This window comes from Pinus tabuliformis, chromosome 8 (assembly GCF_031772625.1).
Source record: "Pinus tabuliformis cultivar Carrire ecotype Pingquan chromosome 8, CPIR1, whole genome shotgun sequence".
Taxonomy (NCBI): Eukaryota; Viridiplantae; Streptophyta; class Pinopsida; order Pinales; family Pinaceae; genus Pinus; species Pinus tabuliformis.
Window position 1 is genome coordinate 367,237,429 of NC_142294.1, and position 144,179 is coordinate 367,381,607.

Consider the following 144,179-nt stretch of genomic DNA (forward strand, 5'->3'; position numbering starts at 1 on the left):
GGGCGGACTTGGTTTTTTGTCGTTGCTTAACTGACGAAGAGGCAGAAAGGGTTATGAATGACTGTCATTCTGGAGCGTGTGGCGGTCATATGTCTGGGTATGCCACAGCCCAGAAGGTGTTGCGTGCTGGCTACTTCTGGCCGTCCATGTTTAAAGATTGTATCATTGCGGTCCGAAAATGCCACAACTGTCAAGTGTTTGATCGCAATATGCGCGCACCACCAGCTCCTCTCCACCCTATAATTGTCATTGGTCCTTTTGCCAAATGGGGCATCGATTTTATTACATGTAACCCTCACTCGGCCAGGGGGCATGCGTATATCATCCTTGCGGTTGATTATTTTACTAAGTGGGCCGAGGCGATGTCTACATTCGAGGCAGACGGCAAGACAGCTGCGATTTTCGTATTCAATCATATTATTGCTAGGTTTGGTGTCCCACAAGCGATAATCACTGACCATGGGCGCCATTTTCGAAACATTATGATGACAGAACTTACAGGCCAGCTTGGTTTGCGTCACGATGGATCAACTCCTTATTATCCACAAGCCAATGGCCTGGTTGAGTCTATCAACAAAGTTTTAGTTATCATGATCCGACGAATCATTGGTATTCATCGGTTGAATTGGCACAACATGTTATATTCCGCGCTTTGGGTGTACCGAACCTCAGTAAAAACATCAACAGGGTTCACTCCTTTCCAACTAGTTTATGGTTTGGAAGCAGTGCTGCCCATTGAATGCGAAATCTCGTCACTTCAAATGGTTGTCGAATTACTTCCAGCTACTTCCGAAGAGGAGAAGCGTCTATTATACTTAGCTAAATTAGATGAGACTCGACGTGACGCTGCTTTGGCAATCGAGACTCACGCAAAACGGATGAAAGCTCAGTATGATCGTAACGTGACCCCTCGAAATTTTGCGGAAGGAGACCTAGTGCTATTATATGATCAAGCTAATGATAAATTAGGTGCTGGAAAATTCGTTCCTATGTGGCATGGGCCCTACATTGTCAAGCGAAAGCTAGCAAAAGGGGCCTATGAGCTGGTAGATTTTGATGGGGACTCTTTGGGTAAGCCCAAAAATGGACTTTACCTAAAGAGGTATTATGCTTAAATAATGGGTATGGAGATTTAGTTAGGTTAGATTTTCCTTTCTAGCTGGTGTGTTTGTTAGTATAGACAGTGTGCTTAGCTTAGAGAGTGTGTTTTTCGTCGTTATTCTGGCTTATCTTGGTTTTACTCTTGATATTGCAGATGTCGACGCCTCTCCAAACGTACATTGGATTTGCTGATGGTGCTTGTCGTAGTACACGGAATATCTCTTCCGCAGCTTGGGTCATCTATTCGCCCTCTGACGAGTTAGTTTCTATGCATGGGGTGAGCCTCGGTCAAACAACAAACAACATTGCAGAATACAGTGCAGTGATTGAGTTATTGTCTGAATCTATTTCATTTGGGATTTGGAGTTTGATAGTGAGGTTAGATTCTGAACTCATTGTATTACAGCTTAATAGAGTTTATGCCATTAGAAATCCAGTGTTATTAAGGTTATTTTTGAGAGTGCGCCTCTTGGAACGTGAATTTGATTACATTGAATATCAACATATTCCAAGGTCATTAAATACATTAACAGATGCAATTGCTTCTCGAATGTTAGACATACATTTGCGATAATCATGCATGTAAATTTAAAAACATTTCATCACACATGTTTAACAAGATAAGCCGGTAATAATGATATATATAGATAGGAGTGTGTCAAAATATACATCGTCTTCGATCATAGGTTGAAAAACACCTTATGATCGGCAAAAATGGTAAGTACAAAAAACAAAAATGTCACATGTGTCTACAAAAAGTGACTAGCCAATCACTGGTGGTGCTCTCTATACGACACCACTGCCCGCGCTACCCTACACAAGAACCTCCTAAAAGGTCCTGGGACTGCAACCACATAGCGCTGAAGTCGGATAGGAATATCGTCTATAGTCGTCTCTGGTATGTCTGCCGTAAGACGCTCTAGGTCCTGTTCCAACTCGGCTAAGGTCTCTGCGGCCACATCCTGTGGGGCCGGTGCTGGTGCAACTGGTACTCTCCTCTCGAATGGCCGGAGATTGGCCGGACGCTGTGGACCTACATCTGCATTTTGAAAATTGTCACTGTCAGTTTTGAGAATATATAAAAAATAGAAAAAAAGTAAATAATTTAAAAACTTTTGAAAAATGAAGTACCTCTGTCGTCCCATTGTTCTCCCTGTGGAAGAACCATGTCCGGATCACCGCGAAAATCCACTCCGGCATAAGGAAAATCCTGGATCGCAAAGACCTGGTCCTCCAACCAATGAAAGTAACCCGCAGGAAATCGGACAACTCCCGCTCCCTCATTAGGATGCCGGGCCATCACCGCAACCCATCGCATCAACTTTGGCTCCTGAGGAGGCCCAACTGCAACAGTGAGATGCTGCGGGATCAGCATCAGAACCCTCTCTAGGGCAAAGCTCACAACTAAAGGCCCATACCCAAAGGTCTTTAATTGCCCGTTCTTTGCCCTAGTCAGTTGGCCCTTCATATTGGCCAACATAGCGTCACACCAGTTGAAAATGGTGCCTCAGAAGTAATCAATCGCCATCCGCATTTGGGACCCGGTGGCAATATGCAAAGCGGCTGTGCCGCAGAGTCTGGTAACTGTAAAGGCAATTACCATAATTTCAGGTCGGGATATGTATTTGATTTCTACCCCTTTCTCCTGGTGCTGATTATTGCACCTCTAGCCGAAGACTAGCAAGGGATTGGCCACCCGACCTAGTCCCGAACAGAGACAGTTGCTCGCCCCTATTAGGCAAACCAGTGAGAAAATATATGTCTGAGGGCTCTATCTCGAGCTGGTGCCCTCCGATGTAAAAATATTGATCCTGAATGTTCCACCTTTCAACCAGCCACTCTAAGAATCGCACCTGGGCCCTCATGCCAGGTACGGCCCAGTATTTGTAGAGACCGCATGCCTTCAAAGCATCAATGGAGGGTTGATGATCTATTGCGGCCAAATCGACATCTTCGTGTTCTCTTTCGGGCCAATCAAGCATGGTGGGCAATCTACACACCAGAAAAAATCCATTAGAATTCACTAAATCAAAAATTAATGGTTCAAATTTGAGATTTGGGGGTTTAAAAATGCTTTGCGCGGAGTACGCACCCCGCCTTCAGAAACAGAGTGTGGGTACGCAACTGCTCTGAAGGTAGGCTGCGTACACCTACCATTTTCCCAATGGAGAAAATGTTGGGGTACGCAGGTCACCCATGGGGGACCTGCGTACCCCGAAAAGCGGATCTTTAAACCCTAAAGCCTCCAAAAAATCAAACTAGGGCCTAAAATTAAATTCTAAATGGATAAAAACAAAGAGGAGGATGTTGTGAAATACCTGAAAGAGATGGTGTTCGATTCCGACGGTCAGATTCCCCGCAAAGTCAACGGGAAGTTTCTTGCCAAAAGCCCTTTTCTCTCCCTCAACAGTAAAATGGTAAAAATGACATGGTAAAAAGTCTTTTTATAGGTTTTTTGGATAAATGAATGCTAAGTTTGTTTATTTTTCACCATGGAAGGATATTTTTCAATGCATTTTTGCCTATCTTAAACAGGTATGAATAATGTGTCGTTTTTGTGCAGGACAAAAGGACTTTCAGGGAAAATTATCATTTTTTACGAACCAAAACATCAGTCATCTTTTAAGCTCTTTTCTGACTCCTAAAACATGAAAAGATTGCCGAGCATTTCTTTTACACTCGTTAAAACGGAATTAAAAAACGGTCTCCTTATAGCCCTTTTCTGACCGTAAAAACAGGAAAAGATTGCCGGGTTTTTGTCGTTTCAAACTCGATACTAGAAATAAAATGACGTGTCCTTGATCGCTTTTTACTTTTTGGGTCAGAGGCACTAATCATGAAAGTACTCCTTGGTCGCAAGATCAAGCGGTTCTCTCAAGTATTATTTTATACTTTTTCGGGCTTGGGAGACACAACTTTATGAAAAAGTTCAACCTGGAGCCTTCTTAAGTTTTTTCAGACTCTCTAAAAATGAAAAACGCCGAGTTTCTCCTATACTGGACTCGTTAAAATTTCACAGTAAAGAACCTGTTCGATTACAAACAGGAACGGACCACTCCTTCTTAGGGTTCGAATCAAAACTAAGTTGGACTCATCTGAAGGATGAGCTTATAATCAAGCATATGTTATCCTCCTCAAGCTTGTAAAAAATAATGAGGTACTTGCCAGAAATGGTGGGGGAAAAAGAGAGAAAAATGAGCCTATTTGTCATCCTTTGTCTCAGAAGAAGCCTTATTACCACTCTTGAACACGACACTTTGCATTCACTTGGGTTGGGAAATCCTTTGCCTCACAGTTGATCAAACCACAGTGAAAGTCTTCAGCCGGGTATTAACTTTGGGTCAAATGTCACCAAGCCATCTGTCGTGTCGTTATGTGTTCAAGAGGTCTCTGCATATAAACCATTCATCCGCAAAATACCCGTCATCCATCTTGACCATCCCTGAGTCAGTCCTTACAGCTACATTTCTTCAACTTGATCTATGATTTCGTGTTGTGGGCTTACCTGCAACGGGCCGCTTTCTATCGACATCAGCACATTATCTAGAAAGATGACCTAGGAATCGTCAGTACCTTGAAGTCTGCATGCATCAATGGCAGGTTTCTCGCCTTTGATGACGGTTTACATCATTGACTTTCGATCGAAGGATTCCGTGAAATGTTCGACATCCACTCATTCATTCACATCTCATGGATTGTACTGGTTACTTTGAGAACCATTGACATCACTGGTGGTCTCTCTCACACTTGTTAACAGTTTACATCATTGACTGGTAATCAAGTGGTTTCTACCATGTTCGACATCAACTCATTTATTCGCATGGATAGAATCGTACCTGTTCGGGAAGTAGAAATGAAGACCCTGGATCTAGTTTCCACCATCCAGGCTGCGAGGAGTTTTGTATTCATTATATAGTAGACCAACTATAAACAGATGGCTGCGTCCATACTGTGTCTACAAAAAGTCTATGATTATGATGTACTGCAAAATCATTCCTGTATCAGAGCAGTAGATAGTTTGTTAGTTAAAGTTTTCAATCTGAGTATGGGAATGCCTACCTCAGTGATGATATGATCTTATATATGTATTTTGTGTTGAATACTTGCAGGTTCCGACTGGGCTCTCCACAAGATAATCCTTGAAATGATAAAGTGCTTCACCCTTCCTAGATGATATGAAACCCTTATCTACTACAGGCTTCGCACTTTAGGGGGCAATCTGTTACACTAAAATTTGTCACCATGACTATTTGCAGTTAGTATGGCTCCATCAACTGTCATACTATCCTCCTTGGCAAGCCTCATACCTCTTCTCTCCATGTCAAACTCCAAGAAAGAGAGAAAGTCATTAAAAATCTATATATCTCTGGGTACGCAGTTTCTCTTAGCCTTACCTGCGTGTACGCAACCCAAGTTCAAAATACCTACGTACTTGTACGCTCTGTCTGTAAAGCAATGGGTGCGTACTCCTGTAAAGGTAAAAAGGCGCAAGTTTCACTCCAAAAAAAGTTACTTGTGGTCATTTCTAGAGCATTCTAGAAGCTTGTTTGACGTGTATGGAGCGCCTCCAAGTGGTTCATGTATCCCTATCAAAGAGGAACTTATCCCATCAAGAGGGGAGCTATCCCATTCAAAGAGGGGCTTATCCCATTGATGGTGGACCTAAATAACTTCCTCTAGAACACTATAAATACAGGCATTGGGCCAGAGGGAGGGGAGGTTGAAAGCTGAACATTCCTAAGGGTAGATGCTGCTGGAATTAGGACTCCCTTGTAAAGCTTGAGAGGAGAGATTCCCATCCTTTCCTAGCCTTATTTGAGAGTGGGTGAGCTGATCAAAGTAAAGGAAAACTCTTGATGGACCCTAGGAGGGACCTGCACAACAACAAGGCTCAGGTTGTAATGGTTTCTTTTGTTTCCACTTAATACAAATGAACTCATTTTTCTCAACAGATTGTTATTCATGATTTGTTTCATATACTCCTTGGTCTGTATGATGGATATGTATTGTTTTATGAGTTTATCAGGTGTTATTTAATCTTTTTGCTTGTTAGTGAATGCAGGTTTTGAAGAGAAGGAGGAGCTCATCCGGATCGGCGAGGCTGGACTACTACAAAGCGTTGGACTAAAGGTATGTTAAAATCACCTGATTACTTGTATTTTCAATGCATGTTTAGAGAAAGGTAGTGTTTATTTGTCTTCTTTGTCACTAGAAAGCCTTTGCTTCTAGGGAGGTCGATCGTGTCCGCACTATCGACTCTTTCCGCATGACAATTAGGTTAGTCACATTTGGTATTTGACATCAAATCTATTAATTATTAATATGGGCTTTTTCCTTGTAAGAGTTGGTAATGATAGATATTGTGATTGAGATATTTGATTTTTTGATCTTTATTGTGTTTGACTGTAGTCATTGAGATATGGAATATGAAAGAAAATAAGATCATGACGCTTCCTGCACACAATATCCAAGCAGAAATTGAAGAAATATGTGAATAATAGCACTGGAGTGACAAATACAAAAAGAGAGAGAGAAGAGAACTAGTCTAATGATACCCTTAAAGCCAATATCCCACATGAGACATACACATACAGACTGATGGTATAGCCTTTAGAGTTGGTGAAATCATCTACATTATCTTTGCAACACAACAATAATGTTTTGAAGTGATGAAACATTATTTCATGTGTAAATTCCAGTCCAAACAATATTAGGTTGGAAACTCATATTGTAATATTTGGATTTTAACTTAATATAATTTATGTGGTTGAAGTTATTTACAACATTACTTAATATTATTTAGTGTTTTAATTAACATATGTAATTTTGTGTTTTCATATTAAATGAAATACACATTACATGACATTTTTTTTTTAAATTTAGTTGTAAAATAATAGTAATTAATTTATGTTGATTAATAATGAACATATAAAATCAATCTAAAACTACTAAATTAGTAGTTTATATTGATTAATGATGAACACAAATAAAATGAATATAACACAACTAAATTAGTCATTTATTATGATTATTAATGAAAATAAATGAAATAAATATAAATTACTAAATGAGTGGTTTATTTAATGAATATGAAATTACCAAAAAAAAGATAAATGACTATTATAAATAACAAATTTGTGATTACAAATGATGAATATATTTCGCATATATACGACTATTAGTAACTAGTTTATGGTATCTTATAACATGACCAAAATTTAGTCATATTTCTTTGGTCATTAATTGGTTTCAAAATGATGACTAAAATTTGCATATATTTGACCAAAAATAGACAATTTACAATATCTTATAATGCGACCAACATTTTGGTCATATTTATTTGGTCATTTATTGTTTTTATCAGGTTATCATGTAGTAGTGTATTTAGTTCTTTATTTGGTCATTAATTGTGACAATTAATGACTAAATCAATGACTACATTACTGAAAAAATTTATGACTAAATATACTACTAGACGATCAAATTGAGACAACCAATTAATGACTAAGCTAAATACGAATAAAAGTTGGTCGCATTATAATATACTATAAATTAGCCACTATTGGTCACCAACTAGAAAATGGTCATTTATATGCAAATTTTAGTCATTTTTTTAGTAACTAATTATTGATTTTATTCTAGTAATAGCTTTTAGTAGTGGCATCGAAGCCAATTATAGAGAGTAGTTTTCTTTTTCAAAATAAAAGTAAAAACAGAATCCATATACTCATGATTTATACAGTTATCTACTATTTGACGAACAGGATTTTATAGGTGAGGCCATGCCACCCTTCGAATGAGGAATTGGCTATTACATCCAATATTCTCCCCCTGATCTCCTCAATTATTTTAGAATAGATTCTGAGGTAGCAGTTTTAAATTATCTAGCATTATGACCCCAAGTCTAGCCTAGAATTACTTTCCTTCCACCGGGGAAGTCTGTTTACTGAATTCTTTCCCTCTGGTTCGAGACCAACTCAAGGAATTCCTTATGGAAACCTCTACCTTCCATCTCCCCCCTTCCTTTCCCCTTCTTGGAAAAAGAAGAGGACAAAAGAGATAACTTCTTGTAACTGATAAATGTCTGGTAAAAAGAGAATTATTGAGGCATATGGACATTGTGTTTTTTTCTTAATAATAACATAAGTAACTAGTTACCATTTCAACCAGTACAAAGTTCACTTTTTCTCTACTTAGCAAATTACTATGTCCACAACAGTAAAATAAGTAATAAATATTTTCAACATGTGGGGATGTCACGTCTCCCCCCCACCTTGAGGGCACACCATCCCCATTGTGCATTCTTCTAGACACTCTTGGAATAACTCGAGATATGCCTCCTGCATAAATTATTTATCTTCCCAAGTGACTTCCTCCCAGATAAAGTGCTTCCATTACACCTTAACCTGGATGATAGCTCGCTTCCACAATATTATTTCTGTCTGGTCGAGTATATGCAGAGGTTATACCAGATAATCTCTATCTAGTTTGACCTAGCACAATCACAACTTTCATAAATTTGGCATATATGTATATAGAATAAAATTGTATTCACAATTTTCAATATTCCTTTACCTATATATCTTGTCAATTTATAATGTGTCTGGAATCATATAAATACTTATTTAAAATAGTGGCATGAAGCACGTTATGAGCCTGAATGTGAATGTGTAGTGTGAGCTGATATGCAACTCATCCCACCCTTTCTAGGATCTAAAAAGTTCCAAAGAACCGATGTGCTAGCTTGGCATAGTTTCCCCATCTAAGAGTAGTTTTTCTTGGCGTAACTCACACATAAACATGATCACCCACCTAGAATTCTTGGTATGTTCTTTTCTTATCAACATAATCCTTTTTTCTATCCTAAGTATTTTTCAAACTTTTTTGAACTTTTTAAATCATTCCTTCCATTTCCTCTAAATATCAGGTCCTATCATCATTTTATTCTCGTGGATATTCCAGTTTCTAGGTATTTAACATTTCTGTCCATCAATTACCTCAAAAGGACCGATTCTCAGTGATTCATGGTAACCATTATTATAGGTAAATTCCACTAGGTGAAGATATTCCTCCCATTTGCCTAGTTGTTGCTTTACATACATACGTAGCATATATTCAACCACTTGATTGACTCTCTCAGTCTCCCCATATTTTTTGTGGGTGATAGGAGGTACTAAAGCGAATTTGAGTACCCAATACTGTGAATAGATCTCTCCAAAAGGCAGAGGTGAATTTAACATCCCGATCAGAAATTATAACTCGAGGCATTCCATGCAGCCTACATATCTCTTTCATAAATATGTCTTCTACTTGATATTTTTGGTAAGTGGACTTAACGGGGATGAAATGAACTGATTTTCTCTATTTATTTACAACCACCATGATAGACTCATTTTCCCTTTGTGATCGGGGTAGCTCGGCTATAAAATCGAAGGTAATTGTGTCCCACTTCCATTCAGGAAAGGATAAAGGATGAAACAAACCAGCAGGATGTTGATGCTCAACTTTGACCTGCTGACACTCTGGGCATTTAGCCAAATATTATCTTTCTTCATACTAGGTCAATAATAATGTCTTTTAATTGCAAAAAATAGTTTTGGATAACCTGGGTGAGTGGTATAAGGACTTTTGTGGAATTCCTCCAATATAAATTGTTTTATTGACAGCTAGTTAGGAACATACATCCTTCCCCTAAACATTAGCAAATTTTCATGATTCATCCCATACACATTTTTTTTTCCAGAATTTTGCGCAGTTTTAGATTGTTTCCAAAGGTATTCATATTCTGGGTCTTTCAAGGCAGCTTCCTTAATTTGATCAGAAAAATTAAACTCCATTCCACTATATGAGATCTCATAGACATAATGCAATCTTCTACTTAATACATCTTCTACATGGTTTTCCTTCCCCTCCAAATGTTTGATTTCAAAGTCAGGCTCACTTAAAAATGCAATCAACCTGGCTTGATGTGCATTGAAGTTGGGATGACTAAAGAAGCTCATTAAATTGTTGTGATCTAGAATCAACAAGAATTTTTTTCCCAACAAATAATATCGCCACACTTTAAAGGTGTGAACCATAATGATAAGTGTTGGGATATGGTCCTTGGGGTCAAATTTTGAGTAAAAGTTAATATCTTTTTGTCTAAAGTGTAAAGTCTCCACGTAATGTGGAAGCAGAGTGCGAAATAGTATGAGTCAAAGGGGCTTTAGTCCCTTAGGTGGGTAGGTGTTAGGAGGATTTTGAGATTGCCCATGGTCCTCAAACCATGATATTGTAAGAAAATTTCTATATATAGATGAGTCGTAGCGATTATAGAGAAGTAAATTTTTGGTAAGAATCACTGTATTGGGCAAGAAGTTAAGGCAAGAAAGGTTTGTTTCCTATACTTAGGAGAAAGGTGAAGGCTCCTGCAGCTAAGTGCATGGATACCTTGGTAAGTCTGCAGGCTGAGTGCGTAGGGAAAAGAAGTTTGTAATTGAAAGATTATACTCAATAAAGACAGTTTTGGGCCAATTTGGATGTATTATTTCTTACTTCTGCAAGTTTATGCATCTTCGCTCTATGTTATGATTTACATGAATTAATGTTTATTTGCTGCGTGAAAATAGTAGATCTGTAATACTTATGCATGTTAAGGAAAATTAAGGACCTTTGTGAAGATATGCACATTGTTAAGTGCATTTATAGTAATTGTTTGCTCAGAAGGGTTAAAGGTGCACAAAGGTAGATATAATCCATAAGGACTACAAGAACCTATCATGCAAGCCTCTGGATGTAGAAACCTAGTTGTGTCATCCCCCAGTACTGTTTTAGGTGAGACTGCAGCCTGCACTATGCAGGTTTTTCGCGAAAGGGAAACCAATTAGGTTTTGTCAGTTGGTGCAGATAATGCTGAACCTGGGTCAGGTCTCATCAAGCCAACATGCATAATGATTTATTCCTCTTGGAGGAGTTAGGTAAGGTGACTTGTACCTTATGGACATTAAGGTTGGGTTTAATGGGAGATTCTAAAACCATGCTCTTAATATATGGAAGATTAGGGAAATTGTTAGTGTCATGACCATGAACATCACACAAAGCACATGAAGGAGTAGGCTTTCGTGCTTTGGCAGGAGTGGTTTCCGCTTGAGTTTCATTCTCCTTACCGCCCTTTTTCTACTCTTTACCCCTCTTACCAAATGATTGCACAACAGGAGTGACTTCTTGTAGAGGTTATTGTGGAACTAAAGAAAAGGAGCGGGTGGTAGCAATGGGTTGTACCAGATTCAAAGTCATGTAAGTTTTGAGTTGGTTAGGATGAGTGTTTGTAGGACGATTAATATACCAAACTATGATCCCCAAAGTCATGTTAGGAAGACTCAACATAACCATTATAAGAGTATAAAAGATTACTAATGGTGGGAAAAAGAAAGGTACCTGACCAAAGGGATACTAACTTAGAGGAGCTCCTCCTTTGAGAGAATGTCCTAGAGGAAATACTCTAATGGATTGGAGGAATTATTTCTCAAGGACCAACTGAGACTTAAGAAACAAAGTTTTGGGAAGTTGACTATTGGGAAGGCGTACTACACTGCTTGTTGGAAATATGTGACACTTGAATCATGGACACACTTGAAGAGGTAGGCTTAGTGGGAAGACGTTTGCGGGAATAATAAGTGCCAAGCAACATCGAATGTTTCTAGACTCTAGGGAAAACATCAATGAAGGTAGGTGTGTGGCCTTGTTTCCTTCCATTGATAAAATGAAATTTTGAGGAGAGATCCAGTATTGAGGGTCATAGTATGTAACACCCCCTCCTCCTAGGTCCACCCAGGCAGCCAACGAGTCAGAAAAACATGTGATGAGAGAGGTTACTATAAGTGATTCAATCCCCTTGGTGACCTTAAGTAAATGGAATCGATGGAACTCATCAAATAAATGCATCCACATCAGTAATTACACCCCCAAGAGACATGTCAGGAACTCAAATATCCTGTCCCATAATCCCACTGATAATTTAAGACTTTTAACCCAAAGTCCCTCATAGGAAAGACAACTACCAACATCTCAAATTTGCTCTCATAGGCCTCTGTGCCAGTGACTGTGGACATTTCTCAACAGACCTGTGCCATCAACCCTGAGATTTGAGCACTTTTCTAGTCCAGAATCCTGACCTCTGCCAAGAACTTATTACAACTTTCAAATCATTCAAAAACATGATAATAATACTAAATACTCAAAATTGACCTTAGGATTAGGCCCGAGAATCCCCAACCGAGTCTGACATTATGTCAAACACTTGGCATCAATGAAATGTACTGGTCTAGGATACAACACAGAGCATAAATGACAGAAAGAACATATGAAACATAACCAGAAGGATCACCTCGTTCTCCATTGGACTATTATATCATCAATTAGGTCTTGCATCCATCCATTTAACAATTACAAGTAAATACATGAAATAACCATGATATGAACGAGTCACATAATCATGCTTATAACCAACATTAAACCATATAAATATCAGATATTTGATAGCCATTAAATCCACACATAAACAACTACAAAAATAAGACAACTTAGCTTTTATTAATCATATGCAAATCCAACGAGGTTTGGGACTTCCCCATACCACTCGACAATAGACATGCTGAACCAAATCTCTCTTTCATCGAATCACCCCCATGCCATATTCAAAGAATAAATGTGGGACTTAATAGAACAACCAATCCAAGAACAACTAAGGGAATTGAGAGGTTAAACCACCTCCATCCTCACCAAATCGTGATCAAACCAACACTAATGCTCTGATCACAACCGAACTAGACTTGGAATGCCATCTAGAATCCATCGATATCCTTGAGAAATTTTCCATCTCCTTGTCTCTCAAGATTTATTGCAATCCAATCCCATATAACTATGCCCTAAACCGAGACCAGTCTCTTAGGATTTACCACAATCCAATCCTAGATCACTAGGCCCTAAATCGAGACTTCTCCCTATGGCTCTACCGTGTATCCTGCAAAAATCGATCAAGGGATTCCTAAGCCTTTGGGAATGGAACTTGAGACCACCTCTTCCCCAATTTCAAAAATCCATCCAGCAACCCAAATCTCAAAACCCAAATAAACATCCCAACACCATGGCATCTGGGAAAATGAAAGGCTAGGCTAAAAACCATTGTCATAGACTAGCAAAACCATGCCACCGACAGCAAGTGAACCATACACCAACATGCAAATCTATGCATGTCCAAACCAACTAGGAAATCAAACACAAAAAAGGTTACCTGCAAGTATTCCTGCTGAAGCTACTTGATCCTACTCTTCTTACTGGATTCTTGAGTTCTTCACCTTTCCTTTGCTCGCTTTTCCTTTAATTTATCCAAACTAAAGTCCTCCAAGAAAACTCTAAGTCACCAAGAGTGTGTGTGTGTGTGTGTGTGTGTGTGTGAGAGAGAGAGAGAGAGAGAGAGAGAGAGAAATGAGAGAGCTCCAAACTTAAACTAAAAAATACCATGAATTGGTCCTCAGAAGCCTTTTTATTAATGAGGCCTCTATTTTCTTAATTTTCCATTATTTTCCTTCATTTTCCTCCCCAAATCCAACTTGTGACATTTGACCTTGCTTTTCTCCTAATTTCCTTTATTTTCATAAATAAATGTGCCATAAATTCCCTTTTTCCTTTTAATTCCTTAGCCTTTTCCAATTTTCCTTAGGCAAAACACACATCCAATGATGCCCACTAGCATATATTTTCCCAATTTTTAGTGTCGGATAATTTTCCCTTAATCGTGGTCTTATTTTTCCTTTATTAAGTTTTATTACATGAAATTTTCACCAGGTCTATTACAGAACCCCCCCCCCCTCCTTGGGGAACACCGTCCTCAGTATTAAACCACACCGTGACCTCAACCAAACCACTGAAAAGAAAACATATTGGCTATGGAGCTTTATAACTTAGCTCATGGTGGTATTTACATCCATATCTATATCTATATCTATATCTATATCTATATCTATATCTATATCTATATCTATATCTATATATATATATATATATATATATATATATATACATATACAAATACCAAAGTCATCAACAAAACATATACCAAACATCAAACCAAAACTGCTTTGCCTCAACTGGCAAACAATGAGGGATATAGGGCCCGCATCTGATCCACCATCTCCCATGTAGCTTTTTTATGCTCAAAGTTCTTCCACTACATTTTAACATTGTCTATGGCTCTCTTCTTGAGCATGAGATGTTTGCCCTGCAGTATGCACCAAGGCTTTGGCTAGAACTCTCCTTCTTTCTCCACATGCAATACAAACCAATCAATAACATGAAAAACACCATTTATATAGTGTTTTCTTCTGGGATTATTGCATCCATGATTATTTAAATCAACGTTTTCATCAATCCTGATGATGAGCCACAGTGGATGGCTCAAAACGTCGATTTTAATAATTATGGATGCAATAATCTCGGAATAGAACACTACACAAAAGACTAATCATAGAGGCCTTAGAACAATAATCATTTATATACTTCTTAAGCAATGAAATATGGAAAACATCATGGAATTTCATTGTTGGAGGTGGTGCAAGTCGATATGCTACTAGTCCAATCCTCTCAAGGATCTCAAATGCCCCACAATACCGTGGTGCCAACTTGGCACATCGACCAATCCTCAAAGAGATTTTCATGCGATTGATGCACAAATACACATACTCCCCAACCTAAAACTCCTTGAATACCCTATGCTAATCTACATAACTCTTCTACCTATTCTGTGTTTCCTTTAGATTTCTCTTTATAACCTGCAATTCTTGCTCCATGTATGCCAACATATCTAGTCCAATAAGCACCCTGTTCACTAGATCACTCAAGCTGATGGGAGTATGACAACTCCGCCCATACAATTCCTTGAAAGGAATCATCCTCAATGACTCCTCATAACCATTATTGTATGTGAAATCAACCAAATGAACATACTCCTCCTATTTCCTCTATTGGTGCATCACGTACATCCTCAACATATGCTCCAAAATCCTATTGACCCAATTTGTATGACCATCTGTTCACGGATGATAAGCTATACTAAAGGCTATATCTGTACCCATGCCTATAAATAGCTCCTTCCAAAACTTGGAAGTGAACTTCACATCCCTGTCCGACAAAATATGCTTTGGGACACCATGGAGTCTTACTATCTCTCTGATGAACACCTATGTTACCTCACTGGATGAATATGTAGCCTTCACTGGAATGAAGTGAGCTACCTTGCTCAGCCTCTCAACCATGACCATAATAGAATCACGCTACTTCACTATCCTCAGAAGAATTGTGATGAAATCCATGGAAATGACCTCCGATTTCCATTCTGAAATTGCAATAGGTTGTAGCAGACCCCCTGGATGTTTGCATTCTGTATTTACCTACTGATAATCCAAACATCTAGCCACAAACACTAACACTTCGTTCTTCAGATTTGGCCAATGATTTAACTTATTTATGGCCATCAATGTCCTCTGATATCCTGGATGACCTGATTATGGCTTGATGTGAAACTACCTCAAGATAAGATTTTTGAGCTCACTGCAATTCGACACATAGATCATCTCTCGAAACCTCACCCAACCATCTGTTGTGGGACGATAGTCTGCATCCTGATCACCTATACCTGTACCTTCACCTATACCTATACTTTGTTGTAACATCTGCATGATCTCCATGTATTTGTCATCCCGTTGTCCTACATGGAAGATCCTATCCTATAACTTTGTCCCACAATAGCTCATAGCTACTATATGATTTTCATGTACCTTCCTACTAAGAGCATTTACAACCTAGTTCTCCTTCTGTTTGATGTACCTGATCTCAATGTCAAACTCAGTAAGGTTGCCCAACCATCTAGCTTTCGTGACATTTAGATTTGGTTGGTCAAACAAATACCTCAACCCACTGCAATCGCTCATCAGTCCAAATCTCCTTCCGAGAAGATAGTGCCTCCACATCATCAATGCATGTATGATCATTGCTAACTCAAGGTCATGTTTTGGGTAGTTCTTCTCATGCTCATTCAGTTTCTATTACTCATAGAACACTACTTATCCTTCTTACATGTGAAATCCACCAAGTCCTCTCTTGAAAGCATCTTTACACACTGTTGTACCTCTGAGTTGATAATGGTCAACTATCAAGCCACAACATCTAAGATAATTGTTTTGGGGTTTTTGTTTATTTTTGGAGGACCAATGGATGAAACATATATAAAACTATAATGCCTAACCTTTTGAATAATATTAATCCCAAAGTAGAGGGCTGCTATAAAACTTCACACAGTGATAAAGCTTGAATAGTGGTGAGCAAAAACAAAAAATAATATGATTATTATAATTTTCAGATAGAAAATTAAACAATCATAAGTATGAAAACCTCTGACCTATGTTCACAAGGTTCAATAGAATATGCTTATGCTTACAATAAGATGTTGACGATTTATTGATTCAGAGGGAATTAATTAAACAGACAGTTCATTAATCCATTCTCTTTAATGATTATCACTTCAGAAGCTTATAGGAATAGATTGAGACACAATTATTCCTACCTAGGTATCTCTATAAGAAATAATAATATGAAGAAAAACATAATGTGTAATACTAGAAAAAACTTATAGGAAACAAAAACTGTGTAAAACTAAATTCAGAATCCTTTTCTTTGTAGTAAGAGTACAGAAAAGTTATTACATTCAATGTTTACAAATTCTTCTTCAAGGGTCTTGCAATGGTCAACCTAGTTCAATGGTGAACAATGAACCCTTAATAATTCAAGAAGACAGTTATTTATACAATAGTAGAACTAAGAAAATATCCTAAAATATTTAATAATTTATTCTAGGAAAAAGAAATATCTTCTTGCAAGGAAATAGAGGCAGCTATTGAACTACTACTTGTTGTCCCTGTTATTTAGGTTCTGCTGGCTTTGGCCTTTTTATATTTTTCCCTTTAAGCTGCTTGTATGTTTGATCTTTATGCTGGAAGTCATATTAACTTATGACTTTTCATCTGATATACTTTAATCTGATACTTTTTGACCTTATTGACCTATCAATATCCTTTACTATGCCTTTTTACTTTTACTCTACATTTCAAGCTTTTACTGTGTATTTCAATAGTAAATCATTTAGGTTTTTATGTCTCAGCATGAGGTAGTTTGGATATTGATCATATGTTTGTCTCTTAACTGTATGTTTTATCTGCCTCCTCTGTTTTGTTTTTTAACTGTGTAAATTGTTTGTTTTAACATTTACTGTGTAAATGATTTCTTCTGCTATGTCTTTTTTTAGACCTGATTTCTATTTGTACGGGAAAATAATTTGAATTCATTTCTCAAGAATATGGAACAAACAGGTTTTTAATTGGTATAAAAACTGTTTAGCCAGTCTCATGGTCTTCTGCTAATCACCTGCGAAATACAACAATCCTTAAGAAAAACATAGGTTGACAGGGAGGGCCACAATGGCTTCATTTGAGTTGAAAGGTCTATGGATGGATTCCGGAGTGTTTTCAAGACATAAACAGTGATTAAATCGGTTGCAGAGGCTTAGGGTGGAGCAGGAGGGTTATACAGGTTTTAATGTGTAAACGGACGAAAAGAGCGTAAGTGAGGGTTTTCGCTTTTAAATGGGTAAACAAATAACTTTTTAAAATTTGGTGCAAAGTGAATAATGGATGGTTTTACCATATGTGGGGGAGCAGTTTCGGAGGCTCATTGCACTGCTTTTGGTTATGGGGTGGTTTTTCTCCGAGGGCACACGAGTTAATGTGGGAATGACATGTAACCACAAGGGGCCCGAGAAAAACCACGAATCTCGTGTGCTCTTAGGCCTTTAAATATCGAGATCAGGAGAGCGTAATAGAGTTGTGTGTGGTTAGATCTGGGAGCAGGTGATCAGACGACTATAGCGCGGTCAAGATGCACGAAGGGAGTAGGTGCAGAGATTAGCGAACCTGGGAATTAATTACAAGTGTTTTGTAATTAATTTAATGAATAAAGTGCGGGTTAAAAGTATAATGTGATGGGTTTAATAAAGTGGGATCGGGGTTAAAAAATAGCGGATATGAGTTAAATGGGTATATTGGCGAAGTTAACTTTCGAAAGTGAAGGTAAACCAAACTTAGGCTTAAAGGGGTTTTATGTGGTTTTAGGAAAAATGGGAAAATAACAAGGGGAAAGTGATTTCTTCAAAGGGGAATGGGTTTCACATTAGGGAAAAGGAGATTTTAGGTAGGGTGTTGTAGCATTTTTTGGTTTTGATAAGATAGAATAAAATAGTCAAAAAATAGAAAATGATATTTTGAAAAAATGTTAAGTTACGATATGGACATAACAATATTGAATAAAATGTTTTTGAAAATATCTTGATGATGATGTCCATATCAAAGAAAATGTTAGGTTAGATGTCCTAAAAAATCAAGGCAAAAAGAAAATGTTGGGTTAGAAAGAAAAGAAAACAAATAAACTCTGAAAGTGAGCAAGTCTAAAATTATGCCACAACTATTTTTTCTGCAAAATAATGGTTGCGTGCATCTTGTCATAAATGCCTCAACCCATGACAGTCAAATAGTTTAATCTTGGCTGCTTCATGCTTTAAATTTGATGTTATAGTTAGAGAATAAAGATCTGGCCAAATTGTTTAATCTTGTTAGATCAGTAATTAGGTAGAGAATAATAAGGTGTTCATCAGTTTAATCTGAGCCCTTGGAGGTTATAAGGTAAGAATTAGATAGTTTGCTTTTTAAATAAACAAAAAGAAAAAGGGTTTGCTAGCTTAAATGCACCCATTAAGTGAAGAAAAAATGATAGGATAAGGAAAGGGTAAGTAGAGAAAGGTTGCAGAAGTATGATGATTGATTGGAAAAAATGTACATTTATCATGTTTTACTATATGTTTCTATGTCCATGAGGATATTACACAAATCAAATGAAGGTATACAAGATAAATTAATTAACTTCCCTCATCCTCATTCATCCCTATATATACTAATTTCCCCTTCCCACCTTCGTACAATTCATATTCATTCATTTTCCATAAAAACCCCTTTTCCTAAGTTTAAAATCCCTTTTGCCTAGGAAAAGTGAAAGCCCCATGCTAAATCCCATTTTACCCAAAAACCCACAAAAAATTGGCTAGCCTAAGTATTGATGCATATATGTAAAAAGCAAATAAGTTATGAAAAAGCTTTATACTTAGCATATTTCCCCTTTCTGCTCATATTCCATTTTAAATCTAACTTATAGTATTAAACCCCTAAAAGTTCCCTTTCCCTTATATATTAACTTCCTTTACTACATAACCCGAAACCATTAGTTTTATTATAAAAACTATGTATTGAATAAAAACATCGCATCGGCGGATCTCAAGCCTTTCAACATGAATGCACTCTCCCCGCATTTGTGATGGACCCGAACCCGATGCAATATATATCATAATTCAATGACATTTTTCATCCGCCTCCATCGCAAGTCCTCGCTAAAGCATATACCCTCCACCATTGCGATCTCTGATTGGGATGGGAACCCGAACCCGACGCAAATATAAATTATAATCCATTGCCATTTTTCATCTGCCCTCATCACAAGTCCTGGCTAAAGCATATACCCTCCGCCATTGTGATCTCTGATTGCGATGTGAACCCGGACCCGAAGCCATTTATCCGCTCGCATTCATATTATTTCAAGTCCACCATATCTATTTTGCGAAGGATTTCCTTGTTAAAATGGTTTTATGGTTTAAACATAAAACACCGCTAATCTCAACTTTAACCCATGATAAAGCCATTGCCACAATAATTTATCATTGGGACCCTCCGTGCTGCTCTTTTTCTCCACCACTGTCCGATCTAAGGCATTCAAATCCAATGACTCTCAGCAATTTCAGGTTGGCTCTTTGTACGAGCATTACCCACCCGAAAAGCGGTATTCCACAGACCTCCCCTTGCTACATGTCAGGCTCAGATTATATCAGATGACCCCTCCCAAAACCACCCGCGGCCCATAAAGCGGTGCGATGAAAACCAAAACCACCTCCTACATAACGACAAAATGACCACTGTTCAATTTGCCCCATATTTCAAAAAGAAAGTCGTTTTTCAATTTAAACGCAAAAATCACCATTTTTCCTTTGTTTCACCTGCTTTTACAATAAACCCTCCATAAGCCTCTGCAACCAGTAAAGCCATTGTTTTACCTTCCGATATGCTCTGGACTCCTTCCAATATCCTCTCAAACTCAATAAAGCCATTAATGACCTTCTCTGTCACCTATGTTTTTCTTAACAATTTCTGTGTTTTGTAGGTAAGAACCCTTGTTCTAGGCTTACAAAGAAGAAGCCTGCATACAATTAGAAGACAAATACGAAGATCATATCAAATTACTTTACCAGATGACATAAAATCTAAAAGGATTTACTGTTGAAAAACACAGTAAAAACCTAAAATGCACAGTAAAGGTAAAGAGGAACATAGTAAAGATTACTCAGCAGGGTCAAAGGATATTCATAGAGTTTAAAGAGTATCATATGAAAGATCAAATGAAGGAATCAACCAGCGTAAAGGATACAAATAGTCGAGTAGCTTAAGGGGAAAAATATCAAACAATAAAGCCAGCACAACCCGAATAAAAGGGATAGCAAGAAGCAGTTCAATAGTTGCCCCTATCTTCTCATATGAAGATATTTCCTTTCCTAGAATAAATCTTAATCAGTTTTAGGATATTTTCTTAGTTTCATTATTGTATAAATAACTCTCTTCTCGATTTGTTATTGGTTCGAAGTTGAAGGTTCATTATTCATTGCTTGTTAAGTAGTGACTGTTCATTCTACTTTGAACCTGGTTGCACCTTTGAAAGAGTCTTTTGTAAACACTTGATGTACTCAGTTTTTATGGAACATTGATACAAAGCAAAGGATTCTGAATTTCGTTTTACAAAGTTTGTGTTATCTTGTAAGTTTTTCAAGTTATCAATCATTATGTTTTTCTTCATATGCTTATGACTTATAGAGACATATAGGTAGGAATAATTGTGTCTCAATTTATTCCTATAAGCTCCTGAAGTGATCATCTACTAAGAGAATAGATTAATGAACTGTCTGTTTAGCTAAACCCCTCTAATCAATAAATCATCTGCATCTTTTGTAAGCTTAAGTATACTGCCTTGAATCTTTGGAACGTAGTTCAGAAGGTTTTCACACTTATGATTGTTCTATTTTACAGTCTGGAAACTGTGATAATCATATTACTTTTTGTCTTCTTCTCACCACTATTTTTTATCTATATCACTATGTAAAGCTTTACAACAGCCCTTTGCTGAGATATTAATATAACCCAAAGGATTAAGTATTTTAATTCTACATCTGTGTTCATTCATTGGTCTTCCAAAACTAAAACCAAAAACCCCAAAACAATTATTTTAGATGCTCTGGCATTGGTAGCTAACCTACTACCATCTCAGAGGTATAACATCAGACTGGTGCCGCTACCGGGGATTCGAATTTCTTTTAATTTTCCCTCGGGACAACGATATTCATTCATTATTTTCCTTTAAATGTGATTAAAGGGTTTCGAAAGCTTAAAATCATTCACCTAGGCGACTCTACACTCCCAAGCTGGCACCTTTTAAACATACCAGATCTCGTTCAGAAGCTGAAATAGTTAAACCTTTGCCAGATCCTGAAAGGCTTCTGAGAAAATCCAGGTCTAAAAGGGGACACCAACCATATTCTTCTTCCTCTTCAGTCCTGCTGTTTGAATAATTACAATCATTTGACCCCTATAGTAATATCCCATCTAATCCTGATTACTCCCATTTATCACCTAGGGTTGTTGAACTTCTAGATAAAGGAGTTGATTTTAAGTCAACCGACCTTACTCATTCATTAGAATCTCATCCAATACCCACACTACCACCAAGATCACCTAAAACTAAATCTGATTTGGGTGTTAATCTACCAGAATATAAACGCACATGTTTCATATCCCCTACCACCTATCATTTTCCTTCCATTTTTGACCGACCTGAAGCTTCTTCTTCTAAAAAACTAGAGGAGACCTTTTCTATATATTCCAATCCTCTCTTTGAAACAAAAGAAGGTATTCCTTTACAGATCCCAAATTTAGTTCTTAACACTCCTTTGAAGTCTTTCAGGAGATCTCCTCCTCCTTTACCTCCAACTAGTTCATCAACCCCTGAATCACCATCTCCTTCCTCTACTTCTTCTTCATCCTCTACATCCACACAAACACCTCATACTCCACCTAAACAACCTCATACACCTCAAGCACCTCATACATCACCTGCTGTCATGGCTTTCCGACCTATTGTACAGGCTAGATATGTTGCCTAAGTCTTACCTAATAACCTTGATGCATTCCCAACTGGATACTTAAAATACCTTCATCTTCAAGCTTTCCTAGACTTTGTAGACAACATGAATATTTAACAAGAAAACATTTATATGAGATTGTTTGTACATTCACTTGAAGGAAATGCAAGCATTTGGTTTAGGTAGTTACCAGCAGCTTCCATTAGAAATTGGGAAGAGCTTACAACCATATTTAAAAATCAATGGGGTGTGAAAAAAGATCCTCTTTACTTACTCATAGAATTTGAAGAGCTTAAAAGGAACTTCGGTGAACGAGTATTAGATTTTATCAAAAGATACAATAAACTCTATCACTAAATGCCTGCTGATTGTAAGCCCCCTGTAGTAGCAGTTAAGTCTAGATTTTCTAAAGCTTTTGATGATGACTTTGTTGTTATGCTACGAGAGAGAACTTCGAGAACTTTTGAAGATATGCAAACAAACGCTATAGAAGTAGAAGCAAATAGGGTAGCCTCAACTTCTTTAAAACTTAAGGAAGAAAAGGCCCAAAGAAAACTCAAATCTGTTCAAGAAGCCTCCAGTTCCTCTAAGACTAAATCAGAAGACTCAAAAATAGATGAAATAAATCTCTTCTTAGAAACCTGTCAAATAGGATTTCAAGGATTGAGACCCAACCTAGGACAATACAAAAAACAGTTACTAGACCTCAAAACCAAAATCAAGGTCAGTATAAAAGAAATCCACCACCACAAATTCTCTAGAGACCTAGAAATGATCAACAGGTTCCTACTTTATTGATAGATGACCAACAACTTGATGATAATACTATGAAAATTACTGAAGATATTAAAAGTATGGATTCTTCTTCCAATCAAACAGCCATCATTCCTCTCTCACAACAGAATCAGGTTCAAGAAGATCAGGAAGCTTCAGAGGTCTCTAAATATCACGCTTTCTCTGAATTTTTAATTGTAGAGTTAAACAAGAGGTATGATCTTAGGCTTAGGACTGGTCCTCGGAGACCTCCAAAGGAAACTCCAATAATTGAACCACATACCAAAACTGCTGAATCTCAAACAACTCTTATTCAGTAATTAGATCAGTCAATTGATACTACCCAAACTAGTAAAAGCATTTTGACTACATTTAGTGTTAAAAAATAATTAGAGAGGGTTAAGATACCAATTCCACTGTTAGAAATTTCTAAAAACCCTGGTTATAAAATCCACGTCACAAAATGGATACAAAATACCTCAGTTGATGCTGAAGGTGATGTCATAAGTTTGCAAGATGAAAAACCAGCAGTAGTTTTTGGCCCTAGTTCAGACATGATAGATGAGATAGTGCCTCCTTTCTATGTAACTCTTAAAACAAATGATTCCATGTTATATAATTGTATGCTTGATTCAGGAGCATCACACAACCTTATGCCAAAATCTATTATGGACCATTTGAAGCTCGACATAACTAGATCCTACCATGACCTGTACACCTTTGATTCTAAAAGGGTGCCCTATTTAGGATGGATCAAGGATCTAGTGGTTATCCTTGCCAAAATTCCGGTGAAAAGTGTAGTACTTGATATTGTTGTCACAGATATGCCTCCCAAGTTTGGAATGCTCCTTTCTAGGTCTTTCTGTGCCAAATTAGGGGGAACTCTTCAAATAGATATGTCATATGCTGCTATTCCTGTTTATGGAGGAGAGCAATTAAGATTATATAGAGAGGTAAGATTTGTACATACTATTTGTAAGACTGACTAGCTAAGGAACCATCCAATTTATGCAATAGATCAAGAGTTTGGTTGTTTCCAACTCACTTCAAACCAACATAAAACTCAAGTCAAAATTGAAGAGGTAGTTGAAAGTCCTGAACCAAACCAAACTAATATTTGGAAATTGTTCTTTGATGCATCTTGCACGAAAGATGGGGCAGGAGCTAGAATAGTTTTAATTTCACCTGAAAAAGAAAATATAACCAAATCATGTAAATTAGACTTCGAAGTTACAAATAATGTGGCTGAATATGAAGCTTTCCTTTTAGGATTGCAATTAGCCAAAATCTTAAAAGTTCAAAACTTAAGTGTTTTTACTGATTCAGAACTTATTGTTGCGCAAGTAATAAATGTTTGCCAGACCAAGCACCCTAGACTTAGGTCTTTCCGAAATGAAGTATGGGATTCAGTGGAAAACTTCTTTGATGCTTTTAATTTGACTCATATTCGCAGAGATCAGAATATTCATGCAGATGCATTAGCTGTCTTTGCTAGCTCTTTTAAAATTCTTGATCATATTGATGTACTCTATCAAATACAAGTCAAATATAGGCCATCTATCGCAGATAATTTGAAACATTGGCAAATATTTGAAGATGATGAACATTTGAAATAATTTCTGGAGGTAATAGATGATTTTTCATTTCTACAAATTGATGAAGATAGAACTAAAATAAATGAAAATACAGATGGAAATGATACTTAAGATTTTAAAACCCAAATTTCCAATCATGACATTATTCAAATATCTAATAATTTTATTCCAAAAGGACTCATTCCTTTATAAGAATTGTTTGATGAAAATGATATCCTCTGAAACCATCAGTCCATTTCTTCGGAAGATGACATAGAAGATATTAACATTGGAACTAATGAAGATATCAAAAACATCAAAATATGTGCATCTCTAGACCCTGAGATCAAGGCTCAATATCTTAAGTTACTATAGAATTATAAGAATGTTTTTCCTTGGACTTATGCTGATCTAAAGACCTATGGCACTTCATTAATACAACATAAGAATCCTTTGAAGCCAGAAGCAAAACCTTATCAACATAAACTTAGAAGGATAAATCCAACCCTTCTACCAACTGTAGAAAGGGAGATTAAGAAAATGCTAGATGCTCAGATCGTCCTCCCTCTTAGATATTCTAATTAGGTTGCAAATCTAGTTCCTGTTAGAAAGAAAAATGGAGAAATAAGACTCTGTGTGGATTTAGAAATTTGAACAAGGCATCATTGAAAGATAATTATCCTTTGCCCAAAATGGGTCAGTTACTTCAAATGGTTACAGGAGAAAAAATACTTTCTATGCTTGATGGCTTTTCAGGTTACAATCAGGTGAATGTTGATATAGTAGATAGAGACAAGGCAACCTTTACTACACCCTGAGGTACATTCATGTATGCTAGGATGCCATTTGGCTTAACCATTGATGGAGTAGCACTTCAGAGAGCTAGGGACATAGCTTTTTATGGGTCAGGTAAATAAATTTGTGGTTATTTATCTTGATGACATAACTGTTTTTTCTAAATCTGATCAAAAACATCTAAAGCACCTAATGAAGGTTTTTGACAGGTGTAGAAAATTTGAAATATCACTGAACCCTTAGAAGTCCTTGTTTGCTGTCAAAGAAGGAAAATTGTTGGGCCATATAATTTCAAAGGAGGGAGTAGTAATTGAACCCAAATGAGTATATGCCATTGAAACAATGACCTTACCTAGAAACAAGAAGGAGATTTAATCTTTTCTATGAAAGCTTAATTTTCCAAGGAGGTTTATTCCAAATTATGCAGAGATTGTAAAATATATAACTGACATGCTCCGAAAGGACCATGCAGTCAAATGGACTCCCTCTTCTAGGCATGCATTCGAACAAATTAAAAATGTTATCTCTGAAGCTCCCACCTTAACTAGTCCTGATTATACTAAGCCATTTAGTATTCTCTTTTTTGCCTCAGAAACATCCCTTGCTACCATTCTATTACAGAAAAATGAAGATTCCCATGACCAACCCATAGCCTTTTTCAGCAAGGTTATGAAATATTTCGAGCTTAAGTATGACATCATTTAGAAGTAAGCCTATGCCCTCATTCAAGCCCTAAAATCATTCAGGAGGTATGTCTTACATTCACCTATTACTACTTATGTCCCTAATAGTGTTGTGAAAATTGTCCTAGCCCAACCAGACACTGATGGGAAAAGAGGTAGATGGATCACCCAAATTCTGGAGTTTGATCTAACTATAAAGACTACCAAGCTAGTAAAAGGTCAAGGATTATCCAAGCTTCTACTTGAATCCAACTGCAAAGTACTTGGAATCTTTTATGTTTTAGAAATACAAGGGAAGAATACCGAATAACCTTTTGTCCTTGGAGAAGGGGAGAATCCAGAAGAACCTTCCCTTCATTCTAAAGGGGAGAATCCACAATAACCTTCCCTTCATCTTAAAGGGGAGAATCCATAAGAACCTCTACCTTCTGAGCAGATCAATCCTATACACATTGATGAAAAATTCTTGTTGTCAAACTGGTATCAAGATATTGTAAATTTCTTGATCCATTTTAAGTGTCCAGCATCATTCTCCAAAACCTAGTGTAAAACCCTTAAGTTAAAATCAGTCAAGTACTACATTATAAATGCAAATTTATACTAGAAAGATCCATTGAATATTTTGTTATTATGTTTAAGAAAATCAAGAACTGAAGGAATCATTGATCAGTTTCATACATGATTTTGTGGGGGACATTATGCTTGGAGAGCAACATCATACAAGATTCTGAGGGGAGGATTTTATTGGCCTGTACTGTTCTTACAAGTAGGGGAAAAGGTCAGAGGTTATGTTCCTTGTCAAATGTTTGCTAGTAAACAAAAATTAGCAGCTCTTCCACTCGTTCCATCAATAGTTTCAACACCTTTTTCTCAATGGGGATTAGATTTTGTTGGAGATATTCACCCCACTGCAAGTAATCAGCATAGATATATCCTCACTGCAATAGACTACTTTGCTAAATGGGTGGAAGAAATTCCAGTAAGAAATGTTACTGATTCAGTAGTAATTAAGTTTATTGAGGAGAATACCTTATCTAGATTTGGTTGCCCAACTCAAATTGTCACTGATAATGAAACAAGTTTTTGTAGTGTTAAAATGATTGACTTTTTCCAAAAATATCAGATTCTGTTACATCATTCATCTCCATACTACCCTCAAAGTAATGGCCTTGCAGAGTCATCAAACAAATGTCTGGTAAAGGTAATAAAAAAGACTCTCGCTGATCATAAGAAGAGCTGGGATTCACATTTGATTTATGTAGTATGGGCAAACAGAATTACTCCAAAGAGATCAACTGGTAAATCTCATTTTCAGTTAGTCTATGGGAAAGATGCAATTTTCCTTACCAATATGGCCTTCCTTGTTTTAAAATTCCTGCAGGATTCAACAGATGAACCTGATGATTCTTCAAAAAGAATAAATTAGATTATTGAACTTAATGAAAGCATATATCAAGTTTAATACAAATTGAATAAATATCAGAATAAGATGAAGGCCCTATTTGATAGAAGAGCCAGGGAGAGGGACTTTAAGGAAGGTGATCTAGTTCTAAGATGGGATGCCAGGAGAGAAGAGAATGGAAAGCATGGCAAATTTTCCAATCTATGGTTTGGACCTTTAGCAATTGCTGAAGTGAAGGGTAACAACACTTTTGTGCTGCGGAATCTTGAGGGGTTATATTCGACTTATCCTGTAAATGGAAGGTTTCTCAAACATTACATTCAGTACTAAGAACTTGAAATAGTTTTCATTGTAAATACTAAGGCTTTCCTTACTTTTCAAGATGTCAGTGTGATCTTTGTTACATTAAGGACTCCATAGCCTGAGGAGAAGGCACATGGATCTCCATGTTATCTGCATTCTACAGGAGAAAGAAGTCCCTAGATGGAGCCAATATTGTAGCATTTTCTGGTTTTGATAAAATATAATAAAATAGTCAAAAGATAAAAAATGATATTTTGAAAAAATGTTAAGTTAGGATATGTACATAACGATATTGAATAAATTTTTTTGAAAATATCTTGATGATGATGTCCATATCAAAGTAAATGTTAGGTTAGATGCCTAAAAAATCAAGGCAAAAAGAAAGTGTTAGGTTAGAAAGAAAAGAAAACAAATAAACTCTGAAAGTGAGCAGGTCTAAATGCCACAACTATTTTTTCTGCAAAATAATGGTTGTGTGTAACTTTTCATAAATGCCACAACCCATGATAGTAAAATAGTTTAATCTTGACTGCTTCATACTTTAAATTTGATGCTATAGTTAGAGAATAAAGATATGGCCAAACTGTTTAATCTTTGTAGATCAGTAGTTAGCTAGAGAATAATAAGGTGCTCTTCAGTTTAATCTGAGCCCTTGGAAGTTATAAGGTTAGAATTAGATAGTTTTCTTTTTAAATAAACAGAAAGGAAAAGGGTTTGCTAGCTTAAATGCACCCATTAAGTGAAGAAAAAATGATAGGATAAGCAAAGGGTAAGTAGAGAAAAGTTGCAGAAGTATGATGATTGATTGGACAAAATGTACATTTATCATGTTTTACTATATGTTTCTATGTCCATGAGGCAATTACACAAATCAAATGAAGGTCTAGAAGATAAATTAATTAACTTCCCTCATCCTCATTCATCCCTATATATACTAATTTCACCTTCCCACCTTCGTGGAGTTCATATTCATTCATTTTCCATAAAAAACCCCTTTTCCTAAGTTTAAAATCCCTTTTGCCTAGGAAAAGTGAAAGCCCCATGCTAAATCCCCTTTTACCCGAAAACCCACAAAAAATTGTTTAGCCTAAGTATTGATGCATATATGTAAAAAGCAAATAAGTTATGAAAAAGCTTTATACTTAGCGTATTTCCCCTTTCCGCTCATATTCCATATTAACTCTAACTTATAGTATTAAACCCCTAAAAGTTCTCCTTCCCGTATATATTAACTTCCTTTATTAAATAACCTGAAACCATTAGTTTTATTATAAAAATTATGTATTTAATAAAACATCGCATCGGTGGATCGCAAGCCTTTCAACATGAGTGCACTCTCCCCACATTGCGATGGACCCATACCTGATGCAATATATATCATAAGTCAATGCCATTTCGCATCCACCTTCACCGCAAGTCCCCGCTAAATCATATACCCTGCACCATTGTGATCTTCAATTGCGATGGGAACTCAGACCCGACGCAAATATAAATTATAATCCATTGCCATTTTGCATCCGCCCCCATCGCAAGTCCCGGCTAAAGCATATACCCTCCGCCATTGACATCTGTGGTTGCGATGGGAACCCGGACTCAATGCCATTTATCTACCCGCATTCATATTATTTCAAGTCTGCCATATCTATTTTACGAAGGATTTATTTGTTAAAATGTTTTTATGGTTTAAACATAAAACACCACTAATCTCAGTCTTTAACCCATGATAAAGCCATTGCCTCCATAATTAATCGTTGGGACCCTCTGCACTACTCTTTTGCTCCACCACTGTCCGATCTAAGACATTCAAATCCAACGACCCTCAACAATTTCAAGTTGGCTCTCTATACGAGCATTACCCACTCGAAAAGTGGTATTCCACTGACCTCCTCTTGCTACATGTCAGGCTTATATTATATCGCGTGACCCCTCCAAAAACCACCCATGCCCCATAAAGTGGTGCGATGAAAACAAAAACCACCTCTCACATAACGACAAAATGACCACTGTTCACTTTGCCCCATATTTAAAAAAGAAAGCTGTTTTTCAATTTAAACGCAAAAATCACCATTTTTCCTTTGTTTCACTTGTTTTCACAGTAAACTCTCCATAAGCCTCTACAACCAATAAAGCCATTGTTTTACCTTCCGATACACTCTGGACTCCTTCCAGTATCCTTTCAAACTCAATAAAGCCATTGACGACCTTCTCTGTCACCTATGTTTTTCTTAACAATTTCTATGTTTTGCAGGTAAAAACCCTTGTTCTAGGCTTACAAAGAAGAAGCTTGCATACAGTTAGAAGAAAAATACAAAGATCATATCAAATTACTCTACCAGGTGACATAAAATCTAAAAGGATTTACTGTTGAAAAACAAAATAAAAACCTGAAATGCACAGTAAAGGTAAAAAGGAACATAGTAAAGATTACTCAGCAGGGTCAAAGGATATTTATAGAGTTTAAGGAGTATCAGATGAAAGATCAAATGAAGGAATCAACCAACATAAAGGATACAAACAATCAAGTAGCTTAAAGGGGCAAAATATCAAACAATAAAGCCAGCGCAACCTGAATAAAAGGGACAATAAGAAGCAGTTCAATAGCCGCCCCTATCTTCTTGTATGAAGATCTTTCCTTTCCTAGAATAAATCTTAATAAGTTTTAGGATATTTTCTTAGTTTCATTATTGTATAAATAACTCTCTTCTCAAGTTGTTATTGGTTCAAAGTTCAATGTTCATTATTCATTGCTTGTTAAGTAGTGACTATTCATTCTACTTTGAACCTGGTTGCACTTTTGAAGGAGGATTTTGTAAACCCTTGATGTACTCAGTTTTACTGGAACCTTATTACAAAGTAGAGGATTCTGAATTTGGTTTTACAAAGTTTGTGTTATCCTGTAAGTTTTTCCGGTTATCAATCATTATGTTTTTCTTCATATGCTTATGACTTATAAAGACATCTAGGTAGGAATAATTGTGTCTCAATTTATTCCTATAATCTCCTGAAGTGATCATCTACTAAGAGAATGGATTAATGAACTATCTGTTTATCTAATCCCCTTTAATAAATAAATCATCAGCATCTTTTGTAAGCTTAAGTGTACTGCCTTGAAGCTTTGGAACGTAGTTCAAAAGGTTTTCACACCTATGATTATTTTGTTTTACAGTCTGGAAACTGTGATAATCATATGATTTTTTGTCTTCTTCTCACCACTATTTTTTATCTATATCACTGTGGAAGGCTTTATAGTAGCCCTTTTCTTAGATATTAATATAACCCAAAGGATTAAGTATTTCAACTCTACATCTGTCTTCATTCATTGGTCTTCCAAAACTAAAACCAAAAACCCAAAAACAATTATTTTAGATGCTCTGGCATTGATAGCTAACCTACTACTATCTCAGAGGTACAACATAGGGGAATGAGTTTGGAGGGTAAATTGCTAGGAAAACATGTGAAACCAAGGGGAAAAGGTGAAAATGAAGGGAAAAGGGTATTTTCTTAGGAAATGATGGGATAATGAGGAAATTAGAAAGTATGTAGTGGGGGGTGAAATGAAATCCGGGGAAGTTAACGAAAACAACTTGTGAACATCTTTTCACTTTCATAACTACTCTTGCACACTGCAACACATGATCAAGCATGATAAATGTGCTTATTCGTCAATCAACTTTATACTTCTGCAATCTTTCTTCTACCTACCCATTTACTTACCCTAACATTTTCTCTTCACTTAATTGGGCGCATTTAGGCTAGCACACCCTTTTCTTTTCTTTTTCTTTTGAAAAGAAAACTATATAATTCTAACCTTATAACATCCAAGGGCTTAGATTAAACTGATGAACTCTTTATTATTCTCTACCTAACTACTAATCTACCATGATTAAACAATTTGGCTAGATCTTTATTCTCTAACTATAAACATGAAATTTAAAGCATGAACTAGTCAAGATTAAACTATTTGACTATCATGGGTTCTGGCATTTATGACAAGCCACACACAACCATTATTTTGCATAATAAAGTAAAAGTAGTCGCACTTGGACTTGCACACTTTCAGAGTTTATTTCTTTCTTCTTTTCTCTCTAACCTAACATTTTATTTTTGCCTTCATTTTTTAGGGAATCTATTCTAACATTTTCTTTGGTATGGACATATTCATCAATATTTCCTCACATTTTTTATTCAATATTCTTTTTGTCCATATCCTAGCTTAACATTTTTTTAAAAATATTTTCAGTTTTTGACTAATTCATTCTATCTTGTCAAAACCAAAAATCCTACAACACACACTGCAAAATCTTGGTCTAGATCCGTAATCTTTAGCACTGGTGCATGTGTCAACAAATTCTTAGGCTACTCAAAACAATCATCACATTCCTCTATCCATTAAAACTTATTACCTTCCAGCTGCAATGATGTCATAAGGTCTCAAATGCATGAGAAGTTCCTAATGAACCTCTTGTAGTAACCTGCCAATCCCATGAATGATCTCACCTCATCCACATTTTAGGAGCCACCCATTCCATGATAGACCTTATCTTTTCTGGATCTACTCCAAGGCCTTCCTTGGAGAGAACATGTCCCAAGTAATGTACCTCAGTCTGAAAGAAGCTACACTTTCTAATAATAGCATACAAGTGATTCTCTCTTAACAAAATTAACACTACTGCTAAATTCTCGACATGTTTCTCCTCATTCCTAGAATATACACGTATGTCATCAATGAGTACAATATAAAACTTATCCAGATAAGGACACAACGCACTATTTATCAAAGACATAAATGTAGCTGGAGAATTAGGGAAATTGAATGGAACAACGACAAACTCATAATGACCATACCTGGTCCTGAACACAGTCTTGAAGATATCCTCTTCCTTGATGCATACCTAATGTTATCTTGATCTCAAGTCGATCTCAGAAAATATGGCTTCCCCCTTTCACTGATTAAACAAATCATCAATCATTAGCAAAGGGTACCTTTTCTTGATCGTTACCTTGTTCATCTACCTGTAATCAATGCACAATCTGAGAGTACCATCTTTCTTCTTTACGAATAGCACTGGTGCCCCCCAAGGTGATACACTGGGTCTTATGTATCTTTTGTCCAACATCTCCTTTTGATGCCACTTAAACTCTACCAACTCAGGTGTGCTCATCCTATAAGGTGCTTTTGATGTTGGAGCAACCCTTGGGACTAACTCAATAGAAAAGTATACCTCCGTATGACATGGAAACTTTGTAATGTCCTCACTGAATATGTCCTAAAACTTCTTTAAAACTGGCTACCTTCTCAACACATCCACATCCTCAACCTACTTACTGTTGTTACTGGAAATGTGTACTACAAACATCACACAAAATTTTCTGCAACTATTCTTAGCCTGCATAGCGGTAACCATCCTCACTGATGTAGGCTTCTTCTTTCCTTTTAAGGTCCTCTTTTCACCACTATCGTCCACACACTCAATGGCCTTGTCGAAGAAATCCACCTTGATTCTATGAAGGTATAGCAAATTCATACCCATAGAGTTGATTCACACTTTTGAAATTGTGGAACTACAAGAGGGACAAAGTTGTAGGGCTATAGTAGGGCAAAATTCTGAAGTTAGGAGGCTGAAATTGTAGTTTGTTTCTCACATGAAGCTGCTAAACAATAAGAGACTATTGAAGTTTTCATAATCATCTTAGAAGGCTGACTTGCTGGAGGAGGGAGGTATTTTGGTCTGGTATAAGGTCTTGGATTTTTTCAAGTTTTATTTGAATCTGCTAGTGGAAGAGTTTGACTCTGTTTTCCCCTATAGAGGGGTTTTAGCCCTGACGGAGTGCTTATATCTCGTATCATTAATCTTCATGTTTTGATTTGATGATTTCTTGATGAAAAGAAGATAAAATTAAAACATAAAGGAAGGTTAACAAGACTGTACGAATAATGTAAGTAATTGTCGATATAAGAGAATCCTTCTACATTTCTGATTTTCTAACATAAGATATATTTAATGTTGTTGTATTTTCTTATTCTATATTCACTCATGAAATTTAGTGTATATATTTAAGGAGAAACGTTTTGGAGGAAATTTTGGCACTTCTAGCCCTTTTTTTGATGATATCTAATGTAAACTCATCAAAACTATAATTATAATGCTATATCTCAAAGTGATACCAAATGAGGAATGCAACAAACAAAAAATTGGAGGGACCAACCCCAATGGGCAAGCTAAAGTTGCTAAATGATTTAAGTTTCATGCAATAAAATGTGACGTCAATACCTTGGGATGACTACCTCTATAAAATGCCTCGTTCTTCCTAAAAAGTTACTACTACATGTGTGTGCACACACGCCTGATGGTATAGCCCACATATTTGAGAGATTTAAGCTTCATGCAAGAGGTCTCAATGCCAATCCCTTGGGCTAATTTCATTTATTCCTTGAATCACTTGATGTCCCCATGCACTATAATGAGTGATGATGTATTTATATTGGATATAGACTTATATTGGACACACTGCACAAAATACAAAGAAATGATCTAGATTTTATACACGTGGTTTTATTTGGGTTGCATACATATCTACACAATCTATTTCATGTAACATTTTTCATATATTTTGAATGAAAATATTTGAGTAATTTATGAGACACCAATATTACATTATGTTTTACATATCTACGTTGTAAAGCTACCTCTCAACATAATGAATAGTGTAAAACTACACATAATCATTATTAGATACACATTGTACTCAAACTTCAATATAAATTAAAGTAATAAATTAACCTTTATAAATGAAAGTGATAAATTATTATTATTATTTTTTTAATAAAAAATAATTATGTTTCAATTGTGCATTTCAATTACACAATTGCATAATTGTTGTCATTGGGACAAACACCCTCCAAAATTTTTCATACGCTCAAATTTTGGAGCCTAGTATGGATCTTGTGATCAGTCATTCTGTAGTCACTTCTTGGTCAGATGATGTTTTTTAAGGTCTCTTCATCGATTGGAAGTGCTGAAGTTACTTTCTCACACATGCTCAGTCTGTAACAAGTGCATGAGCACATTCGTTTACACAAGCTTGAACAAACATAACATGTTCCATCAAGAATGTGCTTGTGCGATTTCCAATCCATGTTGACAGCCAGTGCAAACTGAAAATGATAGTTTCTCACACTCTAGTTGCGTTTGTACTTCGAGTTCGGTGAGTTTTGCAAACTGTCGCTCCCACACACCTTTTTCATTGCGGGTTTCGTTTTCATGTTTTCGGTTGTCTCTTTCACTTGCTTTCACTCTAATTAGCGTTGTTTTCATGTTGTATTTTCTCTGGCATGTGTTACTTTCACTGCCATTCACATATCGCAAGAGTCGTTTGCATTTTAGCAATTTTGTTTTTTTGCATGTTAGTTGTCGCACATTGTATGTACTCATCTTCTGGTGGTTTCAAGGGGTTATATTTGTGTGAATGAGTTGGTCTAAACATGCAAACATCAGTCGCACTCATTCCCAAAGTTTTAAGCATTGTCGCACACGTGTCTTCACGGTCGTCGCAAACTGTATCTTTAGTCTTGCACTTGTTGTAAAGTCATCGCAAAGTTTTTTCATTGAGGGAATTATGTTGTTAATGTGTTCTATATGATCTATGTTGTTGTGTCATCAAAATGTTTCATGTGTTTGATCATAATCAATTCATGTCATTGTTCAAATCAATCTCTTCGGTCCCACACTTAACCAATTTTTAGAAATTCCCCAGCAACCTAGCATCATCTCATCTTTCTCAATTGTGCACTGCATAGTTCCAACCATCAAGCTACATCCTTATCCCTTGACACTATGCAATGCGCAATTTCTTCTTCCCAAGACTATGCACTATGTAGTTCCAGCGTTCAAGCCTAACCTTTGACTCCCAGAATTGCGCAATCCAACCCTCCATCATGGCTTCAACTGTGCATTGTGCAATCGATGAGCTCAAGCTCAAACCTTGAGCTCTTTAACTGCATAACTATGCAATTATTTACCTCCTAGAACTGCACATTTGCCTGAAATAGTGCAAATTCCCTTCAGGTTGGCTCACTTCCTCCCAAAAACCAACAATTCTCTCTCCTGCCTAGTCAATATTGTGCATTGCACAATATCAAGGCTCAAACCTTAGCCCTGAGATCTTGAACTACATAAGTTCATTATCACCCACGCTCCTCCATCCTCCAGAATTGCACAATAGGCTGATCCAGTGCCCATCCCCTCAGCCTGTCATAATGAGCTCCCAGATTGTGCAGTTTTGTTGCTCAGTCCAACGTGAACTATTCATTGCACAGTCTCAAGGCCCAAGCTTCACCTAAGACTGCTTCAGTTATGCAATTGTGCAGTTACTGAGCCTCTTTCCTAGCTTGTCACCTGGTTCTGGCTCAGTTCGTAGATCAATATGTAACATCTTTGACTAGGGGTTTATCAAACTGATGTTGTCTTTTCATGAGTTGATTGGAGATGCAGGTACTTTATCGTGCTATGGAAAGATGATGAAGAAGGGGATGGAGAAGGAGGGCATGCTAGAAGACACATATGGAGTTGAAGAGATAAGATGATCATGAGTCAAGAAGACGAAGGAACACTAGACAACAACAAAAGATCAAGATCAAGAGCACATGGAAGACTCCTCATCTTCAAGCCATAAAGCAGAAGAAGAAGAAGAACATGTACCATCTTTTCAAGAAGACACAAAGAAATAAGCAATAATAAGGACGACTTGGCACTGTCACATCATCATGTAGTCCATTTCATCAATGTTATGTCATGTCCTATCACAAGTCATCATATGCCACATCATTATTGTGGATTATGTAATTACCTATTCAAAATGTACTGTAAAGTGGAAGCACAAAGGACACATTAAGAATATGAAGAGTCATGTCAAGTCGAAAGGTCATAGGCAGTCAAACAATCATGAGGGTAGTCAAAAAGTCACAAGGAAGGTGAAGCATCACCTCTTGGTTATACATAGAGCCTGATTGTATGAGCAAAGGAATTTTCACCTTGGCTCCTCCTGCAAGGCATTAGAGAGATAAGCTAGTTATTTTGAGGAGCAAGGAGTGGCTATAATGCTCCACTATGAGAGCCAGTGATCTTCATTATATACCTGTGTCTTGAAACTTTTACTCAATAATATAATCCTTCATGGCCAACAAATTCTTCATGCATGGATGCATGGATTATGAATATTTGTGAGACTATTATGTGGATGTTTGTATTTCATGCTTGCTTTCATCTGTGCTAAAGTAGTTGAACTATTTCGATTATTTTAGTACTTATCATTTTGAGAATGTGTTGTAATGGTTGTTATTGTTGTCGCATCCTTGTGGACCATTCCACAATATACTAGACAAAGCTTTCTCATTCATTGGTTATAATCATTGTCACATATTTTGTGGACTATTCCACTGGATGTCAGGCAGATCCTTCTTGTTTTCATGTGTCTCTACTTGGGTGGTACTATTACCTCTCTCTTAGAGGCTCACTTTACTATTTTCCTTCGAAGTAGAAGAACTTTGACACACTTACGACCAGACACTTACCAGACACACATACTTTCTTTTTGAATGCACACACACATTCCTCTCTCTTGCTGACAGTTAGAGCCAAGGAAAATATATAAGAGTCGATGGTAATGAGGTGGATACTCCTGATGGGGCTCCTATTCCGAACGGTGTGAGGTCTAATTGGGACTTCACTTCGGGGAGACCCCTTGTTTGATGGATTTCGAGCACCATCAACAATAATATAATAACAAAATATAATCATGGTTTCACCTTTATAAATTCAGAACTAAACATAATGAAATATTACTATGGAAACACAAAGTATAACTTAATAAATCAATCATGAATACAAGACTCACAATCTCAATATAACATCTTATAAAGTTGAAAAACACAAATAATCATGTTATTCCATCATTCTCCTATTTATCTCTTCTTTCTCCTAAATTTCATATAGATTAATATACATTAATGTAATAAAAAATGGTGGAGTGTAGCTAATAGAGGAAATGGTTTTTTGGTTTGAAAAATGTGTAGTGTAATTAATAGAGGAAATGGTTTTTTGGTTTGAATCAATACAATATCTAATAAGATTGTGATTTTTTATCGATTAAAAAACACTTTTGAATGCACAAATGGATTAAACAACCTAAACTTAAACTTATGATTTTTAAAACTTTGTACTAGATTTTGAACAAAATTGACCATAAAAAATAGTTGGAAAACGATCATTTCATCTATTAGTTAGACTAGGCGATTTAGAATTATTAATAAATAATAACACATTATTCCATGATTTAAAATAGATTATATCCAGGTTAAAATTATAAATAAGTTAAAATTACAAAAGAGGAGTAATAGAATAATATTATTGAATTTTATAAAAAATAATAATGAAAGACAACAATTTTATCTTATTCTATAAATTTGTCTATATAATATTTGTAAATTATTAGTAGCTTTAATGGTTAGGAGCATGGTTTGTTAACCTATTCACATCAGTTCAATTTCAAGTGATATGTTTCACTCATTGTGTCAAGGTAAGTTATTAGTATATCTAGCTTGAGGAGTTACTTCTACTACAGAGTAAGAGTATAGTTCCACATAGGGAGACCATAACCATATAGGCCTGAGTAAATCAAAACCAACTCTTATTTCCCCAATGTGCTAAAAAGTTGATAGAGAATAGAGTCATTCACCTAAAAATTATCCTCATATGATATCTTTTGAAAATGACATTAAAATGTAACCATAATTAATATATGCTAAATCATGTGAGATATAGACTAGATAGAACGTGTAAGTCACTCATGTTTCAACATAATTTTAGTGTAGATAATATGAACCTTATAATAATAAAATAGATATAGTATATATGGGTAGATTTAAAATTATTTAAATTAAATGATATATGTTTTGATGATATTTATTAAATAATATTTTGATTAAATAAATAATCTATTATTATTTAAGTTAAGATAAATTTTTTTAATGTTTTTTTTTTAAATAAAAGTTATCGTTTTTAAATAATTGGTTATGGTAAATTTTTACCATATTTAATTATAGTTAATTATGGTCTATTAATTTTACTATATACTTGTGCTGTCAAATAGCACATCACTATAATAGTTGATATTTGCTTTCAAATAACACAGTAATAAAATGACTGATGTCAAATAACACACCAATAAAGTGATTAATATTCGTTTTCAAATAACATAGTAATAAAGTGATTAATAAAATGGTTGATATTCATTGTCAAACAATAAAGTGGTTGATATTCATTGTCAAACAATAAAGTGGTCCGTAAACACCATTTTCCACTTTTGACATGTTGTGCGGATAATTTAAAAGAAAATAACTTTCTCTGGAATCTTTCGTGGTCTGTCGGTACCCTCTAGCAAGCTGAAAATTTAAAAGAAGATAACATTCTCTGGGAATCTTTCGTGGTCTGTCGTTACCCTCAAGCAAGCTGCCATCGGTTGACGTCAGGTGTTTAGTCTTCTATAACGGACACCGAGCCAGTGACACTGTAACGACGATAATGATGCCACCTTCGAGGCCCCATTTGTATAAAGTAAATATTCAATTAAACAGCACCAGAATCTAAATACAGAGATCAATTTTCAAGTTCAAGTTTAAAGCGGTTGTCCATTTATTTTGACTCATATACGCACTCATTAAAAAACTGTGGAATTTAACCCATGAATGCTCTCGCACGATGCAATGAATGCAACAGGAATTCGATACCCTAATAAATAAATAAATATTACTTTAATATTATAAAATTGTTAAAATAAATAAATAAATATTAATCTAATATTATGCAAAACAAAAAATAATTATAAATGTATTTTTTTTTTAAAATTTGAGTTCAAATTTTGATTTTGGTGGGTTAAAAATTTGTTTTCTTTGATTTAAAAATTTTGGTTAATGATTTATATTTAAAAAATTTTGTTAATAATTTTATATTTAAAAATAAGTTAATGGTCTAACACCTTAAAGTATTTAATCTTAGTGAAAACTTACTCTTTACATATTACCAATTATTTTACTTGAATAAGAATAATAAATCAACTTACACTTAAAAATAAAATAACTATCTACTTAATATTAACTATCTCACTATTAATTTGAAAACTAAATATCATAAATTTCCAAAATATATTTAAATTAAAAAAAAAATCAAAAATTAAATAAATTTATAAAAATCACTGAAACAACTTAAATAAGTAAAAAGCTTTTCGATAGCTTTCGTAGAAACTTTTAATTTCAATAACTTTAAAAAATCAGCGACAAAAACCAACCTCAAATTTGTCATTTCGTACAATGCAAATGGCACGATGCTTTTATCTCGTGCAATGCACATGAAATGATTCATTTTATGCCGACTCTTACGGCAGCGTCTAACAAGCCATATATCGCGTATTCAATGCACCCGGAGATGCACGGGACATAGTCCGTTAACACGCAAATTGCCTTTTTTATTTAGTAAAGAGTTTTCAAATCCGTGTGTTAACCAATTATCTCTTGTGCATCTCCAGTTACATTGAATAGGCGATATATGGCTCGTTAGGCGCTGCCGACTCTTACCAGATTGCGAAGATGTACACTCCAGTAATCATTACGGCTTAGATGCCAACAGAGCTTTGGATTTATAAGGTTGTTCTGGGATTGTGTCGGTCCGATGATTTCTTCACTTGCTGTTGTGCAAAACAATTCATTCCTCCATCCTTCGTGGCCATAGGTAAAGTTGGTCAGAGCGGCAGGCAGTCTAATGGATGTGGTCTAACTGAAGTCGGGAAGTTTGATTCTAATAGTTTTTGTGGTCTAATCCTGGACAAGGTTATTCCAGACTGAATTTCTTCATTTATAAAAAAAAGATTGTCGGAGAAACTTACTATATTTTTACAGTAGTGTTCTTCGTTTCTTCTTCGAGCCGTCCATTAATATTATTTATCAGATCGATCTCAGCAGAGGAATTACAGTGTCCTTACATCGTTATTGTTGGGAAGATGACATATGTAAGTAACTATGTGGGGGAGATTTGAGTTTTGATTCTTTGTTTGATCGTTAATGCTGACATGTTGACTGACTGATTTGCAGAAAACTGTGATACGGTTGGACTTGCAGTGCTCCAAATGCAAGAAGGTCGCCTTACATTCTGTTACAAAAATTGAAGGTAAACAATTATTTGGGTTATTGGGATTTAGTTTGTAACTTTGCTTTTCGTATTTATGTTGGTCGGTTTACATTCTGTTAAGAAAGTAGAAGGTGATTAACAATTTGGGTTCTTGTGATTTAATTTATTTTTGGTATTCAAGTTTTTGAATATTACATTGATCACAGGAATCGAATCTGTGACGATCAATATACGTGAGAGTACGTTGATTGTGATCGGAGACGCGGATCCTCTTTGCATGATCCAGTTGCTGAAAAAAAAATTCTGTTGCGTCCAGTTGGTCTGGTACGGACCGCTGCCTCATGAAAGTAAGGAATGTAAGTGCGACATAGGAAAATGTGAGAAATGTTGTAAGAAGTGCGACACACCGAAATGCGAGAAATGTGGTATGAAATGCGACGTACCTAAGGGTGAGAAATGTTGTAAGGAGTGCAAGTGCCAGTGCGAAGCACCGAAATGTAACAAATGTAGTAAATAGTGCAAGTGCCAGTGCGAAGCACCGAAATGTAACAAATGTAGTAAAGAGTGCAAGTGCCAGTGCGAAGCACCGGAATGTAAGAAATGTACTAAAGAGTGCAAGTGCCAGTGCGAAGCACCGAAATGTAAGAAATGTAGTAATGATTGCGACACATCGAAATGTCAATGTAGTAAGGAGTGCGAGTGCGACGCACCGAAATGTGAAAAGCAATGTTGTAAGGAGTGCGGCGCACACAAATGTTGTCATCCTCCGAACCTGAAATGTGTGAAATGTTGTCCGGAGCTCGGGGCGCAAAAATGTTGTGCAGCGTGCAAGGCAAAGTGCATTCCTCCTTGCTCGCCTGGCTCATGCAGACTAGGAAACTGTTGTCCACCTCCACAACCTCCTCCGTGTACCACTCCTTCCCGTACTTGTCCACCGCCACCACCTCTTCCCTGTACCACTCTTCCCCGTAATTGCCCACCTCCTCCCTGTGCCACTCCTCCCCGTAATTGTCCACCTCGACCAACTTTTACCTGTACTCCTCCTCCCGATAATTGTCCTCCAGCGTGGAAGCCACCCAAGTGTTGCTCTCCACGCTTGTCTTGTTCATGCAGATTAGAAAAGTGCTCCCCCACATCCTGTGCTTGTCCAAACAAATCTGAGATAATGTGGCCACAATACCATAATCCTTTGGCTCCCGATGAGGTTTGGTATGTTTGGAACGAAGACCAACAGGAATCCTGCACCATCATGTAATTATAATAGAAGATCTGCTAGTTAATGGAGTAAGAATTTCAAGTTTATGTTTGTATATCAATAGTATATTGAAGTGTGGTTGCTGCTGCCTAGAAATGAGAATGGCAAGATGATAGTTGTGTATTATGATTTATATGTGAGGTTATGACAACATCCTGTGTCTACACTATTATTGTTATTGCTGGTGTTGACTGCTACCATCTAATTGCACTTGCAAAATATGAACTGAGTTTCCCACTTTCTTCATTTGTAGGGATCAATTTTCCCTATTTTGAATGTGAACTGAGTTTCCCGCCTTCTTCATTTGTAGGGATTACTTTTCTATTATTTCATATTATGACATGTGAGATTGATCAAATGAGTTTCTTCTTTCTTCATTTGTATGGATCATTTTCCTATCATTTCAGAAAAGCCTGTTACAAAATGCCAGCAGAGAGCTTTGAATATATCTAGGGGTTATTTGTAATGTCTCCATCATAAAAAAAAAATTTCGGATGAATATGTGGTCACGGACAGTCCGAGCTCCGTTTACTATTCGCAGCTTGATTATTTGTTACAAGGGTCTGGCATTAATCCGCAGAGGGGTTCTGGACTAAATCCTTGCTGAGTTTTCTTTTCAATGTGAATAGCTGGGTTTGCGTTACAGGGTCATAATACTTATCCTCTTCAGTTTTTCAAAATTCTTGCATGGGTTTACCCTCTTGATAGCCCCAGGGTTTCACCGCTAGGAGGATTTGCTCTTTTGTTTTTTTAGGCGGTTATGGTTACAGGGTTCCGCTGCCGAGCCCCCTGTCCTCAGAGACTACCGGCTTCGAATACAGCTCAAACCCTTACCTGGGTCTTAACTATCCCCCTCCTACTTACTTTGTCTTGTTACTACTCCGAACTGTAGTTGTTTCTTATGCTTGATCCCTGTGTTCATGCGTTAACAGAACTTTAATACTGGTATAAGGAAAAGGGTTTCACCTTCCGGTTTAATCCGGGAACTGTCAGAAGTTCTGGATTCTGGAAATGTCCTCACAGTTTCGCATATTTGCAAATAACCTGGTAACAAGAATTTGTGCCTCACGACGGCTCTCTTTGTCTCTCCCGTTTGCGTTAACCTGTGAAAAGTCTTTATTTCTCTCTTTCTGGTTCCAAGGGTTTCTCGACTGCTAGAGAATGTTACTTTTTTTAAGTCAAGTTGCCATGCGATTTGAGATGCGCATTGCACAGTACCTGCTTATTTGTTTCACAGGGAACCCTTGGCGGCTGTCCGCACCCCTTTTTGTTTTCTACGGTTCCTTTACTTTCTTGAATAATTAGGTTATCGAATGAAATATATCTCTTCGTTGCTATTTTTATTTGACAGCTCTTAATAAATACGGTCGAGCATGTTCAGTTTTTCGTCTGAGGAAATAAAAGTACTACCCAACAGAGACAGATACCATGAAGTACCAAGTTTGACCCCTTTTCCTAAAAGAAAAAAATGTACAGCTACTTCTACCGGTTAACACTTAATACCTAGAATCCCTTCTCCATTTTTGTTGGAATTTTCTGATAAATTCCATAACAGACATACAAAAAATCGCTCTATTTTTGCACTCTGTTTTTGCACAGAAAAACAGAAAATCGGTTGTTGGAAACGGTGTTTCAGCAACACAGTTTTTTTTCAGTTGCTGTAACTTGTGTTGCAGCAACGCTGTTCGTGGTGTCGCAGCGACGTAAATTTTTTATGTCAAGTATTTTTTGAGTTACGGTGTAACAGCAACAGGAAAAGTAACTTGTATTTATTAAAAATAAAACTAACTGTTACAAGGTTTGTTCTTCTCTCACAGCAAACAACCATAAAACAAAATTACATTCAACGTATCTGCACTGCTGTGCATTTTTCCCTTACTGTTCTCTGCTACGCTGTTGCGTCTACTCTGTTGTGCACTGCTGTGCGTTTCACTGTTCTGAAATTATTCTTCTTCTTCATGATGCTGCGTGCTCTCCTTTGCTCTGTGTGATTCTTCAGCTACTAACCTTGCGCTGTTGCACCTCTCTCTTACTTTTCAGTCCCTCTCTTACTTTTCAGTCCCTGCACTGCTGTGCAAAAGGGCTTCATTCATGTGAGCTCATGCTGCTGCACATTCTTTCTTATAAACATAGAAATTACATTTGAGCGCTGTTGTGCTACATTGCAGAGAGGTTAATCACTACTGCCGCTCATTACATTTATATGTTTAAAACATATCTGATTTAAACAATAAAATAATCAAAATATCTTCTAACACTTATCTGTGTATTGAAAGCAGCAAGGCGGTGATGCCTCTTGAAGAAGTGAAGTCGACTGCTGCAGGGGAGTTTAATGCTAAGAATTTAATTCACATTAATGTGCAAAATATCAAGTGCTACTTGATGCATCGAAGAGCCTAGAATATTTGCTAAAAATCAGATTTCTGTCCAGCTTTTCATTATTGCAGTTGGAATTAAATTCCAACAATTTTAAGGTAGTGCAAACTATAGAAATTAAATTTTCTTCTTCCCTTCATTCTAGTTAAGCCGCGACCTTGACACTGTCTTTCGAGACCAGTCTCCCCCTCGCTGGCTAAAAGACTACCGTCTTTTCAAATTGCAGGCGTTCTGCCCCCTTTTCTCCTTTTCCTGGAAAGCATTTCCAAGGTTGGGGAAAGGGCGCTTAGGGTTTGCATTCATTTTTTATTTTATTTTATCCATGACTTAACTTCCCTCCACAGAAGTTACAAGATATCCCTGTGATCATCATTTTTTTTTAATTTTCATTTACTGAAAAAAAAATATAGGTTCATACAATAGTTAATAATCTTTCTTTTTTTTAACTGTGGTAAGTAAAATATTTACATTAATCTGAGGATATGACATCGTTTAAGAGGACATTCCTTGATACTCAGGTCCTTGTTGACAGGTCGTTTTGGAGCTTGAATGCCCTTCCAGCAATGCAACACGTCTAGAAACTTGAGGAGCAGTGCTCATTAGTTCATTAATTGAACAGTACAGAACAATCATTAACTTCGATTTATCATATCAAGATTTTGAACAGTTCATTAAACTTTGAATAATAGTCTTACATGTTACTTGGATTTATCATATCAAGATTTTGAACAGTTCATTAAAGTTTGAATAATATTCTTACATGTAGTTTATTTGAATAATAGTCTTACATGTTACTTGGATTTATCATATCAAGATTTTGAACAGTTCATTAAAGTTTGAATAATATTCTTACATGTAGTTTATTTGTTTAACTGTATATAATTATTTTCACTTGGATTTATCATCCTACCAAGTTTCCAGATTTATCAGCTTAGATAAAAATAACTAGAAATGTCGTTCAGAATTGGTTTGCAATTTCATAATAGGTAATGCTATTTTTGAGTTTACAATAAAAATTCTAAATAGATCATGATTTTTTAAATAAATTGTGATTTCGTGTGATTTGAAATATAATTTTAAATATTTTTAAATATATAAATAAATCTATCCTTTTGAAAAACTAATAAGAAAATAAATGTTAGCGAATCTTAAAAAACATGCTAATATCATTGACTTGGCACTCCATTATTCTCGTGCTCTTGAGAAGCATGCAGATATCATTGACTTGACACTGCATTTAGTTTTGGAGCATCTTTGAATTCAATTCAGTCTATTATTCTCATCCTCTTCCTCTTGAGATGCAGATATCATTGACTTCACACTCCATTTAGTTTTGGAACATCTTTAAATTCAATTGATAAAAGGGAAGTTATTTGTTTAACCTAATTTCTATCCCTGGAATATCCTCAAAATAAATTAAAAGCAGCAGTCCACTATTCCCTCCATGGTGATCAACCATCGGGATCACGGAGAGAAACGGCTAAAGCAGCCAAAGCTACTCGACTATCATTATGTTCCTACTGCCCTCCTCTCCTGTTAACGGACTCAAAGTCAGACCAGTACCTACTAAAGGGTAAACATTAATGCAAATAAACTAAATTATGGTCAGTCATTTATTCATTCCATCAATATAATAAAACGTATATATTTAATATTATTATTATTATTATTAATTATGTTTTAAGACAATTTATATATATATATATATATTATTTTTTGTTTTATCTTTTAATAAAATTTATTAATAGAGTTAATATTCAATCACATATCAATCTAGAAAGTATTTTATTGAAGAGAGTTTATCAAATCTAATTTTATGGGTTAAACATTTCAAGGTGTGAAATCTATCTAGTGATAATCAACATGAAGAACTATAAATATTATTACACAAAATAAAAATTACATAATATTTTATTTATAATTAAATATATATATTTTTAATATTAAATACCAATTTTATATTATTTAATAAAAAAATATTTATTTACTTTACCAGATTTTTTTAAATTACGAAATATTTTATTTATAATTGATATATATAGATATTTTTAATATTAAATATCAATTTTATATTATTTAATCAAAAATTATTTATTTACATTACAGGAATTTTTTTTAATTATATATATATATATATATATATATATATTATAATGAAATTTATTTCAAATAATTAAAGAGAATTACTATTATTTCTTTATCCATATTCAAGTCTAGCCAATAATATATTGAAATTGAAATCATATAAAATATATTGTTGCAAAGAATCCCCACTTAAAAATATCTTAACATAATCTACAAATTTAAACACATTAAGCCAAATTATTTACCATATGTTTTCCCAAGTTGAAAGATATAAATATTACGAACCAAAATCAAAAATCCTGCAGCTCTGATTCAATAACACTTTCTCTACAAATCGTTTATTGAATTTAAACTACAGCTTTTACTTTTTTAATAATAAATTCCATCCCCTTTTAAATTGTAACCATTCTCCTTGTACGGTATTTAATTAAAAGCATGAAAACGCAATTTTGTCATGCAAAAGAACCACTCCGATAATTTTAATTTTAATAACATGGATAATTTTAATTTTAATAACATGGATAATTTTAATTTGAATAACGGTTAAACATTATTTAGAATGTTTTTATTTATTTTTTCATTATGTTAATCATTTAAAAATTCTAATCCTTATCCTTATGTGACTTTTACATTACTCCCTAATCAACATTTTATTTATGCACATCCAATCACGAGGGATGAATAATTTGGCATAATGACCATTCTTCCACGTGCGCAATGCCATTTATATTATATCAACCATGACTGGCACTCTACAATTGAATTGACCGTCCTATTTCTGCTCACCTACCTTTTTATGAGACAAATGCTTTTTGTATGGATACAATAACTGTTCTTGTCTTATTTTTTTTTGCTAACGATTATGTTCCAGCTATATTTAGCAAGGAGTTTTGTAAATTTAAGTAAAGTTGTTGAATTTTATAATTTCAAGAGGTTTTTGATGATGTTGAATCTATTTTCATCATCAAAAATATGATTCAAACAATGCATCTATGAGATATTTTGAATTTTTTAACCAGGATCCTGGACACTTTTAGTCATCCCTGCAATTCCTCATAGACAACTCCTATTGTTTTTAGCTATTTACTAACATTACTTTGGAGTTTAGCAGGTGATAGGAAAAAATTGAAAAGAGTGTTTTGTTAAGCTATTTTTTGGTATAAATGTGACGGGTTCAAAATTTTATGAGAAAGATGCAACCATGGTAAAGTTTCCTGTGGCTCAAGACATATGCTATCTTGGGGTGATTTTGAGGGGTTAAGTTGTCTTTGGAACAAGACTACCCAAGGTATGGTGAAATACTCTTAGGACTTACATAACTAGCAAAAAAAAATAAAAATAAAAAATGCCTTTGAACATCAATTTAATTAAGTTACATATAAATCAATTATTATAACTATGAAATTTTCACTTTGATGAGAAGGATATCTAATTTTTTTGAGTCTTTTATTGCACAAACCAACAAATTTTCTTATATAATTATCTTATCAATTATAATTTCATAATGAGTAAAGAATAAAATGTTTAAAAATTTAAGAATTTAAAAAATTTAAAAATTTGAAAGATCAATAAAACATTTTTTCTCACATTTTTGAAAAGTTTATGTTTAAGACATATTTAATATTGTCGTATTTTGTTATTGTATATTTATTGATGTAATTTTTGTGTATATATTTAAGGAAAAATCTATAAAGCTGAAAATTTGGGGCTACTTCCATCAATTTTTTCTGATATTTACCGTAAACTTATCAACGCTCTAATTACAATGATAAATCTCAAAGTAATACCATATGAGGAATGCAACTCAAGGATAAAATTGGAGGGACAAATCTGAGTGGGCTATTAAGTTGCCAGGTGCTTTAAAGTTCATGACAAAAAACTTGAAATAAATACTTTCAGTGCAATTATAATTATTATGCCCCACACTTATTAGTTCACACTTATTAGTTATGTTAATTGTTGTTCCATGTCAAATAGCATAATAATAAAGAGATTAATATATAATTATAAACATTATTTTCTACTTTCATATATTATACCAAAAAAGAATATATATATATATAAACCATTTTATAAATATATTTATAATAATTATTTTAATAATTTTTGTTCTAATTTAAAAATTTATTACCGTAATTAAATTCAGTTTCCTTTTCCAAGTTAAAACTTGAAATAGTTTCCCATCATTTAATGACAAATACCGTGTATGTTAATTGAGTCTAGGAAAGGACACTGAAGAAGTGTATTCACTATGGGTTAGTGGAATAGTTAAAGGCAATGGAGCAGTCTAGGGGGACTGGAGTAGTGTAATAAACGTAGTTTGATTGTTTTATATTTAGTGTCATAAACGTAGTTTGATTGTTTTATATTTTAAATATTTTTTGTTTTTTAAAGTTAATTTTGAAATAATAAGTTTTGGTGGTGTAGTTTACCAAGAACTTAAAAAGTTTGAAGAATTTAGAAATTAGAAAGTTTTTAAGAATCGAATCAATTGATATATTAAAAAGAAAAATTACATATTAATAAAATCCAAAACAAAATAGTATTCCAAATGTGTATAAATTTAAAAATTTACAAGGAAAGAGGTTAAGCTACAGTAAGAAGAATATCTATTGTTCCATGTTTATGGGGAATGAGTGTGTGCTGTCAAATAGCACATTAATAAAGTGGTTGATATATGCTTTCAAATAACACAATAATAAAGTGCTTGATGTCAAATTGTTGGTTGATAGTTTATGGGGAATGAGTGTGTGCTGTCAAATAGCACATCAATAAAGTGCTTGATGTCAAATTGTTGGTTGATAGTTTATGTGGAATGAGTGTGTGCTGTCAAATAGCACATCAATAAAGTGGTTGATATTTGCTTTCAAATAAAACAATAATAAAGTGGCTGATATTCGCTTTCAAATAACACAGTGATAAAGTGGTTGATATTCATTGTCAAATAACATAGCAATAAAGTTGTTCATAAACATCATTTTCCACCTTTCATATGTTATGTGGATAATTTAAAAAGACAAAAGAAAATAACATAGATAGACAGATATCAACCTTTATGAATATGATTCAGCTTGTTGTTATTAAAAAAAAAAAATATTCTAAATTAAAATTTTATTATTATATTTAAATTTAATCTTTTTCAAAACTAAGAACTAAAACTTTTTCTGATTAATTAATTACACTACCATGCAGTATAAGTTATTAGAGTTAAGAAAAGCCCATTGAATAGGCACAGTATAAGGCAGTGGAGTAGTCTAAGAGGGTCAGAAATTCTCTGAAAATAATGGAAATTATGACAAAATCTGATAGCTATTTTGGAAAATTTAAGTTACCTCTGTTAAATTTTAAAAATTTTGGATAACAATACAAACACTAATATAATCAGTCTTTTTTGATAAAAAAGATTAAAATTTCCGGGCAAATTCGTGACTTTACGGCATCGCCATTTAATAATCACAGTTTACTTGTTTTATATTTTTACGCCAACTTGTTTTTTTCCGGGAACTTCTGTGGGAATCTTTCGTGGTCTGTCGGTACCCTCTAGCAAGCTGCCATCTGTTGTTCGGTTGACGTTAAGTGTTTAGTCTTCTGTGTTTAATTATGCTATACGGACACCGAGCCAGTAACACTGTAACGACGATAATGATGCCGCCTTCGAGGCCTCATTTGTATAAAGTAAATATTGAATTAAACATCACCAGAATCTAAATACAGAGATCAATTTTCAATTCAAGTTTAAAGCTGTTGTCCATTTTTTTTTGACCGATATACGCACTCATTAAAAAACTGTGGAATTTAAGCCATGAATTCGTTTGCACGATGCAATGAATTCTTTGACAAGGGTCTGGTTATGTTTCGTAGGCTATTGGATGACTTGTACGCGAATTTTTAATTTTAGTTTTTTAAATCTATTCAATAATTTTTTTTTTTTTTTTTTATTGTAATTTTCTTTTATGGTAATTTAATGGTTAAAATAAATAAATAAATATTAATTTAATATTATAAAATTGTTAAAATAAATAAATAAATATTAATCTAATGTTATGCAAAACAAAAAATAATTATAAGTTAAAAAATTAGGTATAAACTGTTTTAAAATTGTATTTTTTTAGTTAAAAATTTGAGTTCAAATTTTGATTTTGGTTGGTTAAAATTTGTTTTCTTTGATTTAGAAATTTTGGTTAATGATTAATATTTAAAAAAAATTGGTTAATAATCTTACATTTAAAAATAAGTTAATGATCTAACACCTAAAAGTATTTAACTTTGGTGAAAACTTGCTGTTTACATATTACCAATTATTTTACTTGAATAAGAATAATAAATCAAATTACACGTAGAAAAAAATAAAATAACTATCTACTTAATATTAATTATCTCACTATTTATTTGAAAACTAAATATCATAAATTTCCCAAATATATTTAATGTTGGGTATTTTTAAATGAAGAAATACCAAAACCAGAATAAAAATTCACCACAGAGACAATATTCTGTTTACTCTGTCCAGGATCTTATGCAGAGAACCTCTTAAAATTTAACTCAGAAGACAGCATTACACAGTCACAAAGCATTTCTATTAATTAAAAAAAACTGATACATATTTCATCCTCTGTGCAGAGAGGAATTTACAAAACAAACTCTGTTGCAGACACAAATTTTCCACTGCTGTGGATATTACATAAACCAGCTCTCTATTCTTCAATAGCTAATACAAAGCATTACATTCCAAAATCTATATAGCACTGTTGTGCATTTACAAAAATAATCCCACTACTGTGCGTAGCCACTCCACTCACAACATGAAAAAAAACTTTAACACACGGGCACGACACAATGTTTTATATAAAACATACATACAAAAAAAATTACTCTAAACTACCACACGTAGTCTATTTACTACATCATAAAAAATATATAATATGCCCATGACTATATTAAAGGCATTTGACGTATGCCCATAACATATTAAAAGCCTTACCAAAAAAAACTACGAACAAACATTAAATTCATTAACTCCACTACGGCGGTCAACGGAAAAGTCATTCACTCCACGTAAAAATTGATTTGACGCGGGCAGTGCACCTTCGGGAAGTCAACGGCTGTGATTGAGCGCCCAGATGATCCGACGTGGTTCGCACACCCTCCTCCGGCAAACCAAACGACTTTTACCGTCCGGGGAAAGTGGTTTTGGGCGTTCGTACATGGGACGCGTGGCAGAGTGTGAATGTGTTCGGAGCCTCCTCCTACTCATACAGTCTTTTCCAAGAGCGGTGCGGGGAGACCGGGATGGTTTTCAAAAACCACCGTGCGGCGTAAAATTACAATTTTAACACTCCCCTTTAATTTTAACAGCCGCACGTTCGGTCATTCCCAAACACTTCCTCAAAAATTCGAAACTCTTCTGAACTAGTGGCTTTGTCAAGATGTCTGCAACCTGTTCCTGGGTCCTGCAATGTTCTAGGACAATTTCTCCATTGTTCACTAATTCTCTGATGTAGTGAAACCTTCTATCAATGTGTTTCGTTCTCTTATGAAACACTGAATTCTTTGACAAAGCAATAGCAGAGCTATTGTCACAAAAGACCACTGTTGCTTTTGCCTGCTCTTGGCCTAAGCTTCTCAACATTCTTCTCATCCATACTGCCTGACATGTTGCTGCTGTAGCTGCCACATATTCTGCCTCTGCTGTAGATAACGCTACAATGGATTGCTTCTTAGAAGTCCATGAAATGGCTCCTGAACCCATATTGAAAACATAACCGGAAGTGCTCTTCCGATCATCTACACTTCCAGGCCAATCGCTATCTGTGTACCCAACCAAATCTGAATGTTCTGAGGCATGATATAGAATTCCAAACATTTTGGTACCTTTGACATACCTCAAAATTCTCTTTGCTGCCTGCCAATGTGCCTCCTTTGGCCTCTCCATAAATCTGGAAATTAAACTAACAGCATACATTAAATCAGGCCTAGTTGCTGTTAAATACATAAGGCTGCCCACAATGCTTTTGTATAAACTAGGATCAAAATCCTTGCTGCTGTCCTCTCCGCTGAGCTTTAATCCCATCACTGTGGGAGTGATTGCTGCCTTGCACTCTTGCATGTTAAATCTGCCCAAAACTTGATTTACATATCTTGCTTGAGATATAAAAATTCCTTTTTCATTTTGATCTACTTCTATGCCTAAGAAGTATCTCAACAAACCCATGTCAGTCATTTCAAATTCATTCTTCATGACTGATTTAAAATTCTCAATAAGATAAATATCATTTCCAGTGAAAATAACATCATCTACATACAAGACAACAATTAAAATTTTACCATCTTTTTCCTTGATGTAGACTGTGGGTTCTCCTTCACATTTGTCAAATTCATTATCCAATAGATATGAATCTATCCTGCTGTACCATGCTCTTGGCGCTTGCTTCAGCCCATAAAGAGCTTTCTTTAATTTGTACACTTTGTGCTCTTCTCCTTTCTTCTCATATCTGAGAGGCTGTTCCACATAAACCTCTTCCATTAACACTCCATTTAGGAATGCTGATTTCACATCCATTTGGTAGACTTTCCATTTGTTTTGTGCTGCTATGGACAACACTGCTCTCACGGTTTCCATTCTTGCAACCGGGGCGAAAGTCTCCTCATAATCTCTCCCATACTGCTGCTTGTAGCCTTTGACAACCATCCTTGCTTTATGCCTTTCAATCTTGCCTTCAACATTGCTCTTGGTCTTGTAGACCCATTTCACACCAATGACTTCTTTGCCTTTTGGTAATTCAACCAAATCCCATGTTTTGTTTCTTTCTATGGCATTCATTTCCTCATCCATAGCTTCTATCCATTTCCTATCTTTAATAGCTTCTTCAAAATGGATAGGATCATCAACATGACAAAACAAGGCAAATAAGGAATTCATTCCTTCTTCATAAATTTCACTTAGATTTCTAAACTTCTTACCTCTTTCACTTGGTGTGCAAGTGCTTGAAGATGCAGTTGAGTTTCCTCCTTGTGGTGTGCTTGGAGAAGCACTCTCATTGATCCTCAATGGTGTACCTTGCTGTTCTTGTGTTGGTGCTGCTGTTTGGGGATTCATTTCAGCCACCTCCTCTTCATCCTCATCATGAGACAAACAGTTTTTAACATTCACTGTTTTCTCTATGCTTCCATCCCAAGCTTCCTCTTCAATGAATTGAACATCCCTGCTGACAAAGAACTTCTTGGTAGATGGAATGTACAGCCTGTAAGCTTTGGATTCATCACTGTATCCAATGAAGATGCATTTCTCCCCTTTGCTGTCCAACTTCCTCCTTAGTTTATCTGGAATGTGTGCATAGGCCACACACCCAAAAACTCTCATGTGGGTGACTACTTGCTTTCTCCCACTCCATGCCTCTTCTGGCACCTTGTTCATCACTGCTTTTGTAGGACACCTGTTCAGAATATACACTGCACAATGCACAGCTTCAGCCCAATACTCATTTGGCAAATGCTTTGCCTTCAACATGCAACTTGCCATCTCCATGATGGTTCTGTTCTTCCTTTCAGCAACTCCATTTTGCTGTGGGGTGTACCGAGTTGTGAACTGTTTATGTATTCCATTTTCTCTACAAAACTTTAGGAATTCATTTGAGATATACTCACCTCCTCTATCAGTTCTCAATAATTTTATGTGCAGGCCGCTTTGGTTCTCCACTAGTGCTTTGAAGTTTTGGAATTTCTCAAAGACTTCACTTTTGTTCTTGAGGAAATATATCCAAGTCTTTCTTGTAAAATCATCAATGAATGTCAAGAAATATAGGCTGCCAGCTAAAGATGGAGCTTGCATTGGTCCACACAAATCTGAGTGGATAATCTCTAAGGGTGTCTTTGCCCTTATGCTTTTCCCTGATGGAAAACTCTCTCTATGTTGTTTGCCCAATATACAACCTTCACAAAGGCTGTCCGGCTTCTCTATCAATGGTAATCCCTTTACCATTCCTTTTTTGCTCAATAAGTTTAGACCTCCAAAGTTTAGATGCCCGAATCTCAAGTGCCATAACCAGTTCTCATCCTTTGGCACGCTTTGGAAGGCCTCTTGGGTGACTGCTGCCATTTCCCTTTTGTTTTTCATGTCTGCCCTGATCCGGAGAGGGAACATCCTGTTCCTTGTCATCTTCACTTCAGCAATGCATCTTTTGCTGGGTGGTATGTCCATGATGGTGCACACATCATTTACAAAATAAACATTGTAACCCTTTTGGATAAGCTGTCCAACACTCAATAGGTTACATCTCATTCCGGGGACATAGTAGACATCTGCTATGGTTTTCCTTTCTCCTTGCTTTGTAAATATTTTTACCTCCCCTTTTCCCATAACAGACACTTTACTATCAGTTCCTAGTGTGACCTCTGATTTCAAATTCTGATTTAAGGCTGAAAAGAGGGCTATATTCCCTGTCATATGGTTGCTGCAACCTGAGTCTAAAAACCATATGTCCTCACTATGTGTTTCAGCCATGTTACAAGCTAACAGGACATTTTCTTGACTGTTGTTTTCTCTTGTAACATTTGCATTTTGTCTGTTGTTCATATCATGTTGTTTCTTTCTACAATCACTAGCATAATGTCCATACTTTTTGCAATAATAGCATTGAACATTAGATTTATCATACCTTTGTCCTTGAGCATGATACTGATCTCTTTGTTGGCTGCTGCCTTGACCTTGGTTCTGATTTGGATTGCTGCCTCTTCCTTGTGCATTTGATGGGTTGTTCCTTCCACCTCTGTTCTGGCTTCTGCCTCTTCCTCTTCTGTTTCCTCTTCCTTGACCTCTTCCTCTTCCAAAGGACAACTGGGTCTTGAAAGCTTGCTCAAGAGATGAGTTTTCATTCCTACTCAACCTCTGCTCATGAGTTATCAGTGATGCATGTAGCTCATCAACTGAATATTTTGAGAGATCCTTTGTCTCTTCAATGGTGGTGACTATGGCATCGAACCTTGAGGGTAAGACCCTCAATATTTTCTCCACTATTCTTCTATCTTCAATTGTTTCTCCATGAGTTCTCATTTGTGTGATTACACCAATCACATGAGTGAAGAATGAGTCAATGTTATCTGACTCCTTCATGTTCAAGTTTTCAAAATCCTTTCTCAGCGTTTGCAATTTTGTTGTCTTCACTCTCTCCATGCCTTGATAGGCTGTCTTGAGAGTTTGCCATGCTTCATGTGATGTTGTAGCTGCTGCTATCCTTGGGAATATACTCTGGTCCACTGCTTGATACAACCAGACAATGGCCTTTGAATCCTTCTTCCTATTGAGCTTCAACTGATCCTTCTCTCCCTGAGTTAATGCATTGAACTCAGTTTCATCTGCTGGTTCCTCAAACCCATATTCTACTAGTTCCCATATATCTTGAGAGATGAACAAAGCTCTCATGGTTATAGACCAGTAGTCATAGTTCTTTCCATTAAAGTGTGGGAGCTGGGTGTTGAACATACCCATGCTTGTGCTTGCCATTCCTTGCATCTTGAACTATGGTTTTAAATCCTTGACTGTGATTTTTTTAAAAAAAAAACTGACTGTCTTCAGCAATAACAAGAGAAATGCTTTTGGGGAATACCTGAATCCTTCGCTGTCTGAGTCTTCTGTCTGCCTGAGAAGTTTTGCTGCAGCAACAACCTTCTCCCTTCAGCTTCTTTAACTTCTTTAAAGAGCCTAAGCCTTGCTCTGATACCACTGTTGGGTATTTTTAAATGGAGAAATACCAAAACCAGAATAAAAATTCACCACAGAGACAATATTCTGTTTACTCTGTCCAGGATCTTATGCAGAGAACCTCTTAAAATTTAACTCAGAAGACAGCATTACACAGTCACAAAGCATTTCTATTAATTAAAAAAAACTGATACATATTTCATCCTCTGTGCAGAGAGGAATTTACAAAACAAACTCTGTTGCAGACACAAATTTTCCACTGCTGTGGATATTACATAAACCAGCTCTCTATTCTTCAATAGCTAATACAAAGCATTACATTCCAAAATCTATATAGCACTGCTGTGCATTTACAAAAATAATCCCACTACTGTGCGTAGCCACTCCACTCACAACATGAAAAAAAACTTTAACAAACGGGCACGACACAATGTTTTATATAAAACATACATACAAAAAAAATTACTCTAAACTACCACACGTAGTCTATTTACTACATCATAAAAAATATATAATATGCCCATGACTATATTAAAGGCATTTGACGTATGCCCATAACATATTAAAAGCCTTACCAAAAAAAAACTACGAACAAACATTAAATTCATTAACTCCACTACGGCGGTCAACGGAAAAGTCATTCACTCCACGTAAAAATTGATTTGACGCGGGCAGTGCACCTTCGGGAAGTCAACGGCTGTGATTGAGCGCCCAGATGATCCGATGTGGTTCGCACACCCTCCTCCGGCAAACCAAACGACTTTTACCGTCCGGGGAAAGTGGTTTTGGGCGTTCGTACATAGGACGCGGGCGGAGTGTGAATGTGTTCGGAGCCTCCTCCTGCTCATACAGTCTTTGCCAAGAGCGGTGCGGGGAGACCAAAATGGTTTTCAAAAACCACCCTGCGGCATAAAATTACAATTTTAACATTTAAATTTAAAAAAAAATTCAAAAATTAAATAAATTTATAAAAATCACTAAAACAACTTAAATAAGTAAAAAGCTTTTCGATAGCTTTCGTAGAAACTTTTAATTTCAATTACTTTAAAAAATCAGCGACAAAAACCAACCTTAAAGTTGTCATTTCGTACAATGCAAATGGCACGATGCTTTCATCTCGTACAAGATTGCGAAGATGTACAATCCAATAATTTTTTTTTATAACTGAAGAAATTCAGTCTAGAATAATCTCGTCCAGGATGAGACCACAAAATCTATTAGAATCAAACTTCCCCACTTCAGTTAGACCACATCCATAAGACTGCCTGCCGCTCTGACCAACTTTATCTATGGCCACGAAGGATGGAGGAATGAATTGTTTTGCACAACAGAAAGTGAATAAATCATCGGACTGACACAATCCCAGAACAACCTTATAAATCCAATAATCATGACGGTGTTGGCATCTAAGCCGTAATGATTATTGGATTTATAAGGTTGTTCTGGGATTTATAAGGTTGTTCTGGGATTGTGTCAGTCCGATGATTTCTTCACTTTCTGTTGTGCAAAACAATTCATTCCTCCATCCTTCGTGGCCATAGATAAAGTTGGTCAGAGCGGCAGGCAGTCTTATGGATGTGGTCTAACTGAAGTGGGGAAGTTTGATTCTAATAGTTTTTGTGGTCTAATCCTGGACGAGATTATTCTAGACTGAATTTCTTCAGTTATAAAAAAAAAAAATTGTCGGAGAAACCTACTATATTTTTACAATAGTATTCTTCGTTTTTTCTTCGAGCCCACAATTCATATTATTGATCAGATCGATCTCAGCAGAGGAATTACAGTGCCCTTACATCGCTAGTGTTGGGATATGTAAGTAACTATGTGGGGGAGATTTAGGTTTTGATTCTTTGTTTGATCGTTAATGCTGACATGTTGACTGACTGATTTGCAGAAAACTGTGATACGGTTGGATTTGCAGTGCTCCAAATGCAAGAAGGGCGCCTTACATTCTGTTACAAAAATTAATCGTAAACAATTATTTGGGTTATTGGGATTTACTTTGTTTTTTGTATTTATGTTGGTCGGTTTACATTCTGTTAAGAAAGTAGAAGGTGATTTGACTGACTGATTTGCAGAAAACTGTGATACGGTTGGACTTGCAGTGCTCCAAATGCAAGAAGGGCGCCTTACATTCTGTTACAAAAATTAAAGGTAAACAATTATTTGGGTTATTGGGATTTACTTTGTTTTTCGTATTTATGTTGGTCGGTTTACATTCTGTTAAGAAAGTAGAAGGTGATTAACAATTTCGGTTCTTATGATTTAATTTGTTTTTGGTATTCAAGTTTTTGAATGTTACATTGATCAGAGGAATCGAATCTGTGACGATCAATATACATGAGAGTACGTTGATTGTGATCGAAGACGCGGATCCTGTTTGCATGATCCAGTTGCTGAAAAAAAAATTCTGTTGCGTCCACTTGGTGTGGTACGGACCGCTGCCTCATAAAAGTAAGAAATGTAAGTGCGACATACGAAAATGTGAGAAATGTTGTAAGAAGTGCGACACAGCGAAATGCAAGAAATGCGACGCACCTAAGGGTGAGAAATGTAAGAAATGTTGTAAGGTGTGCCACGCACCGAATTGTGAGAAATGTAGTAAACACTGCAAGTGCGAGTGCGAAGCACTGAAATGTAAGAAATGTAGTAATGATTGCGACACATCGAAATGTCAATGTAGTAAGGAGTGCGAGTGCGACGAACCGAAATGTGAAAAGCAATGTTGTAAGGAGTGCGGCGCACACAAATGTTGTCATCCTCCGAACCTGAAATGTGAGAAATGTTGTCCGGAGCTCGGAGTGCCAAAATGTTGTGCGGTGTGCACGTCAAAGTGCGTTCCTCCTTGCCCGCCTCGCTCATGCAGACCAGGAAACTGTTGTCCACCCCCACCATCTCCTCCGTGTACCACTCCTCCCCGTAATTGTCACCGCCACTACCTCCTCCCTGTACCACTCTTCCCCGTAATTGTCCACCTCCTCCCTGTGCCACTCCCCGTAAATGTCCACCTCCACCAACTTTTACTTCTACTCCTCCCAATAATTGTCCTCCAGCGTGGAAGCCACCCAAGTGTTGACCTCCAGGTTTGTCTTGTTCATGCAGATTAGAAAAGTGCTCCCCCACATCCTGTGCTTGTCCAAACAAATCTGAGATAATGTGGACACAATACCATAATCCTTTGGCTCCCGATGAGGTTTGGTATGTTTGGAACAAAGACCAACAGGAATCCTGCACGATCATGTAATTATAATAGAAGATCTGCTAGTTAGTAGAGTAAGAATTTCAAGTTTATGTTTGTATATCGATAGTATATTGAAGTGTGGTTGCTGCTGCCTAGAAATGAGAATGGCGAGATGATAGTTGTGTATTATGATTTATATGTGAGGTTATGACAACATCCTGTGTCTGCACCATTATTATTATTGCTGGTGTTGACTGCTACCATCTAAACTGCACTTGCGAAATATGAATTGAGTTTCCCACTCTTTCTTCATTTGTAGGGATCACTTTTCTCTATTATGAATATGAACTGAGTTTCCCGCTTTCTTCATTTGTAGGGATCACTTTTCTATTATTTCATATTGTGACATGTGAGATTGATCACATGAGTTTCTTCTCTCTTCATTTGTATGGATCATTTTTCTATCATTTCAGAAAAGCGAGTTACAAAATGCCAGCAAAGAGCTTTGAATATATCTAGGTGTTGTTTAAGAGGACATTCCTTGATACTCAGGTCCTTGTTGACAGGGCGTTTTGGAGCATGAATGCCCCTCCAGCAATTCAACACGTCTAGAAACTTGAGGAGCAGCCCTGAGGAGCAGTCCTCATTAATTCATTAATTGAACAGTATAGAAACAATCATTAACTTGGATTTATCATATCAAGATTTTGAACAGTTCATTAAACTTTGAATAATAGTCTTACATGTTTGTTTATTTATTTATTTAACTGTATATAATTATGTTCACTTGAATTTATCATCATACCAAGTTTCCAGATTTATCAGCTTAGATAAAAATAACTAGAAATGTCGTTAATAATTGGTTTGCAATTTCCTAATAGGTAATGGTTTTTTTAAATTTACAATAAAATTCTAAATAAATTATGATTTTTTAAATAAATTGTGATTTTGTGTGATTTAAAATATAATTTTAAAGATTTTTAAATATATAAATAAATCTATCATTTTGAAAAACTAATAAGAAAATAAATCTTAACTAATCTTAAAAAACATGCTAATATCATTGACTCCACAGTCCATTATTCTCATGCTCTTGAGAAGCATGCAGATATCATTGACTTGACACTGCATTTAGTTTTGGAGCATCTTTAAATTCAATTGACTTCGCACTCTATTATTCTCATCCTCTTCCTCTTGAGATGCAGATATCATTGACTTCACACTGCATTTAGTTTTGGAACAACTTTAAACTCAATTGATAAAAGGGAAGTTATTTGTTTAACCTAATTTCTATCCCTCGAATATCCTCAAAATAAATTAAAAGCAGCAGTCCACTATTCCCTCCATCGTGATCAGCCATCGGGATCACGGAGAGAAACAGCTAAAGCAGCCAAAGCTACTCGACTATCATTATGTTCCTACTGCCCTCCTGTTAACGGAGTCAAAGTCAGACCAATACCTAATGAAGGGTAAACATTAATGCAAATAAACTAAATTATGGTCAGTGCTTTATTCATCCACCAATATAATAAAACGTATATATAAATATATATATATATATTTTATGTTTTATGTTTTACACAATTTACATATATATATATATTATTTTTTGTTTTATCTTTTAACAAAATTTATTAATAGAGTTAATATTCAATCGCATATCAATCTAGAAAGCATTTTACTGAAGAGAGTTTATCAAATCTAATTTTATGGGTTAAACATTTCGATGTGTGAAATCTATCTAGTGATAATCAACATTAAGAACTATAAATATTATTACATATAAAGTAAAAATTACAGAATATTTTATTTATAATTGATATATATATATATATATATATATATATATATATATATAATATTAAATACCAATTTTATATTATTTAATAAAAAATATTTATTTACATTACAAGAATTTTTTTTTAAATTACAGAATATTTTACTTATAATTGATATATATATATTTTTAATATTAAATACTAATTTTATATTATTTAATAAAAAAATATTTATTTTTTTACAAGATTTTTTTAAAATTAATTATATATATAGATAGATATTATAATGAAATTTATTTCAAATAATTAAAAAGAATTACTATTATTTTTTTATGGATTATATATATAGATAGATATTATAATGAAATTTATTTCAAATAATTAAAAAGAATTACTATTATTTTTTTATCCATATTCAAGTCTGGCCAATAATATATTGAAATTGAAATCATATAAAATATATTGTTGCAAAGAATTCCAACTTCGAAAATATTTTAAAATAATCTACAAATTTAATCACATAAAGCCAAATTATTTACCATATGTTATCCCAAGTTGAAAGATATAAATATTACGAACCAAAATCCTTAATCCTGCAGCTGATTCAGTAACACTTTCTCTACCAATCGTTTATTGAATTTAAATTACAGCTTTTACTTTTTTAATAATAAATTCCATCCCCTTTTAAATTGTAACCATTCTCCTTGTACGCTATTTAATTAAAAGCATGAAACGCAATTTTGTAAGAACCACTCTGATAATTTTAATTTTAATAACGTGGATAATTTTAATTTTAATAATGGTGAAACATTATTTAGAATGTTTTTATTTATTTTTTCATTAAGTTAATCATTTAAAAATTCTAATCCTTATCCTTATGTGACTTTTACATTACTCCCTAATCAACATTTTATTTATGCACATCCAATCACGAGGGATGAATAATTTGGCATAATGACCATTCTTCCACGTGCGCAATGCGATTTATATTATACTAATCAACATTTTATTTATGCACATCCTCCAACATTTTATTTATGCACATCCAATCACGAGGGACGAATAATTTGGAATAATGACCATTCTTCCACGTGCGCAATGTCATTTATATTATATTAAGCATGAGTGGCACTCTACAATTGAATTGACCGTCCTATTTCTGCTCACCTACCTTTTTATGAGACAAATGCTTTTTTGTAGGTTCCTGTCTTATTTTTTTGGGCCATAGTCTAACGATTTTGTAAATTTAAGTAAAATTGTTAAATTTTATAATTTGAAGTGTTTTAGAGGTTTTTGATGGCGTTGAATCTATTTTCATCATCAAAAACATGATTCAAGTACTGCATCTATAAGATATTTTGAATTTTTTTACTAAGATTTTGGATACTTTTAGCCGTCCCCGTAATTCCTCATAGACGATTCCTATTGTTTTTACCTATTTACTAACATTATTTTGGAGTTTAGCAAGTCATATGAGAAAAATGAAAAGAGTGTTTTGTTAAGCTATTTTTTGGTGTAAATGTGACGGGTTCAAAATTTTATTGGAAAAATGCAACCATGGTAAAGTTTCGTGTGGCTCAAGACAAATGCTATCTTGGTGTGATTTTGAGGGGTTAAGTTGTCTTCGGAACAAGACTACTCAAGCCATAGTGAAATACTCTTAAGACTTAATAACTAGCAAAAATATTAAAAAAAAAAAGCCTTTGAACATCAATTTAATTAAGTTACATATAAATCAATTATTATAAAAATTAAGTTACAAAAATTATGTCTTTATGAAATATTGAAGTACATCAATTTTCGCCTTCACAACATCGTGAATGAAATTTCTCAAACAATGAGAACTTCTTGAAAAATACACGTTATCACTCCATTACAAAGAAATAATCCCTTACTTTATAAAAAATCTCATTTGTCACTCCACACTTAAAAATAATGCACAATTATTGCTCCAAAATTACAAAAATAAATTTACCTTATCTCTCCAAAAGCTCCATAAAAACTCTGCTTTTAATGCGTAAATTTTGGAAAAAAAATGCTTTGAATCTAAATAAAGCTTTTTTGCCGAATTGTATGATTTTCTCAATAGAAAAAATGACTATACTTCCTATTATATGCAGGGCCGACAAGATAAACTCAGATACAAATCTACTCCATGCAATCTCGTTATGTTTCCCCTCGCTTTCCCATTTCCCACTCTTCCGGCCCACAAAAAGAAAACAAATTTTAGAGGGAAATATTTCTTAGAGGCATTTACGACAGTGCAACACCAAAGCATCCCTGTCACGCCCCCAATCTTTTTTTCTTTTATTGGGCGGGGTGCGGCACCACCGAACGCCCACTCTTAACCGAATGCACATTTATGGACTACGCCTTAACCATAAAACACTTAACTTTAATTCACCGATAGAGTAAAGTGCATTAATCATTCATCAATAATTATAATCGTTCATCAACATTTACAACCGATAATAACCATATGATAAAAACCACAACAACAGTAATCACACCAATGTAATATGGGAGGGGCAACTCCCGAACGAGTTCGCCCAAACCAATTATATTATTGAACTGTTTTCAAGAGATATAATTTACAACCGTGTGCCAGGCAGAACCACGGCCACACTCAACCGAATATACAACCGGGCCAACGCCCATACAACAGCACACAAGTACCTTGGCGGAGTTAGCTCACCCGAGCCTCAACTCCCCACTCGACCTGCGCAGTTATATCGTGCCAACCGTAGATCAGACCGCCGAAAATCAGACTTGCGCACAAAGTATGCCACCGGGTGCTTCAACCTCGTAGCCAACTCGGCCTGCGTTTTATCACCATGCCACCGTATGGTAAACCCAATCAACTCGGCCTGCGCTGAATGTTTAACACCGTCTCGTCCACACAAACAGCTCGATAGAAGACCGCACTATCTCTTGCTGCGCAAGAGAGTGCGCATAACTCTGCGTCTATCCTTGTGCGTATGTAGAGAGAACGCTCCAAGACTTGCTTGCCTCCTTTCATCGAATGAGCTCATTGTATATATAGCTTCCCAGCTCGTCCATTCGAGGGGCTTTAACTTTCAAGCCGACCTCAAATACATGCGATGAAGCCCCGAATTTAACTTTATGGGCAGGTCGGCCCTTGCCTTAAGGCAAGGGCGACCTCCGCCCTTATAAACTTTCGGACTTCCCCTTCGCATTGTCTCTTAAGTGTATGAGTTCGCGCACATGTAACGCTGCGCTCGTCCTTCCGTCGCACTGCTGCTCCCGTCGTCCGTCGCACTGCCTGCTCCCGTCGTCCGTCGCACGTCCTGCTGCACGCTCGCCCATCCACTGTTCCGCTGTTCGCCTTATCGCAGGGCGGGGCGCCCACCCGGGTTGCCCACTGTACACGTTACGCCCGCTGTAATATGCCGCAGGGCGGGGCACCCACCCGGGTTTCCTGCTGTACACTTCCGCCTGCTGTAATGTGTCGTCCACATATGGAGGGGCGCCCGCCCGGGTCGCCCTCCCGTCACGAACGTCACCGCTGTTTAGTCATGTCGCGCCCGTGTTGAACCATCCACTGCCGTCGTTCACTCCTTGGGCGCGGGTCGCCCTTGGGTCGCCCGCCCGTCGTGTGCGGTGCGCCCTCGGGTCGCCCGGCTCGTCCTCAACTCGCCTTCGTTCATTTGTTGCCCGGTCGGGTTGTCACACCCGCGTGCCGTGTCGCTGTCTCCTCGGGTGACTCTGCCCAACCGCCCATCGTAAACGCGCCCGCCGGGTCACCGTGCACGGGTCGCCCTGCCCGGTCCGCCCGCGGGTCATGTCTTTGCCGGGTGAAACGTGGAGCGCGCCCTGCCCAAACTGCCAGGGCGTTACACTCTCCTCCACCCGAAGACGTTGTCGTCCCGACAACATATCGCCTTAGTGAACCTTTCACCAAGACAACTCCATGAGCCAACTGCCCATGCATAACAAGTGTCACACTCTAACCATGTGCCAACACTTATCCTCACGGTTCCATGCCCAGGTCCATGGAAACCCCATCTTTCTGCAGCATGTAATGTTCACCTGCTCAACCAAGTTTGAGGGCTCACTGCCATGAGCAGCTTAACAATGAGCCCATCTTCTATGTCATCTAAGAAGATGTAGGGTGAGAAGAGCCTGGGGCCCCTCTCTCACTAATCAGTTCGATCCATCTATCAGGATCCTCAACCTCCATCCTTTGTAGATATGCTTCCCGATCTTCCTTCTGGATGTTCGGCCTCACATATAGCTCATCATCATCATCATCGTCCTCCACTAACTCTAGCCTTCTCGATAAGTCTGAGATGCTATCTGAGAGTGTTCGGATGACCACAGATTGTTCTGCAATCTTTGCCTCCATCGTGGACAACCTCTTGTCCACCTTCACCTTGTCCTCCATCTGCATTCCTCCTAACTTACGATCGGGCTTTGTCACACCAATGGTTGGAACACCAATGGGCACATCTTCCCTTCCATCGTAAATGAAGAGCTTCCTCAAATGTGGCACAACCATGGCTTCAAACTGTTTCATAAACTCCATCCCCAATACTGCCTCATAGTCATCAATTCGCACTATGGTGAAGTCCACCTTTCCGGTCCATGCACCAAGTGTAGTGTCCACCTTTTCGGCCATACCAAGGATCGCCATCGGAGGAGAGTTCACTGTCTTCATTTGTGCCTTTGCAGGTACAAATTTCAGCCCAAGTCTCCTTGCAGTGTCTTCACTCATGAAATTGTGTGAAGCCCCACTATCAACCATAGTGAGTACATCGGCCCCACCAATCTTCATCTGAACGTACTCCAACCTGTTCCTTTCCGGATCTCTTCTAGAAGCCACTTCCGTAGTAGCAGCTGCACCAAGTATCTGCATCATCCCCACGGAAGCATTGTCATCCTCCTCAACAGGTTGTGTAACAGTAGCTATCTTTGGTTTAGATGGGCAATTCTTCACCGTGTGTGGCCCTTCACATAACCAACACTTCAAAGGCTTCTTTATCTTTGCACCATCCTCTGATTTCGGAGTATCCTCCTTCTTCTTGTCTTTCGGTTTGTCGAACTTCTTTTTCTCACTAGAAGTCTCATCATAGTGGTCCACCAGCTTGTCAACTGCAGCAAAAGCCTCCTCAAGTGTTCTAATTTTCTGTCTCTTCACCTCGTTGCGGGCCCAAGGTTTCAACCCAATAATAAAGTTGAACACTTTGTCCTTTTCCGCCATGTCGGGAAGTTCTAGAGCTGCACTTGAAAACTCTCGCTGATATGCTTGCAAGCTTCCGGTTTGTTTGATGAACTTGATTTTTGTCCTTGCTTCCCATGTTTCATCCTGAGGACTGAAATGGGTTTGCAAAGCTTTCTTCATATCGCCCCATGAAGTGATCTCATCAGCATTACCGTTGATAATCTGATCTACCCTTCTTCGCCACCACATCTTGGCATCATTTGTTAGGAATTGAGCGGCCACCTTAACTTGTGTCTCACCATCGGGTAGACTCAACCGTTCCAAGTACTGCTCCATATCCCACAAGAAGTTACCAAGAGTCTTTGCACTCCTTGTACCGTCATAGGATTCCGGCTCTTTGACCTTCACATGAGGTACTCCTCCACCTGAGTTATACCTCATGGCTCTTTTTAATACCGCAATCTCATCATTAGCTTGATCAAGACTCTTATTTACCCTGTCAAGAGTCCCTTTCAAGTTTGTGATTTCTGCGAGACCTAGGTCTCTTGATTCCTCAACTTCTTTGACCCTTTCTTCCAACCGTGTACACAAAAATTCTGTGTACTCATGTTGTGTCTTGAGCTCCTCATGTTGCGTACGGAGTTCCACCAGCTCTTCCCTGACTTTCAAGATAGCTTCTCGTTCCTTAGTAAGCGAGCTCACATCTTGATTCCAAGAAGACTCCAATGTCTCCATCCTTTCGATCACCTTCCCCATGAACTCAAGATGAGGATCCTTTGTGGGATCCTTCATTGTGTGACTGGACCCAGCTTGAGAATCAGCGGCCATTTTCTTCTGTGACCTTGTTTCGACCATTCATCGGCTTCCCCAAGTCACCTGCTTTAGAACAAGCAGATTCACCTTCAATTTCAACCGAGACAACCCTGTCCAAGTTTCAAATGTTTCAACACCAGCTCTTCGACCGAGCTCTGATACCACCTGTCACGCCCCCAATCTTTTTTTCTTTTATTGGGCGGGGTGCGGCACCACCGAACGCCCACTCTTAACCGAATGCACGTTTATGGACTACGCCTTAACCATAAAAATCTTAACTTTAATTCACCGATAGAGTAAAGTGCATTATTCATTCATCAATAATTATAATCGTTCATCAACATTTACAGCCGATAATAACCATATGATAAAAATCACAGCAACAATAATCACACCAATGTAATATGGGAGGGGCAACTCCCGAACGAGTTCGCCCAAACCAATTATATTATTGAACTGTTTTCAAGAGATATAATTTACAACCGTGTGCCGGGCAGAACCACGGCCACACTCAACCGAATATACAACCGGGCCAACGCCCATACAACAGCACACAAGTACCTTGGCGGAGTTAGCTCACCCGAGCCTCAACTCCCCACTCGACCTGCGCACTTATATCGTGCCAACCGTAGATCAGACCGCCGAAAATCAGACTTGCGCACAAACTGTGCCACCGGGTGCTTCAACCTCGCAGCCAACTCGGCCTGCGTTTTAACACCGTGCCACCGTGTGGTAAACCCAACCAACTCGGCCTGCGCTCAACGTTTAACACCGTCTCGTCCACACAAACAGCTCGATAGAAGACCGCACTATCTCTTGCTGCGCAAGAGAGTGCGCATAACTCTGCGTCTATCTTGTGCGTATGTAGAGAGAACGCTCCAAGACTTGCTTGCCTCCTTTGATCGAATGAGCTCATTGTATATATAGCTTCCCAGCTCATCCATTCGAGGGGCTTTAACTTTCAAGCCGACCTCACATTCATGCGATGAAGCCCCGAATTTAACTTTATGGGCAGGTCGGCCCTTGCCTTAAGGCAAGGGCGACCTCCGCCCTTATAAACTTTCGGACTTCCCCTTCGCATTATCTCTTAAGTGTATGAGTTCGCGCACATGTAACGCTGCGCTCGTCCTTCCGTCGCACTACTGCTTCCGTCGTTCGTCGCACTGCTGTTTCCGTCGTCTGTCGCACGTCCTGCTGCACGCTCGCCCATCCACTGTTCGCTGTTCGCCTTATCGCAGGGCGGGGCGCCCACCCGGGTCGCCCGCTGTACACGTTACGCCCGCTGTAATATGCCGCAGGGCGGGGCGCCCACCCGGGTCGCCCGCTGTACACTTCCGCCCGCTAATTATCGTGCCGTCCACATATGGAGGGGCGCCCGCCCGGGTCGCCCTCCCGTCACGAACGCCACCGCTGTTCGGTTATGCCGCGCCCGTGTTGAACCATCCGCTGTCATATCGTTCACCCCTTGGGCGCGGGTCGCCCTTGGGTCGCCCGCCCGTCGTGTGCGGTGCGCCCTCGGGTTGCCCGGCTCGTCCTCAACTCGCCTTCGTTCATGTGTTTCCCGGTCGGGTTGTCACACCCGCGTGCCGTGTCGCTGTCTCCTCGGGTGACTCTGCCCAACCGCCCATTGTAAACGCGCCCGCCGGGTCACCGTGCACGGGTCGCCCTGCCCGGTCCGCCCGCGGGTCATGTCTTTGCCGGGTGAAACATGGAGCGCGCCCTGCCCAAACTGCCAGGGCGTTACAATCCCAGAGCAAACACATTTTCACTTTTAAATTATTCCTACCAAATTGGACGTAATATACGCATACAGCCTTCAACAATTTTCTAGGGCAAAATTTCTCAGGCCGTTTCACGAACCAAAGCTTCTTAAATTGCACACAGTAAAAAGTGGTGGAAAATATTCTTTACAGTGCCTTCAAGAGGGCGGGGCCAACTTTCAGAAAAGCCGAAATTTCTAGCCATGAAAGAATTTAGCAAAGAATACTTCAAAGGAAACACCTTTCTTCACTTTATTTAAAGCTTCAATGTACCGGCAAATTAAAGAAAGCAATCCATCCTGCGGGAACAGCCCGCATTGAACCCCAGTGGCAACATTTTATGCATCCAAAGCAAAGAATTGTACGAGGAACAGAGCTGATAAAAAATAAAACCAAAAATCAAGCCCTGCGAGGTGCAGAGCGACGACGGCCTCAATTCCGCGAAATTCACCGCTAAATCCAGCGGTTTATCCGCACACCGTAAAACAGAGGAGCAAAAACAGAGCCAACTATACTGTAAGTTTGTACATTATCTCTTTGCCTCTAGATTTTATTTCTATACAGACACAACTGAGTTGGAAGTCATAGAAAGTAACTATGGGGAAGAACCTACCAACTACCAATCTCACAAGAACAATGTCAAGCGCTTTCCCTCAGATTCCATAACTTCTAGAAGTTCTGAAACTTAGAGAAAATAATCGAGGGAGAGGATATGTCAACCACCAAATTCCTCATGTCTTGTATGCTTTCTACTATGTCAAACCCGTGATGCGCGATTACATAGTCAGGGTTTTCGATTATGTTATGTAGCCACGATCTCTCTCGATGCAGCAGTGCCTCGTGGTGGGGTTATCAACAATAATCGCCGACCCCAAGCACTTAACGTCATTCAAACGCTGCAATCCATCGTCAAGAAGCTTGGGATCCTAATTTGAGGACTGTACTGATCATCAGGATTTCTACAAGAAACAGAGGATCTCTTTAGTCCAGTGTGGGATTGAACAACTCAATGCATCCATGCTGGTCGCAACGGTCTACGGCTCTTTTAGCAGTAAGGATCACACTATCTTCACAATGATATGATGGTTTTACCAATCAACATAATAGCTCTGATACCACATAAATAAAAATCACACAGCCATATCATCATATGTACAACAAATTAACACACAGAACAAAATTGGCGGAAAAGGCAGAGAGCCATCATGTGGTCTCTCATGCTCATGTAATTCTCTCTTATTCAAATAATTTAATAATACATTTAAATACATGAGCAAGTGGTTTTAAGATAGTGCGTCTATTTTAGACTCACCTGGTTGAGACAATTTCTCAACTTACACACTAATTTAGGAGAACTCGTTGGAGAGAATATCTCCTCCTAACTAAACTCCTTAGTTTGAGAAACTAACTCTCATGATTTAATTTAATTAATTATTTTATTTGGATTTATAATTGTTTTTAAGAGAGTGAGGCTAATAGGACCCCTTAGCCTGGGGGGATTAGCCCCCCCCGGACCCCCACATGGAGGTGCGTACAATCTTCCTGGGGTATATATCTGGTTGAAACCTTTGAATACAGAAGATAATCAGGCTCCACACCCAACAATGAAGTTCCACTTTAATTTTTCCCGCCAATCTTTTACCACAATCTTAAGGGACCTTGGTAAAATAAGTCCGTTGATGATTAGTTGTGACCTTCTGGTGTAATAATACTTATACATACCATTGAGTACATAACTTCATATCAATAACTAACCTTGTGTATCTATGTGGATGATATTTTGGTTATGGATGACATAGTATCTTGGTGGAAATATGCTTGGATCCATATGACCATGGTGATAATATTTAACAAAATCCTCATGTTTATTCATCAATTTCATTTGTGATTAGTCGAGACCCAACATGCACACTTGTACCTAGGATATAATATTATGTAATCCTTTCTTGGATGACTTCATTGTCAACATTGAAGGAAACATTTATACCCCGAGAAACGAATAGGGTGCATGGCTGGCTTTCACAAATCCACTAGAATGAACAAAAGACCACCCTCCCGATACTTCTCAAACTTCCCACACAGAAGGAGACACCACCAGCCCCGGTTGAACCTCATTGTCACACTCTTATTGATTCATTTCCATGCATTTGAAGCTAGTGCTCCCTTGTGTTTCCCTATCAATTGGACCTAACACTCACTAGCATGTGTTGGCACCACACATTGGTGCTTGGAACATCTTGGCGTGCCTTAGCACTTGGCATGTCTTGCCATGCCTAAAATTCCTTGGAACTTTCTAGCATGTGTTAGTACTTCCTGGAATTCCCTGGAACACCTTGGCACTCCCTAGCTGTCATGCCCTCATATATAGCCTTACTTTTTTTGTGACTTGGGAACCCAACCAAGTCTGGGTTTGTCCACACCTTATCATAACTATAGGCTTGCCTCTTGAAAATCCTATTCTTAACTTCTCCTAACACACTTCATCCTTGGGACACCTAGAATTCGCTAATGCTCCTTAGCGCACACTCTGATTTGTTCATTTCCATGCATTTTGACCTAGTTATCCTGTGTGATGCCCTGACACTCCCTAACACTCCTCATCATGCATTAACATTACCTGACATATTTTAGCACACCTTTTCATTCCTTCTCATGCCCTAATGCTCCTTAGCTATCATACCCTCATAACTATCGTTAATTTTTTTGAGACTTGGGAACCCAACCAAGTCCTTCATCAACTACAACAACTTGACTAAGTTATAGTTACTACAATTAGACTATGCATTGTTCACCTAAGAACTGCCTATAACTCATCTCAGGATACTCATGTCCAATTTGAACTCATCCCACTTAACAAGTTACGAAGTTAAGGCTCATGTCCAACTGTGGCCATGAAACAACTAAGCAACATAGTTTATGTCTTGACATGCCATAACACCTGGCACATCTAACAATCCTTTGGCATTATGTGCCATGTGTTAGCATCCCATGCATTCCTTGGCATTCTTTGGCACTCCCTAGCACACCCTAGCACTCACTGACATGCCTTGGTACTACTTGGCATATAACCTTGTCACTCCATCCTTAGCACACTTGGAACTTGCTGACACTCCCTGTCACACACTCTTATCTATTCATTTCCATGCATTTTTAACTAGTTCTCCCTTGTGTTTTTGTGGCACTCCCTAACACTCCATGGCACACATTGACACACTCTCACACTTGGGACATTTTGGCATGTCACCCTGACACTCTAGCATTCCTTCATACTACCTAGCATACCTTATCACTCCCTCCTTAGCACACCTGGAACTCGTTGACACCCTGTCACACATTCTTATTCATTCATTTTCATCCATTTTAAACTAGAGCTCCCTTGTGTTTCCCTGACACTCCATAACACTCCCTCGCATGCATTGACACACCCTAGCACCTAACATATCTTTGCATGTTTCCCCGACCTTTAGCATGCCCTAGCACTGCCTAACATACCTTGTCACTCCCTCCTTAGCTCACATGTAACTCAAACGACAATTTATGTCACAAACTCTTATTTGTTCATTTACATGCGTTAATTTGACCTAGTGCTCCCTTGTGTTTCCTTGGCACTCCCGAACACTTCCTAGCACATGTTGGCACACCTTGGAACCTGGCACATCTTGGCTACATGCCACCCTATCACACTAACGTGACTTAGCACTACCTAGCATACCATGTCACTCCCTACTTAGCAAACCTGGAACTCGTTAACACTCCTTGTCACACACTCTTATTCATTCATTTCCATGCATTTTGACCTAGTTCTCCATTTTGTTTCCTTAGCATTCCCTAACACTTCTTAGCACATGTTGGCACACCCTAGCACCTGGCACATCTTGGATGCATGTCGCCCTAACACTCTAGCATGGCTTAGCGCTACCTAGCATACCATGTCACTCCGCCCTTAGCAATCCTGGAACTCGCTAACACTCCCTGTCACACACTCTTATTCATTCATTTCGATACATTTTGATCTAGTGCTCCCTTGTGTTTCCCTGGTACTCCCTAACACTCCTTAGTATGCATTGGCACACCTTGGCACTTGACACATCTTGGTATGCTTACCTAGCATTCTAGCATGCCTTAGCACTACCTATCATACCTTGTCACTCCCACCTTAGCACACCTAGAACTTACTGACACTTCGTTTCCATGCATTTGAAACTAGTGCTCCCTTGTGTTCCCCTAGCACTTCGCCCTCACTCTCTCAAACCTACGTTCACACCACACCCTGGCACATGACACAACTTGACATGCTTATCACGCCTTGGAACTATTTAGAAATTGTTAGTATTTCCTCACATTCCCCAACACACCTTGGTACTCCCTAGTTGTCATTCCCTTGTAGATAGCCTTACTTTTTTTGCGACTTGGAAACCCAACCAAGTCATTGGAAAAACAATGTTGTGCCCAACCCAAAGTATCCCTTTGTCTGAAACTGCTTTGTCTAGCCCCTTATTAAAGGTACCCTCAATAGAAAAACACATAAAGATTTGTAGCCAAGTGCCCTAAATGTGAGATGTTTCCACTTCTGCAATTGTGCCTCCTTTTGATGCTCAAATTGTCACCCTAATTGTGCAAGACTCATGTGCTGTCACTTTGGGTCAACTCAGGGTTGTTAGCATTGTCACCTTATCAACGAATCCTCTCAAGCTGGATTACTTAATGAATCTTTGGGGTATCCCAAAGCACAAATTTATGGGGTATTTTATGTGACTAGATCACTAACACTGAAAACCATCTTTACATTGAATGGTTCAACATCTTGATGATCCCTATCCTATTGGCCAGAAATTTTGTATTCATTATTGCTTTGATTGCAATGCCTCCAGTAGATATTAATGGTGTTCATGAGCCTATTTCTAGCTCTCTCCTTTATGGAAACAATATTATCTCGAATGCCATTATTTGATGAATGGCTACACAATAGGGATCCCATGAGCCAATCGTTCATGTTGTCGATGTAGTGCCCATATGACGCAAACATTCGATGGTCTATCATAGACAAACACTTTATGATGGGTTTTGAAGATACCCAACCTATGAAAATTAGCTACATTCTATTGCCAAAGCCTATAAGTAGTGGAAGAAATATATTATACCAAAGGAAATGGCCATCCACACCAATTGTAGGCCTTTTCCTGCTCTAGATAATCCTTGGGAGTTAGTGCCCCTGGATTTTGTGTCATGTTTTCCCTCAACCAAGCATGGTAACAAATGTGTTTTTGTTGTCGCTGATTGTTTCCTTAGGATGGCAATTTTGGCACCTTGTAAGAAGATTTTCGCAACAAAATCCACTCAGAAGTTCTTCTTTGAGAAAATTTTGGTTCACATTGGGTTTCCAAGGACCATATTTCTTGATAGGGATAATACGTTCCTTAGTATTTTTTGGTTTAACCTTTGGTCCATGATGGACATCAATCCTGATGAAATCCACTACCTGTCATCCGTAGATTGATAAATAAAAATTAGTAGTCAATAAGATTATTATAGATGTCTTTAGAGTATACAATCGCGATCATCCATATACACATGTTGAAAACCTCCATATTGTTAACATAAATTTGACATAGCTCTTCATATTTCTATTGGCCACAAGCCTTTTCAAGTGTGCTTGGGGTCCCAATAATTGGAACAAATTGATGTAGCTATATTCATGGTATAACACATGAAGATACCTCCTATACTTGGAACGAGATAAGTAAAACAACCAGTTTTGAGGAATGTATTCAACAAATTCAACAATGAGTTCCTGATATTTTGTAGGAAGTTGACAACTCCAAGTACAAGTAGATACACAATCCATTGGGTTCCAAATAAGTTTCAGGTTGTTGACGAGTTATGGTTGGACTTGCATAAAGGGAAATTGAAAAACTCCCATAAGAAGCACATACCACTTTGACACAAGCCTTACACCATCACTAAGGCTGTGGATAATAATTTTTTTGAGGATAACCATAGGATGATTTATGTTACTTCAAAAGTAGATATATGTTAAGATGATTTAGGCTTCATGAAGTGCATGTCTAGAAAAAGTTTCTTTAAAAAAATAAAAAAAATGATCACACCATCACTGACATAAATTATTGTGATATTATACTTGACATTAGATAACTACAAAAATTATCGTGATATTCTACTTAACATTAGATAACCTGTTAGGCCCCTACACTAGTAGTAATGTTATGAAACCAGCTCAAGAAAAGATAGAAAAGAAAGATCAACGCCTTAGAATTCAGCCTCTTCGAGGGGGCAACCTCCTTTACATTACATAAATGAACAATTCTTGGATGATACAAATGAAAATACCTCCTCTCTATATATAGGAGTCTAAGTGGTCCCAATACAATCAAAGCCTACATAACAATAATATTGTAGGGCACAACAGTAACAATGGTGGGCTTCTATGTGGCATAATAGTAACAATATGGGCACTACATGGGTACATCAATATAATAAGTGGGTTATACTAATAACAATAAGGGGTTACACTAGTAGTATAGGGGCCTAACATGCCCCTCTCCTTCAAAAAGCGTTGTCCTCAACGCTTGAGTAGTTCTTGATGCTTCTATATAAAATTCTTGTCCTCCCATGTGGAATATTCAGCGGGTAAGTTCTTCCACTTGATGAGATACTCTGAAATTGATCGATTTCGTAGTTGTCGGGTTCTTGTTTCTGTGACTGCTCCAGGTTCCAATATGATTTTTCCTTCCTCTTCAATTTCTGGCAATATTGATTGAATTGGGATCTTTTGCAACTTTTGAATAAGTGGCCATACTTCTTCGTTCTTCTTCCATTCATCCGTTGCTTCGTTTATCCAATTTGGTTGGATAATATAAATAGCACAAAACAATGCTTCCACATCCTCATCCTTGAAGCGTCTTCCCATTCGGTAAGGTCGCCATTTTTTAAGTGCATGTAGTATTGCCAACATTTCCTTCTCATAAATAGCTTGCTTGAGATGTAGCAGTAAAAATACCCAATCACTCACATCAAAACATTTTTCACTACGATGTTGATCTACCTGTTGTTTCATTTGATTTTGCACCAAAGTGGCGTTATCCTTTAAAAGTTGGAGAACTTGTTGTTGATGCTCGATATGATATTTCTCTACTTGAACCTTTTTCTTCTTAATATGTCCTTCTATCTTTTGAGGAGTGGTAATTTCTTCCAGTCCTTTACAAGATATGGTCGGATTCATAATGTGATCTTTCACTTCTTGAACATTTTTCTTCTTGATGTGTCCTTCTATCTTGATAGTTTGAGGAGTGGTAATTTCATCCATTGAATTACAAGATATGGTTGGATTCATTTCTTCTTTCTCGATGTGATCTTTCACTTCTTGCACCATTTTCTTCTTGATATGTCCTTCTATCTTGAGAGTTTGAGGAGTGGTAATTCTTGCCAATGCTTTACAAGATATGGTCTGATTCATTTCTTCTTTCTCTGGGGTGGTGTCCTGACGTATATCCTCTTCTTTTGATGTTTCTTGATCCTTTTCTTCCTCCTCTTCATATTCTATGTAAAATAATTTCTTCTCAGCACACCTATGACCTTTAGTGCATTTGCTATCACAATTGTAACAAAGCCCTTTTTCTCTTTTTTCTTCCAATTGTTGTGGTGTAACCCTTGTAGGTTGTGGAAGGCTGGGAGAAACAACACTTCCATCTTTATAGTTGTGAGGGGTATGCTTCCTGGTTTCCATAATTTTGCTTTCCATTATGTCACAAAGCCCTTTTACTCTTTCCAATTGTTGTGGTGTTGCTCTAAAGAAGGTGTTGCTCTTTATATCCTCATAATGTGCTATCATTTCCTCCGTGAAAATTGACCACGTAACAAGTTTTTTACGAGAACAAAGCCCTTTGTACCATAAAAATTGATCTGTTTCTAAATATGAAGATGCAATACATACCTTTTGTAACAGTTGTACACCATGTATATCAAAATATTGCTCCATCTGAAGTATCCAATTTACCGGATCCTTGCCATCAAACTTCCTCATCTTGCTTTTTCTTGATTTTAGGAGCTCTACCTTGAAACTACTGTAACTCTGTACTTTCGGATCTTTAAGTTCTGAACTTGTGACCTGTAGTAGCCCTCTGTGTCCTCTTTCCAATGCCACCAGTCTGATCCAAATTTGATTCTCCAAGAAAACGTTATGCACAATCTCCCGCAGTGACCTGATTATAGACTAGTTCAGTAGAGCAAACTTGTATGAAGTGCCACGTGTCACTGTTTCAACCTTTGACTCTGAAAAATATATAAACCAAAACTACAGTCCGTCCTCTTTCTGTACCTTCCTACGAAATTTCAATCCGATCCTCAGAAAGAAAGTTATGACGATGTTCCCCAGGTCACCTGTTTCGAGTGTAATTTAGGAGTCTGCAAACATACCAACTTCCGTAGATCATATCTCCGAAAATATCGCGCGCAAAGATCTAAAATTTGGACCCAAGGTTCATTGCCAATTCTTCTCAAATGGGTTTTTTTTTGCGACTTCTGAAACATCATAGAAAAAAAGTTATAGCGAAAATACCACGATGACCTGTTTGGAGCAGCGAAACCCTAGAATCCAAAGCTCTGATACCAAATGTTGTGAAACCAACTCAAGAAAAGATAGAAAAGATAGATCAACGCCTTAGAATTCAGCCTCTTCGAGGGGGCAACCTCCTTTACATTACAAAAATGAACAATTCTTGGATGATACAAATGAAAATACCTCCTTTCTATATATAGGAGTCTAAGTGGTCCCAATACAATCAAAGCCTACATAACAATAATATTGTAGGGCACAACAGTAACAATGGTGGGCTTCTATGTGGCATAATAGTAACAATATGGGCACTACATGGGTACATCAATATAATAAGTGGGTTATACTAATAACAATAAGGGGTTACACTAGTAGTATAGGGGCCTAACATAACCACAAAAGAGATTTTAAGAATTGACATTTCAAAAATTTATTTTATATCAAAGTATGTGAATCATTATGACAAATTTTTTAAATATTACACCACTCTAATATTATTTCTCTTATGACTATTTTTTTAAATATTACCACTCTAATATTATTTCTCTTACAGGTTCGAGAGCTTGTGTGTCTTTCCTGTGCCCATTTTTCCCAGGAAACAATTATATTTTTATTCATGTATATTATTCTAAAATACTAGACCTATTCATCTCTAGACGTTACCTCTAAAAAGATATGCATCTTTTGCTTCTTTCTATTGTTGCATACCTCTAGGTAGGCTGGTGTACAATTCCAAAATTTACTGGTAAAAAAATTAATTTTTGGGATCTGTCAAAATGAAACCTTTTCTTTGATGTAAAGAATTGATTGAGCATTGGTCTAATAACCCATATGAGGAAGTATGTGATGCCTTAGTATTGGATCTTATAAAACATGCATTGGATGATAAGTCCTTGTGCAAGGTAGCAACAACTACATCTTCCTAGGAAGCATGGAAGACCTTAGAAGTAGAATTTGGTATAAAGGAAAGTGACATAAAGCAACAAATTTTGTTACAATTCCCTTAACTGGAATGGGCCCTTTCCATTAGTTGGGTTGTCATATGAACCCATGTTAAGCAAGATGGAATCAAATTTCATTGAAAAACTAATGTTATGAACATAATTGGGTGTTTTGAACATGAAGAAATATTTGTTTGGTCCTTGTCATCCTTTTAGAGACACCTCTTTTGGAATCTACTCAAATATGCATGAAAAATATGAAAGCAAGTGGTGTTAAATTTCACATTCAATAATGGCGATGTCAATAATTGAGTACATTTCTAGAATACTAGATGGAGAGGTCCAAGGATCAATAAGTGATAATCCTGGCATCAATAATTTGTATAGAATACTAGTCAAATATTGTATCACGAAAGTTTGGAACTTCTACAATGCTAAGGAGTCCAACTAGCTTGGGAAAAAAGACTTTTACAAAGTAGAAGATGGAACAAAATAACTTCTACAAAGTAGAAGGTTGTTCCATTTCCCTAGCCACATTTGAATGAAAATCTGTATACTTATAAGGATGTAAGACATCATATCCTTCCTAAGAGAATGATAAGCAATCTACATTTTATGGGTGTCAAAACATGTTGAAACATTTAATAGGATGTTGCATGGAAATCTATAACATGCAAGACACACACAACTTTCTTCTCTCTCCTAATGTTCTACTCTATATGCATCTTGTATAAAGTGTTGGATAAATGAATGAAATATGAAGTCATTGCAGAGCTTTTGGTGAATGTCTTGTGTTGATATTTTATAGTTGAGGCGTAATGCCAATAATGGTATCAATGTATGTGAAGCTATGTTCCCTTGTTGAGTGTCATAGTTTTTTTTTGTGCTTGTATATTGAACTCATGTTGAATGGTTACTTTGTTGATTATGCAATGTTTTTACACTTAACCAATGTGCGTTGTAGTTCATTAGGGATATTATAACACACAATATGAATGTAATTCCTTTTAAATGGTTATATCTACAATGTATGATGAATACCATAGTTTAGGTGTATTGTTTGGAATTGAAGTCATCTCTACATGCCCTTTCCCCTGCAAAACCTTCAAATGTTCTTGCAAACCCATCAACATATCTTGGGTGAGACCTCACCTATTTGCAAATTTTGAAAAATGCCAATGTCTGAGGGAGTTTTGCTGGCTTAGCTCTGAACCCTAGGTCACCCCTATGTGCCAAAAAGTGTTTGTGAGCCTTCAATTAAGACTAAGAAGTCTTTTTTTACTTATTCCTTTATTCTTAGGGACTTGCCTATTGGCAGCATATTGGTGCACTTTGGCATCCTATATCCCAATGTCCTTTCTATGGTTGCCTTAAATCTTAAGCTTCTATTTAAATTTATGCATATGTTGAGTCACTTTGGAATTAGGTTACTCAATTTCACAACCAATTTCTTTCTATCTCCATTACTTGAAAAGTTGCCCTTTTAAGCGATACATTTGCGCCTTAGCAACTTACTATAATTGAATCATTATTTCTTTTATAGAAAAAACACAATGAATGTATATTAACTCTGCTCAACTTGATAGGAGATTTTCATGAATTGATCATTCACTATTTTGCACAAACTTTTACATGTAAATGTTTGGACTAAATCCAAAAAGTGGGGTTCAATGTGACACATTTTCACTAGAGCATTGGGCATATGCTCCTTACACTATGAGGATGGGGGCTTTAGTTAAATCTCCTTGCTCTAGGAAATCTTAATACTACAAACATATATTAAGATGTAAAGTAAAGTGAGTTGTTTGGGAGATGTAAGGACCCATTCCTCTATCCTCAAACTATGACAAAATTTCTACAATTTCACAACATATAAAAAAAAGAGTTTATTTAACAAAGAAATATATTTGACACAACATATTAAAAGCTTATTAAAAACCTACTTATGAGTAATTTATATAACTTAGCCAAACAACAAGAAAAATACCTAGTTATGGTGCCTCGATTGCAGTGCTCCTTCAGGGACCACCCGATTGAATATGCCATCCTGCCAACTAGGAAAGCCTATTCGACTTGGCAGCCTAGGAAACCTCCACAAGTTCCCTAGCCCTCTAAGACCAAGTTGAAACCACAACCATAGTGTGTTTGAGTTTCCCATGGCAACACCCCTCTAGTGTCCAACACCAAAATTCACCATTATTTGTGATAACCCAAAACCTCTCCAACCCGCATGTTCCCCAAAGACAAAAATCCTCCCCCTCCCCCTCAAAAGAATCGCTTCGGCAAAAGAAAACCCTCCTACTAATATCCCCCCTCATTAATGTTACCAACCCTCTCATTCTTTTGATGGCCCCTATCATCCCCCAACCTAATCCCCTACCCATAAATTAATTTCAAGAAGTCAAACTTGTCAAGCCATAAAGAATCATAAAAAAAATAAAATAATTTCCATAACAATATTAATAAAATAATAATATTTACCTAAGGGTCAATCAAATCAAATGGTTTTGTGATAATCCTAAATGATCTAGTATTAAATTAATTATAATAATTATAAATCATGAATTATTTATTAATAAGGATTAATGGTTAATCATTTACTTAACCACTAATCAAACTTAATTGTCAATCAAGTTTAAGACTAATTCAAGCTCAACTATTAATTGATCTCAAGACCAATCATAGAATACTAATGTATCATGCAAGGTGTGGGTATGTAGCTAGAATACACATACCTTATATGTATACTACCCATCCCAGATCCATTTTAAATCTAGATCTACCAAGCAATGAGAGAGATTAAGTTCGAAGTTAATATGGATCTAAGCTAGTACTCTTGCATTCCATAATGTATTTCCTCAAGCCTTTAAATATGCTTCATCATAAAAAATACCATAGACAAATACGATGGACCATGCAATACCATGGGTTTGTAAACCAACATGAGCAAACCCATCAAATGACCAACCTAAACATTTAATTTTATTTTTCTTTAATGTAATGTTATGTCGATGAGTCAACATAACACTACATTAATTTTTACAACATTGCTGCCACATTAACCTATAGAATACCTCTTGACATAATAATACTTATAAAAATTAATCATATAAATCAATCACTTAACAAGTAAATTAATAACCTAACATAAAATAATAAAATTAGAAAATAAACATTAAAAAAACCTAAAAACATTGAAAAAATTAACTTAAAAATCCATTAAAACTCTAAAATGAAAAATTCTTAACACTAACCCTAACTATTCTTTTAATATAAAACCAAAAAAATCAAGCTTAACGAGTTAAATATAGTTGCAAATTGCAATATTTGATCCTAAAGTTACTAATGATGGTTTTGGGCCATCCCATGATGAACCGTTGTTGAATGCTAGCCTTATCTAAGCAATGATTGAATTTATAATCATTGTTTTTTCTTTCTGTGCATTAATGTCAAATCATTATGGCTTCTATGATTATGTTCCATGTGGTTTGTGAGGCTTAGTGGCCTTGATGTATGCCCAAGCAATTATTCTAACTTTATGATTATGGACAAATATGATAGGATTATGGACAAATTTGATAAGTTATAGAGCTTTACCAATCTCCTTTTTCACTTAGGGTGGCTAATAAATGATTCACTTTGAAAGATCTATGATTGTGTTAAAAATGTTGAGGTGATTGGTATAAAAAATTGTAAAAGAAAACAAATTCATAATTTAAAAAAAAAAAAAACTTTGAAATAAATAAATTAACATAAATTTACTTTTACAATTTTTTTTAAAAGTATAAGAGAGATTTATGCTATTTCCATGAATTTAATTATATACCATAAAGGTCTATGTAGGGTTAACATCAACTAGTGCTTTAAAGCCCAAGTCAATTGTCCTTTTGTTAGAAAGTGATCTATAGATAGGTGGGCATATTTTCGCACCCCAATTTCAGCCATTCTTCTGTGGACACGTGTTCCATACTTCGTGAGCTACGCAATGGTCTTTTTGATAGACACGCGGCTACCTGGGAGATGAGTCAATATTGTGAGGGTGAAGCAAGACCCTATTTTCATTTGTGCCTGGGCATTATCATATCATTCGTTGATAAGGGCAACAATTCTATTTCTTCTTCATTCTTTGCTTTGTGTGCGACAAATTCTGGGGGAGTTTCGTCTGTTTCAATGACTTCATGGGACAAGGGACATTAAGGCCATGCTCTTAGCCATCTCATATATCCCGGAGATTTGAAAATTGTTAATAGTGGTAAGGTAATATTCTTTCCAATCTTTTTGCAGCATTTTGAAACCCTAAGGAGTTTTGAGGTTGCAAAGTAATGGTTTTTTGGTCTGCTGTATCCATGGAAAATATTATACTAGTTCTGTTTATCTATAATGCTTGGAGTTTACTAAGTTTTGGAGAGAAAGCAGAGTCATTTTGATGGGGTTTTAGTTTTTTGTTTCTGTCGTTTTTGAGGGAAAATATTTCGGGTTTTGGGTGCCTCAAATATTAAAGAAAATGGTAATATTTGGATACAGGGTTTGTGAAAAAGAATGTTTTGCCCATTTTTGGAAAGTGTAGGATCAGAGTCCCCAAGGTTTTCTTCGATTTCTTTGAAAGGTATGTTCATTGTCCACTCCCCTCTCTTAAGATAACAAGGAATTTGTATTGAATGAAGCTCTGGATAGTTTACTTAATTGAGTTTCTTTATGGGAGGTGTTGTGGTGTTAATTAAACAAAGTCAGTCTTGCAATGGTTTTTAGAAGTCAGGGTTGGAGAGTAAGGAGTAACTAGGAGGAATATGTAGGTAATGAAAATTTCGGAAATTTAAATATGATGCGATGGTTGGACATTCTATTGTAGGTTTTATGGGGTTAATTAAATTTGTTCTACAAAATGTGAGGGTTTTTAGAGGTAATGGTTTGGTAGCATTAAGTGGGTATTCGAAAGTAAGAAGTAATTACCATGGGGTTTTTGAAAAAAATGAAGATATCAGAAATATATGTAGGGCAAGTTGATTGACATGCATTTTGACGGCACTCGCAAAATTTGTGGTGCACATATTCAAACATGTGACAAAAGTTTAAGCTTCTTTTTTAGTTTTGAGTGTTTTACATCTCTGTAACCGACTTCACCATTCCTTTTCACACTATTAAATTTGAAATAGGTTTGTGTCAGATAATGGGATAATGAAGAGAGGTCATTTAGTGGGATTATACCCTAATGTGTGAACTATGATTTAACATAATCCTTTTTTCTTCTTTACAAGTTTGCTCAAGAAGGTGAGGACCACATGATCATATTATTTGAGTTTGGTCAAATTTATTTGGTTTGATATTGTATGTTCTAGAAGCTACAATGCGATAAAATACCTATTTGTATTTTACTATCAAGACTAGTGCAATGGTTACAAGGTGAATGATCTTATCATATATTTTATCAGCTTTGTGCTGGGGCTTCTCCTGCTTTTAGAGGTATACGAATAAAAGGCTATATTTTTATGCAGTTTTGCTTCTCGTCAATTTGTTTTAGCAATAACTTTGTTCCATATATAAGTTGTCTTTTCTTTTCATAGATTGTATTGTAATAGCTTTCTTCATTTTTCTTCTTCACTAGATATTACGCAAGTTGCATAGTAACCTCACTCTACATGACACTAAAGTAGGTGGCATGCATTCATTCAATATGATGGCATCATTTGTATATAGTAGCAAGTTGGCCATCAATAATTCACGAATTGCATCTACCAACATCCAACATCCTCTATGAATTCTAAATATCTTCGCTTATTTGCAGAATTTTTCATTCTTATCTATGATTTACTCTTCTCAAGACTTCATTGTGTTTCCAAAGGAAGCACTCTCTTTGCACCATCTTGGCTTGATTTACTTACTAGACACTACTACAAGATGATGTATTTTTTTCACATATTATTAGATTGACATTATGTTGATTGAAAGAAATTAGGAAACAATCTTAGTTGCTTAAGTGTTCATCTAATTCAGTCTCCAAGACCGGCTAAAACCCGTTCAGAAACGAGCTCCTCACAAACATATCTATCATAGTTTTTGACTTAGACATTTAAGTTTTAGATATCCCTACTACTTCTGATTTGTCAAATTAATAGCCAGTTGGAGAAGCTGTTGAAACTAATTATCTGTAGACTACAATTGAATACTTGAAACATGGCATAGGTTTCTTGTTTTGTTAATAGTAAATTTTATTGAATGAGGTGGCATGCCTAAATTTCAAGTGACACAGCGTTCACATAATCTTGGCTTTTGTTGAATTCACACTTGAAACATGTTTAGAAATTTTCTTTGAAGATTTTTTCCTTTCTATTAAAAGGCTACTATGGTTTTGAGAAATGCAATATTATTCTTACAATATGATCTTGATTGACAAAATGTCTGACATGAAAGATTTTTCTTCTGAAATATTTTAACAGAAACAATTGCTTTTTGTTTGTTTGTTTATCATAAAGGGGCTCTTTTTTAATTATTAAAGGGCCTAAGATGAATTGGATAGCCAGATCTTACATGTATTCTTCAAAATAAAAAATACAGTTCTGAAATGTCTGGGTTATCCTTTGTCAAAAGCGTACAAAAATTGTAGATGTAGAACTATACAGTTAAAAAACCTTGAATTCACTGAACTCGGAAAAACAATATCGGAATAAGTGATTACAATTTCAAATCTAGGTCTATGAGCTTTGGGTGCTGGTTTCCTTTGCTTGTGTTAGGTGAGGCTGCAAAATAGAATCTTGTACAAATGCATTAAAGGCCAGAGAATTCATCCTCGAAGGAAGGGTGTGAAATTTGAAAATGTCCATGACGTGCTTCAGTTGTTAGCTTTCACATCTCAGCTGAGCAATTTCTGTCCCATGAGCCAAGAATGTATGCGGAATTAGTCCAATTTCCTTCCCATAAGCTACCAATGTTTGAAGAATTAACCTAATTTCATCATCATTAAGATGAGAGGATGTGTAAGGATGTCTATCTGTCATCAAAGTTGAAATTTTTCATCTCTGCCAAAATAAAAATTAAAAACATTTGCAAGTGAAGAAATTAAATCCCTCTCAGCTCATTTTAGATCCATTCTTAAAATTGATCTATGCTAGTTAAGTTCCAGCTGAATGTCTTGGTTATTCTTTAGCTGGAAAAAGTCATTCCATGCTGCACAACTTGCTCCTCTCGGTGGAAGTAGACATGATCAACGATTCAGGGTGTCCCCCTGAGTAAGCCTTGTGCCACATTGAATAGGATGGAAAAGAAAGAACACAATTTGAACTAGAAATCCTTCATCAGTCGAGGTGAGGTGAGGACTAAAGTGGCAGGACTGAGCAAATGGAGGAGAGAGTGGAATTTGACCTCGGGGGCTAGGAAAGGAATTGAGACGTGGCAGCCGAAACTAGGCTAAGTACAGAGCTAAGGAAGGAAGAGGCCTAGACCAGACTAACAAAGAGGGGGGTCTTGAAGGCCAGAAAACATGACCATCCCTTAGGGAGAAGGAAATATCAGAGTAAAACCCATATAGAGTGTACAACTTAACCATTTGAAATCCCACCTTGAATAATGATCGAGGGCATTATCTATTTTTCTTCGGAGTTCCTGGTTCGAAATTGGGTCAAATAATTTTTTAGGAGATAATATTTTTTTGGTTTTGTTGTTTGATTTTTTTTAAATGTATAATAAATTAAAAAATATGACTGAATAATCTCCAAAAACCTAAAACAGATAAACTACAGCATTAAAAGGAGTTGTATAAGTGCATCTGTGGTATGATTCAGTAACTTTTGGTCCTCTGATTAAAGGCAAGCTTGGAATTTGATGTTGTACAAAATGTTTTCCCTTTTTAAACGTAAAGTTTTGAAATGTTAAAAGTGACTAGTTTTGAATGTCATAAGTGACAGGTGAAAAAAAATTGAAACTGTAGATTTGAGGTATAAGTATTTAGGTTGTTATTAAAAAAAATTAACGAGTGCTTCAAACAGAGGTGAAGTTAGATGATTTATTGGGGTGCGGTGCCTATTTCTTGTCAGGTATAAGTATTTAATTTGCCTATAATAAATTTTAATGAGTGCTTTAAACACATGTGAAGTTAGTAGATGGAAATATTTTTCATCGTAGTATGATTACTTCCTTTTTCATCTATATGGTTGGATTTTAATTTTTTTGTTTGATGTTTTATAAGGTTATGCTCAAGGATAAAGAGTTTTTTTTTATTGATTCAAAATTGTATTTCTGTGGTGAAAGTGGCACAGGCAAAATAGAAACTACAAAAATTGCAATGCAATACCTGGCAGCACGATGAGGTGACAGTGGAGTAGGTGATAAAATATTGCAGAAAAATCCTATTTTGGAGTCATTTTGTAATGCAAAGACACTAAAAAATGACAACTCTAGTAGATTTGTAAGTTGTAATCCTTTTAATTCTCATATTTAAACAATTTCAGTACATGGGAAATAGAATTATGATACTTGTGATTTTTCCATTGCCGTGTCTGACTGAATATTTGTGATTTTGGGTAGACAAACATGTTTGTAGTGAAGTCATTGTGTTTCTAGACATGTAAATCCGAGATAAGGAATTGCAAAATTTTAAGGATATTGTGTGAAATTATATGCAGGGCAAGTTGATTAACATGCATTTTGTTGGCACTCACAAAATTTGTGGTGCACATATTCAAACATGTGAGAAACGTTTAAGCTTCTTTTTTAGTTTTGACTATTTTACATCTCTGTAACTGACTTCACCATTCCTTTTTGTAGAAATTATCACTGTAGATCACCTGATAATGCAATGTAACTAAAGAAAAATACTTAATCTACTTCTACAAAAAAACTTGCGGAAGCTTAATCGATTTTGAGCAAGATCAAATAGAACACATATAACATATGAAGAGGAAATCAATCACACATGAGCACAAAATAATACTCTGGGGAAAGCCTTAGCTAAAAACCCCAATCTTTGTATTATCATACAAGTGGAAATATATCGGGATTACACAAATCTTTAGCTCACAAGCTACACATCTCTCAGTACAATCCCTCACTGCTGCTCATAGATAGAATAGACAAGACATATGCCTTCTTTCAGTCCTCCAAGCCTCCTATTTCCTTGCACAGATTCTCCTGGGTCCTCCAGCTGCAACCTGTGTGTAATTACCTCATGCACTACTCACTAACCTCTGAAATAATTGCGCAATCCTGAAGGAGATAATTCCTTCTGCATGGATGAATTTATTTTATAGGAAAATTCCTCCAACTGATAGTACACTGTCCCTTCCTTTAATCTCAACTGGTTCTCTGTCTGAACTGACATGCATGAGTTATTTATGAGAGAATATTCAGTTATCTGGAGAACACTAGTTGCATGCATGCATGAATTAATTGACTGAACTCACAATTAGTTCCTCCAACTGTTTGGAACTAATTTAACTTTACTTAACTTAGTTAACTGAGCTAACTAATTACAACTCAAATAAAACTCATCCTTATCTCCTTAATTAAGGGATAAATTCCTCAATCAAAGGAATAATAGTTGCATGTCTTCACAAAGACTTCATGTTTGATTTTCACCAACTAATTAACTCAAGATGAATTAGTTAATTATTTTTCAAACAGCTAGTGAGACTAAATTCGAATTTTAATTCTCAATTTTGATTCAAGGACAAATTGAAATTGGAATATATCTCGAAATGTTATCTATAGCAATGCTATTTTTAGCATTTCTTATTGCTATTTTCAACACTCCCTCTCAACAAGAAAGGCATTCAACTTGAACCCAATCCTGAACCTTTGGAATGTTTTGCATGCATACTTCTCTCAAGTGTTGTTTCTCTAGCAACTCCAGAAACAAAAAATATCCAACCTGAATCAGAATGATGCCTCTATCATCAATGCCTCTGACTGCTATTTCCTATGTGAACTGAAAACTCTACACCTCTATTCTCTTCAGTATTTGACTACTCTAGCCTTTGTCACTTTGATCTCTGACTGCATCAATGACACTAATTCCTACTGTTGCATCCGTGTTGCTACTGGTCCTATGTCCCAGCATGCATCCGCATTGCACCTCCTCTCATCATGTTGCATCGTGCTGCCCACTGCTGCATTGCAACTCAGTTACTGAGAAGTAAGTAACTGATCTCCCATATGACCTCCCTGTTGGGCTAGAAACACCCTTTGATGCTGAAGCTACCTCTATCCCTCCATCCGCATCTGTATCTTCCCACTCAACCAGTCTTGCTACTCCTCATCAAGGCTCCTGTAGTAAGGTATAATCAAAGAGGGGTTGGGTTCCTCAAGGATCTTGCCCCTATTTCAGCCCTCTTGGGACTATCACTTCACATTGCCCCACCTCACATGTGGAGGTATGGTTGCATGTGATCCCTTTGCCCACTTAGCTCAAAATTTCCCCCTATTGGAGGTCTCTACATGAGTGGATGCCTCCACTCGATCTCCTCTCGGCTTCTCCAGTTGTGGCTGCTCCACTACCTCCTGAAGTTTCTTCACCAATTGTGGCTCCTCCATAATTGTCTAAGACTTCTTCTGGCGCTGCATGTTGAGAGGTAATGTACTCTCCCTCTCAACTACCAAGTCTCCAACAATGGCCTTACTCCTCAACGCTTTGCATGCATCTTGAACCTCAAGAGCATATAGGTTCTTAACTCGTGAACCGATCTACTTCACCTGTCTCGTGGGTGTCTAAGGAAAACCTTTCCCTTACTGAAGACTACATCATAGCCTTTGTCCTCTAGAATCGTGACTAATACCAAGTTCTTCTTTAGTCCTGGCACATACTTCACATTTATCAAGGTAATGCGAGCTCCATGCTCCCTCTGAAAAGAAACCGTGACCACTCCTGAAACACTATACTTTTCATAATTACCCATCTCTATGGGTATCTTGAGGTCTTTCTCCTCCAAGGTACTGAACAAACTCTCATCGTCGGTCATGTTGAATGAGGCTACACTGTCAAGAAACCAACCACAACCCATCATCAATGAAACCATGCATGTGATGAGGGTAAAATCCAATTCAAACTGAGAAGCCAATGCCTCACCTTTAGATCCTTCCGAGGATCCCTTCTTGGATTTCTTCAATGGAAAATTAGTTGCATAATGGCCCACCTCATGACAACTAAAGCATCTCAATTTAGATTTGTCAATCTTCTTCCCTCCATGAGAAGACCTTGATTTGGGATGAGAATCGTTCTCCTTCCCTTTCCTTGCCTTACTCACTAAGGCACAATTTTCTTCATCTTCCTTGGATTAAGAACCATCTCTGGTGCTTCTCCTGATCTCCTCCTGCATCAGATCCAACCACAGTCGTTCCTAATCTAGTAGTTTCTCTCTTCCATTCACTAAGTCCTAGTAGCTATGCCAGCTCTTAGGAAGATCGAGGAGAGCAAGACTCACCATATCATCTTCGGCTGTCATGATTCCTACACTTCCAAGCTCATCTCTGCAGGTGGTGAGCTTGTTCATATATGTAGAGATCGTGTCGCCCTTTTCACACTTGATTTTCCGAAGCTTGTCTTTCGGCGCCAGCTTCCTCTGATCATTGTTGTTATGATATAGAACCTTCAATGTCTTCCACATTGAAAACAGTGTCTCCTTCCCATGGAGACTCGAGACAATATGGTCTCGAACTCCCTCCCGAAGAATCCTCCTCACTCTCGCCACACATTTCTTCCATTCCACCAATTCTTGGGCATTAGCTACTGCTGGCTTGGGGACTTCTTGATCAATGAAGTCCTTCAACCTTTTGTCCTCTAATACTGCTTCCATGCGATCCTTCTAGGCTGTGTAATTCGAGCTACCATCCAGGGCATACTTGAGTCTCAAGCCATTGAACGCCATTGGTGAATTTTGAGATGTGATAAGATATCGATTCTGTACCTACAATCAAGAACTTCAAAACTTCGAACTTCTCCCTTCTTTGTATGCTATTCTCCACTTTGATCACCTAATAATGCAATGTAACTAAAACAAAATACTTGATCTACTTCTACAAACAAACTTGTGGAAGCTTAATCTATTTTGAGCAAGATCAAATAGAACATATATAACAGATGAAGAAGAAATCAATCATACATGAACACAAAAGAATACTCTGGGAAAAGCCTCAACTAAAAACCACGATCTCTGTATTATCATACAAGTGGAAATATCTCAAGATTACAAAACGCTTTAGCTCACAAGCTATCTAGATCTCAGTACAACCCCTCACTGCTGCTCATAGACAGAATAGACAACACATATGCCTTCCTTCAGTCCTCCAAGCCTCCTATTTCCTTGCACAGTTTCTCCTAGGTCCTCTAGCTTCAACCTGTGTGTAATTACCTCACGCACTGCTCACTAACCTTTGAAATAACTGCGCAATCCTGAAGGAGATAATTCCTTTTGCATGGATGAGTTTCCTTTATAGGAAAATTCCTCCAACTGATAGTACATTGTCCCTTCCTTTAATCTCAACTGGGTCTCTGTTTGAACTGACATGCATGAGTTATTTATGAGAGAATATTTAGTTATCTGGAGAACACTAGTTGCATGCATGCATGCATTAACTGACTGAACTCACAATTAGTTCCTCCAACTGTTTGGAGCTAATTTAAATGGACTTAACTCAGTTAACTGAGCTAACTAATTACAAGTCAAATACAACTCATCCTTATCTCCTTAATTAAGGGATAACTTCCTCAATCAAAGGGATAATTGTTGCATGTCTTCACAAAGACTTCATGTTTGATTTTCACCAACTAATTAACTCAAAATTATTTAATTAATTATTTTTCAAATAGTTAGTGAGACTAAATTCGACTTTTAATTCTCAATTTTGATTCAAGAACAAATCAAAATTGGAATATATCCCAAAATGCTATTTATAACAATGCTATTTTTTGCTATTTCCAACAGAGTTGGAGTATATCCTAAAATTCTATTTATAGCAATGCTATTTTTAGCATTTCTTATTTCTATTTTCAACACTTTTTGCACTATTTAATTTGAAATAGGTTTGTGTCAGATACTGGGATAATGAAGAGCGGTCATTTAGTGGGATTATACCCTAATGTGTGAATTTTGATTTAACATAATCCTTTTTTCTGCTCTATAGGATTGCTCGAGAAGGTGAGGAGCACATGATCATATTATTTGAGTTTGGTCGAATTTATTTGATTTGATATTGTATGTTCTAGAAGCTACAATGTGATAAGCTACCTATTTGTATTGTACAGTCAAGAGTAGTGCAACAGTTACAAGGCGAACAATATTATCATATATTTTATTAGCTTTGTGCTGGGGCTTCTCCTACTCTTAGAGGTATATGAATAAAAGGCTATTTTTTTATGCGGTTTTGGTTCTTGTCAGTTTGTTTTAGCAATAACTTTGTTCCATATATAAGCTGCATTTTATTTTTATAGCTTGTATTCTAATAGCTTTCTTAATTTTTCTTTTTCACTGGATATTAGGCAAGTTGCATAGTAACCTCACTCTACATGACACTAAAGTAGGTTGCATGCATTCATTTGATATGATGGCATCATTTTTATACAGTAGTAAGTTGGCCATCAATAATTAATGAATTACATCTACCAACCTTCAACATCCTCTATGAATTCTAAATATCTTTGCTTCTTTACAAAACTTTTCATTCTTATCTATGCTTTAGTCTTCTAAAGACTCCATTGTGTTTCCGAAGCCAACAATCTGTTTGCACCATCTTCGCTTGATTTACTTACTAGACACTACCGCAAGATGATGTATTTTCTTTCACATATGATTAGATTGACATTATCTTGAGTGAAATCAATTAGGAGAAAATATTAGTTGCGTAAACGTTCATCTAATTCAGTCTCCAAGACTGGCTAAAATCAGTTCTGAAAGGTGCTCCTCACAAACATATCTACCATAGTTTTGACTTAGATATTTAATTTTTAGATGTCCCTACTACTTCTGATCTGTCTAATTGGAGAAGCTGTTGAAACTGATTATCTGCAGACTACAATTGAATACTTAAAACATGGCATAGGTTTCTTATTTTGTTAATAGTAAATTTTATTGAATGAGGTGGCATGCCTCAGTTTTCAAGTGACACAAAGTTCACAAATCTTGGATTTTTTTGAATTCACACTTGAAACATGTTTAGAAATTTTCTTAGAAGATTATTTCCTTTATATTAAAAGGCTACTATGCTTTTGAGAAATGCAATATTATTCTTACAATATGATCTTGATTGACGAAATGTCTGACATGAAAGATTTTGCTTCTGAAATATTTTAACAGAAACAATTGCTTTTTGTTTGTTTGTTTATCATAGAGGGGCTCTTTTTTAATTATTAAAGGGCCTAAGCTGAATTTGGCAGCTGGATCTTACATGTATTCTTCAAAATAAAAAATACAGTTCTGAAATGTCTAGGTTATCCTTTGTCAAAAGCGTACAAAAATTGTAGATGTAGAACTATACAGTTAAAAAACCTTGAATTCACTGAACTCAGAAAAACAATATCAGAATAAGTGATTACAATTTCAAATCTAGGTCTATGATCCCTGGGTGTTGGTTTCCTTTGCTTGTGTTAGCTGAGGATACAAAATAGAATCCTGTACAGATGCATTAAAGGCCAGAGAATGCATCCTCGAAGGAAGGGTGTGAAATTTGAAAATGTCCATGACATGCTTCAGTTGTTAGTTTTCACATCTTAGCTGAGGAATTTCTATCCCATGAGCCAAAAATGTATGTAGAATTAGTCCAATTTCCTTCCCATAAGCTCCCAGTGTTTTAAGAATTAACCTAATTTCCTGATCATTAAGCTGAGAGGCCCATTCTACAGCCTAGTGTGATGTGTAAGGATGTCTATCTGTGATCAAAGTTGAAATTTTGCATGTCTCCCAAAATAAAAATTAAAAACATTTGCAAGTGAAGAAATTAAATCCCTCTCAGCTCATCTTAGATCCATATTTAAAATTGACCTATGCTAATTAAGTTCCAGTTGAATGTATTGGTTATTATTTAGCTGGCAAAAGTCATTCCATGCTACACAACTTGCTCCTCTCAGTGCAAGTAGACATGATCAATGATTTAGGGTGTCCCCCTGGGGAAGCCTTGTGCCACATTGAATAGATAGAAAAGGAAGAACACAAATTGAACTAGAAATCCTTCATCGGCCGAGGTGAGGTGACGACTAAAGGGGCGGGATTGAGTTGATGGAAGAGAGAGTGGAAGTTGACCTCGGGGGCTAGGAAAGGAATTGAGACAGGGCAGCTAGAACTAGGCTAAGTACAGAGTTGAGGAAGGAAGAGGCCTAGACCAAACTAACAAAGAGGGGGGTCCTGAATGCTAGAAAACCTGACCATCCCTTAGGGAGAAGGAAATATCAGAGTAAAACCCATATAGAGTGTACAACTTAACCATATGAAATCCCACCTTGAATAATGATCGAGGGAATTATCTATTCTACTTCGGAGTGCTTGGTTGGAATTTGGGTCAAATAATTTTTGAGGAGATAATATTTTTTTGGTTTTGTTGTTTGATTTTTTTTTAAATGTATAATAAATTAAAAAATATCACTGAATAATCTCCAAAAGATAAAACAGATAAACTACAACATTAAAAGGAGTTGTATAAGTGCATCGGTGGTATGATTCAGTAACTTCTGGTCCTCTGATTAAAGGCAAGCTTGGAATTTGATGTTGTACAAAATGTTTTCCCTTTTTAAACGTAAAGTTTTGAAATGTTAAAACTGACTAGTTTTGAATGTCAGAAGTGACAGGTGAAAAAATTTTGAAACTGTAGATTTGAGGTATAAGTATTTAAGTTGTTATTAAAAAAATTCAACGAGTGCTCCAAATAGAGGTGAAGTTAGATGATCTTTTGGGGTGCAATGCTTATTTCTTTTCAGGTAAGTTGTCTATAATAAATTGTGATGAGTGCTTTCAACAGAGGTGAAGTTAGATGATCTGTTTGGGTTCAATTCCTATTTCTTGTCACCATTCCTTGGTGGATTGATGAAGTTAGATGATCTGTTTGGGTGCAATGCCTATTTCTTGTCACCATTCCTTGGTGGATTGACTGGAAATGAGATTCCTTGGAATTTGATGTTTTACAGGATTCTAAAATGGATAACAGAGAAGTGGTAAGTTATTTTAATGAAAAGGCTTCAGTTCATCTGTCATTGTTTGAGATGTTTGCATTTGTATAGGTTTTTCTAGTATAAGTATTATATTTTATGCTTAGTTCAAGGAGTTTTCTTCCAATATGTCTAATAATAATATGCTTTTTTTTGCAGTTTCCGTGCTCAACAATTTTATATGAAGTGGTAAGTAATAGGTATAGAGCTTAAATAATTTATTTTTGAAATTAAGTCTTTCCTTGATGTTGTTGAGAAGTTAGAGCACACATATATTCTTCTAAGCACTTTTTATGCTTGTACATGTTACCTCCCATATGTCTTTCCATATGTACCTTGTACCTTGTTACCTCCCAATGTACCTTGCTACCTCTAAACTTGCAAGTAAATTGTTAGCTTCCATATGAATAATTATCAGCCGTTGAGACATAAATCAATTTTTCACTTGCCAAAGGTCCCAATGTTCAATCAAAAGTAGTACCCATAGCAACAACTCCACCTCTAGCTCATGTCCTAGATCTTCTTGGTTATTTGATAGGTTTAGGCAATGCACTTGTCCCTAGAGATTAGATCTTCTTGGTTATTTGATAGGTTTAGGCAATGCACTTGTCCCTAGAGATTAGTGAGCAGTAGGATCTGGGTGGGTATTAGATAGTCAATTCCATTTCATTTTGTAAAGAAAAAATGGAAAAAATTGGCTTTATTATTGTTAGATGTGAATTGTATTTACTAAGCATCAACTTGATTAAAGAAACTTGTGATATTTGGTTAATGCTTTGTGTAGGCCTCCATTGCCTGTTTTACTTGCATCATCAATATGTCAAGGCCTTCAGATCAATGGGAAACTTATATGGCGTGATGGTCAAATTTTTTATAGCTTGAAGTTTTAGAATAACTCTTTTGGTCTTGCAGCTGTTGGACCTCTATAGGTGCAATTCATAAAATGTGAAAATAGTCGAGATATTAGTTCTATTTACTGTAAATATTGCTAGTTTAGTAGAATGTACACGCACATCTATTTTGAGCCCTTTTTCTAAGTTTCGTTCCTGGTAAATTAGGTGCCACCATTGCAGCTTGGGAGCTCAACACACACACTGTTGCCAATGGTATTGTTTCAAAACATATCTCCTGGACTAGCAAACGATATTTTGTAGGTGGAAGTAAAAAATAGTCAACAACTTGTTTTGTATTATAATGATAATATTCGATTTGAAGTTTTCTTCACCGAGGATGGTAGGATGGAGCGTGCAATGTTTCTGGAGGTAATAATGAATGCTAAAATCTAAATTTTAAGCTTTTGAAGTTTTCTTCTTTGAGGATGGCATGATGGAGCTTGCAACATTACTGGAGGTAATAATGAATGCTAGGACCATTCTCTCTCCGCCACTTTGCTTGTGCCTTCGACTCTGTTGGATTTTTAGGACTTTTGGGTTAGAAGGACTGGGTAGGATGGACAAGTCCAAGAGATAAAACTGGGAAGAGGAAGATCACATAGATGGTGAGCTTGTTCTCTCCATTGAGAAGCTACAAGAAATCCAGGATGAGCTTGAGAGGGTAAGTTCTCATGCACTTTGAAAACTGCTTTTTGGGGTTATTTTATTTTATTTATTTATTTTTAATTTTTTTTCTTTCTTATATTTTTTGAAAACCTTTTGCCCATTCCTTTCTCTATGTATTTTTTATTTATTTATTGGTGCATCTGTGGATTGATTTAATTTTTGCTTGTTTGTGGGCTGCTTGAGAATGATTTGTTATAACCCTTAAGAGTGAGTTTGAGGGAAAGAGCGATTTTTCAATAAACCCACACTTCATATTCATATTCTTTCAATCTTCTGGATATGGACATTTTTATTGGTTTACATATGTTGTTTTTCTAATAGTGCCCGAGAAATTGTTTCAAGGAAAAATTGAAACTAGAACATCCTCAAATTAGTTATTTCAATTTTTTTGCCATATCCATTTATTGTTTGGGCATGAGTTGGTAAAGCTCAGGGTTCAACAAATGTAATATTTTGTGCGACAGTTCTTGATTAGTTACAGTCTGCCTGTTTACGATTAGGTTCATAATGACTTGGTGACCTAAGGCTCTCTCAATGTAGTATGTTGCACTCCTAAATCCCTTTTGGTCTCAATTACAGTCTGCACGTTTATGATAAGGTCATAGTGGCTTGGTCATCTAGGGTACTCTCGGCCTAGTCACTGCCCCCAAAGGATCTAACAAGGTTGTTGGACTTAATGGCAAAAGCTCACAATTCTATTCAACACTTGCCCTTAGGGAAGGGTAGACCTGCCTTACCTATATGGTTGTTGACAATTGGCTTATTCTTACATTTGTTTTTTATTAGTTGCTGGAAAGATTTCTTGGAGGAATTAGTGGATAGATTTTAAGTTGGATTCCAGATGACAAGTAGAGTATTCCTACATTACGTATTTGTAATTTCATAGTTTCATTCACATTGAGGAAGAGATAGATTCATTGTATCACTTTTGTTTTCCCTTTCCCCACTTACATAGTGATGTTGCAGCTCTAGATTTTTTTCCTTCTACTTTTGCGGTGACCTAAGGCTCTCTCAATGTAGTATGCTGCACTCCTAAATCCCTTTTGGTCTCAATTACAGTCTGCACGTTTATGATAAGGTCATAGTGGCCTGGTCACCTAGGGTACTCTCGGCCTAGTCACTGCCCCCAAAGGATCTAACAAGGTTGCTGGACTTAATGGCAAAAGCTCACAATTCTATTCGGCACCTGCCCTTAGGGAAGGGTAGACCTGCCTTACCTATATGGTTGTTGACAGTTGGCTTATTCTTACATTTGTTTTTTTATTAGTTGCTGGAAATCTTTCTTGGAGGAATTAGTGGATAGAGTTTAAGTTGGATTCTAGATGACAAGCAGAGTATTCCTACATTACGTATTTGTAATTTCATAGTTTCATTCACATTGAGGAAGAACCAGATTCATTGTATCACTTTTGTTTTCCCTTTCCCCACTTATATAGTGACGTTGCAGCTCTGGATTTATTTTTTCCTTCTACTTTTTCTCTCTGAGATTGAATCTAAAGTTTCCAGTACCTAGCAGAGCCTTTTTCTCTTCTATCATAAGATGCATGTGTGTGTAAACCTATGTAGTTGATGAAATAAGTTTGGAGTGGATTGAAATAGTGAGATTTTGCTGTGGTGGTGGTGATGAATCATTTTTTCAATTGAGCATAACATGTCTATATGATATAATGCAGAAAAATGGAAAACAAAGTGAAATTTTCATAGGGTGCATTGAGCTGCTCTCTTTTGGCTATTCATCTCTAGTTGTGTTGAATGTTAGAAATGGGTTTCAACTGCAAAACGTTTTTTCTTTCATGAGACTGTAGAAATCGGTCTCCAAATGAATTGAAAATGTCTTGGTGCACTTTGGGTTGTTCTATCACTAGTCTTACATGGGATGTTTGTATTCAGGTCATTCAGGTTATTATTATTTTTAGTTATTATATGATGTCCAACTATGTGGGGCCTTCTACATGGGTAAATTTCACTTGGGTATTATGGAAAATTGAGTGCTCAATTATCTTTTGTGCTTTGCCTTTCACTATAGGGTCTTTAACATTCATTACTATTTAATACACTGGGCATTTGCTTCTGGTAGATTTGATGGGTGATGGCACTAAGTTTTCTAATCTATTTATTTTATTGAGATATATGTGTTTGATAGGCTGGGCAATGTGTGCTCTGATCCAAGAGGTATTTTAAGGTGAATGGTATATGATTTTTTGTAAATTTGGCTTGACAAAGTAAGTGCTTCTGATGGATTGTAGAATCTTTAAAGATATGTGAAGGGCAGATGATATTTAATTTCCAATTGATTTTTTTTAAAGAAAATGTAAGTGTCTGTTTAAAAGTTTGAAAATAAAAAATTCATAGCAAAGTGTTGCACTGGGAATGCCTTATGATCTCCATATATAGTTTATAAAGAGGAAAAGCACGCAACTTGCTTGCCATTTTTTACTCTTTTATTTTTTTTCACTCAACTCTGTTGAAATATGCAATTTTTTTGTTTGAAATTCATCGTGTAGCTGCAAATTTATTTATTTTTTAATCAATGACTATAAATGTAATTTTAAGGATTTCCATAACTCTTCACATAATTTTTTAAAGTGTGCTAGCTCAATGGAAGAGCATCTGCTTTACAAGCAGGAGGTTGGTGGTTTGATTCCACTGTGCACTAACATGAATTAATCAACGATTTTGTAGTTCATTTTTAATTAAATGTTTTTTTATATCAATTTATTTCAATGGTGAGATATTTCTGGATTCATTGTTTTATATTGTCTCTAAAGAGACAAAAGTGATCTTTAAATAAAAAATTTATCGTCTCTAGAGAGACAATAGCTAGTATTAAAGACATATTGTCTCTAATCCGAGTGTTGTCTTTAGAGAGACAAAAATGAAATTGTCTCCTAAGAGACAATAATGGTTGTCTTATATATTGTCTATATAGAGACAATATTTTTTAAGACAATAATCTTTAAAACAATATTCTTTAAGACAATATTTTTTAAGACAATAATCTTTAAGACACTATTTTTTAAGACAATAATCTTTAAGACAATAATTTTTGAGACACCCACTTAAAGACAATATTTAAGACAATACACAATTTTTTTTTTTTTTGGTCTTAAGTTAAGACAATTTACCCAAAAATTGTCTCAAATATTGTCTTAAAACCCTCCTTTATTTAGTAGTGTGACAGCCGTAGAATCCCAATTGCCATGCTATGGTTAGGGTTTAGGGTCATAGTCACTTAACCACCTACGTTACATTTAGGGTGTTATTTATAGGTTTTTATAGTGGGAGAATATAACTAATATGAAAGAAAGTCCCAAGCCCAATAAGGACCTCTGAAATTTTACTATTTAAAATAGATTGACAGTAATCCCATCTGTGTTAAGTTACACCACAACCACCCGTGTCAAGTTACACCACAAACCAAAATTTAAGAATTACTGCTTGACTGGATAGGCCAGGACTAAGTTCAATAACTGTCCAATGCGCGTTGTAATGCAATCCTATGATGGCGTCCTTTCTAATTAATTTTCGAGATTAAACAAAAGGAATGGTTATATAATTATGCGAGGCACTACAATAATTATGTCAAGTTTGAGAAAATAACGCTAAATTAAGTAGGAATAAGTAGAATATGATTTAGATGAGAATGAAATTCAAGAATAGATTTCAAAATTAAAAAATCTAATCCATGTTGTTTTGTTAAGACATTGTTTGGGTGTTTTGTTAAAATATTCTTTGATGTGAATTCAAGGGTTTAATTCTTGGTCCATTGGGTGATATATTGGACATATTGTGATTTTTGAGGGAAATACAGTGATGTTTTTTTCATGTATTTTTTTCAATGTTGGGCTACCCAGAAGTATTTAAAGTGGGTCTTCATTGGATGTGGAGTTTAATTCCACATCGAAGGAGGGTCACTTGGCATTTGCGAAAGCCTATAAAGATATAAACCAAGATAAAATTAAAAAAATGATTGTTTTCTTTCTTTCTATTTAATATTTCGTTAGATATCTTATTTTATTATTTAAGATTTTTTTTAATGTAAAGATGGATTTTCTATTTAAAATAATTTTTGAATGCAAAGGTAGATTTAGGGCCCTTAGAAAAACCTACAATACTTGACTATGAAGAGTTTACTAATCAAAACCTGTGATTCCAACAAATTCTTGTTCATTTGTTCTAAAAACCATTAAAACATACATAAATTAAGTTATGACAAAATATATAAATCAACATAAATTTAATATAAAATAATGAAATAAATAATAAATATTTATTTATTTTCATAAATTAAAAATAATATTAAAAAATGGGTTATTTTTATTAATAGTTAATAAAAAAAATTTACTTTATTAATGAAATAAATAATAAATATTTATTTATTTTCATAAATTAAAAATAATATTAAAAAAAGGGTCATTTTTGTTAATAGTTAATAAAAAAAATCACTTTATTAAAGTTGATTATGTTTCTGAGTGCTTTATAATCTATTATGAGAGAGTGGTCCCATATTAATAAAAAAAAAATTACATACATATTTACATCACCTATAAAAATTGAATAACAAATATACATATGTAGGAAAAAACAAAACTTATACTTTAATATAATGTTTTGATATTTTTATATGGCTATAGTAGGTTTTAAGGTTGCCTGGCTTTCTAAAAAGACCATAAAGAGTCGAGGGTTAAGCCTACTAGAGATGACCCAATCTCTAAGGTGCAACTCCCATTTATCTAGGGGACTACTGACAAGATTGCCCATATTCTGAAGAAGAAAAATGTCTCTTCTACTTTCAAGCCCCTTAATACCATTAGGAATTCTTTCAGATCAATGAAAGACCCTATTGACCCCAAGTACATGAAAGGTGTCTACTCGATCCCATGCTCATGTAGGGTTCCCTACATTGGGGAGACTAGCCAGACACCAGGCACAACTGATCTCTAAGAATCGAAGAGCATCTTGCAGACATGAGGCACAACTGATCTCTCTCTTGAGCTCTTGCAGAGCATGCAGAGAAATATAAGCACCATGTTTGCATTGAGGATGCCAAAGTCATTGCTAGGGTTGATCATTTTCACGATAGTAAGCTAAGAGAAGATATTGAGGTTGAGAAAGATGCTAAAAATCTCAATAGGGATGAGGAGTGGAAGTTGAGTAAAAGTTGGTCTTTTATCTTGAATTTTCCCTTTTTTTTCAAATATATATAAACTATTGGCAAATATTATATTTTTAGATAATTTCATAAATATTTCATTTATATTTGTATAATTATTGATTGATTTATTTATGAAATAGTAATAAAGTTAGTCACTGTATAAATAAAAAATGGAATAATAAAAAAATCATATATAACAATTTAATACTAGTAATATATATATATATATATATATATATATATAAATTTAAAATGATTAATAAATGAGTATATTTTTATTATTCTATTTATTGATTTATTAGTTTATATTATTAATTTTTTTCTCAAAGAAAAATTGTAATTTTATTAATGAAAATAAAATTACATGTTGTAGATGCAAGACACATTCATCAACAAGTGAAAAACTACTGATCATATGTTCATAGAAATAAAAAAACTAATGTACAAATGGGGAGAAAGGTCATGTTTTTCTCCCTTTTTTCTTCTCAAACTTGTGCCACTCCCCTTGAGTCGGCATCAATGATACAAGTGCAAGCGAAGTGTCACCCGCAAGTCAAGGGTTGTCTTTATCAAAATCATAATTGTCTAATGTATGTAGTCTCTTAGATGCATCGGTATCCATTGTATTTGGTATCCTTTCCGGCTGTGATTCCATCAAATCTTGTAGATTTGATACTGGTACTTTTGGTTCTTTTTCCATCTAACTGTTCTCATTGGATATGGGATGTTCACATCAGCTTCATCCTCCTCTTCAGACAGTGGTGGGGGGAATTTCCATCCCTTGAATTGCTTCCTTGTTTTTTTCTTTCTTCGGGCATCTTTTTTGGCTTCAGGGCATGTATTTTGTAGGTCTCATGTTTTCCGAAAGATTCTACATCTAAATGATTTATTTTCATAATCCAGTATATGTATCAAGCGCCTATGTTTGTGTTTGAGTTTTATGTGATCTAGCAGGCCTTTGATGAGATCTACTTCCACACAAATTCATGCGAAAGTGAAAATTCTTCCCTCCAGTCTTTGTGTGTCCATTTTAATTTATTGCCCAATCATGTTGCTAATACCTGCAAGGAATTGTTGGTTCCAAAGATGTAATGGGATATTGTACAAATGGACCCATATGGGCATCCTGGATACAACCATAGTATTTGCATCAAATTCTGGAAACCATGGTGTGATGAAGAGTCTGGTGGATCCCTAGAACTATGGTCTTTCCTATAATATAATGTCTCTGGCCTCTGTTGAAGGGAAATTTACAATGAAGAAACCCTTGGAAAAGAGGTGAATTTCACAATGAGTAGTCCAGTTTATGAAAATCCAATGAAAGAGCTCAACAGGTTTTGGCCAGAAACAATTGAATCTACAAATAATAGCTTGTTTTTCAAAAATATTACAATGCTCATCTATTTCTGCTATATCTATGTTTAATTCTGGGGTATAATTTAGTTGCTTCACAATATATGGGCTAGGTTCAGTTCCATCTTTCTTTGGTTTCGTTGTAGGAGTATTTTTTCCTTGGAGGATGTTCTTGAAAGAAAGCCCTACATTTCTATATTTTTTGTTGCACTGCTCTCTATTTCACCTCCTATTTATTTTTTTTTACTGTAGGCTGTTGCGCCACCTCTCAACCTCATATTGAGTGTTATAGTAGATGCAGATATAATATTATAGTCCATGAGAGGCCTGGTATCCTGGAGGACTCTACCCCCTAGTTTATATTATTAGTATGTTTTAACTCCAGTCATTTTTAATTTGATTAATTAATAATTTCTTTATGGGTTATTATAATAAGTAGTATATATATAACAATTTTAGTATTAAAAAATAATTAGATATTTATAATTAAAGGTTAATTTTATAACAACTAGTCATTTGGTTGGAAATTAAAAAAATATATTAATTTATTAATTAAATAACTAATTTCCTAATGACTACTTCTGATCACTGACGCACCTTTGTTGTTTATTCATTAGGATCTATGGATTTTTTCACCTTTGTCATGAGGATGAACCACATTAGCTGGTTCAAAACTTTGACCAAATAATACTGATATGATTAATCCGAAAGACATGCTTACTACATTATAGATCACAAATACCTAAAATCGAATAATATTTAAGATTTTCACTCTTATCTAACTTTGAGGATATTTTATTTATCAAATTTAAATTAGTTAATAATGAATAAATTATTGACTAGTCCAATTTCATTATATCAATTATTAGCCATTATTACAACTACATTAAAAAACAATCTAATTATTTGATATTTTCTCTCTCTACAAATATTTTTTCTAGCCAATTTTACTTGAATAAAAATTAGAATAATAAATATAAAATATATAATTTGTATAATCGAGATACCTAAACTCATTGAAAGTAATTGATACATGTTGATGAACATTATTATGAGTACAAGGCATCACAACATGATAATGATACAACATCATTCAAATATTTCGGTTTTTTTAATTAGACTTTAAAATTTAATGTCATCTTTATATTTTCAAATTCATCTTTTTTTTTTTTTTTTTATTAAATTCTAATAATGTCTTTCAAGCTTATTAATGAAAAAGCTTATACTTTAATTTCAAAATATATCTTATAATATAATTATCTTTCACATTAGCTTAAAACTTAAATTATATTTTGTTTGGTTAAATAATTATTTGTTTATGGTATATATAATAGTTGTGTTGGATCAATAGTTTCATCCAAGTACTAATCATGAACCACATTTAGTGGTTTGAAAGTCGTCGACAAAAAAAATTGAAAAATTGATATGTGATTTATCAGAAGTATTCTCTTATAACATTATGAATCACAAAAGTTTGCATTCTCAAAATATCCATTGTCTTCACAAGACCATGGAGGACGAGAAGGGCCTATGGCAATGTCAGAGTTGATAGTATATTTTGGATTTCGGATGTTGTATTTGGTAGGAAATTGGATGACTTGTACATACATTTTTAATCTTTTTAATAAAGGGTAAAATTTATTATAATTTAATTTTTAAAATAAATAAGTAATAATTAATTTAATATTGTTAAAAAATAATTATAAAATTTAACAAATTTAAGTTTAAAAATAAGTTTTGGAGTAAGTCTTAAAATTGTTTTCGTTTGTCTAAAATCTCTTGTTTGAATGAAATGAAACATGTTAAAAGGCCCACATGGGTGAAAACCTGTCCTTAACGATAATTACACATGGCATGGTTTTCCTTAATTAACAATGATGAGTCAAACTGCATTATTGAATAATAACGAATGATGATCATCAACACTATTGGTTTGAGAACTAAATTATGATAAGATTTCCTACTTAAAAAAAGAAGAGCCACCTGGTGGCATGTAATTTCACTTTTTGCATAAATGAACTAAATGTATTTTGTTTCAATTTTATTTTTATATCTCTTGAAGTTTTCATGTGTAACTCTAAAAATCTATAGAAATAATTAAAGCTATATATATATATATATGAAAGTGGAAAAATCATTGTTCTTCAACAAAAAATTTGATTGCATACATAGAACAAAGTACCATTCCTAATTATAATTTATTTGTGTGCATATTATTAGTTTTATATCATTCAAATATATTTAGAATATATAATTATTTATTATTATTACTATGAACTTTTAAGTTTAGTTCAATTTCAAGAAAAAATAAAATAAAACAAACAAATGGAAGTGGAAATAAAATAAAAATATCTATAGAACCACATACTTACTACATCAATGTTTTAAAATTTTCTTTTAACAATGATATTCACATAATTTACATCAAAATCTAAAATGTTTATTTCAAAAATGACATATACTACAAATAAAAAACTGTAAATTAAATTACAAATTAAATTAAATTCAAATAAAAAAATTTAATGGAATTTTGTATATGAAAAAATAATCCAAGAGTTCAATTTAAGAAAATATATGTAATGTTTACTAATATGAAAAAGATAAGAAAAATAAATTAGTATTTAACATGTATAAAGTTTTGGTTTCACATGGTCTTGCATATGATATGAATATGTACTAAGTGCATCCTTTTTATTTAACTTATATTTAATACTAACCTTTATAATTATTTTAAACCGTGAGGGATTAACTTAATGAACCTTTGACCTATCATGTGCTTTCGTGGCATATTGTACAATACCCTTAATTTAATTACATATTGGAAAATACCCCTAAAAATCACATTATTTAACCCTCTACCAATAAGAACCCAATACACTTTCCCAATTAAAAAAGCCCTACTTCCACTAAATATCCATTTTTTCATTAACATTTTTTATACTCATTTATATTTTTTCATTAACTTTGAACTCCATTTTCGATAATTTCCATTATAAAAACCCTTTACCTCCTATATATTCCCCAATATATTATGCCATTTTTTTCACAATATATATCTGCCAATATGAACCCACTTGTTATGGTATTTCTCCCCCAATGAAGCCCCCATATTTTAAACTCAAGTTTTGATTACATTAATATTATTTCATTCATCAATTACAAGTTTCATTATGGATCGTTACCTAATGTAATTAATTCCCCACCATAGGGTAATCTATGCTAATTAAACTCCAGGGTACCAGGTTGATGTCGATTCTCCACATGGCTCCAGTCTTAATTATTTTAATCGTTTATGCACCAGAGGAGATGACATTAATATTTATTGGGTTTAATGTCACTAAGATACTGAACCGATCATATATGTTCACATAATTTCATTAACACTTATTAAAACTATTACACATTATTTTGGAAATTTCTCCAAACTCGGAGACTTGGATTCCTACTCACAGTGCGATCATTCAAGCTAGATCTGATGGTCATGAGTAGTGGAAGTTGTTGAGTAACTACTTCTCATTCTCAGTAATGGCGAAGTGTCTCATTATGTCACCATCTCTAGAGTTAGGTTCCTCTGCCACTCTCATGGAAGAAGAAGGTTTCAATTTGTAGGAGCGAGTTCTCTCCACAGGTAATTCATTGATAAGACTCTCAGTTATCGTTTACGCCTTTTATGGTGTCCTAAGAAATTGTTATTTGTTTACGTGTTGCTCAACTTGTCTATGCAGATGATCTCCCTGTGTTATGGAGAAACAATTATTACCTATTGAGCACAAAGCACCCAGATTATATCTTAGGTAAACTTCACCTCCCTAGACTTGTCAGGTAACAATATTTACAGTCAGATAGATTTACTCATTGGCTCTCCTTGTCAGGTATCTTGTTGGCCCAATTCCTACATGCAGGTTCTTTGACCAAGCTTCCAGAGTGTTTTCCTTCGATTGATACATCTCTTGTTCAATTAGGTTATTATTAATGAAGGGGTTAATTTCTTTGTTGTATTTCACAAATAGGTTCGACCCTTCTTAAGGTTTTCCCTGCTCGTTTTTTTTCTTTTACTAGGGCTTCCTTGGAAAACAAGGAGTGCATCCCAACTTCCATATATTAGGTATTTTCTTCAAATCCAAACGTTTTTTTAAGGTTAACTCCACAATAATGCAAAAAAAAGAGGGAAGGCATAGGTATTTAAACAATTAGCTTCACTGTATTTTGAACCCCATGAATTCACCCAAATTTCTAGCTACCGTAGTTAAGATGTGTTACTCTCATTTCTGGACAGGATATCATTCAAGTTTTCACGTCAGTTGTCTAACGGTACAACATTTCACTTCTAGGTTATGCTCTATTTTCTCTCGGATGATAAAAGTAACATTGCTTTCAGGAAATATTTGCCAAGTAAAATTACAGTGTTAGGCCACACTTCAATGCTTCTATGTTTTTATTAAAATGGACAGTAACAACAGAGGGTTTTCAAGTGAATGATATTTCGTAGGTTGGTTATGATTTTGTTTAGGGATTGTATTGCCATATGTAGGTGTAATTTTGGGTTTTATCCCCTTCTTCGTGGACTAAACCAAACAGCAATTTTAACCCCCTCTTTTTTTTTAATTTGTGGACTCAACAATTTTCTTGCCCTTGTTACAGGCTACAGGATTAGAGTTCTTATTAATTTGAACTGAAACTCAATATCGAAATTTGAAATGGTTACTTATGTATTTGTTTTTTTTTTAAGAAAGTTTTCCTACCAAATTCAAATGTTAAATCTTCTTTCGGTTCAATTCAAAATGTGTTGCAATTTTGTTTGTGGCTATCAACGTAGTAGTAGCTTACACATTTTCTAGTTTTTCCATACTTAAGAATATACTCTGGATTATTACCTATGTTTATAACCCTAGCGGTCTTCATTCAGAATTGTCCAGAATTGTCCCTCAGGTTGACACATCTTGTCGGTTACAAGGTTTAAATATGAATGAACCCACTCTGCTCATAAAGAGTTATGCATTTTTTTGTTTAAAATCCTATATAGATTCCCTTAATAAACCTTCCAAGCCAATGAGATAAAGTATCAAAGGTTAGATCTATAACCCATATGTTTCATATAGAATTATGTAATCTTGGTATTATGTTTCTTGGATATCTTATAGTTATCATTTCCATAATTCAGTGAACAAAATGGTAAATAATAACTAGGAATTTTTGGAAAAATCTTAATTATAACAGCTCAATAATTTCAATAGGGAACTTCATTATAACAGCATTTACAGCTCATAATTTAAATAAATTATAATTAAAATAAAAATATACATATATATATGTATATATATAAATAAATAAATAATTAAATTAATTAATTAATGAATGAAAATAAAATTTAAACTAAATTTAAAATTAATTTAATTAATTAATTAAATTGATTTTATTTTAAATTTAGTTTAAATTATTTTTAATTTTAATTTTAGTTTTAATTTAGGTTAAATTAATTTAATTTTTAATTTAGTTCTAAATTTATTATTAAAATAAAATTCAAAACTAAATTAAAATTAATTTAATCAATTTATTAATAAATATATGAAAATCAAGCCGACCTCACTAACCCAAAATTATCTCTCTATCCTTCTATTAATAGGTTCACATCTTCTTGACTCTCTCTTCTCAAAATACAGATCTCATTACCCTGATGATGGACTCACCTAGCTAGTCCGAAACGTCAGTTTCATAAATTGCTCACAGGTTTTTCCATTAATTAAAATAGGGAACTTAATTTCCAATTTCCAATTTATTCCTCCAACCAGTAACTTTGTTTGATGTACTACTTTTATCATAGCTTCTAAGAGTGGCACTCAAGCCAATTACATAGAGTATTTTTATTTTTCAAAAGAATAGTAAAAATAGAATACATCTACTCATGAATTATACGCTTATCTACTATTTAATGATAAGGAATTTACATGTGAGGCCATACCACCCTTCCAATGAGAAATTAGCTATTACGTCCAATCTTCTCCTGTTGAGCTCCTCAATTTTTTCAGAACAACTTCTAAGGTAGCAGTTTTAAATTCTCTAGCATCAGGACCCAAAGTCTAACCTAGAATTACTTTCCTTCCACCAGGGAAGTCTGTTTACTGAAGTATTTCCCATTGTTTCGATTCCAACTCAAGGAATTCCTTCAAGAAACCTTTGCCTTCCATATCCCCCCCCTCCTTTCCCCTTCTTGGGAAAAGAAGAGGACAAACAAGATAACTACTCCTAATTGATATAGTCTGATAAAAAGAGAATTATTGAGGCCCCATCTGTAAATTCTAAGACCTGTCATAGAGACAGTGTGTTTTTTTTAAGAATAACATAAGTAAATAGTTACCATTTCAACTAGTAAAAATTCCACATTTTCGCTACTTAGCAAATTATTATGTCCACAACAGTAAAATAACTAATAAATATTTTCAACACCTGGGGATGTCACATCTCCCCCCCTTTGAGTGGAACAATGTGCTTGGTGTTTATTCTTCTAGATGCTCTTGGAATAACTCGAGATATGCCTCCGGCAAAAATTATTTGTCTTCTGAAGTGGCTTCCTCTTGGGTAAAGTGCTTCCTCTAGGCAACGTACAAGGGGGGCTTACGCCCCCCTTGTGACCGCCCCATGGGTGGGGTAGTTGTGGAAAGAATATAACACAACCCAACACTACATATCTCTTTCATAAATATTTCTTCTACTTGAGTTGTTTGGTAAGTGGACTTAATAGGGATGAAATCAATTTCTTTCCTCAATTTATTTACTACTACCATGATACAGTCATTTTTCCTTTTTTATTGGGGTAACTCGGTTATAAAATGCAATGTAATTGTGTCCCACTTCCATTCAGGAATGGATAAAGGATGAAACAAACCAGCAGGATGTTGATGCTCAGCTTAAACCTAATGATACTCTAGTCATTTAGCCAAATATTTTGTGATATCTTTCCTCATACCATGCCAATAATAATCTCTTTTAATCGCGGGAAATAGTTTTTAATAACCTGGGTGAGTGGTATAAGGAATTATTTGGAATTTGTCCAATATAAATTGTTTTGTTGATAGCTAGTTAGGAATATACATCCTTCCTCTAAACATCAACAAATTTTCATGATTAATACCATATTCATTTTGTTTTCCAGAATTTTTGTGCAAGTTTAGCTTGTTGCCAAAGATATTCATATGCTGGGTCTTTCAGGGTGACTTCCTTAATTTGATCAGAAAAATTAAACTCCACTAAACTATATGAAGTCTCATAGATATAATGCAATCTTTTACTTAATGTGTCTTCTACACAGTTTTCCTTCCCCTTCAAATGTTTGATTTCAATGTCGAACTCACTTAAAAATGCATTCCACCTGGCTTGACGTGCATTCAAATTAGGTTGATTAAAGAAGCTCATTAAACTGTTGTGATCTGTCATTAACAAGAATATTTTTCCTAACAAATAATATTGCCACACTTTAAAGGCCTAAACCACAGCGGTTAGCTCCAAATCATAAGCCGAATACCTCCGCTCATGTTCTTTTAGCTTACATGTAAGTGATCACCTTATCTTCTTGCATCAAGGCTCCACCTACATGCTCTTGGCAAGCATTTGTACAATCTATAAAGTATTTTTCCAGATCTACAATTCACAAGACGGGTGTGGTGGTAAGAAAATTTTTCAATTTTTCAAAACTCTCTTCGCAGTCCTTTGACCACTTGAAAATTTTCCCTTTTTTTTCAAGGACGTGATTGGGTAAGCGATTTTAGAAAAACCCTTTATAAATCATCGATAATATCTAGCTAGACCTATAAAGGAGCATATATATTCCACACTTGCTGGGATAGTCCAATCCATTATGGTCTTGCTTTTCTCAAAGTCCATAACTATGCCCTCCAAGGAGATAATGTGTCCTAGATACTGAATTTGATCCTTGAAAAAGTTGCATTTTCTAAATTTAGCATAGAGCTTGTTTTCTCTTAAAGTATCCAATAGTAGCCGAAGATGCTCCTTATGTTCCTTTACGCTCCTAGAATATACTAGGATATCATAAATAAAAATAACAACAAACTTATCTAGGAAAGGGTGACAATTCTTGTTCATCATACTCATGAATGTTTCTGAAGCTTTAGTGAGTCTGAATGGTAGAAATAAGAATTCATAATGACCATAAAGTGTCCTAAATGTTGTTTTATGTATGTCTTCATCTTTAATCCGTATCTAGTGGTATCCATATTATAAATCAATTTTTGAAAACACCACAACACCCTTTACTTGATCAAACAGATCATTAATTTGGGGTAAGGGGTACTTATTTTTTATCGTTAACTTATTTAATTGTCTATAACCTATGCATAGATGCAAGGTACCATATTTTTTCCTCACAAATAAAGCCGAGGCTTCACAAGGGGACATGCTAGGGCGAATATAACCCTTATGGAATAGCTCTTGGAGCTACATTTTTAATTTCGTCAATTGAGGAACACTCGTCCTGTAAGGAGATTTAGAAACTGGAGTGGCTCTAGGAACCAACTCTATGGTAAAATCAATGTTTTTCTTGGGTAGCAACCCTAGAATCTCCTCTAGGAACACATCTTCAAACTTGTGAATGATTGGAATATTGTCCAAGGTAGATATCTTATCTTTAGAGTTAGAGTAACCCACATGGACAACATAAATTTGATAGCCGTTACGAATGCATTTTCCTAATTCATGGGATGTAATGGGACATAATTTTACTTCCCTTATAACACCCTATATTTCTGTTCTGATACTGTCATCTGACAGTAAATTAATTGTATTATCTTTAGAATCTACTAAGGTCCAGTGTTGTTCCATCCAATACATGCCTATCAACACATCATATGAGACTAATGGTAGCATATTTATTTTCACCTTAACCTACTGTCCAACCAAATCAATTATGTAATCTTCTACTTTTGCAGTGACTCTTCTTTTAGCTCCAGTGGCTAACTGAACTAGCCAAGGACTCTTAAATTTTATACTTTTAAAATGGCATAAATCCACTATTTTTGGGTTGACATAGCTTAGGCCTGTGTCAAGATCTATCAAAATGGAAACATGATGGTTAGATACTTCACCTTTGAGTTCCACCATTGCTGGTTGATACGCTGCCTGGTGATCTTTTAAGGCTACATTAATCCTCGGTATGTTCCTTGCCATATCACCAACAATTGAAGCCTCTTGTATATTTGCAGCTGGTTCAACTCTTGCATGGTGGGGGAAATTTTTATAGTAGTCAGGTTCCCCAAAACCCCAACACTACAAAGGAGGCTTCTAAATTTCACTAGGTTTTGACTTGCTAGATGCTTCATTTTGCTTCACTTTATTCTACGGTCTAAATTTCTCTTTATTTTTGCTTGAAGACCCATTCAACATTTTTTGACTTAGGTTCCTTGTACTAACAATCCTTGCATTCTTTCTTGTTGGAAAAAATCTATGCCCCTTCTTACTTGTCCAACCTTTGGTACACTTGGCTTTTTGCCTCATTTGATTGTAGCAGATTCGAGCCTTTCAAATCACCTCATCCATTTCTTTTGGGTTGTTGAATTCCAACGTTTCTTTCAAAAAAACAATTACACTGCTAATAAAATGTTGTACCTTATCCTTTTCTTCACGAATATAAGGAACATATCTTAGCATGGAAGTAAAATTGGTTATGAAGTCATCCATAGACTGGTGGCCCAATCTCAAATCATGAAACTCTTTTGGCTTCTCATCATAAAATCGCTCAGTCAGATATTTCTCCTTGAAATGTTTCTTAAATTACTCCCAAGTAACCTCTTGCTCATCGACCCCTCAAACCATTTTAATTTTTTCCCACCACAAGGTGGATTTCCCTTACAACTGGTATATTTCTAGCCTTGCTTTCAAATTATCATCATATTCATATATTTGAAAATTTTTATTCATGTTGATTAACCAGGATTCTGCCACTTTCTCAGCTTCTCTGTCATAAGTTGGGGGCGTGATATTTTTGAACTCTGCTTGAAGTTCAATTTTTTTCCTTTTAAATCCAGTTCCACTAGAGACATTATGAGACGCTTCCTCATTGCTAGCTCGACCTCCCCCAGACTGTGGATGGTCTTCCTGCTTTCTGTGAGACTACACTCTATTTCCTTCATCTTCACTGGGGTTCAAATTTCTTTTATTTTTCCTATATGAAAGGATTTTCATAATATTTTCCTTCTCTAGTCATAACCTTTCATTATAATCCCTTAATTTCATCATCTCTACTCGTAACTATTGGTCTTTTTCTAACTGCATGGCATTCATGTAAAGGTTTTCCTCACCGAGTTGTCCCCACATTTCTGGGTTATGTTCTAGAACATGTGTTGATCGAAATGTTCTGGCTACCCCTCCGGGTTGGGTAATCCCTATTCCCCATCTCATATTTAACCAAATTCCTCTATGTGCATCATAATCAGTTTTTTTATTCGACATAAATAGATCCAGGCCTCAACGTAGTAACCTGAGAGCTTTGATACCACTTGTAACATTTATTAACCTCAAAAGGATAAAAAATAAATTACTATTTAACATGTATAAAGTTTTGGTTTCACATGGTATTGCATATGAAATGAACATGTACTAAGTGCATCACTTTTTTTTACTTAGATTTAATATTGGCCTTTATTTATCATGTATTCACGCCTTACTTGTCACACATGAAAAACATTAATTCTTTAAACTCAAGTTTTGATTACATCAATTTTATTTCATGAATCAATTACAAGGTTCATTATGGATCGGTACCTAAGGTAATTAATTCCCCACAATAATGTAATCTATGTTAATTAAACTCTAGGGTAGCGGGTTCATGTCGATTCTCAACATGGCTCTGGTCTTAATTAATCTGTTTCATGCCAGAGGAGATGACATTAATGTTTATTGGGTTTCATGTCACTAATATATTGAACTAGTCATATATGTTCACATAATTTCGTTAACCCTTATTAAAACTATTACACATTATTCTGGAAATTTATCCAAACTGGGACACTTGGACTCTTACTCACCATGCGGTCCTTCAACCTCGATCCGACAGTCATGAGTAGTGGAAGTGGTTGAGTAGCTAATTCCAATTCTCGGTAATAGAAAAGTGTCTCATTCTTCCCTCGACTCTAGAGTGAGGTTGACAAATGTAATGGCAGAAGAAGGTTTCAATTTGCAGGAACAACTTATCTCCACGGGTATTTCACTAATAAGACTCTCAGTTATCGTCTACGCATTGTATGGCTCCTTGAGCAAGGGTTATTTGTTTATAGGTTGCTCGCCTTCTCTCTACAGATGATCTCCCTATGTTATGGGGAAACAATTGTTCCATGTTGAGTAAGAAGCACCCATATTATATTTCAAGTAAACTTCACCTCCCAAAACCTCTCAGGTAACAATGTTTACAGTCAGATATATTTACTCACTGACTCTCCTTGGTAGGCGTCTCGGTGGCTCGATTCCCACATGCAGGTTCTCCGTCCAAGGTTGCAGAATGTTTTCCTTTGATTGATACTTTTTTTGTTCAATTAGGGTAATTTTAATCAAGGGGTTAATTTCTTTATTGTATTTCACTAAGAGTTTTGATCCTTCTTAAGGTTTACCTTGCTCATTTTTTTTCTTTTACCAGGGCTTCCTCGGAAAGCAAGGACAACAACCCAACTTCCATATATTAAGTATTTTCTTCAAATCACAACGTTTGTTTAAGGTTAACTCCATAATACTATGACAGAAAGAGGGAAGGCATAGTCAGTGAAGCAATTAGCTTTAGTGTATTTTGAACCACACGAATTGACCTAAGTTCCTGGCTGCTACAACTAAGAGGTGTTACCCTCATTTTTGGACTAGATATCCTTCAAGGCTGCACCTCAAATGTCTAATGGTACAACATTTCACTTGTAGGTTCTGCTTTATTTTCTCTGAGATGATAAAAGTAACATTACCTTCAGGCAATATTTTTCTAGTAAAATTACAGCCTTAGGTCAGGCCACAATGCTTGTTTGTTTTTATTAAAAGGTCTTGTATCAACAAAGTGTTTTCAAGTGAATGATATTCCATAGGTTCGTTATACTTTTATTCGCAGATTGTATTGGCATATGTACTTGTAATTTGGGGTTTTATCCCCTTCTTCCTTGACTGAACCAAACAATAATTTCAACCCTCTGTTTTATTTAATTTGTGGACTGAGCAAGTTGCTCCAGCTCGTTGCAGGCTACAGGATTAAACTTCTTATTAATTGTAACTAAAACTGAGTATGGAAATTCGAAATGGTTACTTATGTATTTTTTTTTCAAGAAAGTTTTCCTACCAAATTCAAATGTTAAATCTTCTTTCTATTCAGTTGGAAATGTGTTTCAGTTTTGTGTGTGGCTATTAACGTAGCAATAGCTTACAACATTTCTAGTTTTTCCATACTTAAGAATGCACTCTGGATTATTATCTGTGTTTAGAAACCTAGTAGTCTTCCTTCAGAACTATCTTTCAGGCTAGCCTAGGTTGTCGGTCCTGAGAATTAAATCTTAATGAACCCACTATGCTCATAAAGAGTTATGCATTTTTTTTTTTAAATCCTGTATAGTTTCCCTTAGTAAGCATTCCTAGTCAATGAGATAAAGTATCAAAGGTTAGATCTATAACCCATATGTGTTATATAGAATTCTATAATCTTGGCATTATAGCATTTCCATAATTCACTCAACCACCCAATAATTTCAACACGGAACTTAATTTCCAATTAACAATTTATTCCTTCTACTAGTAACTTTGTTTCCTATACTACATTTCTCATAACTTATAATAGTGGCATCCAAGCCAATTACAGAGAGTAGTTTTCTTTTTCAAAATAATAGGAAAAATCAAATCCATATACTCATGATTTATACAATTATCTGCTATATGACGATCAAGAATTTACAGGTGAGGCCACACCACCATTCCAATGAGAAAATGCCTATTATGTCCAATATTCTTCCCCGAACTCCTCAATTCTTTCAGAACAACTTCTGAGGTATAAGTTTTATATTCTCTCAAAGAACAACTTCTAAGGTAGAAGTTTTATATTCTCTGGCATCACTACCTCAAGTCTAGCCTAGAATTACTTTCCTTCCACTAGGGAAGTTTGTTTACTGAAGTCTTTCCCACTTTCAAGGAATTCCTTCCGGCAACTTTTGCCTTCCATCTGCCCCCTTCCTTATCCATTCTTGGGAAAACAAGAGGACAAACGAGATAACTTCTCCTAAGTGATAGTTGTGGTAAAAAGAGAATTATTGAGGCCCCATTCATAAATTATAAGACGTATCATAGATACTACATGTTTTTCTTTAAGAATAACATAAGTAACTAATTACCATTTCAACTAGTACAAATTTCATTTTTTTGCTACTTAGCAAATTACTGTCCACAATAGTAAAATAACTAATAAATATTTTCACCACCCGGGGATGTCATACTATTGCTAATGAAGGAATTGGATTTAGGTTATCTCATCCACATATATTTAGAAAGTGTAATTATTTATTAATATTACTATGAACTTCTAAGGTTAGTTTAATTTGAAGAATTTTTTTCCTTCTATAGAACCACATACTACATCAATGTTTTAAATTTCTCTTTTGATATTCATAGAAATTACATCAAGGTCTAAAATGTTTATTTCAAAAATGACATATACTACTTGGAATAAAAAGTGTAAAGAAAATTACAAATCAAATAAAATTGAAATAAAAATTGTGTGCATATCATTAGTTTTATCTCATCAACATATATTTAGAAACTGGAATTATTTAATTACTATTACTATGAACCTCTAAGGTTAGTGGAATTTCAGGGAAAACAAAAATTAAGTTGAAACTAAAGTAAAAACCACATACTTACTACATCAATGTTTTAAATTTTTCTTTTGACAATGATATTCACACAAATTACATCAATATCTAAAAAGTTTATTTCAAAAATGACATATACTTCTTTAAATGAAAAATGTAAATAAGATTAAAATTAAATAAACTTCAAGTAAAAAATTTAATGAAATTTTGTATAAACACAATTAGAGTTCTAAGAGTTCAATTTGAGAAGTCGTTGATAATGAAGAACTTGGATTTATGATATGTCACTCACATATATTTAGAAACTCTAATTAATTATTATTGTTACTATGAACTTCTAAGGTTAATTAAATTTCAACAAGAAAATTCAAATTGAAACCAAAGCAATTTTTTTTATAGAACCACATACTTACTATATCAATGTTTTAAGTTTCTTTAAAACAATAGTATTCAAAAAAATTACAGCAATATCTAAAATGTTTATTTCAAAAATAACTTATACTACTTCAAATAAAAAATATAAATCAAATTACAAATCAAATGAAATTCAAATAAAAAAATTAAATGAAATTTTGTATAGACAAAATAAACATTCTACTATGACAAAATAATACAAAAGTTCAATTTAAGAATGTGTTGCTAATGAAAAACTTGGATTTATGTTAACTCATTCACATTAAATCTCAACACCTTATTAACTCAAACAAAGAAATACATTGGCGTTGACAATACATTAAAAAAAAGAAAAAAAGAAGAAGCATAATATCAATTTGAAAACAAAATAAAAAAAAAAACTGGAATTAAAATAACAACTCATTAGATTAAAAGAGAAATAGACCAAAGTACAAGAAATCAATTTTTTATTTCATTTTAGAACTCTTAAACACGAGTTCAATAAATTTTCAAAATTTCAAAACTGTTAAACATTGGTTGAAGGTTAGTTCAATAACTTTTCAAAATTTAAGAACTATTAAACATTGGTTCAAGATAGCTTTTAACAGTGTTTCAAAGTATCAAAATCCATAACTAGTAAACAGTTTAAAAGAGAATCATAAACAGATGGAACAATAACACTAGAAACAGATCATCCTTTAGTGGGAGAGAAGGATGGCGTAGACTGGTTGAAAGACTTCCACTAAAAATAAACTCTCAGAATATTATCCAACTCGACAGGCGACTATGGATGAATACTGACTTGACATGACACAACACGAGCTTCTAGCATAGGCAATAGTTGAATAATATGTTCGTTCAGGACATTGGTGCTTCGATACTCACTGAATGGCTCAACGAGGAACTCCCATATTTGACCAAAGTTGACAGATGATAATTCATCAACTCTGTTCTCAAAATGTTGTCTATTTTCCTATGCTTCTAGTTTCAATTTTTCAGCTTGAGCAAGAGGATTATTTGTATATACGATCAACACTTTAGTGCGTTTCAACGACCATACATTTGATTGGATGAGTGAGTCTCATAGCTTTTATGAGTCTCAAAGCCCCTTATGGTAGTTTCTCCCACAACAACAGAGTATGTGCCACTTCTTGCGACGACGAAGGAGCTCAGTGTCACCTTATGTGATGGTCCTCCAGGTTGCACCCGAGTTATGTTGATAACGAGGTATAATGAACAATATTGTTGTTGTTGGCATTGTTGGTAGATTGAGATGGAAAGACTCGTTCTACACAAAAAAATTGCTTATGGTCTCACATGTCTTGTGCCACACCTAGGTGTTAGTACACGAATCCTCCACACCAATGAATCCCCAAAAGCTCAGACTCGACTACGTCTCCATTCGCTTTGCTCCTCCATTTGTCTTGTGCCACCAAGTTGCTCTAAAAACAAAGAACCTTGCAAAAGAAATGGTTCCTCTCACAGATAGGGTCTTCTCCCTTAATGGAGCACACCATATAAGGCCACGCAATATGGTTAACATTGTGGAATTGTTTGTCCATCTATAAAACCTCGTCTAATCACTGCGAGCACTGCGGATGTTATGAAGGTCAGGATGCAGGTGGACGGTCGCTTGGTTAATCCCAGGTATAGTGGATTGGCAGACGTGTTTGAAAATATTGTGAGGGCGAAGGTTGTCGCTGGGCAGAGTGGGTATCAGTTATAATGCATACGCAATAGAGACTATGTATCGGTTATAATGCAGCAAGAATAACCTATAGATGTAGAGAATCGTTGAGTAGAATGACACACTTGAGTAATGAAACGGTCTGCTAGAGTGCCCAAGTGCAGCAAAGTAATGTTAGAATATTTCTATAAACAGAGAAATGACAGACAAGTTTTGGAAAGGATGTTGACCTGACAGAATATGAAAATGCCCAGGCATGACTTGCGTTCTTATATCATGTTAGAAATTCACCATAAAATGGATAGATATGAAGAATAAGCTTCACAATTTTTTCATATTCACATTATATTTATATTATATTATTGTGATTCCCGGTATTCATATATCAAATAGACTTTAAGCTTGGGTAACTGCTCAAATTCCACACCAATCCTCAGAACTTAATATACAACACATTCAAATAAAATATCCTATCACACAATTAATATGTTATTATTATAATTTCATATGAAGTAAAAGATAAAAATTTAATAATTTAAAATTTTTTAAAGTGTAAAAGTTTAATAAAACATTTTTTCCACATATTTGAGATAAGTTTAAGATATATTTAATCATGTTATATTTTCTTATTTTATATTCATTTAAGAAATTTTTTTTTGTATATATTAAAAGACAAATTTAGAGGGGGAATTTTTGAGGAATCTCGTAGGCGCTTGCATCCTTTTTATCAATATTCTTTTATGATATATAAAAGTGATATCGAATGTGGAATGCAAAAGATTCATAATATTGGAGGGACCACCATTAGTCGACAAGGTCAAGTTACTAAGTGCTCTAACGTTTATGCAATAAAATTTGAGGTCAATACTTCCGCTTGACTACCTTTATCACATGTCTCACTCTTCCTGTTAAGTTCTATTATATGTGTGCACACATAGTTAATAGTATAACTTTTGAGAGCTTTGCCTCATGCAGGAGGTTTCAAGATTAAATGTGGTTAATTGTATTTATTTTTTATATAACTTATGTTTTTCTGAAGTATAACGAGTGTTAATAAATTTACATCGAATATATACTTACATTCGACACTACTACAAAAAAAATAAAAAAAATACAAAGAAATGATCCAAAATTTCTACAAATAATTGTATTTAGGCAACATAAATACATACATACATATAATTTATTTCACATAAAAATTTCAATTTTTTTAACAATAATATTTATGTAATTTATGGGACACCAATAATACATATAATCTATTTCATATAACATTTTTCAAAACTTTTGAACAATAATATTTGAGTAATTTATGGGACACCAATATTACATTATGTTATACATATCTAGGTTGTAAAGCTACCTCTCAAGGCAATTAAAAATGTAAAATTACACTGAATCATTATTAAACACACATTGTAATTTCTATACATGGTTTTATTTGAACAAAACACACACACACACACAATCTATTTCACATAACATTTGTCATATTTTTGAACAATAATTTTTTAAGTGATTTATGTGACATCAATATTACATTGTGTTATATATATCTGGGTTATTAAAGTTACCTCTCAAAATAACTAAAAGTGTAATATTAGACGGAATCATTACTAGATACATATGGTACTCAAAATTTCAATATAATGAAAGTGATAATTGACATTCATAAACTAGAGTGATAAAACAACTTTCTTTATTAAACTAATTATATTCCAATTATGCATTTCAATTATATAATTTAATTATATAATACCAAAATCTAATCTTATTTTAATATTTATAAATTCACAACTAAACGTAATTAAATATTAATATAGGAACACAGATTATAACTTAATAAATCAATTATCAATACAAGACTCACAATCAGCACCTAATATCCTATAATTTCAAAAACACAAATAATCTTACTACTTCATCATTCTCTTATTTATCCCTTTTTTCTCATACATTTAATATAGATTAATATAAGTTAATGTAATTTAAAATCCATCTCAGAGTGTAATTAATAGATGAAATAGGTTTTTGGTGAATACAATTTTTAGTAAGATTGCATTTTTTTATTATTTAAAATGCATTTTTGAATGCATATTTGGATTCAACATCTTGAAAAGACTTGAGGCACTCCACCTTTGTAAATTAAACAACTTAAACTTATGATTTTCAAAACTTTATACTAGATTTTGAACAAAATTAATCAAAAAAATTATTCGAAAAAAAATCATTTAGGCTATTAGTTAGATAGATACTTTACCATTATTAATAAATAATAACATGATTTAAAATAAATTAATAAAATAATATTTCTAAATTTTATAAAAATAATAATAAGACAACAATTTTATTTTACTCAATAAAATAGTGTATAGTATTTTTAGTGGTTAGAAACACAGTTTGTTCTCTTATTTACATTAATTCAATTCTAAGTGATACATTTCACTGATTGTGTCAAGGTAAAGAATGGACAACCCTGAAATCGATATATCTCATATAGGGTAAATTTTAAGTTATTAACATATCTCACTACACACTAAGAGAATCCATATACACCTAAATGAATCAAAGCTTACTCTCATTTTTCCAATGTACTAAAAGGTAAATAAAAGGTAGATCCATTCAGTGAAAAAATATTCTAATATAATATCTTTTATAAATGACATTAAATTGTAACCATGATGATGATGATGATAGTGGTTAACGTCCACTGAGACCAAATTGGTCTATCGGGCCTATAATTTTCTTAGTTTTTAATTGTCTGGCTCCTCGTCTTTCTTGGCGAGATTGGTGCTGTATCTTTCTTTTCTTTCTCTACGATCTTCCAACTTCCTTTATCTTGCATCTCCTTCATCTGTTCTGGTTCTTGGGACATTGGTGTCTTAGCTTCGTGATCTATTATGTTCGTCCTTTTGAAGATAGTCGAAGAAGAAGTTTGGTCTAGGAGATTTGCTTTGTTGTTAAATGAATATTTATTTTGTGCGGTATTTGAATCCTCATAACTGTTGATGCTTGAGGGGTTGTCGAGTTCACTTTTTTGTTGTTAGGCAAGGCTTTCTCCCTGCTTGTCTTGAGAGTTGCTTCTTTCTTGTCCGATTTCTTGTGGTTCAGAGTTTTCTCTAGGGTATTCTTCTTTGATTACAGTGTAGTGTTTTTTGTGCTCCTCCCCACCATGTTGATGTGTGGTGGATTTTTCTAGCAAATTTTTTTGAAGTATTTAGCAGAATTTAGCATAATCGATATATGCTAAACAGTTTGAAGTATAAATTAGATATAAGGTTAGTCACTCATGTTTAAGCATAATTTTAGGATAGATAATATACACCTTATAATAATATAATAAATATAGTGTGTATTGATGGATTTAAAATATTTAAATTAAATGATATACATTTCATATAATAGTGTGAGGTAAAAATTAGATATAAGGCATAAGTCACTCATGTTTAAGGACAATTTTGGGGTATATAATATGTACTTTATAATAATATAATAAATGTAGTGTATATAGATGGATTTAAAAATATTTAAATTAAATGTTATAAATTTCAATGTATATGATATTTATAATAATATTTTGATTGAATAAATGATGTATTATTATTAGATTTAAAATAAAATTTTAAATGTTTTTTTTTTTTCAAAAAAAATTTTTAAAGTTATTTTTGAATAATGAATTATAATAAAAAATTATCATAATATTTTTTCATTTTTATATTAAAAAAAATATTATAATATCTAATTTTACTTTTTTAAAATTATAATTATAATTAATCTTTATCAATATTTATTAATTATACTTGATTGTTATTTAGCAAAATTTGTTCATATTTAATTATAGTTTACTAATTTTGCTCATATATTATTATTATTATCCAATTTTAAGGTTGGTATATGAGACCTTCTTGTTTGTGGGATAAGGGACCCATCTTCGAGCAACTATTTGGCCGCTAAGTCTACACAGACATACATATTCTACCCCTTCTAGTTTTGAACATGCAGCTTATTAGGGGAAACACATGCTCTTAACCATTAGCTATCGCCTCTGGTTTTTAACATGCAGACTCTTAGGAGGAAACTCGTGCTCTTAACCATTAGTCCCACTCAAACTATGAAATAACATAACAATAAAGTGGTTCATGTTTCCTACTTTTCATATATTAAGCCAATAACTTAAAAAGACAGAAAATGACATAAATAAATATATGTCAGCCACTTTATTAAAATTATTTTGCTAATTATTATCTGTTGTCAAATAATATAACAATAAAATGGTTTATGTTAGTTACTTTTCATATATTATGTCAATAATTAAAAAAACAGACAATGACAAATAAATATATGGCAATCACTTTATTAATATGATTTTTCTTATTAATATCATTTTGCTAATTATTATTAGAATGATATTTATTCTGAATTAAAATTTTTATTATTATATTTAAATTTATTTGTAAAAGAAACCAAAACTGTTTTTGATTAATTAATTACAATAAGGTATAAGTTATTTGAGTTAAGGAAAGTCCATCGAATAGACGCGGTATAAGGCAGTGGAATAGTTAAATGCAGCGGAACAGTTTAGGGGGATTGGTGTGGTCTAATAATCATAGTTTAATTGTTTTATATTCTAAATATTTGTGTTGGGCAGTTTACAGGATTTGAATAATTTAGTTTAATTGTTTTATATTTTAAATATTTTTATGGTGTAGGTTAGAGGTAGGATACACAATTTAATAATTTAGAATGAATTTACCAAAATTGAATTTATTTATATATCAAAAAAATATAATTTAAATAATGAAAAATTATAATTTAAAAAAATGTAAATTTAAAAATTAAATAAATAAATCGTAGTCACGGAGTGGCTATTCCTTCATGTGGAATAATGTTATTGGACACAACGGCTGTAGGTTCTGATGTTTTAGTAACTAAGTGGATTTTGTATGATTTCCAAAGCAATAGGAATTTCCTGAAACCATATCTACAATGAAAAACAATTCTATTGGATCTCACGTCACTTCTCGCGGAGCTTCATTATTAAATTCCGTTGAAAGGGCACATCAATGTCTCTTGAATTGAGATCTGACCATTGAAGCCCAATTGTGCTGCTTCGGTTAGGGTTTACGGTCGTAGCCACTTAACCTATTTAATCTATAAATTTTTAAAAAAATTGTTAAACATACATGGAATGGTGAATACAATATGAAAGAATACGCGTTTATTGTATTTATTATTCACAATAATGTACATTTATACATTTCCTTGTGACACTTGGTCTTCACATACTAGGCGATCTTTTGGACTCCGGTGACTATTCACATTCCACACCAACCCTTAGCGGACTAGGTGTCCAACATTCCCCCCCTTAATCCCAAGGGGTATATATGAGTGCAAGAAGAAAACTGTAATACAAAAAATAAAAATGCATGACAATAATAAGTTGAATGTCCTCTTTGAGATGATGGTATAAGGTGGTATAACTTGGGGTTTCAATCTATGGTGGTTTAAGGATGACCACCAACACTGGAATAGTTAGTGCAATTTCTGGAACTCTTCCAACTATGTCAAGAAGTTGAAGTCTTCTGCTAGAGGAAGCACTCCTTAATACTTTAAAGAGGGAGACCGTCAACATGGAAAAAGGGAGGTCTTCAAATTGTGGTGGTTTAAGGAAGGACACCAACCAAAGGAACGCTTATGGCGATTCCCAAAACGCTTCCAAATATGGAAAGAAGCTAAATTCTTCTGCTAGAGGAAGTGGTCCTTAATGTTTTGAAGGCACAAACGTTCAACCTAGAAGAAGGGAGGTTTACAACCTGCGTGGTTTAAGGAAGGCCACCAACCAAGGGCATGCTTAGGGGATTCTTTGTCTTTAGCTACAACTCTAAATCTGGGTATGGTTGTCTCTGGCTATAGCCTCAGGAAACATGTTCATATTGGGGCTTAGGGTCACTTCATGTGGCCTTGAAGCTTGTATGTGACCATCAATTCCCCCTGTCAAATACAAGGTGAGAATATGGAGAAAACTCAACTGCAAGACTTTTTTATACTCTAGATGAAATTTTGACATATGTCTAAAATACCTTCCTGGTTGTTGAAGTCCATTGCCAAGAAGAGACCCATCCAAGGTAAATCTATGTTCTTGCAAGAGGCTTGTTTTTGAAGCATATGTTTCAAGAATGAGTGTGTTGACCACAATGTTTGCACGGGTGAAGATTAAAACAATGATCTTTCACATGGCCAACTCTATTGCATTGTTGGAATTTTACAATCTGTGGTTGAGGAGGAGGATCAGAAACTAATGAAGATGAACTTCCATGAATAAATCCAACACTCTCAAATTTGATTGGCTTGGAATAGTCTGAAATATGATAGCGCACATCCTTGTCCTATCCAAGACTGATTATGTTATTTTTGTTGAAAAGATCTTCCCAATGTCTGATGACTGGCTTAGGAAGCGTTGATTGAATTTTTGCTTCTACATGCAAATATGATCTTTCAATGACTTCATTAGTTTTTGGAAGTTTATGGGAATCTGTCTCAATCTCAAAGATAGAATTGTTCTGAGAAAAAACAAGTTTAGAATGATTCTTTCGTTGTTGTAGCTATTCTTGCTGCAATTGTCTCTCAAGCTGCAAAAAATCATTTTTTTCTTGTGCATTGTGCAAACAAGTTTTAATATCATACACATTTTCCTTCTTGATTTTAACTATGCCATCAATAGAACGTTGTATCAAAATTTTCAGGAACTCTAATAATTCATAAACTTTGGCCATTTTCTGATCACAACTATGAACCAATGAGGAAGAAGAAAAACTCACTCATAATTCAATACCAGTACAATATTTTCTGTAAATGTGCATCAAACAACGAGTGTGCAATAGCTCTATTAAATGTACACACTAGGAATTCAACACACAGACTTAATGCTCCAACCGGCATGCAACAATGAATTTAATGCATTCACAATCCACTACATATGCACAACAGTTCACACATGACCAACATATAGAAATAAATAGAGTGACCAACGTTACTCATTGCAGATATAACCAACATATACCTCAGACCATAAAAGTATTCATCAATTTCTCGACTAGATCCTTCTTCGAAAATTTGTGGGAACTTATCAATTTTTCCTTGCTTAAAATATTCCCTCACTATAATTAGCCATATATTAAGCAGTGCTTGATTTTATTTGAGTATTAACAACACAATAAAAGATATGGCTCATAAAAATGACACCATCAAAACATACATTAGGATGTAACGTGGAATTCTTCCTTCCATTTATTTTCTTGACTAAACTGATACTAAGGTCTAGCGACCAATAGCACATGTATTTAGCATTAAAAAATGAAGCAAACAAGATTCAGATTGTGGGATGCAATGTTATTTTCTTAAATAATGAGGGTTGCAAATCTAAAGCTATAAAAAAAATGAAAAATCAATACTTTGACAAGGCACCAGTTTGAGCGCCTTTCTCTCAAACGTGAAACCTCATAATGTAATTTTGAGAGAAAACCACTTCTAAATGGCCACGAAATTTGCAGGTTGTAACTGTTGGGTTCCTAGACCAATAGGAGTCATAATTTTGAATGAGTAAGGTTAAGCCTTGTAATATTGTACATACTTTTGCTTTCTGCAAATGTTTTCCACATTAAAAATTAAAAAATGTAAAGAGGGTATGTCCTAAAAGAAATATCAAAAGACAAAAAGAATAGGAGAAGGTCAAAAAATGAAAATATATGAACTCCAAAAACAAAAAGAGACCATGAAAGTGTGCAAGTCTAAATGGCACTACTATTTACTTTTATGCATAATAATGATTGTGTGTAGCTTGTTATTCATGCCACAATCCAGGGTAATCAAACTGTTTTATCTTGATTATATCATGCTTTAAATTTTATTTTTATAGTTAGAGAATAAAATCTGACCAAATAGTTTAATCTTGGCAGATCATTAGATAGGTAGAGAAAATAAAGGAGCTCATCAGTTTAATCTGAGCGCTTGGATGATATAAGGTTATAATTAGATATTTTACTTTTCAAAAGAAAAATGGATGATAAGGGTTTGCTAGTCTAAATGCACCCAAATAAATGAAGAAAAAATGGTAGGGTAAGTAATGGGTAATTAGAAGAAAGCTTGCTGAAGTATAAAGTTGACTGGATCAAAACACATGCATCATGCTTAGACACATATTTCTATATGTATGATCAATTATGGAAGAAAAAACAAAGGTTTTCAAGTTAATATGATTAAGTCCCCCTCATTCATTTTTCCCCTTACTTACTAATTTCCTATCCATAAGTATGTTCTAGTACTTCAAATCCTTCAAGTCAAAGTGACTCAGAGCATTTCTCTAACTTTTGGTGGGACTAGACCCTAAACTTAATGACTTATGGACATCAAGTGTTAGAATCCCCTTCATAAAATTCATTTCCCTACATTACCCTAATAAAACCCCTTTTCCTAAGGATAAACTTCATTTTTCTAGGAAAAGTAAAAATCTCCCATGTTAAATTCTATTTCATTCAAAAAACCCACAAAAGTGTTTTGTCCTAAGTATCAAATGTATGTGAATAAAATGCGCAAATTTTACATTATGCTAAGGGTATGCTCACTCTGCTCATTTCGTATTAATTTCTAACTTAATTATATAAATCCCCTAATATTCATTTGCCCGTATATTAATTAAGTCCCCTATATAAATATCCCAACCCTTATTTTTAATATAAACTATACCATTTACCCCATACCCCGAAAAAACAGATAAATCCCGTCATTAAACCCTGCTCGATAGATTAAATCTATGATTAAATCTTAACTAATCCCAAACCGCCAAAGTTTAAAGCACTAGGCCCCCATGAAGCCCATGCTTTTATCATCCACGCACCTCCCTCACCCGACTGTCGTTCGATCACCATCCCCCTCATATGACGGTCCACAGCCATATCAGCTGCACTTGATAGCTGACCTTTACCTGCTCGATAAGGTGGTTTTCCCTGGCCCCGCAACTACTACGTGTCGAGTCTTGGAGTAGATCGGGTGACCCCTCCTAAATACCACCTCCTCGACAAAAGTGGTGCGATGGCATGGGAAACCACCTCCCCGCTCAACCTGATAAACCGCCCACTATTCATTCATAAATTACCTGCCAAAAAATTATTGTTGCTCCATAAAAAGGCCGAGAATCCCTTTTTCACCTTTTTTGCTCATTTTCTTTGTGAACCTCTGTGAACCAGTGTGATTCTTGCAAACGTTGAATTCACCAATTGAACTCCAAATTCACTCCTGAAGAAGCTGCAGAGACCCCAATCAACCTCTCAGTCCATACCAGAGCCATTCGAACTTCTGCAACTACCGTGAACTCCAAATTTGAAGATAATTCACCCAATTCTAGGTATTTCACCATGAATTACCACTCACCCTTTCAAATTTGAAAACTTTTAGCCTGTAAAGTGTTTTAATTAAGTAAAATTAATTAAAATTACTTCAAATTTGAAAGTTTGTTGCCCAAACCCTTCTCAAAACTGCCAGTTTCCGTCAAAACCTCTTAATACACCTGTGAAAGCCAAATTCAAATACACAAGAACTGAATTATGGTTGCCCCGATCGCCATGTATGTCAGACCTATCACAACTCCCCATCTGGACCTGGACCACCTTCCCCTGGCGGACTGAGATTTTCAAATCAGAGATACTAGTGCATATGAGGTCCTACTCAAACTTCATTATTTGAGTAGGGATAGATATCTGAACTATTCTGATGACATTGGTCTTTGGGAATCCAATTTTCCCAAATACCAATTTCCCCAAGTACATGTTTTTCCTGAAATTGTCTATATGTGCCATGCCTATTACATTCCTAGCCAGAGAGCTATAATGTCCCCTGACCAGAAAGTCATGTTTACCATCACAGCAAAATCAATCAATGAGATGTTACAAGTCCAACCAGGTCCAAACCTAACCCCACTCTCAATTGGAGATTTTTTAGACTAGTACACCAAGTTGAGTCCATCAAAACTGGCCCAATTGTTCCAAAATTTCATTGTTGAAGACAAGCACATTCTTAAAGATGCCCCTCCATATGTTTCTGCCATTTTCTATGAAAGGGGCAAGCATATTGTGACTATGATATCATGTGTTTTGGGTTGCACCACTGATGAATTTTTTGATGAGCTTATCCTGGCTTTCATGTCCATTTTCACCCTAGGAAAACCTCCTGCTATTATGTACAATTATGCCCAGTTCATAGCTAAGAGGATGCATGAACAATTTACTAGAATGCACAATGAGAGAGTATTTAAATACTCATCTGTACTATATCATATGTTTTTTTATTATCTGTCAGACAAGTTCCCTTTCACCCTCTAGAAGCTTGATACTAGAGGCCAACCTAGGTCTGTCATATTTTGGACTCCATTATTCCACAAGTATTCATCAGCCTATAGTTATACAGAGTTCATTGATTCGTTTGTCCATCCAGTAATGACCATGCTGACAAGAAGAACTCCACCCAGAATAAGTCAAGATATCAAAAGAGTCCTCCAGTTGTCTAGGAAAAATAAAGTGGGAGATTGGTACCTTTACCAAAACCACACAGAAACAAGAATTTATGGGTGCCAACTTGCCCCATACAAACTCCCCAAACACCTCCCCATGAGGTTATTTTCTCTAGAGTATTATATGGAAATAATGAACTTTGATGAAGAAAATTTTGTCTCAGCCAAGAAAAGAACAGTGTTTACAGTAAAAAACCAATTAGGCCCTTTCATTTGCAATTCTAAAGAAGGAGGGCAGGAGGCAGATCTGATTCTGCAACAAATGAAATTTCCAAACAATTTCATATGGAGATATGACCCTCAAGAGTTTATGACCAGACTTAAACAAAAGGTAAAATTAAGGCCTTACATTCATCTTCCCATACCAGAGATTGAAAGATATGAAAATCAATCTGAGTGGTTGGAGAACACTCTTGTAGACATGGATAGTACAAAGGTAGATGTTGAAAATACCTTGATTGATCTAGAGAGACAACTTAATGAAAAATCATTCCTGCAGGTACCACAATAAGAAGCAACCATGAGTACCCCTACAGTTTTGCAGACTCCTCAGAAAGAGGAAAGGAATCCCAAGAGGAACAAGGAGGGAGCCTCCACTTCAGGCATGGACACCTCCAATGTGCAGTATGAAGGCAACCAAAGCAAAAGGCCAAGGCTCAATCCTGTTTCAGAATAGGAAGACATAGAAGGCTCAACAGAAGTAACTCTCACTGAGTTTGACATGAGCAGGCGCACAACTCCATGTGGAGAAACTCAGGAGCCATCTACATCACAGACTCAAATGTTGGAAAGGAATCTCAGTGTAGAATTCTCCTCATTCATTAGGCCTACTGATAAAGACAAGGACATAAAGGAGAGGTATAAAGAAATTAAAATTAGAAATGAGAAATTGAAGTCACAACCTTATGCTCAGTATCTCAATCTTACACCTACAAACCAAAATAGATTGAAGTCAGCTTTTGACATCAAGGAGGGAAAGACGCAAATATCCTATGTGAAACCAACTCTACAACATCCAAGGACATTAGCAGATTATAAAAAGATTGATTGTGAGGTATTGGCAAGGGATATTCATCCCATTTACCAAATTGAATTCCACAAAGAGGCTGGAGAAATGATTTACTCCACCCTAATTGGAAAATCCATAGCTTCCCATCAATTGCAGAATTCATTGACCAATATCTCAGCTCAATATCAGTTAGAGAAGGCAACCTTACAGGCCAAAGATACAAGAATCAAATCTTTGGAAGACTTAGTGATTGAATTGGGACATGATCCCAAAGACATCAAAGCCACTGAGCAACTAATTAAGAAAAAGAATGATGACATTGCAGCATTTAAAAAGAAATTGAAAATACCTCAGCTACAACATCCCCAAACATAGGAAGTCTTGGAGAGCCAGGCTAAACATGAAGAATTGATGGATCTAGTCCTGAAACTAAATGACCAATTAAGGGAAACAGAGAAGGAATTAGACACTTTAATTAAATTGAAGCAAAGTGATATAGCCACTACTTCTGTAAATGTCATCCCCCAACTCCTATGGCCACAGCAGAACATGTTTCAATACAATCTACATCAACAACAGGTACATCGGATGAAGCAATAAAATTGGTTAGAGCTATGGAATAAATGTCCATACAAGCAACAGAAATGGATAAGTTGAAAGAGAAGGTGAAAAGCTTGGAAACTGATTACAAGCTTTCCAAAATCATGCACAAGGAAGAAGTGCAGAAAGCTGCCAGGATGAATGAGAGAATAAAAGCCATGGAAAAGGACCTAACACTCAAAGAACCTCTTGGACAAGCTAAGGAACTGCTATGGGCCAATATCATTGACTCTGTCAATGATATTTTTCCATTTATTCAGGTAATTTTTGAGCAAATAGATCTAATAAAGATGGCTATAGAAGCAATCTAAAAGGAAAAAGAGGAATTGGGAGAGATGCCCAAAGATGCCACCAGAATCATCCAATTCCTTGATAGTAAAAATAGATATGAGCTTCAGGAATTGGAAATTGAGGACATAACAGAAACAATTTTGGAAGTGAGAAAGGTCCTCTCTAAGAGAAACTTGATGTTGAACTTGGAGGACAAAATTCAGAATATGCAGGTAGCCATCGATAGATTTATGGCTAAGTTTCAAATTTTGAGAGAGAAAGGGTTACCGAGTCCCTTAGTCATAAATGACAAGCTCATGACACAAAAGGATTAAAAAAACAAACTCGGAGAACTAGAAAAAGACCAAGTGAACACATCTTCAATGAAGGCATTGCCAACAGGCAAAGTACCATACCAGACATTTGAAAACTTGTTTTCACCTCCATCATGAGGTAAAACACTTATTTATCAATAAGCCTACTTTTTCCAAGTACACCGAGGTAGATGAAATATATAGAATGATGTTAAAAATCCAATTACCTGATGCTGAAATGTGGGAAAAATTGATTGATTTATTGTAAGAAAAATGCAGTAAAAAGGTAAAAGTAAAACACCCAGGTGAAAAGATGAAGACAGATCAGCAGAGTAAAAGAGTATCAGATGAAAGTGAAAAGTAAATGAATATTCCAGCATGAAAGATCAAAGAGCAAAGCAGCACAAGGGGCTAAAATAAAACCATAAAGGCCAGCAGTACCAAAATAAATGGGACAACATGAAAGCAGTTCAATAGCTGTCTCTATCTTCTTGCAAGAAGATATTTTTGTTTCATAGATTAAATCTCAAGTTAGTTTGAGATATTTTGTAATAAGTTTTGTACAAATTCTTCACAATTCGAAGTATGTAGGGTGGATTCTTAGACATTTCTATAGAATTTTGATCAAAAAGACTGTAAACGTATTGTATCATTGACTAAGCCAGCAAGTTGGATTGATGAATAAAGACAAGATATTTCACAGGATTCATGTGTTGAGCAAAGTGCAGACAAGTATTTTCTTATGTTATTGTTATCTTTCTTAAAGTTTTTCCACAATCTTTAATGTATTTCTGAATCAGAATGCTATAACTAGAACAATATCTCATAATTTGTTTAGTTACACTCTGTTTTAACAGTTATGCATATAAATGTTTTCAACTAATATCTGAGTTAAGGATCTCTTAATTGCTCATTAGTTTAGGTTGTTTCTTGTTAATCCAAATCAAAGTATTTTTAATTGCCCTTTTCTTTCGATTACTCTCTTTTCCTCATTTATATATCGGTTTGAGAACTCTTAATTGCTCTCTCACCTTGATTAAAACCAGTCCACCCCACTGTCCCAAAGACTTGCACTTTACTCTTCTAGCTTTCCCTTTGAACATTCCATTTATTGATTTGATCTAGTTCTGCTGCCCTTCTATTGACTCCATAGTGCAATGGTTTGAAGACATCATTCTATCCATTTTTTTAATGATCCCACCATCCAATCTTGAATACAAATAAAAAACCCCTAGAACATTCATAACTAGCCTGAAATCCCAGCAAACAAAGCTAAATCATATAGAGAGAGCCCTCCCTGAGCCTAGGTTGGCTAGAGCCTATGCTCCGAAGTCGGTTTGTGATTACCTCAGTCATTCTCTTTCTTCTAATAACTTCTAGAGAAATTTATAAGTGATAACAGTAACCACCAATTTTCTATCAATTCAATTGAAATATTCTCTACAAACTTCCAGGAAATTTGGATTAGCTCCTCACAGGTTGAAGTGTCCCTTCTAATTGATTTTGATTTGCAAAATTTGTGCAATGAATGTTGGATTTAATCCCAAGTTCACATTGAAACCAAGTTTCAGTGATAACACAACATAATCGCACCAATGCATTCACCATTTTCATATTCTTTTCAAACCCTTCTAAGTGCTTGCATGATGACAATTGTCATGCAATCCCACACACTTTGAGTTGATTATGAGTGAGGCCTTGGTGAGGAGGGCCAGCAACATTTCCAAAGCATGATTGGTGAGTTTTGGCACCTTCAACAACGACAACGAATGAACATCAAACAAATAACAATATGAATCATATAGTGCTCAACACAACACAATGTTCAATTTATCCATGTGGTTCATGTTTGCAGCACTAAAAATAATAGTTGTTGAGTCACAACTTCCCAAAAATACCATTCATGTTGGGGTGCTTCAACATTGCATTCGATTTTGTCATGCGCAGGTGATATCCATTGTCACTTTGGCTTGGAAACTCAAAGAAATTTGATGTGGTTGATTTCAGCAATCATAGAGAACATGGCAAAGTTCAAATGGTTTTCATTTTTTCTGTAGCAATGAGTTCTTGGTTTCCAAAAAATAACATGCTAACTAGACTTCGACTGCAGTTTCATGAGAATTTTGCATTGCCATGCATCATATGCCTTAATTTACGACCCATCGCTTGTTTGTTGTTATCCCTCCACAAACATTTGTTTGTTGTTATCCCTCCACAAACATTCTTCCACAATTAGATTGTTCAAACTATTCCTCAATAGTAGTTTAACGCAGAGAGTAATTATTAAGTAAACATAAGCTTCAAATAATCTTGGAAAGATTGGTCCTGCTTCAAGGTATTCATGCTCAATGCACTCGTAGAGAATACACATAGTCAAGAAAGATGGAATCCAAGGCAACACTTATATGAGTAGGGTGCGAAAGTTTCTCTCTCGATATCAAAGACAGAAAATTCGATACTTCACATCTAGGTTATGCTAGTATGGTCACACTTGAATGGAAAGGTTGTTGATAAAGACTAGTTGCAGAGATGTTATGGCAGTGTCTATCAGGTACCCTTGAGAAAGGAAGAGTGTAGGAAGCTTAGATGAACGCTATTTAAGGAGTAGCTTAATTTGGGACATGTAGACCTAGCACCAAACTCCAATTTTGTTATTTTAGGCAGAGGAATAGATATAATGGTTATAAAAATAATGTAAGGCATGATAGATGGTAGGATCAAGTGTATGTCAGCCAGATTTGAATAAGACCACACAACAATTCGATTTTCAAGGAGGCCACAAAATCAAAGGCTCACAATAATTAGGTAGGGAAAGAATATTCCTGCAACTCTAATACCATGCTAAACATGCCTAGAATGATGAAAAAAATATGAAAGAATAAGCGCTCATTGCATTTATTATTCACAATAATTTCCTTGTGACACTTGGTCTTCACATAGCAGGTGGTCTCTTGGACGATGGTGACTATTCACATTCCACACAAACCCTTAGTGGAGTAAGTGTCCAACACAAATGATTTTTAAATGTAATTAAAAATAATTATTTATAAATTCGAATATTTAATTTAAAATGATTTCATAATTTTGTACACATTTAAAAATGAGTGTTGTATAATTATTCTAATTTTTGAAGTTTTTGATCAAGGTATTTTTTTTTTCTCTATTTATTTAAGATCTTTGAAAGCAAAAAATGGAATTTTATTTTTTAAGATTTATATTTTAGTGAAAAATAAGATTTTTTTTGGTGAAATATTGGTTTTTTTTTCTTTTCAAGTTAAGATCCATTTTATAATGAAAAAGTGGATTTTTTATTTAATAAAAAAATTGTAATGCAAAAGTAGATTCAATGCCCTAAAAAACACCTGATATACAAAGATTATAAAGAGTTTACTAACACCCCTAGGATATTGGGATTATAAAGAGTTTGTTGAAACCCCTAGGATACTAGGATTATGAAGAGTTTACAAATCAAACCCATGATTCCAACAAATTCCTACCAAATTTTAAGTAAATTGTGGATAGCGAAAAATGCGCCAAAATCCTTCAAATTGTACAATAATTAGATTATAGAAGAAAAATGCAAATCAATATAAATTTTAAGTAATGTAATAAAATACATAATAAACACTTATTTGTGTTATTTTTTTTTTTGGTTACTAGGTTGAGCTTAGGTCAGGGTTAGCCCTTATATTGGATGGAAGAAGATGGATCCAGCCACAATGGTATGCTTATTCACAATGGGATGCTTATCACCAAGATTGATCCAGCCTCAACACCTCTTGGGAAGTTTAACTCCTCAAAGTACCTTCCATACTCAATTCTTCCCTATAAAGCTTGAACCTCTTAAAAAATGACAGAGAAAAATTATTCGACATGGAATTCATTACATTTCCTAACACTTTGTATTCTATCATGAGAGTTCTCACAAAATAACAACAATAAATAAATAATTATGTACATATCTACCTAACCTAAATAAATTAAAAAAAAAAAATATACATATCTACATGGAAAAAAGAAATGAACTCTTTACATATTTATATCTACCTATCTATAGTATTTATGAAGTTTTGAATTTTTTTATGATTACGTTATCCATTCAAAATATCTCTCCTTATCTAACTTTTATGATATTTCATATTTAACAAATTTAAATTTATTGACAGCACGTGTTACTTAGTAGATCCTTAATTAAGATGGATCTATGTTAATTGTTAATAATATCATTTATAACTGAATTTAGGCTTCTGGGATCCATATCTTTTGTGTTGAAATCTTTTCGAAGGTATCACCTTAGAGATAATTCATCGTGAGGACAATATTTCTCTAAATGATTTGATCTTGTTCTGAAGATGAACCACACTGGATGCTTCAAAAAATATTGATGAATTATCTCTAATGTGATTTCTCTGAAACGATTTCAATATCATTTATATTATATAAACTTCACATCTATATATAAAAATATTCTCATTTTAATTTTTAAAAACTTTGATTTAATCTCCGTGGAATATCCATTGAATATTTTTAGTAGTAGCAGATATAGAGGTTTATATATATCGCAAAAGTAATTACAACATTTTTGCTTTCAAATTTAATTAAAAAAATATTATAAAATTAAATTAAAATAAAATATTAATAATTTTTTTTGAAAATGAGTTATGGTTTTTTGGATAAGCCATGGTATTGTTAGAATAATGTAGAAGTTGAAGTGTCTAATAATGTGATAGGTTTGTTGTGTTGCCTTCTTAGATAGATATGAGTTACGAGATGTATTTATAGAAGTAATTGTTTTCCAATGTAAGTGAGTTGTCGCCGAGTCAGAGTGTCTATCTTCTATATTGTTACGCCCATCGAGTCTAGTGATCCCATAGTTATGTAATAGGATGCATTGTGATGTATTTGTAGTGAGTTGAGACTTAGACCAACAAGCATTGCTAGTTATGTTATAGCAAATCCATTTCTCCATTGAGGGGGGATGTTAGAATAATTTAGAAATGGAAGTGTCTAGTAATGTGATAGGTTTGTTGTGTTGTCTTCTTATATCTGTATGAGTTAAGAGGTGTTGTTCTAAAAGTAATTGTTTTCCAATGTAAGTGATCAGAGTGTGTATCTTCCATGTTGTTATGTCCATCGAGTTTAGTAATCACACAATTATATAATCAGATACATCATAATGTATTTGCAGTCAACAAGTGTGCACATGGTTAGGCCCGAATCAATAAAATAGTCAATGTGTTAAACTTTGTGATTTTTATTAGGTACTAGACCATAGTATTGTAAAAAAAACCTATTTACAACCTAGTAATATCTGTGATATAGTGGGAGTGAATGTGCATGGTTAAAAATCTTGTTATATTGTAAGTATTACGTTCTTAGTACTTATTAATTAAATTTAAATATGCTTATGGAATCATTATTTTAATTTATATGCTAGAATGAATCTTAATATATAACTACTACAAATATGTTGTATATTTTAATGTGGTATGTATCTTACGATTTTCTTTTATCTAATGAATTGCTCGTAATTTTATTGACAAAAACATAATTACCTTATAACAAATTGAATTTTTTTTTCATTACTTCTAACTTTTCATTATTAATTGAATCCACATTTAATTAAGTCAACATTTTTTTACATATACGTTTCTCGACATTCGAAAAATAGTGACATATTGTGTTAGATTGCACTACACATCTCCACTACATCTCTACCATTTATTTTAATTAGTACAACTAGATTAGAAAAGTGTAATGTAATTATTAGATATTTTATTTATATCTTTGAAACAATTTTATTCAAAATCTAATAAATATTTATTAGAATAATAAATTTAAAATATATAAATTTTACCATCCAAATACATTATACCAATTAAAAGTAATTGATATACCTTTATAAGCATATCCATGTGTGGAATACATGACCTTATGAACATGATGCAACATCATTTAAATAGTCATATTTTCAATTTAAAATAATAATTGATAAACCTCAATATTAAATTTTCAAATTTAATCTCACATCTATTTTGAGAGAGAAAATTTATTTAGTTTTTATTAAATTTCAATCATCTACTTAATATTAACGAACAAGCCAATAGTCTAAAACTTTAATTTCGAAATATAAACCTAATTACCTCTCACATTAACTCAACAATTAATTATATTTTGTTTGGACAAATAATTCCTCTCTTCACAAGACAATGGAGGACGAGATGGGCGTGATGGCCATGGGATTTTAGGCTTTGGATGTTGTGTTTAGTACGCTATTGGAGGACTTGTATGCATATTTTTAATTTTATTTTTAAAAATTTATTAAGAAAATAAAATTTTATTGTAATTTAATTGATAAAATAAATAAATTAATATTAATTTAAAAATGTGTTTTCGTTCAGTAAAGTAATTTTTGTACAATTTTTTGCAGGGGCTTCCTCCTTAGAGTTTTCGAAGCTTGCTAATTCAATATCTCCTTTCTTCTGTCGTGATACATGAACCTGTACATGAACCTCTGTGTCATCATGTATTAATGCTCTTCAATGACCTTCTTGCCTCAGTGAGCAGACATCCCTAGACACTCGGTGAACCTCCAGAAAACCGCTCCTCTCACAGAATATGAAGATTTTTACTCGGAAACAACTCAATACTAATAAAGAAAAAGTATTACTCAGAGTTATGACACAGATGGGTATTTCAAATGCAGAAATATTTCTTTCTATTGATTTTAGAAGATGGTTACAATTTTGAAAATCTTCAAATTTTTCAATCTAGAGATTGATTGTGGGGGCATTTACCAATTATATCTTCTGTTAAGCAGAAATTTCTGCAGATGAGATTTGGAGGCTTCTTGACCTGACACAGAATCTATCTTTGAAGAAGATATAAAAATTTAAAGACTTTACCTATAGAGTTCAGCCACTTCAGGTTCTCATCAAGGTTTTTAGGCCTTGATGCACAGGCTTCCAAACTTGTCTTTAGAGAGATCTTGCTCCGTGATGCAAGCAGATTGAACAGAGTGTTCGTAGATGCAGAGCAGGGAGATAGCTCTTAGACTCAAAACACCCAATGTTAGAAATTTCTCTAAGACTCATACTTAAATCCCTCTAAACTCGGATGCCCAAACGAGCCTTACTCCTCTCCTTATATAGCATGAGAAGGGGACAACTCTTTGACAACCCCTATTTTGTACAATGATTTCGAGATGTGGATCAAATCAAACCAAAAGTCGGAGAAGTGCTCTAAATCTCATAATAATATAGGAAAACTATACAAAGTGGAGATTTAGGGGAATCTCACAAAACTTTAATTTATTTATACAGACATGGGAGATTTTTGTCGATAATCTCAAGAAAAAACCCGGTCTATGTCATAGTCAATAGTCAAGACACTATTGTACATTGTGGATTCTTTATATTGGGAGCCCACATGAACACGTGAATATTTAATCATGTCCTTAGTGTGTTTGTACAAGGGAACCTTCCAAGTGCTAGATGATCATATGCTCCACAGGTGTCCCAAGCCTTTGAGTAAATTTTTCTAACAATCATTGGTTTGCCCAAGACAATCTGATGCTTGATTTTGGTTAACACAATCCACTGGAGGTGTCCACTCATAAAGGTATTCAATTCCAGTCATCTGAGTATGAATGTAGGCCTACTATGGTTTTACAAGGATAATGGAAACAATCATGAGAATTTTGATCACATGTCATGCAATCTCCTTGTGTATAATTTTCAAAATATCTTGGATCCATAACAGTCTTGTTGACTCTGAACCACATCCACAAAGTTTTTAGCCATTCTAATCACCATAAAAATTGATTTACAAATGTTGGCACAAATTTTGAAATGGTGTAGTGGATTTCTATTTCGTCATCTCGGCATAAAATCTCCCAACATAGATAAATCTAGCCTTTGAAATTGTATATGGTGTCTGGAAATAATATTTTTGGATCTTTCTGTGGCCACATGTATTTTGAGAAATGGTCTGGGTCCTGTGTCGTTTTAATAGTGTAATTTTTATGATATACCTTTGTCCTATCACTTCCTTTGGTCCAAATTACACTTATATCTTTGAAGTTTTCATATAAAGCTTCTTCTGCAAGATTAGCTGTTAATATTGATCTTTTATAGATCATGTCATGAATCCACTTGTTGGATTTTGGATAGATCTTCCTTCTGGGCACTAGATGTTGTAAGTTTGTGCGGGGTTGCAAGTTGGCATCCATGACCTTGGTGTTTCTAAGTTGCCATGTTGGCTTCCATTTTTCTTTGTATACTGACCAAGGAGTGCCATCTGAAATATTTCATAGTTCTTCTGTTTGGATTCCATTCGGTTACTATAACCATCAAATCGTCATTATGTTCCAGATATTCTCTGCTTAGGAAGTCAAGCAAGCAATTTTTTTCTCCTTCGATATTCTCAACTTCAAAATAAAAGTTAGCAAATAGTGCCTGCCATCTAGCAAACTGTTTGGTCAATTTAGTGTTGTCTAAATTGCTACTTTTAATTGTCAACCCGGGGCTCGTAAGCTGATGAAGTGAGGTGTACTATATGTACTTAGATAACCTTTTCTAAATCTTTTGTCGTTTTTATCTTTTTAGTTTGTTTTTTATTGTATTTTTCCTAATGTAATGTGATGGAGATGTAATGAAGTGAGTGAATGTGAGTGATTGTGATGATTCCTAAGTGATTTCTTGAAACTTAAAGAGTATTCTAAAAGAAAGCTTAAACAATAACTGAAATAAAATCAAAGCTTCAGATCAAATAAAGGACTAATGGCATCGGCCCAGTATCTCTGATGTTGATGAAAATGAAAATGAAGTCTATATTAACTCAATGAAAAGCAAGAACAACTACCTTACATTACTTTACAAAATCTAATCAATGTAAAATTTAAGTGAGACAAATCGCACTATTTAACCTCTTCTTAATGATGTGAGAATAGTTATGAACAGGTCAGTAATGTGAGTCTAAAAGCAAAATAAACCAAGCTGCACTAAGTGATATTTTGGCTCCAATAAAGTTAGTTGATTATAGAAAAAGAACCATCAATGAATGAACAACTTGATAACTACTGAGCAGAAAGTAAAGTGCAAGTTAAAGAAATAAAACTAATGAAAATCAAACTGCAGAAAAGTAAAGGTCAGCAGCCTAGACAAGATGATGACACATGCCACTAGTTGTAAAAAGAAAAGCAAGAAAAGTATCCCGGGCTCGCCTAAGAAACCTGCATAACACACTGATCAGTCATGAACAAGAGTGCAGAAATGTAAATCAGCAGAATTCAAAGTTTATGTACAGCTATTATACATGTTTGAAAAGAAATAAAATTGCAGCAAATAAAAAGACATATATACAGCTATTATACATGAAATCAGAAAATGAAATGCAAGGAATTAAACTACTGTACAGTGGCTGTAGCAAACAGGGGCCCTCTGCCCACTTCAGCCAATCCAAAGAACAGTTACACGCTTAGAAACAGAACAGTCTTCTCATGTATTAATTTGCAAGTTTAAAAATACAGTGGGGAGCTCAAAATGATTACAAAACAACTAACTATCCAGCGTTCAAAGATGCTTTATTTATACAGAGGAAATCAAACTACTTTAACAAAACTTCAGCTATTCAAGCAGCTGTGTCAAAACACGTAATCTGGCTGCGTCCTCAGATTTAGGCAACGGTCGTTGTGGGCATTCATTCCGCTGTTGGATTCATGTCTCCCACTGTCTTCGTGGCTGAAGAAGGTGCCACCTGTTCTTCACGTGCTCCAAAACAGAACACGCAGAGCCATGCCACCGCCAATGACCTCTGTTTGACCGGATTTGCCTCTGCGTTGACTACGGGTTTTTATGACCAGTTTGGGTGAGCTGGAGGGACACACACCATGTCCTTGGTTCCACGAACTTGCCCATGTGGCTCTTCTTCCTGGAGGACACCTGGAACATACCGTTTAAGAAAACAGCTGCGGAATCCGGGGTTGGCTGCGGAAACCCTGTGTGAGCTGCGGAAACCCTGTGTGAGCTGCGGAAACGCAGCACTTTGAACCAAAATTCTAAACCAACAACAGTCATTAGCATAATTAGCAAACCATGTAAAAAGTCCTAAAATACAATGATTTGAGCAATTTGATGGAGGGAATGAGTGACAAAAGAAGGAAATGAATAGGAAAAGGAGGCTGAGAGGATGTGTAAAGAAGTGCAGGTCTGAGGCTCAACACAAACCTGGCTTCTTCGGACTTTTTTATTTCTTTAGTTAGAACCTGTTTCAAGGCTGAAGCATCCATTCTAAGAAAAAATTGTTTATGTACAAGGTGTATATCAAACTCGTCTATACTGTTCCAGGCATCTTTTACCTCTTTTTTGATAGTGGAGTAGTTTTTCTCTACTGGGTTCCATGTACCCAGGGTAAATTGTACAATTTTCTTGGTTCCTTCTTTGACTTGCTTAGTATTCCTCCCCATCCAAGGTTACTAGAATCACTCCCAACAATTTTGGGGAGATCTTCATTTTCCAGATAGAGGATTGGAAATGTCTGGACATTGCCTTTGATTTTCTAGTTAGCTTTAGTGTGATCATCTGTCCATGGTGAAGGCTCCTTTTTCAATCTTTGGTTAAGAATCTTGCGGTCCGCTACAAACCCTTTATAAAAATTACTAACATAATTCAAGTAACTAAGGAACCTCCGCAACTGTGTTTTGTCTGTGATTACATCTGGAAACTTATCAGCAAATTCTAGAGCATGCTTCTGCAAAGTTATCTGGCCATATTCTATCGTATGTCCCAGAAATTTGATTTTGGTCTCGAATAATTCCATCCTTTTTTTGCTTAAAACTAAACCACTTCTTCTTACAGTTTGAGAAAAAGTGTGGATATGTCTGAAATGTTCATCGATGGTGTTTGAGAAAATTAAGAGGTCATCTATATACACGATTAGCCATTCAAAATAGGGCTTAAAAAATTTGATCCATTACCTTTTGAAACATAGATGGAGCATGCTTTACTCGAAAAGGAATTACATTCCATTCATAGTGCCCTGCTGGAATGCTGAAAGCAGTTTTGAACATGTCTTCTTCTTTGATAGCAACTTGCCAAAAACCAGACTTCATGTCGAATATTGGGAATACTTTGGCCCCTGGAATTTTTGCAATTAAGCTTCCTTTATGTGGAATAGGATAGGTATCATCTGCTAAAACAGAGTTTAGAGGTTTATAATGTATAACAAGTCCGGGAACTCTCGTGATTTGTTTTGAATGCTTATTTACATAAAATCCATAGCATTTCCATGGAATGTTGGATTCTCTTATGAGTCCTTTTTGCAGAAGACCGGAGATTTCTTTTTGGCAGAGATTTCTATAGTCTATTTTCATGGTAATTGTCCTACTCTTACAAGGTTGTCCTTCATATCTATCTTTGAAAGGAAATTCTACTGTGTGTTGCTTTCTGTGCCAGAAAGCCTTTGGGTTTTCTGAACAACACTCAGTTTCCAGGTGCTTTCTTAGTGCTGCAATTTATTGTACGATTCTGCGAAGTTGGAGTTGTTCTTTGATTCTAATTGAAGATTTAAAGTCTTTCAATTCTTCAATTTTTTTCTCTGACAGTCCTGCATTGTTTGTACCATTGTGGAAAATCTGGGAGTGGAAATATATTGTAAGGTTAGTGTTTCTAAAAATCCTTTACAATTTGGTATTGAAATGAAAAATCCTGCATTTCCATCAGGAAATTTGGTTGACACATGGGGTTCAACTACTGCTAGAAACACATTTCCCAATGTGCAGTCCATGGGAATTTATCCTACTGCAAATTTTAACTTCATATAGTATTTTTCGAAACAGATGTTGGCAATAGGAACTTCATACCTGAAATTCTGAGTTCCAATTCTAGTTACTTGTCGAGGAGCCACCTTCCAATATTTAGCTAGGAAAATCCTTTTATTAATAACATTGATATCCGTGCTTGAATCAATCAGTGTTCTCAAAGTGAACTTTTCTCCTTAGATATCAATGGTCAACAACACATGATGCTACTGATATTGGATTGTCATTATTTTCATTTCTCCAATCCCATTCTAGAATAGGATTTATCTTCATAGATCTCTACATTATCATTCTTTATAGGCTCCTTCTTGTTTTCTGTTTGAGAGATATGTGATTTAAGTCCAACAACTTCTTTTTTGAGATGGTCTATTTTCGTGCTGACTTCTCCCAAGGTTAAGGACCTTGGCTTGGTATGCTCCTTGTTTCTTTTAAAAGATTTGGTGTTCTTTTCATAGGAAGCATCTACAAATAGGGCTTTAGCCTGATTATTATTTGAACTGTTGCTGTCCTGTTCTTTGTGCATTATTTGTAGAAAAGCTTCTAGTAGATTCTCTTTCATTTCTCCTTCTTCCAACATTTTGATGTTGGACAGAACCTTTGACTCAACATCTTCAATGTTGTGTGCCATACAAATTTTTTCTTTTTCCTTATTTGACCTAAGTTCGATCTCTTCTTCTGAAATGAG

General features: G+C 35.2%; 1 non-coding gene across 1 annotated transcript; it reads left to right on the forward strand.

Moving 5' to 3' along the window:
* Positions 1-82,265: 82,265 nt before the first annotated feature.
* Positions 82,266-82,417, forward strand: LOC149235643 (small nucleolar RNA SNORA5). Its single transcript, XR_016246917.1, has one exon. It is a non-coding gene; the product is annotated as a small nucleolar RNA SNORA5 (small nucleolar RNA).
* Positions 82,418-144,179: the final 61,762 nt, after the last annotated feature.